The sequence below is a fragment of the Benincasa hispida genome, chromosome 1 (genome assembly GCF_027475165.1).
Source record: "Benincasa hispida cultivar pf3 chromosome 1, pf3_genome.v1.1, whole genome shotgun sequence".
Taxonomy (NCBI): domain Eukaryota; kingdom Viridiplantae; phylum Streptophyta; class Magnoliopsida; order Cucurbitales; family Cucurbitaceae; genus Benincasa; species Benincasa hispida.
Window position 1 is genome coordinate 101,155,129 of NC_143478.1, and position 144,179 is coordinate 101,299,307.

General features: G+C 36.2%; 4 protein-coding genes, 1 long non-coding RNA gene and 1 other non-coding gene across 13 annotated transcripts; 1 reads left to right on the forward strand and 5 right to left on the reverse strand.

The window, feature by feature from the left end:
• The first annotated feature begins 14,201 nt into the window (after nucleotides 1-14,201).
• On the forward strand, nucleotides 14,202-17,180 carry LOC120089154 (Pentatricopeptide repeat (PPR) superfamily protein). 2 transcript variants are annotated; one of them, XM_090310494.1, is made up of 3 exons: nucleotides 14,254-14,634; nucleotides 14,952-15,032; nucleotides 15,165-17,180. In XM_090310494.1, exon 3 carries the CDS (start codon nucleotides 15,446-15,448, stop codon nucleotides 17,135-17,137), a length of 1,692 nt encoding a protein of 563 aa, XP_090166620.1. In that variant the 5' UTR covers nucleotides 14,254-14,634; nucleotides 14,952-15,032; nucleotides 15,165-15,445; the 3' UTR covers nucleotides 17,138-17,180. The 2 variants fall into 2 exon arrangements, with proteins under 2 accessions (XP_038902497.1, XP_090166620.1); XM_039046569.2 differs by having other exon boundaries at nucleotides 14,202-14,634; nucleotides 14,952-17,180.
• Nucleotides 17,181-42,559: 25,379 nt separating this feature from the next.
• On the reverse strand, nucleotides 42,560-43,816 carry LOC120087886 (uncharacterized). Its single transcript, XM_039044927.2, has 3 exons — nucleotides 43,709-43,816; nucleotides 43,354-43,510; nucleotides 42,560-42,839 (listed from the first exon to the last, which is right to left on the reverse strand). The coding sequence occupies exons 1-3, from the start codon at nucleotides 43,709-43,711 to the stop codon at nucleotides 42,793-42,795; spliced, it is 207 nt and encodes a 68-aa protein (XP_038900855.1). The 5' UTR covers nucleotides 43,712-43,816; the 3' UTR covers nucleotides 42,560-42,792.
• Nucleotides 43,817-57,636: 13,820 nt separating this feature from the next.
• LOC120080343 (uncharacterized) lies at nucleotides 57,637-58,041 on the reverse strand. The gene has a single exon (XM_039034988.2). It carries the CDS (start codon nucleotides 58,039-58,041, stop codon nucleotides 57,637-57,639), a length of 405 nt encoding a protein of 134 aa, XP_038890916.2.
• A 17,428-nt stretch (nucleotides 58,042-75,469) lies between these two features.
• Nucleotides 75,470-76,639, reverse strand: LOC150038915 (uncharacterized). Its single transcript, XR_016527380.1, has 2 exons — nucleotides 75,843-76,639; nucleotides 75,470-75,757 (listed from the first exon to the last, which is right to left on the reverse strand). It is a non-coding gene; the product is annotated as an uncharacterized LOC150038915 (long non-coding RNA).
• A 16,284-nt stretch (nucleotides 76,640-92,923) lies between these two features.
• LOC120081951 (uncharacterized) lies at nucleotides 92,924-97,047 on the reverse strand. 7 transcript variants are annotated; one of them, XR_016527608.1, is made up of 4 exons: nucleotides 96,754-97,047; nucleotides 96,505-96,632; nucleotides 93,176-96,038; nucleotides 92,924-93,000 (listed from the first exon to the last, which is right to left on the reverse strand). XR_016527608.1 is itself a non-coding variant. In XM_090310682.1 (3 exons), the coding sequence occupies exon 3, from the start codon at nucleotides 95,860-95,862 to the stop codon at nucleotides 93,529-93,531; it is 2,334 nt and encodes a 777-aa protein (XP_090166808.1). In that variant the 5' UTR covers nucleotides 95,863-96,038; nucleotides 96,505-96,632; nucleotides 96,754-97,047; the 3' UTR covers nucleotides 93,135-93,528. The 7 variants fall into 7 exon arrangements, 2 of the variants coding, with proteins under 2 accessions (XP_090166808.1, XP_090166779.1); XR_016527662.1 differs by having other exon boundaries at nucleotides 93,176-93,313; nucleotides 93,496-96,038; nucleotides 96,505-97,047; XR_016527655.1 differs by having other exon boundaries at nucleotides 93,176-93,313; nucleotides 93,406-96,038; nucleotides 96,505-97,047.
• Nucleotides 97,048-134,767: 37,720 nt separating this feature from the next.
• On the reverse strand, nucleotides 134,768-134,871 carry LOC150038916 (small nucleolar RNA R71). The gene has a single exon (XR_016527426.1). It is a non-coding gene; the product is annotated as a small nucleolar RNA R71 (small nucleolar RNA).
• Nucleotides 134,872-144,179: the final 9,308 nt, after the last annotated feature.

The following is a 144,179-nucleotide window of genomic DNA, read 5'->3' on the forward strand; positions in this document are numbered from 1 at the left end:
AATAGAAAACTTTTGTGGGAGAATAATAATATATTTGATATATTGTTTTTAACTCTCATGTCTCTAAGAGTTCATACCCTGAGATCCATGCTTGGCTTCGTGTCATTTTTACTACGATTATTCCATTCGGAAAGTATTTGCATGGGTCTAAGGTGAATAGGGGAAGTAGTTCATAGTAAGTGGGTGAAGGAGATGTGTCAACATATCCTATGGTCTCTTCCATTAGTTCGAACCATGAGATTCTTATGTTGCGCCTGTTGTCATTTTAGGTGGCATTAGCTAGTTGTTTTTCAGCTACTATCCCCTTAGTGAGCTATAACACAGGATTCAAAATAACTCAAACTTTAGAAATGGATAAGGTTTCTTAGTTTCACCTTCAGCATTGTCTTCCAATTCGAGGGCTTGTTGATACCGTTCTATAAAATTTGAAAATGAAGGGTCACACTTATAAGAGTTACTAAATGTTAGTAAGTTCTTGAACGAAAACGGTAACTAAATAACTAATGGAATAAAAAGTTATTATGAAATTAGTATTTAGTCAAGAATGTCTTGCTTCAGTGAAGGAATATTTGATTACCCTTCAGTTGTATCTATTCTGACTCATTAAAGTATCGTAGCAAATAAATAATGAAATTTGGGTACATTATTATTTTTTTGCTAAAACGAATTTGGATTTAGATGTTTTTTATAGAATTTCTTTATGTTTCAGTATGTCGAATTCAATTATCCAACTTTTAGCTTCCGATAAAGTTAACAACAATGGTTATTCAAATTGGAAATCAAATATCAATACGATACTAGTTATGGATGATTTGAGATTCGTTTTAATGAAGGAATGTCCTCTAGTGAGTCAACGACAAACCAAAATGTTCGGGATGCATATTACTTTAGGTCAAATGAAAAAGCTTGAGCCTATATCTTAGCTAGCATATCTAACGTGTTAACTAAAAAGCATGAGAGCATGGCCACCGCTAAGGAGATCATGGAGTCAGGTGATGTTTGGATAATAGTCCTCATCCGTTCAACATGATACTCTCAAATACATTTATAATTCCCAAATGAAGGAGGGGACTCTATCAGAGAACATGTCCTAGACATGATGGTCCACTTCAATATCGTGGAAGCAAACAGGACTGTCATAGATGAAAAAAGCCAAGTCAATTTCATCATGGAATCTCTTCCGAAGAGCTTTATGATATTTCGTACAAATGTTAATGAATAAAATAGAATATAATCTGACTACTCTTTTGACTAACCTTTAGATTTACCAATCCTTGATGAAAAATAAGAGTCAAGAAGGGGAAGCAAACGTTGTAACCCAAAGAAAATTATAGAAGGGATCGTCATCTAGGTCTAAACCTTCTGATAAGAAGTCTGGAGCTTCAAAGGATAAGAGTATTCAAATAAAAAAGAAGGGAAAAGGGAAAAAAGAAAACTTCTACAAAGAAGGGCAAGATGAAGGTTGCAAAAGGAAAATGTTTCCATTCCAATGAAGATGGGCATTGCAAAAGAAACTGCTCCAAATATCTTGCTAAAAAGAAGGATGAAAAGGCAAAACAAGGTAAATTTTATTTACTAGTAACTGAAATATGTTTAGTGGAAAGTTCTCATTTGACCTAGATACTAAATTCAGGCATCGCTAACCATATTTGCACTTTTATTTAGGAAACTAGTTTCTGGAGACAGTTAAGGTGGGAACAAGTGAAGTCATTTCAGCTCATGCAGTAGGAGATCTCAAGTTATTTTTTGGAGATGCTTATATTTTATTAGAAAATGTATATTATGTACCTGATATGAAAATGAACTTAATATCAATATCCTGTTTATTATAACATATGTATAAAGTTACTTTTGATCTCAACAAGGTAAATTTTATTTACTAGTAACTGAAATATGTTTAGTGGAAAGTTCTCATTTGACCTGGATACTAAATTCAGGCATCGTTAACCATATTTTCACTTTTATTTAGGAAACTAGTTTCTGGAGACAGTTAAGGTGGGAACAAGTGAAGTCATTTCAGCTCATGCAGTAGGAGATCTAAATATTTTTTGGAGATTCTTATATTTTGTTTGAAAATGTATATTATGTACTTGATATGAAAATGAACTTAATATCAATATCCTGTTTATTATAACATATGTATAAAGTTACTTTTGATCTCAATGAAGTGTTTATTAGTTTAAGAGGTATTCAAATATGTTTTGCTAAACTTGAAAATAACTTGTATGTGTTAAAACCAATTGAGGCGAAAGCTATTTTAAATATAGAGAGGTTTAAAACAGTTGAAACTCAAAATAAAAAACGAAATATTTCTCCTAATGCCTATCTTTGACACTTAAGACTTGGACACATAAATCTCGATAGGATTGAGAGATTAATAAATAATAGACTTCTAAATTAGTTAGAAGACAATTCTCTACCTCCATGTGAATCATATCTTGTGGGTAAAATGACGAAAAGATCTTTTACAGGAAAAAGTCTAAGAGCAAAAAATCCTCTTGAGCTTGTACATTCAGATCTTTGTGGTCCGATGAATGTTAGAGCTCGAGGAGATTCTGAGTATTTCATCAATTTTATTGATAACTATTCAAGATATGACTATGTTTACCTAATGCATCATAAGTTTGAAACTCTTGAAAAATTCAAAGAGTACAAGGCAGAGGTTGAGAACTTATTAGGTAAAAAGATTAAAACATTTCGATCAGATCGAGGTGGTAAGTATATGGATATAAAATTCCAGGACTATTTGATAGAACATGGAATTCAATCCCAACTTACTGCACCTGGTACACCATAACAAAATGGTGTAGCAGAAAGGAGAAATAGAACCCTGTTAGACATGGTTCGTTCGATGATGAGTTACGCCCAGTTACCTTAGTCTTTTTAGGGATATGCAGTATAGACTATAGTATATATTTTGAACATGGTTCCTCGAAAAGTGTTTCAAAATCACCATACAAGTTATGGAGAGGACGTAAAGGTACTACATCACTTCAGAATTTGGGGATGCCCAACACAAGTATTGGTGCAAAACCCAAAGGAATTGAAACGACGTTCTAAAGTATGCCTATTTGTAGGATATCCAAAGAAAAAAAAAGATGGTTTGTTTTACGATCCTTAAGATGATAAAGTGTTTGTATCGGAAAATGCTACATTCTTAGAGAAAGATCATATAAAAAATCATCAACCTCGCAATAAACTAATATTGACTGAAATATCCAGAGAAATTATAGATAGATCAACAAAAGTTGTTTATCAGGCTGGTCCTTCAACAAAAGTTGTTGATGTAACTAGTCCGTCACACCCTTCTCAAGAATTGAAAATACCTCAACGTAGTGGGAGAGTTGTTCAACAGCCTGACCGGTACATGGATTTAACAGAAACTCAGGTCCCCATACCTAATGATGGCTTAGAGGATCAAACAGGCAATAGAAGATGTAGATCGAGACCAATGGATAAAAGCCATGGACCTTGAAATGGAGTCTATGTACTTCAATTCAGTCTGGGAACTTGTAGATCAACTAGATGGTATAAAACCTATTGGCTGTAAGTGGATCTACAAGAGAAAACAAGACCAATCTGGTAAAGTACAGACCTACAAAGCTAGATTCGTGGCAAAATGATTTACCCAAAGAAATGGGGTAGACTATGAAGAAGTCTTCTCTCCTGTTGCCATGTCAAGTTTATTAGAATACTTTTATGAAATGTCGCTTTTTATGATTATAAAATATGGCAAATGGATGTCAAGACAGCCTTTTTGAATGACTATCTTGAAGAAAGTATCTACATGTCTCAACCAGAAGAGTTCATTGAATAAGATCAAGAGCAAAAGGTTTGCAAGCTTAAAAGATCCATTTATGGGTTAAAACAAGCATCTTGATCCTGGAATATAAGATTTGACACTGTGATCAAATCTTATGGCTCTAAACAAAACGTTGACGAACCTTATGTCTACAAGAAAATTGTCAACAAAACTATAACTTTTCTGGTACTATATGTTGATGATATCCTACTCATTGGGAATGAGGTAGGATTCTTTGTTGACATCAAGAGATGGCTAGCATTGCAATTTCAAATGAAAGGTTTAAGAGATCCACATATGTTCTTAGAATCCAAATAGTTTGGAATCACAAGAATAGAATGCTAGCATTATCTTAAGCATCTTATATGGACAAAATATTGTCTAAATATAAAATGTAAAATTCCAAAAGAGATTTATTACCCTTTCGACATGGAATTTATCTGTCTAAGGAATAATATCCTAAGACACCTCAAGAAGTTGAGGCTATAAGAAGAATTTCTTATGCATCAGAATTCGAGAGTTTGATGTAGGCCATGTTGTGTACACGTCCAAACATATGCTTCGTAGTTGGAATAGTCAGCAGGTTTCAGTCCAATCCTGGATATAGTCATTGGACTGCCGTTAAGATCATCCTTAAGTATCTTCGAAGAACGAGGGGACTATATGTTCGTGTATCACTCTAAGGATTTGGTTCTTACTGGATACACTAATTCTGATTTTCAGATCAATGTGGATTCTAAGAAATCTACTTCTGGACCAGTATTCACTCGGAATGCAGGAGCTATAGTTTTGAAAAGTATAAAGCAAAGTTGTATTGCTAACTCCACCATGGAAACAGAATATGTAGTTGCATGTGAAGCAGCCAAATAAGCAATATGACTTAGAAAGTTCTTGACCAATTTGGAAGTGGTTCCAAATATGCATATGCTAATCACCCTCTATTGTGATAACAGTGGAGCAGTTGCCAACTCAAAAGAACCAAGAAGCCATAAGCACCTAAAGCACATCGAGCGTAAGTACCATCTCATCAGGGAGATAGTACACCGAGGAGATGTGATCGTCATGCAGATAGCCTCAGAAGATAATTTAGTCGATCCATTTATAAAGGCCCTTACGGTTAAAGTGTTCGAGGGTCACCTAGTCGAACTACAAGCTTCATAAATCTAGGGTAAGTAGAAGAATTCATGGGTATATAGATGCTCTAGTTTATTGTATTATTCTCTCATACTCAATATTGTATATATTTAAACCCATTGGAGTTTTAGTCTATGTGGGAGTTTGTTGAGTTATATGTCCTAAAACTCACAGTTTGTAAACTTTAAACATATTTTATTTACAATAAAGATGTTATTAAGATTGTTTCAATAAAATTTTTATTGAACATATAAATTGCATTTATAGATTCCTAAATTCGATAAACTAACAAACCCATGGCGATAACATGAATACTTAAACTTTATGTAGAGACATAAAAGAGGATCAAGTTTGAGTATATAGCCAAAACAGTCTATAAGTATATGAATAAGGTTGGTTACCTTATCCTGGAGATACTATGGATGTAGCCTGCTTTGTATAGTGATACAAACGATATGATCCCAAAGTTGTTCGTGTGAAGATATGTGAGTGGAGGCATCCTGTGTAAAAGATGTTTTCATAAGACCGGGCCACGAAATAGTTACTTTTCTTTATAACGATCATTTACTTTCAAAATCGACTATTTCAATTCGATGACCAAAGGTAACACGATCTCAATCCTGAGCTAACTATGAACTCCTATTTATTTGAGATTATCCTTTAATCTGTATGGGTGAGAGTGGTTCAACATCACCGCTCAATAAGCCTTCCATTTTAGGGATAAGACTGGATAGATAGCTAGGGACATAGTCCTGCAAGATGGAATTCATTCCTACCCATTTTAGGGTTAGCAGATAGGTTGTTCCCTTAAGTATTGACTTTTGGTTTTGAACAAAGGGGCCCCGCCCTCTCTATGGATGAGTGGGACTCCGTTTATTGGTAGGACTATAAATCAATTGTTCATTAGAGGATCAGTGGAGACTTAAGAGCAAGATGTATTATAGGGGTAAAACATTAATTATGACTTAGTTGTAAATACGAACAACCTGTGAAGAATCAACCTACTGATTAGGGTTAAATCAAGTGGACATAAATATATCTATAGTGAGAAGAGTGCAACTATGAAGCTATAGTGGAGTGTCTCGATAGTTAACGAACATTGATTAATTCGATTTAAAGAGTTTAACTAATTAATCTCAAATAGTTGAGCTCATGATCTATAGGTCCATTAGATCCCTCTACTAGCTTGTAAAATGATGAAACCTTAAAATAATGTATTGAGAGTTTTTGAAATGTTCAAATTCGGTTTAAGGTTTAGTTTATTTTATTCGATATAATTAACATTTAATTATCAAGAACGTTACAATTTTAGAGAATTGGTAATATTTTATATATTATTTAAATATTTTAATTAAGCATTTTATTAATTTAATATTTGATATTAAATTAATCTCAAATTAATTAATTAAATGGTTTAATTAATTATTTATCCAAATTAATTTTATTGAATTTTGAATTTATGGAATTCAAAATATAAAATTGATTTTTTCTCATTTAATATATTTTGGAAATTGTTCCAATTAGTATTAAAAAGAAAATGATTAAATGGAAAGTGGGATAATCCTACATTTTCCATTTAAATCACACCTAGTCCACTTATCTAAGTGGGAGATTAATTGGCAAATTCTTGTTGAATTTAATTTGCATGATTAAGACCTATAAAATGATTGAATTTAATTTATTTCTGGGTCCATGCAATCCAAAATTCAGAAGAAAAAAACTTGTTGTTGAACACTCTCTAAAAACCTTCTAAATTCATCCAAAATCTCACTCAATTTGGGTTTCACCACCCAATCTAAAGCCCAAGAATAGTAGAGAAAGCTCTCGTGGTAGTCTACTTCAAGGCTTGAAAAAGAAATTCGTGGAGATTTGGAGCAATTTGAGGATTCATCAAAGGTCGTGTTCTTGAAACCCTATTTATGTATTTTATGAACTTGCATGTTTCTTTACTAAAATTAATGTAATTCGAGTGCTTAAGTTCCAAATAGCTTTTGTATATTGAATGTCAACTATATCAATCTATATAGAGACATTTAGGTTATTACTTAAACATGATCCAACCATATGTCCACGGCATACTATTCAATTCTCATGAAATAATCTTGAATTTTTTCTTAATGGATAATTACATATATAAAATAATTAACCATTATTTCGAATAACTTATTAACTATAAGACTTTAGAGCATACATCATAACACTAAGGACCTATTTGGTCAGTAATTCAGATTCTTTATCGATGATACCATAAAAACATTAACAGAAGTAGATTAAAATTTTTTAATTGGGACCTTGTGAGGTTATAATAAGAAACTTTAGTGGTATTGATTTTGTCAAACAAGGGTTGCTTTGTAATTATGATTGAGTACTATTTACATAAAAGTGGACTTTGGCTTGAATGTTGGAGAATTTTAAGTCCTAAAAAAAATGTTGGATGATTATAATGGGCAAGCACTCTCTTTATTCATTAATTTTATATATTTATAAACAATATTTTTTTCTTCATCCTTGTCAATGGGGCAAGCAAATCAACCTTATCATTAGAGTTTGTTACAAAACCACTTCAATCAATCCCGACATTTCAATTTCCTCTTTTATATACTAATATTTTCAATTTTGAATTCATACCTTTGTTCTATAGATATAGTTTAAAACACACTAGAATGAATAGTTAGATGAAAGAATACGCACCAAAAAAAAAAACAATTTAGGGATTGTTTAAAAAATTGGAATGTAATTAGGATTTCTAAGAATTTAAGAGGCATTGGAATAAGTGAAGAATCGAGGACAAAACATAAATGAGATCGTAAAGCGTGAATGAAAGAATGGTCTTGAGTGGAAACGTGGATCATCCCAATTTTGGTTTTCACATAATCGAAAAATACAGAATATAAATTATGCAAAATCACAAGATTACAGCATGCCAAAAAATTGAGAAAAAGAAAAATTGGATTTAAGAAACCTTACCCTTGAAGATCCAATCTTCTTCACGAACTTCCTCTTCCAAATTGCCACGAATAATCCACAAACAATCAAAATGACCACCACCAAGAACAATTTTTGAAATTTGAGAGGAGAGGGAGAGGAAATTGAGAGGAGGGGGAGAGCACTATGGGATTTTCTCTCAGAGAACAATTCTCTTTTTTTGTAAAGACCAAGAAGAAGAAGAAACTACATATTCTCCGGTAAAAGAAAAATCTCACACCAAATCTCACGTAACCTCCCACTAGTTACGTGAGTTGAGAGAGGTCAGGACGAAAGTTATTTCTCTCCCTAAAATTCAAAATCAAATCAAAATTAATATAATTAATAAATTAATTTTAATTTAAAAATTAAAACTATTATATATATATATAATAACTAACCTATCATATATATGTACAACTATATGTTATATCATATATAACATATAACCTATGGTTTAATATTGGATCATATACAATATAACCTATAGTTTTAATTCTTTCACCAATGATATTTAATATAAATCTCATTTATATTAAATTCAATTATATGAATTCAATTCACATAATTAATATTTGAATCACATTCAAATATCTATTTCCTCTCAAATAAACTTTATATTAATTTATCAAATACATTATATTAATTAAATCATATATAATTAAGTTAAACTAATTAAATCACATATAATTAATTCTCCCAATTAATTTGAACAATTCAAATTAATCCAAAATTGATTCTCATTAAATCTCTGTTGAGCTACAGAGAGGACCTCATAGACCTGTTGATTGAAGCTTCAATGGTATTTGAAGAATTAATTAAATTTCTTTAATTAAAATTTTCAGAGTTTAATTAAATTATTCAACATCAATTAACTGTCGAGCACTCCACTAAAAACCGACAGTTGCACTCTTCGTACTACGGATATATTTCTGTGTCCATTGGATATGACCATTCAACAGTGCGATGTCCCTTCACAAATGCTTGTAAGTACAGCTAGACCAAAATTACCATTTTGCCCCTATAGTTACACCTAACTCCTTAAGAACCACTGATCCCTCTAATGAACAATAAGTCATAGTCCAACTATGATCATATCCCTCTCGGGCCAGCAAAGGGTGTGACGCCATATTGTTCAAGTCCTAGAATCAACCCTTAAGGGAGCAATTTATCTACTTACCCCGACATTGGGGAATGAGTGAATTTCGTCTTGGGTAGCTATGTTCCCAACTCCCCAATCAGACGAATCCCTAAAATGGTAGGCTTATTGAGTTAGCGATCTAGCCATCTCACCCACACAAATCAAAGGACTGCCTTCATAGGTAGAAGTTCACAACTCACTCAAGATTCAGGTCATGTCATCTATGGTCATTCTGGTGAAATATAAGTCTCTATTGTGAACGATGTTATATAATGAGACTAGTCATTTCGTAGTCCAGTTTTATACAAACTCCTTTGTATAGAAAATCCCTACTCACATGTCTCCACATGAATGATCAAGATCATATCATTTATAGCACTTTACAACAATTGTAACACCTACAAAGCAGGTTGTATTCATAGTGTCAGCAGGATAAGGTATCCAGCCTTATCCATCTACTACAGACCATTTAGGTTATCACTTAAACATGATCCACCTGTATGTCTCTACTGCTGGGGTTGATGCTCTAAAGTCTCGTGTCCTGTAGTTTGTAAACAAACGCTTGTGTTTTTAATATATGATATTTATTTCACATCTTGTATTTTGCTCATTTACTTGTTTTATTTGCTTTACCACAAATCAATAAACATAAAATCCCTGATTATCTGTATGTGACTTAAGCATGTATGTGTTGACATACAAGTGGATCATGTCTTGAGTGATAACCAAAACGGTCTGTAGTATATAGATAAAGAAAGGAAACCTTATCCTGGTAATGCTACGGACGCGACCTGCTTTGTGAAATAGTCACAAGTGTTGTGACTTGTCATAGATGGTCTGATCCTGATCATTCGTGTTGGGGACATGCGAGCGGGGGCGTCTTATACAAAGAATTTGTATAAGACCTGACCACGAAGTGTTAACGTCTCGTTATATAACACCGTTCATGACAGAGACTTCACATCACCAGGATGACCATAGGTAACATGACCTCAATCTTGAGTGAATTGGGAACTCCTGCCATTGAGGGTGGTCCTTTGATTTGTATGGGTGCGAGTGGCCAGGTCGTCGATTCAAACCTACCATTTTGGGGATTCGTCTGATTTGGGAGCTGGGAACTCAGCTACACAAGATGGAATTCACTCCTTCCCTGAGGCAGGGGTAAGTAGATAGATGGCTCCCTTAAGGGCTGATTCTAGGGCTTGAACGATTGGCACCACACACCTTTTCCTAGCTCGAGAGGTGTTCACACATAGTTGGACTATGTCGTATTGTTCATTAGAGGAATCAGTGGTACTTAAGGAGTGAGATGTAACTACGGGGCAAAATAGTAAATTGGCCCAACTGTATTTACGAGGATCTGTGAAGGATCATCGTACTCGTGATTGGTTATATCTGATGGACATCAAAATATATCTGTGGTAAGAAGAGTTCAGTTGTTGGTCTTTAGTGGAATCACTGACAGTTAACGGATGGTGGATCTCGTGGCTAAAGAGTTTAGTCAGCTATTCACGTACCGTTGGAGCTTCGAGCCACAGGTCCATTAGGTCCCCTGGGTAGCTTAGATAAAGTCGAGAATCAGTATTTGGGTTAATTTGAAATGTTCAAATTGACAAGAGAAAGTTCAATTATATGAGATATAATTGGATTGGTTAATTATATATGATATAATTGGCTAAATGTATGAGATACATTATTTTGGAGGAAATTAGATATAAATATGATTTATATTAAGTCGAGGAGAAAATACTATAGTAGATATAGGATATAAATATAATATGATTATATTTATTTATTAATTAATTGATTAATTATATGATAATTAATCATTTTTCTACGTTCGGACGTGGGTAGTGGGCAGTGTTGGTTATGGTAACCGATGGGTTAAAAATGGAAAAAAGTTTTCATTTTGGATGGTGCATACGATAGTTGATTCTTCCGCCCCAAAGATTTTGTGAAACGATCGCCCAAGAGCCTATACGATAGTTGCTTCTCCGTCTAAACGATCGTATACGTTTTTCCTAAACGATCGTTCAGCATTTCCTACACGATCGTGTAGCTCCTCTATGCGATAAGCACTTCTGCTATATGATAGCACTGTTTTCTCTCCCACTTGCTTATCGCCTACAAGACTCATTTGTCCTCCGTCCTCTACCAAATTCACCAAAGCCCACCCTTTAGGTTTTCACTCCGAGAATACCCGGGGCTCATTAGTGGTGGTGTCGTCCCCATTGCGACGTTCGTGTTCGCGTTGATCGTGCTGCTGCAGTCGACGTTCTCGTCGGGTGTTGGTAGATCTGTTGGAGGGATCCGTTGCATTGGGGTTTTGAAGTTCGAAGATAGTCGTTAACTGGTATGGAACCCTTTCCCTGTTAATTATCTTGTTCTGAGCATGTCGATATATTTGCATAACTGTATGTGTTGAATGTATATAATTTGTATTTCGTTCACGGTGAGATCGGAGTGATCTGAACACGTTCATGGAACTCTCGGTATGAGATCCTTCATCTACATACATGTTTAAGTTACATATGATAACCTGGATATTAATTTATTGGTTTGTGGGTTTAATGCTACTAAATGTTAAATAAAATATTTCATGTTCTATTAAATAATAAAATGTTTGTACAATACAATTACAAACTATAGAATCTTACAAGATTTAGGGCATCAACCCCAACAGTGAAAACAGTAGAAAAGAGGGTTGAATTGAAAACTATGGGAAGGGAATGAATTTGGTATTACAAATCGGGCAAAAAACGCGCAATCGAAACATGGACTTGGAATAAAAATCCATTGCAAACCCATTTTATTTCATCATTCCAAATATGTCCTTAGTGTCAGATAACATCGTTGAGAAACTCGAAGTTCAATACTGAACTCCACCATATTTGACTTATTGCCAAAAATTTATCTTGAAAATATAAAGTTTGGTGTTTGACAACCAAACAAAATGACCTTTTCACAAAATGAGTTTTGAGAAATAAATTATTTTGAGAAAACACTTGAATCTATTATGAATATTATAATAAAAAATAGATGTCCATTGCTTAGTGTCCCAAATGATTCATATTGTCTATGTGTCATGTACTTATTCATGTTTGGTGTCCATGTAAGTCCACATTCTATTTGTTATTATGTAATTGGGAATTCTTTCCAAACTTTTATGGCATATTAAAATGACCAAAATACCCTCACACCCTCACTTCCTCATGGCCCCGATGCCGTAAACTATCACTGACAACTGTTGTTGCACACTGCCATCTACTCCCAACAACAGATCACTCCCACCAACCATTGCCAATCACAACGTTTAAAATGCAAATTTAAAATTATTTGTTCGTTCTGTTTAATACTCATATTTATAGTAATTTTATGTTTGTAAAAGCAATTTGAGTGTGGATTAAACCAACCAAAACTGCATTATAAAAAAAAATGTTTAAAACAAGTTACATTTGTGAAAAATACTCTTTTTACTGCCGATTCAAACGTAATTATGGATTTTTTATATAAAAAAAAAATAATGTTATTTTTTTTTAATACCTAAGGACAGAAATAAGGTGGGTAGAAAATTTTTGACAAAAGACCAAAATCGTAGACCGGGTCTACTATTTTTGACCAAAAATAATTCAAATCCCGGTGGAGGAGGAGAGAGAGAGGGAATAGAAGCTTTTGGAGAAGAAAGGGCGAGAGGAGATTCCAGGTTCCATGTCGGTGATGGAGTCGTGGAGGAAGCAAGAATTTTTTGCAATATGGGATTTGGGAAAACCGGGGGAGAGAGAGTGAGAGAGAGTTGTTGAGTTCTGAGACAAGAAATAATACTCTACCTCAAATTGTAACAATCAAATCTTTGAATTATTCTCGGACTAAAATCGTAGACCCTTTATATTTTTTCTTCTTAATCACGTTAATTATTCCGTTTCCTTTTCTTCACGATTTTAGTCCACATTTCTCTCCCAAAATTTCATTCTTCTTCAAATAAGAAAATAAACACGATTGCCTAAAAATAAAAAAGAAAAATCATAGAGAATTTCTCCCAAAATTTCGATCTTCTTCAAATAAGGAAAATTCCAAATTTTCTTTCTCTTCAAACAAGGAAATAAACGAGGAAAATCAAGGATAAGAAATATTCTTGGTAAATCATGGACAAGGTCCAGGATTTTAAATAAAAATCATGTACCCGTTTACGATTTACCAACTACATTTTTGTCAATAGTTTCTGCTTCAACTTTATTCTTGAAATTTGTTTTTTAAATTACATTATTTTTTTTTAAAAAAAATTATCACTACCTTATTTTTGTCATTTTTTTTTTATAAAAACTACCATATTCTTGAATTTAATCCGTAATTATGTTTGTAATGTTTGTATTAAACACTTTGGAAAGCTAAAACACCTATTTAAAATTAAAAAGTTCGTTGATTAGATTTGGAATTATTTAACAAAACGAAGGTTAAATTACAAATTTTGTCTCCAAACTTTGATGTTTGTGTTCAATTGATCTTGAAACTTTTGAATTTTTAAAATTTACAAATTTACTATATATAAAATTAAAAATTTAGAGTTTTATTAGACATAGAATTCTTTTATATATATATATATATATATATCTAATAAAGAAATTAGTTAAAAAAATAAAAAAAAATGAATATATTAGACTCGAAATTGAAAGTTAAGACACCCATGAAAAATGAAAAGTCTAGATCTCGTTCGGTAATAATTTGATTTTTTTTGTTTGTTTCGGATCGATTGTTAAATATATTCAAACCGAATCAAATCGATTTTTCGTAACTGCTAAAATCCTAGGGTTTTTGTACAGATCACCCAAAAATTGGCCAAACTTGTCAAATGACTCAATTTTTTTAAAAAATTTGAATGATCTTTCCTGACGTCAAATATACTCGTGCAAAAGCATCGGGCTTTCGCTCTCTCTTTTCTTTTTCTCACTCAAGAATCACTATTCTCTCTATATCTCTTACTCTCTCTCTTGTTTCCACTTTCTCGTTTTCTTTCATACTATCGAAGTTGGTTAGAGAAGAAGTCGCGAGCATCATCGATGAAGAAGAAGAACATTTGATGTCCCGTAGGTTGGTTTTTTAACGACACTAAGAAGAATGAAAGAGAAAAAAGAATAAAAGATTTTTGTCGAATCGATTTGGCGAAGAAGAGGAAAGGAAAGATGAGAACAAAGAGAAAAAAAGACTGAAGGTCACTAATATATTATATATGACATGAGAAAACCATTTGTTTTTTTAAAAAATTTGGGTCAATTTTTGGGCTATCGGTACAAATATTCCTAGAACCCTGATTGTAAGGGTTTCGCTCAAATCAGTTTGAAACAATCTCTCCCGTCCTTTGTTCTCTCTTTAGTTTCACATGGCTACCAAAATCCTCCATTGCAACCTTCTTCCTCTTCATTAATGGTGGTCCATCAGAACCTGGGTGGGCATGTTCTAGCTTGTTCTAATCGGCGACTCTGTTGTCGGGAACTCGAAGCTCCTCTCGCGATTCCGTGGGAATGGGTTTGATAATAACTACAAGGCCTCTATCGTCGTCGAGTTTCAGACTCAAGTGGTGGAAATCGACGGCAAAGAGGTTAAGGCTCTCGTCTGAGACTTTTGTTTCTTCATCTTATGTCTTTTAATTTAAAATTTATCCCATGTTTTATTTGTTCAATGGGGACATTGATCCAAATTCCAAAACTGGTGGTTCTTGGATGATGGGGTTTGGAGGAGGAATTCCCAAAAAATGAGCTAATCCTGTTTTCATTGAATAAAATCAGACTGCCTTTTTAGTGGTTGACTCCCACTCCCTCTATGTGTTTGTATCAAAGAAACAGATATTGATTTTTTTTTTTTTTTTATTTAGATATGAGTGTATGTGATGATTTCTTTTCCTCTCTTTGGTTGCAGTGTAAAGGAAATATGAAAAGGATGAAGATTTTTGGGTGCGAAATTTGCACTGTATGGTTGTTCCAAGCTTGAGGATATGAAGTAATGCTTCTCTTTTCTAGCTTTCATCAATTACTCTATAAGCTATGACATTTCTGCTTCTCAAAGTTGTTCCACATTTATCTCAAAGAATCTTAACTAGAGATTTAACTACTCCTTCTCAAACCCATATAGGAAAAAAGTTTATCTTGTTTGATGGGAAAGATGCGAACGTAAACCGTCTTTGTAATGACAAACAATTCAAAGAGGCTATAGACATTCTCTTGGGGCGAAGATGTTTAAGAGAGGCAGTTCAATTGCTCTATCACATTGAGAAACCCTCTGCTTCAATATACTCGACTTTATTACAATTTTGTCTTCAACATCGAGCTCTTGAAGAGGGTAAACAAGTCCATGCCCACATCAAAGCCTCCAGGTTCATACCTGGATTATACATTTCGAATCGTTTGCTTGATATGTATTCTAAATGTGGGAGTTTGGTGGATGCGGAGAAGGTCTTTGATGAAATGGTTGCAAGGGATCTGTGTTCTTGGAATACCATGATTTCTGGTTATGTCAAAGGAGGGCATTTTGAAAAAGCAAGAAAATTGTTTGACAAAATGCCTGAGAGAGATAACTTTTCTTGGACAGCAATTATATCTGGTTGTGTTCGATATAACCGTCCTGAAGAGGCATTGGAGTTATATAGATTGATGCAAAAGCATGAGAACTCGAAATCTAACAAGTTTACTATATCTAGTGCACTTGCTGCTTCAGCAGCTATTCCAAGTTTACACATCGGAAAGGAGATACATGGTCATATTATGAGAATGGAGTTGGATTCAGATGAGGTAGTTTGGAGCTCCCTATTGGATATGTATGGAAAATGTGGAAGTATAGGGGAAGCTAGATACATTTTTGACAAGATTGTGAAAAAAGATGTTGTTTCATGGACAACAATGATTGATAGGTACTTCGAAGATGGGCAGAGAGAGGAGGGATTTGCTTTATTTAGACACTTAATGAATTCGAATATCAAACCAAATGAGTTCACATTTGCTGGTGTCTTGAACGCTTGTGCTGATCACGCAGCTGAGGATTTAGGTAAACAAATTCATGGCTTCATGATGCGTGTAGGATTCAACCCCCTTTCATTTGCAGCTAGTGCTCTTGTTCATATGTATTCAAAGTGTGGGAACATCGAGAATGCCAAGAGTGTGTTTGAAGGAATGCCCCGACCCGATTTGGTTTCCTGGACTTCATTAATTGTTGGTCACGCACAAAATGGTCAACATGACAAGGCCCTCCATTTCTTTGAATTGCTACTTAAATCAGGTACTAAGCCAGATCATATTACTTTCGTTGGTGTTTTGTCTGCTTGTACTCATGCTGGGTTAATCGATAAGGGACTTGAGTATTTTCACTCCATCAAGGAAAAGCATGGTTTGATTCATACCGCTGATCACTATGCTTGTATAATTGACCTACTGGCCCGTGCTGGTCGGTTTACAGAAGCAGAGAGCATAATTGACAAAATGCCTATGAAGCCAGATAAGTTTTTATGGGCTGCTTTACTTGGTGGATGTAGAATACATGGAAACTTTGAACTAGCAGAAAGAGCAGCAAAATCTTTATTTGAAATAGAGCCTGAGAATCCAGCCACTTATATTACCCTAGCCAATATTTATGCCACTGCTGGTAGGTGGGCTGAAGAAGCAAAAATCAGAAAAACCATGGATAGTAGGGGAATAGTGAAGAAGCCTGGTTTGAGTTGGATAGAGATCAAGAGAGAGGTTCATGTGTTTACTGTTGGCGATAACTCGCATCCGAGATCGAATGAAATACTCGAGTATTTAGATGAGCTCTCGAAGAGAATGAAAGAAGTTGGTTATGTACCTGATACAAACTTTGTGCTACATGATGTGGAATTGGAACAGAAAGAACAGAACCTTTCTTACCATAGTGAGAAACTGGCAGTTGCATTTGGAATAATTTCAACCCCTTCAGGTACAACAATCAAGGTTTTCAAGAATCTAAGAACTTGTGTAGACTGTCATAATGCAATTAAGCTTATTTCCAAGATCACAAGGAGAAAAATACTTGTGAGAGATTCAAATAGGTTTCATTGTTTTGAAGCTGGTAGTTGTTCATGCAAGGACTATTGGTGATTATGATTGGTTGGGATTTATTAAAATCTTCTTCAAATTGAAATTTGTTCAATCTAAACAACTTTGGTTATATGATTGGTTTAATCCGTTCCAACCATGAAATATTTAAGTTTGGTTGGTCTAGTTCATTTTGATACTTTTCTTTCTTTTTGAAGAATCCATGGATCAAAATCGACAAAATCTATCCAAATCATATTGAATCGACTATTTACAATTTTATACTTTAGAAAACTGAATCGACAGACAAATATACTCCAAATTGCAGTTTTTTTTTTGGTCAAAATTTCCAACTTTAACTTTACACTCCAACGTCACAATCTCATTTAGAGTAATATCAAGTGGCAATAAAGATGATTTATCAGTCAATTTTTTTGTTGTCACCACCAAAAATTTGAACTCTTGTTTACGAAAAATCGTCGAGAGTTCATTAAACCTTGAATTTAAAACCATTATTTATTTGAAAATTAAATCATATCTAATAGTGCAGTATTTTCTTTTTTAACAATATGTGAGTTGAAATAATTAAATTTTCTGACCTCGACATCGATAGTACAAGTTTTATGTCCGTTGAACTATTTTGACGGTTGTTAATCTAGTATCATTTAGATAAGCTTATTAAGGATCCAAAGTTGTAGAAATAGAAAGTCTCATAAACTTAGTAGTATCTTTTCAATCTCTTGTTGATAAAAGGGTTATTTAGATTTTGGGGGTGATTTTTAAATTTAATGAGGGAAAAATGGGTGGTTTGAAGTTATTTAGGGGAAAGTGGTTGTGTTTTTGTCCCCATCCGAAACGAATTCACCATTATTTTATTAATTTTTTCCTGACTGAATGCGTCTCTCGTTTGCCATTATCTTATTATCTTTTTCCTCGCAAGAGATGCATTCATTTAAAAAAAAAAAAAAAGAGACGCATTCTTAAAAAAAGAATAGTAATAAAATAATCCGAAACACAACTCTTTCATTAATAAAATAATAAAATATTTTTGCTTTTATTTTTTTCATTCTTTTAACAATCTGAAACCCAACTCTTTCATTACTTTGTTTTTTAACGATTAATAATATTCCATTTGTTTATATTATTGACCTCAAGGTTTGAGGTTCGACTCTCCCACCTCACACTTTAATTACAATACCTTTCAAAAACAAAATATTCCATTTGTTTAATTCTAAATCATTGTTACCTAAAATCAACTATATTACTAATCTCGTTTTTTATTTTGATAGTAATATTACTAGTTTTTTAACAGTATAAACAATAATGTTATTTTGAGATTAAGAAATTTCTATGATTGATTTGATATACTCAATATTAATTTTTAATTTCAAATTATTATTTTTGTTTAAAGTTGTTAGAAACTTATGTAAAAATATAGATATTAACTTTGGACTATTGTAAATAATATTCAAGGTTCTTTAGGATGTGTTGTAGACTGTAAGTGCATTTTCGTGATTGAATTTCATTAATAAATTTAATCATATGTACAATGTTCTTTATTCACGTTTGGAAGAAGATTCTCTATTATGTCTAGATTGATCATGTTGAGTCACATAGTGTCCACGATCGCCACGTCCTCTTACACTTGATGGTTGACTTTCCTCTACAAAGTGTATACCCTCACTACATTGTCGATAAGGGTTGTTGGAAAAAATTCAAATGTTGAGGGAAAGGACATCATGGAAGTATGTGTAAAATGATTGAGTGGTGTTGTTGGATATTCATTTCGAACATTAGGTTGAATAAGAACATCCTCATGTCTTACTAGATCATCTTGTTCTTCCATTGGAACATCACCATCGAAATATCGCACTTGATATATAGAGGTGAGTCTACGTAAGGCCCTTTGAGCAGATAATGGCAAATTTGGAAGCTCGGCCTGAAAAAAAAATTTAATAACAAGTTAATGACTTTAAAATTTATTTTGGTATGCAGTGAAAAAATAAAATCAAACAATCCTAGTAAACAATAAACTCATACCAACAAGTGATATGATGCTTGATGCGTTGATTTATCATACGATGAAAAGATGTGTGGATGCAATGATCATGCAAGTTTTCCTAACAAAGCTCAAATATAAGCCTTTTTAGGGTCCTGGTAAGTCTAGGGTCGAACGCAGGGATTACTAAATCGATATACAACAGACTCTCTGATCTTATTGCGATGGTGATTAAGAAGTAGATGGTGATTTAACTTTAATTTTCTAATGCGATGGAATTAAATGCACAATGATGAAAAGGTGGTGTTGTAACAAATATGCGATAGAGGGGTTGAAAAAAGGTTTTGCTAGCATTTCTTAAGATATTGTACAAGTCATGCGATCATGTTATACACAAATATTAAGCACTACATTTCTCAATGCATAATGACACATTTCCTATGTCTAGGATGCATGCGATGTGTATGGAATGTAACTTATTTCTAATTCTTTACTCTTGCTTATGCGATCTAATCCGACTCTCTCAAGCTTAGATTCTGTCTTTAGACTACTCTCTCAAGTACTCCAAATGATGAATATAGCATACATAAGACAAGATGATCGCATAAAGTGCATAGCTTAAGTCATGCTAGCTAAGTACTTCTCAACCCATTCATAAATTTAGCTACTCATATATGGTGTGAAGAGACTGAACATAAATTGAATTGAAGTTTCCATTCTTGCAAATAAAGTGTTTAAGTACAAAACAATAAATGGTGTAAGTATCAAGCCAGGTAAGCAATGTCTTGTTTCCTCTGGCGTTTACACTACTCTTATCACTTCAATTCTTTCCCAAGTTGTAAACTCTTACTCTCGCAATGGTTTAGTGTCTCTCCTCTGTGTTGTTTCCGGTAGTCTATCGACCTCTCCAAAAATTAATTTCTTCTAAAGAATTTCCTTTCCTCAGCTTCGTCTCGCTTGGAAGTCCTCCTGGTTTGGTAGCATTGAGTATTTATAGACTTTCAGACAAAACAATTCTTCTCACTTTGATTGCGTGGATGGGCAACATTAATTTTCATACCCTGTTGTTCCGTCTGATAGTCACCAGAAGTTCAATGTATTTGCAACGGTATGGTCTTCAACGGCCGTCACTGAATTTCTGATTTGACCATTATCGGCTTTACGTCTCATCACGTTTTATTACATTAGGCCACCACCTTTATGTAAGGTCATTACGCGATCATCTTTGAGGTACCCTTGGACCGCAAACTCAAAACGCGCTATCGTATTGTTCTTGCACAGAATAACTGCTTTTATGCGATGAACGTTAGTGACTGTAATTTTTCTTTTAGTTTGACGTATTCAATCGTAATATTGTCTATTCACCATCGCTTTCTCCCATTGTTTTAATAATTTGAGCTTTAATAACTTGTATTTCTACGAGTTATCACACCTCCAAATTTAAAACAATGTTTGCCCTCAAGTATAAACTAAAGATTTCTCAAATTTTCAATTGTCTTTACCCTGCCTAGGCTTCTCATGATGTCTTATTCAAACCGCCGAACCGTTGTCATTATTAATTTCTATCCTAATGTCTTCCTAAAATATTTCTAACCTTTAGGGACCACGAGCTTAATCTAAAAAAAAAATCTTTACTCATTTCCCAGGACATCGCATGATTTATTTCAAATTTTATAAACGGGGGTGTTCAAGTGGTTTTGGCCTTCGTATGATTTAGATAGTAGTTTTGTGATCTTGCACTAATCCCAGTGCCCAACCTTCATTTTGGCTTGCCCCCATGGGTGTCATGCGGACATCCAACTACGAGCGAGACCCTCTTTTTCAGTCAAAACTTATGCCCATATTTTTATTTGGCAACGGATTTGCAATCACTTATCTGATCACGATTCCCACCTTCGTTTTGGCTTGCCCCCCACGGGTGTCATGCGGACATCCAACTACAAGCAAGATCTGAGCTCGAAAATTTTTGTAAAAATAGTTTTAAAGTAAAGTTGGCAGACCAACTAAATTTTAGAAATGCTTTGTGAATTGAATGACCTAAAATTAATTTGACGCTAGTTCATGCGATAAGAAAAGAGGCATATATTTCATCATTGAAGTCGTAATGGACAAAGGATGAATGCGGTGACCAAATAAAACAATAAAAAATTCAAAATTGAGTCAAACGAGAGAGAATGCGATAGTAGAATTCAACAATATTAAATTGAAACTGAGAAGTACAAGAATTGAAATAAGATGAGGCAAGGAAGGACACAACCCTTAAATTTAATTTTCACCAGCATCATTTTGATCGCAATAAATGAGCGCGACAGAGTGATGCGATGGGCTTAAAACATGCGATCGATTGAGCTTTTGAAAGATAGTACGAAGAAAAGAGTTGACAATCATAAAAAGTAGTAATTATGCAGAAAGTAAAATACATTATTGAAAGAAAAACAAAAAGGATACACAAAAGAGTATACTTCATCCCTGATGAATGTATGTCGCTTATCATCACAAGGACTGAGTGTTTCTTCTTTATTCTGACCTACCCAAGTCAATGGAGGTATTCTCACGTTGGAAATCCCCTCCATGATACAGCTTACTCTTTGTCCATTCACTTTAAATGCGTTGGTCCCATCTTCATTGGTCAATTCCACCGCTCCATGCGGGAATACTTCCTTGATTATGAAAGGCCCGAACCAACGCGACTTCAGTTTTCCAGGAAAGAGACGCAGCCTTGATCAACAATACTTTTTGACCTGCCTTGTGGTTTTTCTCACAAAGACGCTTAGCATGCCATCGCTTGGTGTGTTCTTTTTAAATTTTGGAATTTTCATACGCTTGTAATCTCCATTCGTCCAGTTCTAGTAGTTGAAATTTTCTCTCTTTTCCTGCAACCTTAAGATCAAAGTTAAGTTTCTTAATTGCCCACATCGTCTTATATTCCAGTTCCAACGGTAGATGACAAGCCTTTCCAAACACCAACGCATATGGTGACATGCCTATGGGTGTCTTATAAGCAGTCCGATATGCCCACGCATCATCTAGTTTCATGGTCCAATCCTTCCGTGATGGGTTCACCACCTTCTCTAAGATTGTCTTTATTTCTCTATTAGAAACCTCTGCTTGTCCGTTTGTTTGGGGGTGATACGCGGTGACGACCTTCTGGTGGACATTATATTTGATCAATAGTTTACTAACAATGCGATTCACAAAGTGGGTCCCTTCGTCACTTATTATGGCACGTGGGGTGCCAAAATGAGCAAAGATGTTTTTCTGCAAGAAATTAGACACTATTGCCACATCGTTTGCAACACATGAAATAGCTTCAATCTATTTGGAAACATAGTCGACAACCAATAGAATGTATTTATGACCATTTGACGATGGAAATGTTCCCATGAAATCTCTTCTCCAAATGTCGAATAGCTCCACCTCTAAAATGATGTTCATTGGCATTGCATTTTTTTTCTGAAATGCTTCAAGTGCATTGGCATTTATCGCATTTCATGGAGTATTCTCGTGCATCTTTAAATAGAGTGGGTCAATAATAACCACATTGCAAAACTTTCGTTGTCGTGTACTGTCCGTCGAAATGACCTCCATAGGGTGAATCATGACAATGAAACAATATGCGATGGAAAGCAGTTTCTGGAACACAGAGTCTCAATATCTGGTCTGACCCATTTTGTAGAGATTTAGATCGTCCCAGTAGTAAAATTTACATTTGTGTATGAGCCTTTTCTTTTGATGGGATGTGTAGTTTTCAGGGAATTGTTTGCAGACCAAAAAGTTGACAATATCCGCATACCAGGGTAGTTTTTCAATCTTAAGCAACTGCTCATTAGGAAATGAGGCGTTCACCTCCAATTGGATGCGATCCACTTATGGATTTTCTAATCGCGATAAATTGTCAGCGACTTTGTTCTCTGTTCCCTTTCGGTCGATTATTTCCATATTAAATTCTTGGAGTAAGAGAACCCATCAAATTAGTCTAGGCTTCGCATTTTTTTTTGTCATCAAATATCTTATCGTAGAGTGTTTTGTGTGGACAATCACTTTTAACCCCAACAAATTAGGTCTGAATTTTTCAATCGCAAAAATCAGCGCTAAAAGTTCCTTCTTGGTGGTGGTGGAATTCACCTGCCTAGAGTTTAGCGTTCTGCTAGCATATGCGATGGGGTGTAACATTACCTTTACTTTTTGTGCCAAGACTACCTCCATCGCATATCCGCTGGCATCGCGCATCAGCTTAAATGGCTTCGCACAATCAGGTGCGATTAGAATTGGCGTTGTAGTAAAAGCGTCTTTTAGTGTTTTAAATGCAGTAAGGCAGTGTGAATCGAAATCAAAGGGTCTATCAGCTTCCAACGACACATTCAAAGGTCGAGCGATTATGGAAAAGTCCTTCACAAACCTTCTGTAAAACCCCACGTGTCCTAGGAAACTATTTAAAGCTTTCACATTCGTTGGAGGTGGAAGTTTTTCTATAGCTTCAATCTTTGCTTTGTCCACTTCTAACCCATTCCTTGAAACCTTATGCCAAAGCACAATTCCTTTCTTGATCATAAAATGGCACTTTTCCCAGTTTAACACCAGATTAGTTTCCTCACATTTTTTCAGTATTCTTTCTAGGTTTTGCAGACAGATTTCATGTGTTTGTCCATAGACTGAGAAGTCATCCATAAAGATTTCAGCCGAGTCTTCAAGGTACTTGGAGAAGATCACCATCATACACCTTTGAAACGTAATGAGTGCATCGCATAATCCAAAAGGCATGCGACGAAAGGCGAATGTTCCATATGGACATGTGAACATGGTCTTTTCTTGATCCTCTGGTGCGATCATAATTTGGTTATAGCCTGTGTACCCATTAAGGAAGCAAAAATAATCATTTCCCGCTAATCTGTTGAGCATTTGATCAATGAAAGGTAGAGGAAATGTTCTTTCTTTGTCACCGCGTTGAGTTTCCTGTAGTCCATACAAATCCGCCAATCCGTGACGGTCCTCATGGAGATCAATTTGTTGTTTTTGTTAGGAACCACTGTCATCCCACCCTTTTTGGGAACACATTGCACGAGGCTGACCCACGTGCTATCTGCGATAGGGTAGATAGTGTCGGCATATAACCATTTGATGATTTATTTTTTGACAACCACTTTCATCGTAGGGTTCAGTCTACATTGAGGTTCTATTAAACCCTTCTGATTTTCTTCAAGCCGGATTCGATGCATGCAATATGTTGGGCTAATACCCCTGATGTCTGCGAGCGTCCATCTGATTGCTCTAATATATTTTTTTTAAAACACTAATCAGTGCAGTTTCTTTTTCTTCAGGAAATGCAGAGGATATGATGACTGGTAAGGTTCCATTCTGGCCGAGAAATACGTACTTCAAGTGGGTTGGTGAGTTTTTAGTTTTAGTGTAGGTGGTTGTTCTAAAGAGGGCTTATGTGCTTTTCTTTCTTCATCCAAATTCAACATTTTATCATTCTTCAACATCTCTGTTATCACATGGCCTGTCTCAATGGATGTTGTCGCATCCTCTCTTTCTTAATTCTCTTATTCAGACTCCCAATTTTCAACGTAAGTTTGTTCATCATTGGAATCTGATAAGCCTTCCTTATCTGGGAACTTCATTGCCTTGATAATATTGAACCTGAGCTTCTTTCCGTTGACGCTCATTGTGATTTCTCCCTTGTGCACATCTATTTAAGCACGATCAGTTGACAAGAATGGTCGTCCCAATATGATTCGAACATCTTTATCCGCCTCATAATCTAAGATAATGAAGTCTACAAGTAGAATGAATCTGTCTATTGTTACCAAGACATCCTTTAATTTCCCTTCAGGGTGCACCAAGGATCTATAGGCGAGTTGAAAAGTCACTGTTGTGGGTGTTAGTTGTCCCACATTCAATCTTTTGAAAATTGAAAGGGGCATTAAGTTTATGCTTGCCCCAAGATCGCATAATGCATGACCAATATAGATTCCTCCTATTGAGCAGGGTATTGTGAAACTGCCTAGGTCGTGCATCTTTGGTGGAATTATAGTGTTGTATTCTTGTGTCAATGTGATAACTTATAGAAATACAAGTTATTTATACTGTTTTATTTAGATATTGGGCCAAAAGAAAGGAAAGTTGTGTCAATTGTATGAAAATTAGCTAAGAAATACGAGAATTATAAATTGTCGTCAATACACCCATTGACACCATTGTGATGGTAGAAAAGAATGTTTCAAGTCTGTTTTACAGGAAATCAAGTCACCGCATACGTTCATGGCTCAAGATAAATTGAACAACGCATCTATGTCGCATTGCGCCCATCATTCAAGAATGAATAGACGATCAACGCAATGACGGCACATGCGACAATCGATCAAGAGCTAAGTGATCAACGCAATCTCAACCGCATGCGGTAATAAAAAACAACACTGCATGCGGGCAAACGATCGAAGATGTAAAGAGCAATGCAATTGCAGAAGATTCTGACGTGTGTACGACTAGTCGTTCTGCATTTCTGAAGAGATTGATTGCGTAATAGAAGGAATACTCACTCCACCATTTCCGGAACTGCCTTAATAATACAGTGGGGACCACAATGCAAAGAGTTAAAGCTGAGCCTATAAATAGATTCGGCCATTGCACTGAAAAGACATGCTTGAATACAGAGAAAAGTGTATATACTGATCTAAGAGAGAGACTGGTTGAGCGATTAATCAAAGTAAATCTGGGAAGAATTAAGAGACAAGGCCGAGAGGTGAGTCTCAGGGCAAGAATCCTTCCGATCCCCGCCGTTGAAGCTCTGTACGAAGGTCACTTCTACTGGACGAGCAAACCTGAGAGGGAAACTCTTCTCTTCATCCACTCCACATGCCCGCAAGAAAATCCACCGTCTAGATCTGTGTCAAAACGTTGACACTCTTCTGTATTTGTTTCTATCTCTTTATCATCAATTGTATTCAACTTCTTAATCTCTATCATTCACACCATGTATCAGACGCTTAATTCTATAATTAAATGTTATGACCATTTTCATCTCTATCTCTTTGCCTATTTCCGTTCATCCATTTTTCACTTTCCCCACGATATTTTCTTAATCCCTTGGATAATTAGCAATAAATGAGCAAATCAATTAATTGGGTTAAGGAAGTAATTAATTAGTCAAAGCATGCTAGACAGCATCTTCACTTGTGAAAGCAGAAGTGTAGATGCCATTCTGCCTATCGAGAGAGGGTTGAAAGAATGCGTTCACTAAAACGAGAAGTACTTCCAGAGATGGAAGCAACCTTGCATTCACCACATTCATCCCTATTTCACCATAGAAATATGGGAACACGGCCGATTGCCGAGAGGTGTATGCCAAGGAAAAATGGAACCTTAGTTGTATCTTTAACGCAATTAACAAACTTGGATGTTTGTACTAATTATTCTTTCTCATTTTGATTCATCCATAAAGCCTTGCCATCGCATACCACAATCCTTTGTATAAACTTCACAGTCAGTCTCGAACTTTCATGTATATCATGTATCTTGTATCTTGCATCACGTTAGTTTAGGTTTATCGCACTTTATTTTATTATCGCAACTTTAGTTCATCTGCACAATTTTACTTTACTGCAAGTTATTTTCCTGTACAAACACACAATCTTTGTTAATTGTAAAAACCCCGGTCGCATATATCACAAATTTAGCACATTAACGACAACAATCCCTATGTTCAACCTCGGATCATTTTGAGAAAATGGCGTTGGAATTATACTCGGTTTCAATGCAAGGAAACTTGTGACAACATATAGCATACTACAAGCATTTCATTAATAATGCATACATCTAGAAGTAGTATCGCATAAAGTGTCAATAAGCATAACACAGCATCCACACTCCATCTCCATCTTTCCAAGTCATCAAGTTTATGACAATATGAGCTTGTATGATTCACATTCATCATTATCCATATTTGTTCACATGCTTATTTTAAAGACAATCAAATTCAGCGTTACAAGTTTATGGCGCCATTGTCGGGGACTGGTAACGGTTAGTGTTGAATACAAGTCTCCGGCAACACTAACCGTTATGATTCAACACTGATCGTTACCAGTCCCCGGCAAAAGACAATCAAATTCAGCGTTACAAGTTTATGGCACCGTTGCCGGGGACTGGTAACGGTTAGTGTTGAATACCAGTCTACGGCAACACTAACCATTATGATTCAACACTGACCGTTATCAGTCCCCGGTAACGACGCCATAAACTTGTAACACTGAATTTGATTGTCTTTAAAATAAGCATGTGGATAAATATGGATAATTATGAATGTGAATCATACAAGCTCATGTTGCCATAATCTTGATGACTTGGAAAGATGGAGATGGAATGTGGATGCTGTGTTATGCTTATTGACACTTTATGTGATACTACTTCTAGATGTATGCGTTATTTATGAAATGCTTGTAGTATGCTATGCTTTTTCACAAGTTTTCTTGCGTTGAAACCGAGTAAAATTCCAACGCAAGTTTCTCGAAGTGATCCGAGGTCGAACACAGGGATTATTGTCGTTAATGTGCTACATTTGTGATACATGCTACCGGGGTTTTTATAATTAACAAAGATTGTGTGTTTGTACAGGAAAATAACTTGCGGTAAAGTAAAATTGTGCAGATGAACTAAAGTTGCGGTAATAAAATAAAGTGCGATAAACCTAAGCTAACGTGATGCAAGATACAAGATACATGATATACATGATGCTGAATTTGATACTGGCTGTGAAGTTTATACAAAGGATCGTGGTATGCGATGACAAGGCTTTATGGATGAATCAGAAAGAGAAAGAATAATTAGTACAAACATCGCAAGTTTGTTAATTGCGTTAAAGATACAACTAAGGTACCGCTTTCCCTTGGCGTACACCTCTCGGCGATCGGTCGTGTTCCCATATTTTTTTGGTGAAACAGGGATGAACATGGTGAATGCAAGGTTGCTTCCATCTCTGGAAGTACTTCTCGCTTTAGTGAACGCATTCTTCCAACCCTCTCTCGATAGGCGAAATGGCATCTACACTTGTGAAAGCACAATGCCAACGTGGCGAATCTTCTCGTGCTTCTCTTCTTCGAGATAATGTCCTTAAAAAATTTCGCATACACCGAAATCTGCTCTATCACTTCTATGAATGGAATATTGATGTGCAATTGTTTCAATATTTCCAAGAAGTGCTGATACAGCCTTCATCATTATGTTTCTTTTTCAGTCTTTGAGGAAATGGAGGTAACTGCACTTCCAATGTTTCATGGTTTGGAGGCTTAAAGGTGGTCGTATCTTCTGGTTCCCTAGTCTCGGACTCCTTTCATTCAGTCTGCGATAGAGGTTTTTTTTTATTCAATCGCAGGTTGCTCCTTTGACTCAGTCTTGCAAGGCTTCTTTTTAACTTTTATGGCCGCCTTTCCACTCCTTAGGGTGATTGCTTGGCAATGTTCTTTCCCAACATTCCCTGGATTGTGTGGAAGCTCCGTTGAGCTAGGCAATGTCCCTTGGGGTCTGTTCTTTAGCCCTCCCACAATTTATCCCATTTGAATTTCCAAATTGCGAATGGATGTAGCTTGGTTTTGAAGGACTGTTTCATTCTTTTCAATGTATTACTTCAATAAGTTTTCTAGGGATGATGAAGATGGTGGTTGAGAACTGCTAGCTTGTTGTTGTCCATTAGATCTATGGAAAAACCCTGGCGGTCCCTCTCTCTGAACCACAGACTGACTGCTTTGCTATTGGTTATTCTTCCAAGAAAAATTAGGGTGATTTCGCCACCCTGGGTTGTAAGTGTTTGAAAAAGGATTTTTTTTGACAAAGTAAACTGATTGAGGATTTTGTGGGCATTGCTTAAAAGAATGCGATTCTTCACATAAGACAGAGTTGGTGTTTGTTTCATCTATCGCATTGACTTGCCCATTTCGAGCTCCTGAATTGTTTATTGTGATGCCTTGCAACAAGTTTATCATTGCATTCATCTGATTTTGTAGTGATGCGATGGCACCATTACTCGAATTACCTTCTCCGGGCTTCGTTCTTTAATCGCTTTCTTGTCAGTCTTCATGGTTTTTTGAGATGCGATTAAGAATATTCTTTGATTCATCATATGTTTTGTCCAGAAGACCTCCTGCTGTTGCTGCATTGGTAGCTGTCTGTGATGCAAAGTTGAGTCCATGATAGAAAATCTCCATTTGGAGGCAATCCAGTAACCCATTATGTGGGCAGTTGCGTACTAGTCTCTTGAATCTCACCCATGCGTCATTGAGCGATTCCTCTTCTTCTTGTTCAAAATTGGTGATCATTTCCCCCTTCTAGCATTTTTTTGTGGGAGGGAAATACTTTTTCATAAATTTCTCCATAACTTGTTCCATGACGTTATCTCTCCTGGTTCGAGAGAGAATTCCCATTTTCTCGTTTTATCGCATAGTGAAAATAGAAATAACATGAGTCGAACCTTTTCTAGAGAAATATTAGGGAACACAAAAGTGTTGTAGATTTTAATGAAACTTTGTAGATGAGCGTGTGGATCTTCACCACGCCATCCTCCGAACTGTCCTACTGTTTGTATCATTTATAACATTACCGGTTTCATCTCGATCCTTGATCCATCCAATGCTGGTCTCATGATTCCTGAGGAGAAATCATACAAATTTGTTGACGCATAGTCTCGAATGGGTCTATTGCAATCATTAGCCAGTAGGATGGGATTTGCCATCATGTTGTTTTCATTCCTTACTCGTTCTTCAGGTTGTTCAGCCATTCTACGAACTCTTCCTTGTCGTTTACGTCTGTTTCTCTGCCTTTTGCGAAAAGTTCTTTCAATCTCTGGGTCGTACTTAAGCTCAGGAGTATTTCCTTCGCTCATACGATGCTTGCTTCTTCCTTCACAGGAGGAATGGCAATACTCCAAAGGTCAAAAGTTGCAAAGATCAAAGAGGTTTGATGTTAGCGCAATCTATACCGTAATCCCCGGCAACGGTGCCAAAAACTTGATGCTTTGATTTATCATACGATGAAAGGATGTGTGGATGTGATGATCATGCAAGTTTTCTTAACAAAGCCCAAGTATAAGCCTTCTTAGGGTCCTGGTAAGTCCAAGGTCGAATGCAAGGATTACTAAATAGATATGCGACAGACTCTCTGATCTTATTGCGATGGTGATTAAGAAGTAGATAGTGATTTAACTTTGATTTTCTAATACGATGGAATTAAATATACAACGATGAAAGGGTGGTGTTGTAAAAAAATATTCGATAAAGGGGTTGAGAAGAGGTTTTGCTAGCATTTCTTAAGATATTGTACAAGTCATACGATCATGCTATACACAAATATTAAGCACTACATTTCTCAATGCATAATGACACATTTCCTATGTCTAAGATGCATGCGATGTGTATGGAATGCAGCAGATAGAACTTATTTCTAAGTCTTTACTCTTGCTTATATGATCTAATCCGACTCTCTCAAGCCTAGATTCTGTCTTTAGACTACTCTATCAAGTACTCCAAATGATGAATGAAGCATACATAAGACAAGATGATCGCATAAAGTGCATAACTTAGGTCATGCTATCTAAGTACTTCTCAACCCATTCACAAATTTAGCTACTATGTATGATGTGAAGAGACTGAACATAAATTGAAATGAAGTTTCCATTCTTGCAAATAAAGTGTTTAAGTACAAAACAATAAATGGTGTAAGTATTAAGCCAGGTAAGCAATGTTTTGCTTCCTCTGGCGTTTACACCACTCTTATCACTTCAAGTCTTTCCCAAGTTGTAAACTCTTGCTCTCGCAAGGGTTTGATGTCTCTCCTATGTGTTGTTTCTGGCAGTCTCTCGACCTCTCCGAAAATTAATTTCTTCTCAAGAATTCTCTTTCCTCAGCTTCGTCTCGCTTGGAAGTCCTCCTGGTTTGGTAGCATTGGGTAGACTTCCAGACAAAACAGTTCTTCTCACTAGTAGTTACGTGGATGGGTAGCATTAACTTTCATACCCTATTGCACCATCTGATAGTCACTAGAAGTTCAATGTATTTGCAATGGTATGGTCTTCAACGACCGTCAATTGAATTTCTGATTTGACCGTTATCGGTTTTACGTCCCATCACGTTTTATTATATTAGGCCACCGCCTTTATGTAAGGTCATCATGTGATCATCTTTGAGGTACCCTTGGATCGCAAACTCAAAACGTGCTATCGCGTTGTTCCTGTACAGAATAACTGCTTTTATGCAATGAGAGTTAGCGATCGCAATTTTTCTTTTAGTTTGGCGCATTCAATTGTAATATTGCCTATTCACCATCACTTTCTCCCATTGTTTTAATAATTTGAGCTTTAATAACCTGTATTTCTACCAGTTATCAATGCTCTTGCTTTAGTTATGTACGCCTGCTCACAGTGGAATACCATTCAATATATCCAAGCTCGATACCTACACCGTTGTTAATAGGAGGTCCATTAACAACCAAACTCTGACGATTTTCCCAAATTGAAATTTGAGGAGCCAAAGATGCAATCCAGTCTCGCTCAGGCCTATCCTTTAGATCGTGTGAATGAAGTCGGGCGTCTGTGTTGCAAGGTTGAGGAATTTGTTGCAACATCCCAAATTGACGTATCACACGATCTGGGTGATGCCACTCCACAACAAAGAAGCATATGAGTGGACATCTGGATGTCCACATCTCACTTCCATCGAGATAGTATGACGACAATAATTGGATAAGATGATTATATTGCTCCCAAATAATCTGCATGCATATGTGTCAAAATATGAATGAATTAGAAGATTGAAACATTATGAATATATGATATATGAATGAATAAAATATTATCTAGTTAGGCATATGTGTATCTAGTATGTGCCTATACTGTACTAGAACATGTGTCGATGCTCTAATTATAGAATAATTGTCATTCTATCTACAATAATCATAAGTTGAATTTTAGCTATTAGTATTTCATAATGAACACAACAATAATGAGCTAAATATGTTTACCTTACTGTAAGTAGTCTGTCACCTAAGTTGTTCTCGTATCGATGGAGTCGCCGAGGCGCTAGAAGAGGAAATCGATCCCATGCCTAAATCTGCAGCAATAAAAGTGGGCCTACAATGTATTTTCCATCTATAACTACACCCTTGCATAGTTGCCTATAATGCAAGACATCCAATGCCCCAACTGTAAGTCCCGATAACATTAAAATCTACCAAGAGAGGAAGATACATCAGGTGCACTCTGCTGTTAGATTTGTCAGAAAATACCAATTCTCCAATCAACGTGAGAATATATGCTCGAGCATATCGTTGTAGATCCTCTTCATCTGCATTGTCTGGTAGATGGGCGAAGTTGTTAAATTGATCAGCTAACCATGATAGGTTTAGACGACCTCCTTTAAGAACGACGTCGTTCTTGGTTACGCCTAAAAGAAGGATACAAAGTTGTTCTCAGTCATAATTTAGTGACCTGATCAATGGTCTTCCATTAATCGGGAGTACAAATTGGATAGCTACATCTTGAAGTGTAATTGTACACTCTTCATGCAACATGTGGAAAGTGTGTGTCTCCTACCGCCATCGTTCTACTAATGTCATTATCAGATGCCAGTCTAGTTGTATAAATTTTATAAAAGAGACTCCGTAGAATCCTGCAGCTCGTAGATAGTTCAATATACGAGGGTCTGGGTTCTCGTACCTTCGAATAACAGCCTATCTTCGTCGACAATGCATTGCATCGATAGCTCGTCTTCCCAAATAGCCTCGGATCTATGGTTGCGCTATAAGTACAAAATCGAGTCGTTGTATGACCCTGTGGTAACATTCTCATCCATCTGATCTCATAAAAAAAATATTAAAGAAGACATACTTACAGTTTATTATATTTAACCAAAAAAATAGGTAAATATCAAATTATATCCCTAACGTTTACTTGTAAATTAATTTAAACATTTTCATCGTTGATTTGGTAGCTATTTTTGTTTGATTCCATTTAAAATCAACTCAATAAAATTTTTCATACTAAAAAAAAAAACCAAAGTAGCAATAAAATTGCAAGGTAATTATTTTAAAGAAGTAGATAAAAACCAAAGAAGACATACTCATTTTGATTGTTAAATACCAACCAAATACCAAATACCAAATACCAACAAGAAAAGCAAGAGTACCAAATTTTTCTCAAATCTTCCAAATTTGTAGAGACAAAAGAAGGTAAATGAGACATAAATTCAGTAGTAAAGCAAACCAAATTAAAATTTATTAGAGTTATTAGAGTTATTTTTAATACTTAACCCCAACATATATAGCACGATGTTGATCACATGTAATTCTCCCTTATGATAATCTATGAAATTAAACCAATACAAAAAAAATGAGAATCAATACAAAAGAAATTAACCCAGTATAAAAAATATATCAACTTATTAAAAGAAAAATATTGGACCTTACCAAAAAAAAACTTTGAATAATGGTTTGTAGAACTTTTCTTAATATAATTTCCACTGTAAACAAAATAAATATTAAAAATTATTAAAAATTATCAAAAACTTAATTTTTTGTTAAATAACAAAAAATATATCAACTTACCAAATAAAACACTACACTGAAACAAATTAATAATATGAAGGTGGAAATGAAGGTAAAAGATTATCGGTATTTGAAAATAAAGAAAGAAGGTGGAAGAAATGAAGGGAATTTTCTTTTGGGTGAAGATGAAATGAGGGCTTCGGTGATGAAGGGGAAGATAAATTTCTTTTGGGTGAAGATGAAATGAGAGCTTCGGTGATGAAGGGGAAAATGAATTCGTATAGATAAAAAAAATGAAAAGGAAGAGGGTTGTTTTATGGTGGAAGGAGGCGGAATAAGACAAATTGGTCAGAATGTGTCCATTGAACAGACACATTCTGATATATATATATATATATATATATATATATATATTAATGCACAGAGAAAAAACATAATAAAATAATGGTGAAAGAGATGCATTCGGATGATGATAAAAAAACAACATTTTTTCTCTAAATAACTTCAAACCACCCCTTTTGCTCAATTAAATTTAAAAACCACTCCCAAAATCTAAAAATAACATGATAAAAAGTAAGTACTTTAGCCGTATCTAAAATAAAGTTGGACTTGATGAAAAATGTACATTGAAATTAAGTGGGAACCATAATTATATTGGCAATAAGAAGAGTAGTGGAAATATGCTTTTTGAAGTCTTATAAATAGAAAAAGATAGAGAAAGAACACAAATATGGAAGTCTTTCTTTTCAAAATATTCTCTCTTTATTGAAGAAGATTGGTATAATATTTGTAACTTGATATATAGTTTTGTTCCTAATGTTTTGACCTATTTTCAATTTAGTCATATTTTAATATTTTTCAATTATACCCTTTGTATTGGTTCGTTCAATTTGGTTGAAAATAAGCTTATATGGCATGATTGTTAGTGAATTGATACAAATTTTTTAACACGTTTTTAGAATTTTAGAATGCCCTTTTTTTAAGATGACTTGATGTTATTATTATTATTTTTTTTAAAAATAATTGGGTTTAATTGGACAACAATCATGAGAGATTAAATATGTATTTATCCTAGTGTTCATTCACATATTGAAAGTGTTTATTGTCATACATTAAATGATTGAGGGTCCAATTTGTTTGTAAATTAGACAAATTTGATGATTTTTTTTTTAACGATAGAGGCTAAATTATTAAAAATTTGAAAGTATACGAGTCAAATTGTTGTATGCTAAAGTTTTAAGAACTAAAGTCTAATTTGGTAATTATTTGATTTTTTTTTTATTTTTGTTTTTTAAAATTAAGTCTATCGATATTGCTTCCACCTCCAAATTTCTTCTTTGACTATCTACTTTTTTCAATGGTTTAAAAAATCGAACCAAAATTTGAAAACTAAAAAATGTAGGCCATGTTTGGTAAACATTTTGTTTTTGAAAATTGGCGTATAGACATTACTTCCACCTCCAAATTTCTTCATTAGTTATCTACCTTTTACTAATGATTAAAAAAAAAAAAGCCAAATTTTGAAAACTAAAAAAAAGAATTTTTTAAAAATTTGTTTTGTTTTTAAAATTTGGCTAAGTATTTAACCTCTACTTAGTAAATATGCAAATCATTGTAAGAAATAGAGAGAAAATAGACTTAATTTAAAAAAAAAAAAATGAAATGGTTACCGAATGAGATTGTAGCTTTTAAAAACTTGATATTATTTTTAAAATTTAGCTAAGAATTTAACCATTGTACTTGATAATGGTGTAAATTATTGTAAGAAAATGGAAAAAAATGACTTAATTTTTAAAAACAAAAAATGAAAGCGAAATGATTATCAAATAAAGTCTAAATTATTAAAAATTATGATGGTATATAAAGAATATATGGTTATAAATCAAAATTTAGAGCATAAATATTATTTCTACCAAAATTCAGAAATTAAAAGTAATTTTTAAACTCCATTGAAATTATTACTATAGTCACAATCAGAAAAATAAAATAAAATAAAATAGAAAAAATGGTGACTATAGTCTTCTAGATTTTATGGGTAAGGAGAATAATAGACTCTATCCCACGTCCATAGCGCTTTCTGACAAGCGAGGATAACTTTTTTTTTTTTCCCTCTCTCCTCTATCCTCTAAATTATATATATCAATAAGCTTTTAATTTTGTCATAAAAATAACTAATTTTTTAATATTTTAATATTATCTAATAGAGGTATTTGGTCTAACGACTTCGTGTAGGTGACATAATTAAAAAAGATTAATTTATTATATCTTTTTATCTTCTTAATATTGATGACTTTAGACATTCACATTTATCGATTTTACAACTTTTTTGAGTTCACAACTTTATTCCTTACATCCAAATGTTTAAAGAATGATCTGATGGTAATCTAAAATGAAAACTTAAACTTGAACACCGCCAATTGCTCTAGGTCATTCACAATGTTTTATGTCTCAATATATATTCAATATTCTAGTGGATTTTTACTTCAATTACAGTTTTTCGAAACATTTATGAAATATAAAGTGTAACACTGTAACTTTTGAAAAAATGTATTTTTTTTTTTAGGAAAAAGATGGTAAAGTCTATATAAGTATTATTGTAATTGAACCTTCTTTTTCTCTTTCGTCTCGTTTTTTCTTGTTATCCACTTTTAAATCCAAATATATATATATATATTTGATTGGAATAATAATTAAAAAAAAAAGTGATTATTGCACTTTTCTTGAACAAATCAAATATTGAAAATGCATTTTGATAATAGAATATAAACTAACAAGCAGGATATATTATCAATTAAAAGATTAAAAATTTGAATATTCATTTCATTTTTCTTTGAACTAAAAAAATTGAGAGAAGAGACTCAAAAGAAGAAAAGCATGAAGAAAGAAAAAGGGATGCTGCGAGAGCTTTTCGACTACTTAATTTAGTAGTGTAAATTTTGCACACTCCTTGGAGATAGGATATAATTTTGAAAATCTTAGGTAGAGGAAAGTTACTAATTGTGAGGGTTTAGGACATAACATACAGTAGAGATGTCCACATAACGTATTCAATCACTCGAGACAAAGTCAATGATTAGCGAAATGATGCTCCAATGAATGGTTCAAGAGAAATACATGAATCAAGCAAAAACGAGGTCAAGAGAAAACATCACCACTTAAAGTGCAACAACGAAACAACAAAGACTTGCAAAACGACAATAGTAATGACTAAAAGATGGCCTTAAATTATGTCGCTCTAACGGTTGAAAATATAAAATAACCATAACCCAAAAACTCAATCATCAAGTACATATAAATAGACACTAACATAGCATACACTAGTAGAAGCCAAGTAGCATTCACATAGATCGGTTGAAAATATAAAATAACCATAACCCAAAAACTCAACCATCAAGTACATATATATAGACACTAACATAGCATATACTAGTAGAAGCCAAGTAGCATTCACATAGATTGGCTTCTACTTTTAGTTACAAATCTTTTTCCTATCACTCACAAAAAAAGATGATCTTACTACACAATTTGCACCATGCAATGAGCAAGCTGAGTAGGTCCACAAAAGCAAAAGGCAAAGGAGCTAGTGAGGGTTAAAGAAGTAAAGTCTTAATTGGGAAAAAAAGGAAAGTAATAATGTGAGGATGACAAGTGTTGGATTCCACTATTTGTTTGGTTATACCACAAAAAAGAGAGAGAATTGAAAAAAAAAAATGGGCATTTTGGAAATGAGTATCTCTTTTCTCTCACTCTCTCTCTCTGCTGCATGGGCAGAGTAAGAATATATTCCAAAAACCCAATCACATCCCTCCTCCCATGTCCTCAACTTCTCCTATAAAACTCACCTTCATTCTCTATCAATTTTGATACAAGAAGAAGAAGGGTGTGTGTGTGTGTTTTTTTTTTTTTTTTTTGGTTTGTTTAGTACAATAAGAGTAAGGAGATCTGAACCACGTAACTCTTAGTCACTATTCGTAATATCAGTTGAGCTATGCTCAGTTTGACGGTATATATATATATATATATTTTTTTTTTTTTGTCTATGAAGATACATAGTATAAAATGGAAAGAATGGTGGTGCATGAGAATGTAGAGGGTGGTGTTGTAGCCAAGGATGACTTGCCTGCATATAACTAATAACATAAAGATGAGAGTTGAAGAAATAGGTTTATTGTTTGGTTTTTGTAGGCAGTCTCCTTGGCTAATATCACACCCTCTTATCTCTCATGTTCCACATTTTTTTCTCTCCTTCCACCATTATTAAGCCTTCTCAAGGCCCATATACACCAAATTACCAAAAGGTATGTATTAATATAGTTTGATTTTTTTTTTTTTTTTTTTTTTTTGAGTACAGTATGGAGGCGAGAGATTCGAACTGTAGATCTCTTGGTTGTTAACACATTATATGTCAGTTGAGTTATACTTGTTTTGGCTATAATTTAAATTTTCTCCTGATCTTAAATTTTCAATTTTATCCAATTCAGTTGTAAACATATATAAACAATACAATTAATATCCCTCGATTAGTTAATTATTTTTAGATAAGACTATTTGTGGATATTCATTTGTTAATATGTGTTCAATTTGAGGTGAAATGATGTAAAAATTCAATAGAAAAAAATATTTGAACGAAAATATTTGGTTTCTTGAAAAGAAAGATTTTTATGATAAAAAAGCTGGAAAAAAAAACTTTCATTGCACTTCCCTTAAGCTAATTGCTAAAAAAAAATATCAATGAAAATTTCATAATTTTGAAAAATTGGGGAAAATTTGAAATTTCTTGCTACCGAAATTTTGAAGCTATCGAAACCGAGGTTTTAAGGAGGTATATTTTACGCAAATTGTCCAATTTTAGAGTTTAATATGACAATTTTAGAAGTTTGAAATTCAAATTGACATATTAAACCAACATAGAAAGGGAGTTGTTCCTCAAATAAATAATTGAAATGAATTAATTTTAGGAAGAAAATCAATTTATACTCCTAAATTTGTAAGTTAAATCAATCATAATCCTTAATTCATAGTTTCATCAATTGAAACCCTAAGCTTTGTAGATTGAATACTCAATTTAAATACTAAACCAATTTCATGAATTAAAACATTACACCTTGTAGGTTCAATCAATTAGAAACCTTAAAACTTTATTTAAATGATTTAATGTGCATATCGGTTATGAAAACCCTAAATAAGAACGTGTTTAGGAGTAATTTTAAACTGACTAAAATCACTTTTGTCATTTTCAAAATCACCGTGAAACATGTTTTTAATCTTTGAAAACTAATTTTGATCATATGAAAATTGCATTTAAAAGTGTAAAATGAAAACTAAATTAATTTTGAATAATTGAAAATATGTTTTCGAGTGATTTTAAAAAGGAAAAAAATAATTTTGACGAGCCCTAAAAATAATTAATCATTGAAAGCTGACTAAAAAATGTCATCAAATCTCAGAAGTGAAACTATTAATGACAACACCACAATGAAAATAGATAAAATTGCAATGGGTAACTAAAGAGTTGGCCATGTAAAAGTCTTTAAACATAGCAACCCTATGTTCATTCGCCATATCTTTCAATATTGATACAATTCCAAATGGAAGTCAATAGAAGGTCCAAATAATATCTTTACCCAATGGCTTTTGATCTTATGTGGGCTAGAATCTCCCGTTTCTTAGGTTTTAGGTTTTCTCACCCTTCATTCTCTCTATTTTCTCTAACAATTCATTCTTGTTTTTGCTCTCACTCTTTATTTTTTGATCTTGCTCTTTTTATTAAAAGAAAGCAGATGACAGAAATTGCAAGATCGAAACTGATCGAGAGAATAAAAGAGCAAGAGTTAATAATTACCTAGTTACCTCTCAATTTTGAATTTGATTTCTATTTATTCCTAATTTTCAAAATATTATTTTTTTATATTTAAATTTTGGGCTTTGAAGAAAGTTAGAATTTAATTCATATAGTTTATAATTAGAATTTTGTCCATATGATCTTATTAATAATTTCTCAAAAGTATTTTAGGAAATAAACCATAAAGACTATATTTTCGTTTTAAAAAACCATAGAGAATATATTCCTTTTTTAATTTAGGGTTGTTTTGGGTATATTGAGTTGAGTTCTGAAGTTTAGAGTTAATATATCTGTATAATTTGGAAGTCTACCTTAAGACTTGTAAAGTTGTTTAGTCTTGAGTTTAGTTAGGAGTCTGTGTTTAGGGTACCGAGTTAATTAATAAAGTTAAAGATATCAAGTGCAGTTTGTCATAATCTATACAAGTATGCTTTTCTGGTGGTTATTTATGCTCGCAAACTTTTTGTTTTCACCCTTCAATTGCACATAAATTGCACATATATTTTCGAATTTTTAAATACTTAATTGAGATGCCAACTTAAAACCTTCACATATATGTTACAATTTTTTACATGTAACATTATACCAAAGCTAGACAAGATATACTCTTATTTCATACAAACAACAGAATCATAATATACTTTTATATTCATGAAATGAAACGTACGAGTGTAATTTGCACAAGAAAAAGGTCATCAAGGGATTCATAACTTTTTATAGCATCTTATTTCAAATTGTAGGTTAGAGTTTATTATGCATGTATGTCGATGTTAGAAATGCAATCAAAGCCTCATATTGGCTACATAAGAAGATGATCGTGGGTGTATAAGAGAGAACTACTATCACCAATGGTACGAGGCTTTTTAAGTGAAACCAAAATTAAGATCATGAAAATTTATGCCCAAAGTGAACATTATCATACCATCATAGAGATATTTGGAGGTCAATTCTCTAACAAGTGATATTAGAGCAGTGCCGATTCAGGTAGAATCCTCGAGTGTTGAAAAAAAAAAGTAGAGAGCCTCAAAAGATGAGGGTATCCACTCATGGTTGAACTTTCAAATAGGCAGTGAAATATTTTTCAAAAAGTCATTTACATTTAAATATTTTTAAAAATAATATTGAAAATTAAAAAAAAAAAAAACAAAAAACAAATGTTTTTGGTTGTATTTGTTCAAATGTATTTTTGTACACAAGTTTGTCATTAAATTACTATATAAAACAATTAGTATATATTAAGAACTAAAAAATTTGATTTTGTGTTTACAAATACATTCCTTGATCTTTTTTTTTTTTTTTTTTCTGATTTGGTTATTAGATTTAGTCGTTGGAGATAATCGATGGAATTGGTGATCGGACTTGTCTCCGGAGATAATCGTTGAAGTTGGTCGCTAGAGATAATAATCGTTAGAGATGATTGTCAAAATTTGACTGTGTAAGTGATCATCGAAGTATGTCAACGGAGTGTGAAACTATATTCTTTACATTGAAAGAGAACTAATTATTTCAAGCACAAAAACTCAGTCCTGTGAACAGTTAAAATCTACTAAAGCTTCATCAACACAAGTAGTATGTGATCAAAATTCGATCCATGTTTAACCTAAAGGTGATTTTGTTTTTCATATTTTCTTTTATTAATAGGAAACTAAGTAATCCAACCTAGAACGAAGTAGAATTTCTAAGCAAATCTCTATCTAAAGATGTCCATTTAACCTTACCAAGACCCTGCCATAAACAAAACGAAAAATCTTCGATTAAAAGGGAATAATGGAATGAGCGGGGAAATACTTCTCCTCGTTGGCTAAACAAGTACATGTCCCTAGCCCGTTTGATTATATATACAAACCATCATGGTAAAAAAGGAGACATCACCCAAATGTTGTAGGATTTGACAACATACATATGTGTGTGTGAACATTCTAGTACTTAGACCATGAATGTTATAATACTTAGGATCTCGTTTGATAATCATCCAAATTTTTTCTTTGTTACCTACTTTTTACCAATGATTTAAAAAATCAAACCAAATTTTGAAAACTAAAAAACAACCTTTAAAAAACTTGTTTTAATTTTTTAAATTTGACTAAGAATTCAACCATTATAAGAAATAGGGAGGAAATAAACTTGATTTTCAAAAACCAAAAGAGCCAAAACTATAATATTGTAATATTTAAGTTAGAAAAACTATAATGTGGCAATATTTAAATGTTAACTTTTAGAAATCACGGAGATTAGACATTTTAATTATATATTTGCAAACAGTAAATTATTGTTTTTGTTAGGAAATTTTGTAATATTTTATTTAAATGAAAATTATATTGGAAATGGTCCTGAGAATTTATAAAATGATCCCCCACAAGAAGGAATGGGATTGAAGTAGGGGGCGGGAAAGGGGATGGAAAAGTTCTTCCCGTCCAGGGTGAAGTCTAAATTTTGAATCAATGCAGAAGGAAGGCCCCTCTCTAATCTATAAAGCCACAAAGCACGTTTGTAAATAAGCATGAATTCTAAATGCCAACGGCTAAAAACAATATCTATGTTTGGAGGGTTTATGTTGTGACCAGTATTTTAACCTTTAACATAATGACTATAAAGCCTAAGAACAAAATTAATAAGAATATTTCTTCCATTCATCCATTCCATTTGAGACTTCCAATTTTGCAACATAGAAAGGAACTGATATGAGTGTCGATACCAACTCATCTCACTACAACATTTAAGTGCTAAGAAAATTCGTATAATATAAAATCTCAGCGGTTGGCTACTATAAATTGATACTCCTTCCCTCTACGTCCTTGCAGAGTAGGCATGAATACGAGGCGAATTTTTTTTTTTCACATTGGTTTGGTTTCTAACTAAAAGCTGTACAGATGCATGCTATTTGTGGCAATTCTCCTATGAAATTCTTGGGTTGGGCTGGGGACGAGACAGGTGAGAAGTGCTTGACGGAGGGTTACAAAAGTGAAAGACTTCTGGAGTGAGTTTCTTCCACCACCATAAGTGCTTATAAAATAAGAAAGATACTTTCACTTGAAAGCAATTTTTTCAAACTTAAATGTAGAAGGATGTGCACCTCTTAGAGTTAAGAGATCATGACATGAACCATGAACAAAATTAGATATAGGATAGCATAGCACTTAGGCATGTGCACTGTTATTTAAATTACTTTTTTTTTTCAAATAAGAGTACTTCACAGGATGACCATAAATGGTCTTTACTTTCTTTCTACACTACCAAACTTCTCCTAGAGGATAGCACAGACAGACACAGACCAGAGAGTACAAACAAATAACTCAAGAAGTTATAACCTCATGTCCTGCCTTTTCTGCTACTCCTCAGAAGTGAAGATGGCTCTCATGCCATTCCTCCACCTGTTGCCGTCCTGATTATCTGAAACAGAGCTGCACAATTCAACAATGAAACAGAAGATCAGCCCACAGATACACAACCAAAAACCACTTAATTCATCAAAATAAACCTCATCATTAATCATTCAAGATTTTAAATGACATCTGTTGAACCAGAAAAAAATAAATAAAATCGAATCCTGGACAATTTTGGACTCATGTTGCACTCCCTTCAACAGAACATCATGGAAATCCGAGAAAAAATGGACGGATCACTAGCTACAAAGATTCTTTCTACGCATCATTAAAAACAAAGGTTACACAATTACAGAAGATATTTTGCGCACGCACACACACACATATATGTACATAAATTCTCAAACTTGGATTTCGGGTCTTCATGGGAATTTGCATAGAAGGCCTAGATATCATGCTCTTGTTACATAATTATAAACAACCGCACAGAAGGTTGAATCACAGAATAAAAATCCAGAATATGCCAAAAGATAATCATAAGCACATGAAAGAGGAAAGGGGGAAAAATTAGCATCTAGAATCTAAAACTCACATGATCCAATGACGACAAAAACGAAGAATCCAAGAAGAATAGGGCCAACAGGGTAGTCTTTTCCCTTCTTTGTAGCAGTCTCAGGCACAGCCCCTCTCTTCAAAATGTTCTTCTCGAACCTCTCCACCTTCCGATCCGCAAGACGCCGCGATGTCGTCTACAAAACCCATCAACCAAGTCAATCAAATCATAAATCGGAAAATCAGCAATGCCAATAACATGAAATCCGCAAACACAAGAAGCAGAACCAAAAATCATGAGAAAGAAAAGAGATGCATAGATCAAATCTCAAATAGAAAAACCCTAGAGAGGAGAGAATCGAGGGTAAGGAAGAAGAAGGATTTAGGTTTAATACCATTTGTGAGAGAGAGATCTGGGGGGCGGAAATGAGTTTGGATCAGAAAATGGAGATGAATTCTTCAGATTTACCAATGAACAAACAAATCAGGATTTTTTTTTTTTTTTTTGTTTATTTTTCTTTTTTCGTTGGCTGTTTTCGGCACATTATATTGAAGTTTAAACGTGTAGCGTTAACACGTCGTTTGTATACGTGGCGGATTTTGATTGGTTGTTTAATGCCACATTGGCTCGTTCTTGTGTCCGCGTCAAACCATGGGAGCCAGGTCATGGCAACTCGGTCGTCTCTGCCCGCCAGGGCTGCAATATTCTATTGTTTTTCTTTTTTTGTTTTTTTCAAAAAGATCTTTTTAGTCCTGTTTTTTTTTTCCTCCCTAAAATAGGCGCGTTTAAATTTACTAATTGAACGAAAATTTAAGTTGTGATTTAATAGTTTTTTCTTTTAAATATAAACATACTTATATAATTGAATTTAAATTTTAAATAGTTAACCTGAAATTTAAAAATATAAAAAGAGAAAAAGAAATATAGAAATAGATGAATGAACAAAACTAAAATATAAATGATATAATTGGAATAAAAGAAATGTGACACAATAATATAATATAATTTTTATTTTATAGGTTAATTCTTTGATATATACTTCTTCAAAGATAATGATTTTTTTTTTTTTTTGGAAAAAAAAGAATGAAAGGAAAATATTAGAAATAAAAGCCAACTCTTTTTAAATGAATCTTGTAGTTTTTCGAGAAAAACATGGTTTTTAATTACTTTTTCTATAAAACCTCTCATCAAAGCTTTCTTTTCATGTATTTGATTTAAAAATTCTATTATAATTATTTAATATATGTATCCAAAATACCAAATAATACAATACCTATAAAATTATAAGGGTATCCTATTTTATTAATTCAATCAAAGTTAAAAGGAATTTAATATAACGACTCAAATTTCTATTATGTTTCTAGGACGCTACTATATGCATGCATAGCTTGGTAATACATTTCTTGAAGAATAATTAAATAAAAGGAATACATAAAGCACAAATAATAAAAATCCTAAAAATACCGTTCGAGGTACCCTTGACCCAAAAATTTTAAATAAATATCAATCAAACAAATTAACAAATGAAATAAAAGAATAGCCATAAATTTTTTTAAAAGAAATGCTAGACTTCTAAGTCAGACCCTATCAGATGAAACCTAAGTACAGAAGCGACAACATGTTCAAATGGCCAAGGTCACAGATCTCTCTTATCATTCGCCGGTCTATCTCTACCTTTACTTGAAAAATATGAAAGGAAAAGGATGAGTATATAAGTATACTCAGTAAGCGACCCATTACTGGGCCCACTCAGTAATCTATTAGCCTTCCCATCTGGACTCGACTACACAATAGCATAGTAGGCATAGACATATGCATAAAAGGAGAACCCGAAGGCACGTTTTCAAAGTAGTGGCATGGAGGGCACAATCACAAACATAAATGGTGAATCTAAGGGAAAACCATACGTAGGCATAAGACGTGGCTCGAAGGCTCATAACATGCGATATACATAATCTGATGGAAGTGCTAATAGTCACTAACAGTCTCATATAGGCATAAGCGTACAATCAAGTCTTAAATCATACTTAGGTTTCATAATAGTTTCACAATTTATCCATCAATCAAACACTGCAACAGCACATACTATCGAAATTCCATGACATAAGCGTAAGTTTCCAAAAATCTCAACTAACCAACAAGCATGTAAAAAATATTCCAAATCAACGTAGAAACCAATACTTAAAACATACTTGGGTTCGGAGGCGAATCAGTAGTAAATCACTTACCTCGAGTTTAGGCCTAGGCAACAAACACGCAATCGAACCTGTTCCTCCTAAATTAGCAAAAGCTTGAGTCAAAGTCCCTAACACCAACTAAAAACACACAGTTCACTTGTGGGACAAATCCCCAAAACCTATGCAATTTAATTCGACGGTGTTTGCACAACTTACCCCCAAAACTTGCCAAAAAAAAAACCAATGAAAACTCGGGTAGCCGCTACAACACCTTAGAACCTCGACTTCAACCTCCTAAATTAAAAAATTGGACCAATCGTCAAACCAAAATTTCACTAAATAGCCAAGATCTTTCAAGAAACCTCATAAATTGACCAAAAAAACCAAGTTCATACCCCATAGTGTGTGAATAGAGGGCCATATGAGTAGACCCAAAGCTGTTCGGATGACCACTATCACAGATGTCGACAGCCTTAATGACGACGATGGAGCACAGCTAAAGAAGACTGCGGACGGGCATGGCTTGCGTCTGGAATGGCGACAGCAGCTGAGAACGATGGTTAACAGGCACGATTCGAACGGTGACGTCTTCTGGTGAGCGGTCGATGGTGGCTACGGATGGGAGGTGGAGTCTCCTTGTGCGGTTGGAAGAAGAGGGCTTGGAGGGGGGAGGGGTTGGCACACGAAGGGGTGAAGGGCTAGGTTTTTTTTTTTTTTCTACTTGCATGCCAACCGAGGCTCCACTTTAACCCTTTTTAATCAAACCCTAAGTGATTTAATATATACATACATACATACATACATACATACATACATATATATATATATACATATGACTTAATTCCTTTAGTCCTAACTCCCCAACAAACTCATTATTTCCAACATTCAAATAAAATTTTAAAGGAAAATTAAATCACAAACAGAACAATTTAATGCCTCACCCAATTATTCCAAATCAAAAGATCTCAAATAAATTATTAAAAAACCAACATCAACCCAATAATAAACCCCAAATAATTAAATAAAATTTCACATGAAATTTTGGGGCATTATAGTCTTCCCTCCTCAAGAAACTTTCGTCCTCGAAAGTTCTGATCCTAGAAGATCTCTGGGTATAGTGTTCTCAACTCGTCCTCCCGCTCTCAAGTTGCTTCCTCAAACTGATGATTCTGCCACAAAACTTTCACTAGTGGTACCTCCCAGTTGCACAAAACTTTCACTTCCCTTGCAACAATCTATGCAGGCTTCTATTCATAACTTAGGTTTTCATTCAACTGCAAGGGCTCAAAGTCCACCACGTGAGACGGGTCTATTATATATTTCCTCACCATGGAGACATGAAAAATATTATGGACCACAAAGAGAAATGGTGGCAAAGCCAAACGATAAGCCACAAGGCCAATTCGCTCCAAGATCTCGAATGGCCCTACAAAACGTGGACTTAGTTTTCCCTTCTTTCCAAACCTCATGAAACCCTTTATTGGCGCCACTTTTAGGAACACTTTATCACCGGCCTCCAACTCAAGATCTTTCCACTTAACATCAGCATAACTCTTCTGTCTGCTCTACGCCATTAGCATTCGGGACCTGATCTTTTGCGTGGCTTCATTTTTCATCTCCACTAGCTCAGTTCCCACCAAATTTCTCTCACCAACCACACCCCAGCAAACAGAAGACTTGTAACCTTTACCGTATAGAGCTTCAAATGGTGACATGCCAATGGTAGCCTAATAGTTATTATTATAAGCAAACTCTGCCAAATGCAAGTGGGAGTCTCAACTCCCTGAAAAATCCAACGCACGAGCATGCAACATATCTACCAACGTCTATTTCAAGCGTTCTGTTTGCCTATCTGTCTAAGGTTGGAAGACTGTATTGAAATTTAACCGCGTTCCCAAGGCTGTATGGAGGCTCATCTAAAAACTAGAGGTAAAATGATGGTCCCGTCGGACATAATTGACACTGGCACACATTGCAAACTTACTATCTCTTTCATGTACAGTTGAGCCCACTTACTCACCACATACATGGGCTTCCCTGGAATGAAATACGCCACCTTAGTGAGCCTGTCCACCACAACCCATATCACTGAAAAGCCTTTTGATGTCCTGGACAAACCCGTAATGAAATCCATGGATAAGCTCTCCCACTTCCATTCTGGCACATTCAATGGTTGTAGTAAGCCCGTTGGTTTCTGCCTTGGGGCTTCATCAGATGGCAGACTAAACATTTGCTGACATAGTCAGCTATCTCCCTTTTCATATCGGACCACTAGTAATACCGCTTCAAATCTTGGTACATTTTGGTACTGCCTGGATGTATCAAGAATGGGGTGTTGTGAGCTTCTGCCAATAATTCGCTCTTTAGGCTATCATCCGCAGGTACGCATAGTCGTCCCTGATACAGATGACCCTAGTCCATAGATATGAAAAATTCACTGACTTGGCCTTGCTGGGGTTGATGCCCTAAATCTCATAGGGTCCTATAGTTTGTAAACATGTGTATGAACAAACATTTGTGATGTAATAATATGAGATATTTTATTCACTACTGTCTATGAAATATGAGATATTTTGGTTGCATTAACCACAAACCAATAAATTAAGATTCTTGGTTATCGTTGTAACTTAAGCATGTATGTGTAGACATACAAGTGGATTGTGCCTTAAATGATAACCTAAATGGTCTGTAGTATATGGATAAAGGAGGGAAACCTTATCCCGATGACACTTAGGATATGACCCGCTTTGTAGATGTTAAAAATGTTGTAAAGTGCTACAAATGGTTTAATCCTGGTCAATAATGTGGAGACATGCGAGCGGTATTCTATACAAAGAAGTTTGTATAAGGCCGGGCCACGAAATGTTTAGTCTCGTTATATAACGCCGTTCATGACAGAGACTTTCATTTCACTAGGATGACCGTAGGTAATATGACCTTAATCTTGAGTGAGTTGGGAACTTCTGCTTATAAGGGCAGTCTTTTTATTTTCATGGGTGTGAGTGGCCAGATCGCCAACTCAAACCTACCACTTAGGGGATTCGTCTAATTGGGGAGCTGGGAACTCAGCTACACAAGATGGAATTCACTCATTCCCTGAAGCAGGGGTAAGTAGATAAATTGCTCTCTTAAGGGATGATTCTAGGGCTTGAACAACATGGCGTCATACATTTTCATGGTCCAAGAAGCATTCACTTATAGTAGACTATGATGTATTATTCATTAGAGAAATCAATGGTACTTAAAAAGTTAGATGTAACTATAGGGGCAAAACGGTAAATTTTTTCAGTTGTACTTACGAGTGATTTGTGAAGGGTCATCGTACTATTGATTGGTTATATCCAATGGACATAGAAATATATCTATAGTACGAAGAGTATAACTGCCGGTCTTTAGTGGAGTACTCGACAGTTAACGGATGGTGGATATCGTGATTAAAAAGTTTAATCAGTTATTCACGTACTATTAGAGCTTCAAGCTACAGGTCCATAAGGTCCCCTTGGTAGTTCAATGGATTCATGTTGAGAATCAGTTTTTGGGTTAATTTGAAGTGTTCAAATTAACAAGAGGGAATTTGATTATATATTATATAATTAAATTGATTCAATTATATGTGATATAATTGATTTGATGTATTAGATACATTGATTGGAGGAATTAATATAAATATGATTTATATTAAATGTCATTAAGGAGAAAAAGAACTATGGTTTAAATATTACATATGATGTGATATTAAAGCTATAGGTTATAAATATAATATGATAAATTAGTTATTACATTTATTTATAATTAAAACAATTATAAGATAATTGTTTGGTTGATTATTATTTTCTTCTTTAACCATGAATAGTGGGAAGTTACTATCAGTTTTAATAACTGAAGAATAAAAGTGAAAATCATTTTCATTTTTTGATTAATCGCAACACATTCGATCGAGTGAAAGAAAAGCTATACGATAGCCTTTGAGAGAGTAAACGACCAAGTTTCTCGTTACTAGACGATAGCTCTTCATTTGCTAGATAATCAAGTATCCAACTCTGTATGATAGAGCTTTCTCATTCAACCACTTACTCGATCGTTTACTCAATCGTTGAGTTCCTCCTTTCCTCTACCAAATCCACACAGAGCCCACACCTTCTGGATTCTCACACCGAGAATACCAAGGCAACCGAGTGGTGGTGTCGAGTTTTTCTATTCGAGGGTTGAGGATCGAGTGTTACTCAATTGTGCTCAAGGATTTGACAGTTCATGATTTGCACTGGTTGTTTGTTGTGTTTGTGAACTTGATCGAGTTTTCTTGGACGCGTGACTGGTGTTAATCAAGGGAATACATGAAAAATAGTTCTTCAAAGGTATGTCACTCGATTTCTTTTGTTTTTAACTTGAAAGCATGTTGTAATTTACTCAATGCATAACTGTACTTGTTGGATTGTAAATGTGATGTTCTTTCACAACGGGTTTTGGAATGATCTTACTTCTGCTCAATGGTTCTCTTGTTTAAGAGTTCCTTCAATTAGTATAAGAGCCGGGTTGTTCTGATATTCCAAATTCCATTGATGTATTGAATTGCATTTACGTCCTTGGTAGGTTTTAAGCATATCTACATTGCGTTTAAGTGTTAGATGTAGTTATGGATATGAATTAATAGTTGTTTCTGGGATGATTGCCTCTGTTTACTACTTTCTTTTACATTTCAAAGTTAATTTGTGAGGGCCCCTATGTTTTTGGGCATTATTGAGTCTGTATTCAAAGTGTTTGAGTTTGTAAGAGTCGTTCATGATGAAGCTTCAAGGCATGAAGATGTAGTTTACATCGAGGAAGAAGACCAAAGGTTGGTCAATTCGTGTAGCCCAGGCTAAACAATCGCTTAGATTTGGCTAGGAGATCATGTAGAAAACTTTTACTCGATCATATAGCATTTGTTAAATGATCGCATGGCTGATGCTACGCAATCGAGTAAATAGTTCACTCGATCGTGTTGTTTTGGCTACTCGATCGTGTAAATGATAGAAGTAAATGATCATTGAGTATGGGATACTCATTGCATGGTAGACGCGCACATAAACGATTGAGTAGGCCAGCATGCTCATCGCATAGTCACTGGCTACTCGATCCTCGGTATGCGAAACTTGACGCTTGCTCCTCGATCGTTTAGATGATTGTAACGGGTTTGGATTGATGATATAAATTGCTCACAATGATGCGATACTATTTCTAATTATGCGTTAATTATGGATGTTCATGTAGTATGCCATGTGTTGTCACAAGTTTCCTTACGATGGAACTAAGTGTAATTCCACCGTAAGTTTCTCGGTGTGATCCGAGGTCAAACACGGGAACTGGTTTAGGTTATTGCGGTACGTTCATGATATATGCGACTAAGTTTTCAATCTTTAAAAGTATGTTTGTACAAGTATATAAATTGCAATAAAATAAAGGAAAGCAATAAAGATGCGATAAAAACATAAAAATACAATAAACCTAAGCTAGATGATACAAGATACAGACTTCATGTACAGGATGCTAGGATAGGCTAGCTGGGAAAGTTATGCAAAGACATGGGATGCGGTGACAAGTCTTATGAACAGAATAGAAAGTGAAAAGCAAATAATACAAACAACGCAAGTTCTTAATTGGATTGAAGGTACAAGCATTGTTCTGCTCTTCTCTTGGCGTACACTTCTCAGTGATGGGTCGCGCTCCCACATGTCTGTGGTGAAACAGACACTAACGTAATGAACGCAAGGTTGCTTCCATGTCTGGAAGTACTACTCGCTTTAGTTAACGCATTCTCCTGACCTTTTCTCGATAGATCAGAACGACACCTTTACTTCTGCTCTCACAAGTGGAGATGTCGTCTAGCATGCTTTAGCTAAACGTATTTTATATCTTTAATACAGATTAAGTTCTTAGTGATTCATATTGCTCATTAGAGGATTAAGAAGATATCATGAAGAAAGTGATTGGTGGGTGAACGGAAATAGACAGAGAATGGTAAATGGAATTTATCGAAACCTTTAATATTTCTACTAAGCGTTTGATACATGGTGTGTGAATGAAGAGATAAAGAAAACATGAAATACACAATGAAAGAGAGATAGAACAGATACAAATAAGTGTCAATGTCTTGACACAGATTTAATGGAGATCTGCTTGCCGGATAGGATGGATTTGATGGTAGGAAGAGCTTCCCTCTCAGTCTTGCTCTACCGATAGCAGAGATCTTTGCACAGAGCTTCCGATCGGGTGTTTGACAGGTTGGATCTGAGATTTACCTCTCGACCTTATCTCGTCTTCTTTCCGGATTTCTTCTCTTAAGCACTCAACTCAGCCGTCTCTCTACAATCTAGCAGCACTTAGCCCCGTATCAAGTAGCATATCTTTTCTCTGAAATCAATGGGGTATTTATAGGTGCAAATCTTTTACTCTGGCCTTGTGGTCCTCACTCATGATTATGGTAATTCCGAAGATGGAGTGATATTATTCCTTCTGTTATGCAATCAGACCGTCAATTCTGCACAACCGTTAGTTGTACACGTGTCTCAATCCTCCGCTCTTGCGTTGCTCAGCTGCATCTTTCGATCATAGGTTCGCATGCGGTGTTTTTTTTTTTTATTACCGTATGCGGTTGAAACACAGCTCTCGGATCGACTGTTGCATTGCGCCGCCATTGTAGTAATCATCTCTTCATTGTTGATTGACGGGCGCAATGTACAGAGATGCGTTGATTAGTCTCTCGTGAGCCTTGAGCGCAAGCGGTGACTTGGTCCTCCATCTTTTTGGTGTTAGTGGGTGTAATTGCAAACATTTATAATTATTGTAATACTAGGCTAATTTTTATATAATTGACGCATAATTACTAAATTTTGGCCGCAATATCTAGATAAGGTGGCATAAATAACTTGTATTTCTACAAGTTATCGCAATCATGCTTCATCGCGTAGTTGTCGTCTACTCGATCGTTTAGGTAGGTGTTATACTCGGTGCGCTGCATGATCGAGTGGCCTTTATGCTTCATTGCATAGTCAAAGGCACTCGATCCATGCTACACGATCGTGGTTACTCGACCAGTGCTACTCGATGATCACAAGGAATAACTACAAGATTAAGAAGCGAGGCTTTGCCCGGGTGATTCAAGACACAGTTCGCCTGTTTGAACCGGTTGACTTGATGGTTTATGTAATAGATAGTTTTTATTTCCGGTTCTTGACACAAATCATCCCGATCCATTAATTTTAGTGAATGTACATGTGATGTATGTTTAAATTATATTTCATAAAGTATGTCATATAGTTTTTAAACCCCACTATAGGTTATGCATATATTCATGCATCATCTATATATTATAAGTCTAGTTTGCATGTTTAAATTACTTTAAAGCATGTTCATGCATCATATAATATAAGAGTTATAATATATGCATGCATTAAGCATATCCATGCATCATCTTTATATTATAAGTGTTATAGTATAAGGGTGTATGAAAGCATGTATGTTTGGTTCATTACAATTTATATAAGTGTTATATATAGTAATGAATGAGCATTGCATGAGGCATGACACATAGGTTAATTTATAAAAGTTCTAAATACCTAGTCTAGCTTAATAATGTGGATGGTTTTAGTTGTTTCCTTTTATAAGAGTTAATGGAAATTATAACTAAAATCAATAAGAAAGGCATGCAAACTTAGGCTTGAATCATGTTTTAAAAGAGTTTTAAAATTTGATTGAGATAGACCTAAGATCATGGTTCTAATGAGATTAGAAACCTAAGTTTAATATTTTAATCAGTTTAATAGGATTAAATTGACGAATAAAAGATTCAATATGTACCAAATCTATCTATAAGAGACCTTTTGTCTAAGACGGGTTCTGTTTAGGCTGGGGTATTTAAGCTGATGGAAACGGAATACCTCTACCTGGGAACTTATATGAAAAGGTGAATTGATAGATTTTCTGCATGCATGCAAATTTGATGATAGTCTTTTAAAGTGTTTAATGGCACTTGATTCGAACTTGTTTAATTATCAAAAGAAAAAGTTGTTTTTAGCAAATTAAATTCACACTTAGATAAAATCAGTAGTCGGATTGTCTAAGTTAATGAATCCCTAGGTAGAACATTCAGTGGAAGTTACTTGGCGTATATGATATTTCACTTAAACCTCTACACGTTTCTCCCTAAAAGTTCACACTGTGAGATCTATCCTCGACCTCGAGGCATCCTGAGAGTGTCCCCTTAAAGGATGGTGTTTGATAGGTCAATACCAAGGTCAATGGAGAGAATGTTCATAGTAAGTGAGAGCAGGACGTGTGACAACATATTCCACGGTCTCTCTCATTAGGTTGGATAACGTTTTTGCATCCCTCGAGGCACTCTGGAAGTGTCCCCCTAAAGGACAGTAGTTTTGCATGACTCTTTATCTGATCTCCTGAAAAGGATAGGGTGGCTTTAATCTCTTATCCTAATCTGCTTTTTCCCTATGGTGGGCAAATTAGGGCAGGACTCTAGGGCCTAAATGAGGGGTTACACTTCTGTGGAATTGTTAAGGTTGTTAACAAATTCTAGACCGAAAAATGATGACTGTTAGAGTCAGTTACAAGTGTTGTTTCTGACTAATGGTTGAGAATGTCTCATCCCGGTGAAGGGGCATTTGATCATCCTATCGGTGACTTTTGTCCTACTTTGCTGGGGCATCATTGTAAAATAGATGTCTTTTCACTTATGGTACATTAGAACTATTTTGTTAAAACCTAAAATTGGTGTTAAAAGTGGTAATGCAAATAGACTTATTAAGTTTGTTCATGTTTTTTAGCAACTTTAAAAATGGAAACCGCCACTTTAGCTCTATTATCTGCCGATGAATTGACTGGCGAAAACTACGCTAGTTGGAGAAACATGATTAGTACCATAGTAATCACCGATGACCTCCGGTTCGTCCTTACAGAAGAGTGTCCTCAAACCACCGCTCGAAATGTTTGAGAGGCATATGAGAAATGGACACGGGCGAACGAAAAGGTCTGAGCTTACATCTTGGCCAGCCTGAACATGTCTTGGCCAAGAAGCATGAGCCTATGGTCTCTTCTCGTGAGATCATAGAGTCCCTAATGGGAATGTTCGGAAAACCGTCCGGATAGCTCAAGCATGAAGCTCTTAAGTGCATCTTCAACTCCAAAATGGAGGGGGATACATTTGTTCGAGAACATGTTCTAAACATGATGGTCAACTTTAATGTGACAGAGATGAATGGGGTTCACATCGATGAAGGCAGCCAGGTTAGCTTTATTCTGCACACATGCCAGAAAGCTTCCTACACTTTGTCTACAACGCTGTTATGAACAAATTTTATTACACCCTTACAACTCTCCTTAACGAGTTGTAGACATTCCAATCTTTGCTTTCAGCAAGGAGAAAAAGATTGGTGAGGCAAATGTTGCTTCATCATCTAAGAAGTTCTGTCGGGGTTTGACCTCAATAACTAAGTCTGCACCTTCTACTTCCAACACTAAAAAGTGGAAAAAGAAGAAAGGTAATAAAGGGAAGGGGAAGACACCGACTAACTCACAACTTGTCGCACAGCGAGGTAGGCAACCAATGCCGGTTGAAAAAGAAAAATGTTTCCATTGCAACTAGGATGGGCACTGGAAGCAGAATTGTCCACGCTGATTAAAGGAGAAGAAGAAGCCTAAGGCCAAGGCTAAACAAGGTAAATATGATTTACTGGTTTTGGAAACTTGTTTAGTGGAGAATGATGATTCTGCCTGGATTATAGACTCTGGGGTCATTAATCATGTTAGTTCTTCTTTTCAGGGGATTAGATCCTAGCGACAGCTTGAGGTTGGTGAGATGATGATGCGAGTAGGCACCGGGCACGTTGTCTCAGCTGTGGCAGTGGGAGGCCTCTAGTTGACTTTACAGAATAGATTTATCATTTTAAATGATGTATATGGTTTTCCCGAGTTAAAGAGGAACTTGATTTCTGTAAAGTGCTTGATTGAATGTAAATATACTCTCAACTTTTCGGTGAATAAAGTGTTTATTCTGAAAGATGGTGTTGAGATATGTTCAGCTAAACTGGAAAATAATTTGTATGTGCTAAGGCCATTAGCAACAAATTCTCTCCATAACATAGAGATGTTTAAAACTTTCGTAACTCAAAATAAACGACTTAAAGTTTCTCCTAAGGAAAATGCCCAACGTTGGCACCTTCGATTAGGCCACATCAATCTCAATAAGATTGAGAGGTTGGTGAAGAATGGACTTCTACACGAGTTAGAAGAAAATTCTTTACCTGTGTGCGAGTCATGCCTTGAAGGCAAGATGACTAAAAGACCTTTCACTGAAAAAGGTTATCGAGCCAAAGAGCCTCTAGAGTTAGTGCATTCAGACCTTTGTGATCCGATGAATATGCGAGCCAGGGGAGGCTACAAGTATTTCATCACTTTTACTGATGATTATTCGAGGTATGAGTATGTTTATTTAATGCAAGATAAGTCAGAATTCTTTGAAAAGTTCAAAGAGTTCAACGATGAAGATGAAAATGCATTAGATAAATGGATTAAAACACTTCGATCTGATCGGGGTGGTGAGTTTTTAGATTCTGAGTTCCTGAACTATTTGATAGAACATGGAATCGTTTCCAAACTCTCAGCACCTTGTATATCTCAGCAGAATGGTGTATCAGAGAGGAGAAACAGAACCTTGTTGGACACAGTTCGGTCGAAGATGAGTTACGCTTCCTTACCAGACTCGTTTTGGGATTTTGCAATAGAGACTGCAGCTTATATCATCAACTGTATTCCCTTCAAGAGTGTTGTCAAAACAACTTTGGAGTTGTAGAACGGGCATCTGGGGTTTCCCAGCACATATGCTTGAGGCTAATCTTAAGAAACTGGAACCACGTTCGAGGCTATGCCTATTTATAGGCTGCCTGAAAGGGACACGAGGAGGTTACTTTTATGATCCTAAGGAAAACAAGGTGTTTGTATCGACAAACGCTGCCTTCCTTGAGGAGGATCATATAAGGGAGCACAGTCCAAGAAGTAAAGTCGTGTTACATGAACTTTCCAACGAAACTACTAAAACTTCAACAAGAGTTGTTGAAGAGCCTGCTACACCAACAAGAGTTGTTGATGGAAGTTCATCTAGTAGGTCAAATCTATCTCAAGAGTTTAGGGAACCTCGACATAGTGGGAGGGTTGCGAACCCACCTGTTTGCTATATGGGTTTAACTGAAATCCTGGCTATGGTAGTCGATGGCAAGGTTAAGGATCCATTGTCTTATAAGAAGGCAATGGAGGATGTTGACAGAGATGAATGGGTCAAAGCCATGGATCTCGAAATGGAGTCTATGTAGTTCAACTCAGTATGGGATCTTGTAGATCAACCTGATAGGATTAAACCTATAGGTTACAAATGGATATACAAGAGGAAACGAGGTGCCGATGGAAAGGTGCAAACCTTCAAGATAAGACTTGTGGGAAAGGGTTATACCCAGGTGGAGGGAGTTGGCTATGAGGAGACTTTCTCCCTTGTTGTCATGTTGAAGTCTATCCGCATCTTCCTATCCATTGTCTCATATTATGACTATGAGATATGAAAAATGGATGCCAAGACTGCCTTTCTGAATGGTAATCTTGAGGAGACCATTTATATGGTGCAACCCAAGGGATTCATAGCCTAAGGTCAAGAGCAAAAAGTTTGCAAGCTGAATCGATCCATTTATGGGCTGAAACAGGCATCTCGATCTTGGAACATAAGGTTTGATACTGCAATAAAATCTTACAGCTTTGACCAGAACGTTGATGAGCCTTGTGTCTACAAGAAAATCATTAACAACTCAGTAGTTTTTCTAGTGTTATATGTAGACAATATCCTACTCATTGGGAATGATGTAGGTTTAAAGACTTTAATTAAGAACTGGCTAACGACCCAATTCCAAATGAAAGATTTAGGAGAGGCTTAGTTTGTTCTTGGTATTCAGATCTTTTGGGATCGAAAAAAAAAAAGTGCTAGCACTGCCTCAGACACCATACATTGACAAGATGTTGATTAAGTACTCGATGTAGAAATCCAAAGTTGATTTAGGTATAGTGTTCTCAACTCGTCCTCCCGCTCCTAAGTTGCTTCCTCAAACTGATGATTCTACCACAAAACCTTCATTAGTGGCACTTCTCTGTTACGCAAAACTTTCACTTCCCTTGCAACAATCTGTGCAGGCTTCTCTTCATAACTTAAGTTTTCATTCAACTGCAAGGGCTCAAAGTCCACCATGTGAGACGGGTTCATTATGTATTTCCTCAGCATGGAGACATGAAAGATATTATGGACCATAGAGAGAGACGGTGGAAAACTCAAACGATAAGCCATAGAGCCAATTCGCTCCAAGATCTCGAATGGCCCTACAAAACGCCGACTTAGTTTTCCCTTCTTTCCAAACCTCAGGACACCCTTCATTGGCGCCATTTTTAGGAACACTTTATCATCGGCCTCCAACTCAAGATCTTTCTGCCTAACATTAGCGTAACTCTTCTGTCTGCTCTGCGCCATTAGCATACGGACCTGATCTTTTGCATGGCTTTATTTTTCATCTCCACTAGCTCAATTCCCACCAACTTTCTCTCACCAACCTTACCTCAGTACACAGGAGACCTGAAACCTTTACCGTACAAAGCTTCAAATGGCGACGTGCCAATGGTAGCCTAATAGTTATTATTATAAGCAAACTCTGTCAAATATAAGTGGGAGTCCCAACTCCCTGAAAAATCCAACGCACAAGCACGCAACATATCTTCCGACATCTGTTTCAAGCATTCTATTTGGCTATCCATCTGAGGGTGGAAGGCTGTACTAAAATTTAACAGTGTTCCCAAGGCTTTCTGGAGGCTCTTCCAAAAACTAAAGGTAAAATTAGCATCCTTTTCGGACACAATTGACACCGTCACACCATGCAACCTTACTATCTCCTTCATGTACAGCTGAACCCACTTACTCACACATACATGGGCTTCCCTGGAATGAACTACGTTACCTTAGGGAGCCTGTCCACCACAACTCATATCACTGAGAAGCCTTTTGACGTTCTGGGCAAACCCGTAATGAAATCCATGGATAAGCTCGCCCACTTCCATTCTGGCACATTTAATGGTTATAGCAAGCTCGCTGGTTTCTGCCTTAGGGCATTCACCTGTTGACAGACTAAACATTTGCTCACATAGTCAGCTATCTCCCTTTTCATATCGAACCACTAGTAATACCGTTTCAAATATTGGTACATTTTGGTACTGCCTAGATGTATCGAGAATGGGGAGTTGCGAGCTTCTGCCAACAATTCGCTCTTTAGGCCATTATCTGCAGGTATGCATAATCGTCCTTAATAAAGAAGACCCTAGTCCACAGATACTGAAAAATCACTGACTTGGCCTTGTTGGGGTTGATGCCCTAAATTTCGTAGAGTCCTGTAGTTTGTAAACACTTGTATGAACAAACGTTTTTATCATTTATAATATATGATATTGTATTCACATTGTCTATGAAATATATGATATTTTAGTTGCATTAACCACAAAACAATAAACTAAGATCTATGGTTATCATTGTAACTTGAACATGTATGTAGAGACATACAAGTGAATCATGTTTAAGTGATAACCTAAATGGTCTGTAGTATATGGATAAGGCTGGATACCTTATCTTGGTGACACTACGAGTATGGCCCGCTTTGCTGGTGTTACAAATGTTGTAAAGTGCTACAAATGATCTGATCCTGATCATTCATGTATTAAACATGCTAGCGAGGATATTCTATACAAAAGAGTTTGTGTAAGACCGGGCCACAAAATGTTTAGTCTCGCTATATAACTTCATTCATAATTGAGACTTTCATTTCACTAGGATGACCATAGGTGACCTTAATCCTGAGTGAGTTGTGAACTCCTGTCTATGAGGGCGGTTCTTTGATTTGCATGGGTGAGAGTGGCCAGATCGTCAACTCAACAAGCCTACCATTTTGGAGATTCGTTTGATTAGGGAGTTGGGAACTTAGCTACACAAGATGGAATTCACTCCTTCCCCGAAGCAGCGATAAGTAGATAAATTGCTCTCTTAGGGTTGATGTTTGGGTCTTGACCAATGTGGCGCCACACCCTCTCTTGGTTCGTGAGGGGTTTAGTCATAATGGAACTATGATCTGTTGTTCATTAGAGGAATCAATGGTACTTAAGAAGTTAGATGTAACTATAGGGGCAAAATAGTAAATTGGCCTAGCTATACTTATGAGTGATTTGTGAAGGGTCATCGTACTGTTGATTGGTTATATCCAATGGATATATAAATATATCTGTAGTGCGAAGAGTACAGCTGTTGATCTTTAGTGGAGTGCCCGGTAGTTAACAGATGGTAGATAATGTGATTAAAGAATTTAGTCAGTTATTCACGTACCGTTGAAGCTTCAAGCTACAGGTCTATAAAGTCCCCTTGGTAGCTCAATGGATTTATTTGAGAATCAGTTTTTGGGTTAATTTGAAATGTTCAAATTAATAAGAGGGGATTTGATTATATATGATATAATTAACATAATATATTTGATATATTATTGTTTGATTGAAGGAACTAATATTTGAATACGATTCAAATATATTTCTATGAATGAGATTCATAGTTATTAAATTTAATATAAATATGATTTATATTAAATGTCATAAAATAGAGAAAAAGAACTATGGTTTATATATTGTGTATAGTATAATATTAAAATGATAGGTTATAAATATAATATGATAAGTTAGTTATCATATTTATTTATGATTTATTAATTATTTGATAATTAACTTTTTTTTTCCTCTATAACCACCCTTACTGGGTAGTTATTTAGTTTTATGGAAAATTGGGATAAATAAAATTGTTTTAATAATTCCAAAGAACAAGTGATCGAGAGACAAGGAATTGGTAATCGAGTTACTATACGATCACTTGAGAGACTAAATGATCGAGTAGGAAGTCTATACGATAGACTCATTTGTCACGACAGTGTTATTCCCTTTACGATCATCATCCTCCTCCACACCAAACTTCCCTCTAACCAAAATTAGCTAGAGTCCCCCATTCCTGGATTCTCACACCGAGAATACCAACGTCACCAAGTGGTAGTGTCTAATTGGTTCGAGGATCAAATTTCTGGTTGTTGCTATTCGAGGGAAATTGTGTTGTTTGACACGTTCGTGAATAATCGAGAGATTATCTTGAAGAACAGTTCTTCAAAGGTATAATCTCTTATCCTTTGTTTTTATTTCAGAAGCATGCTGTAATTTAAGATTTATGCATAATCTGTTCTATTTGACTATAAAAGTTTGAGTTCAATCACAATGGGATTTGGACGATCCTCTTTCGCTCAAAGGTTCTCTGTAAATGGAGTTCCTTCACCATCGGGACTCGAGTGCACAATAGCATCGTATGTTGGACTTAGGAAACATGAAATGGAAGAAAACAGGTTTATTAAGCATTCTAATTCATTAACTTTGGCTTTAAATTCATCATGCTCATAAACTAAGAAAAGGGTTTCAACACTAACCTTTGAAGTACCTCTTGAATCACGAATTCTAACTACAATCCTCCCTTCCTTTGGATGTGAACCATCACAAGGTCTTCCCTACTATCCTTTTGGTGCCTCAGATTGGGTTGTGGGACTCAAAATAAGCTTGAATTAGGGAAATGGAAGAGAAAGGTTTTCTGATTTTCAGCAGAATGAAGACCACTTCTTTAAACAGATTTTTCAACAAAAATTTCTTCAATGCATGCCCATTCCACTCAGATTTTGAGCTATATATTGCATGACTTTCATGCAAATGAATTTCCTGCATGAATTACACCTCCTCCTTGGTGGAATTAGGTGGGTTTTGATGACTAAGATATTGGGACTGGTGTCCTAATTCTCCCAGAGTCTCGTAGTTTGTAAACTTTGTACACATTGTTATTAATGAAATAAGAGTTATTTTATTTGTATTTACTCATATCCAATAAACAAAGATCCGTGGTTATTGTATGTAAAATTAAGCATATATATGAGATATACAAGTGGATCATGCTTTAAGTAATAACCTAAAAGGTCTGTAGTATAAGGATAAAGGGAGGATACGTTATCCTGGTGACACTACGAATACGGTTGGCTTTGTAGAGGTTTACAAGTGTTGTGAAATACTATAGATGATCTGATCCTGACCATTCATATGGAGACATGCAAGTAGGAGTTCCCTATACAAAGAGTTTGTATAAGATCAGACCACGAGATGATTCATTTCTTTATATAACGTCATTGATAATTGAGGCTTACATATCACTAAAACGACCATAGGTGACATGACCTTAATCTTGAGTGTTTTGGAAACTTCTACCTTTGAGGGCGGTCTTTTGATTAGTATAGAGTGACCAGATTGCCAACTCAACAAGCTTACCTTTTTGTGGATTTTTCTGATTGGAGAGCTAGGAACTCAGTTACACAAGACGGAATTCACTCATTCTCTGAAGTAGGGGTAAGTAGATAGATTGCTCCCTTAAGAGCTGATTTCAGGTCTTGAACATAGTGGCCACATCATCTCTTTAGAAGAGATGACCCAGTCATAGTAGGACTATGACTTATTATTCATTAGAGAAATCAGTGGTACTTAAGAAGTTAAATGTAACTACAGGGGCAAAATGATAAATTGGCCCAACTATACTTACGAGCAATTTGTGAAGGGTTATCGCACTATTGATTGGTTAATATGGACATAAAAATATATATGTAATGAGAAGAGTGCAGCTGTCGGTCTTTAGTGGAGTGACGATAGTTAACGGATGGTGGATCCCGTGACTAAAGAGTTTAGTCAGTTATTCATGTACCGTTGAAGCTTCAACCTATAGATCCATAAGGTCCCCTTGGCAGCTTAATGGATTCAAGTTGAGAATCAGTTCTTGAGGTTACTTTGAAGTGTTCAAATTAATAAGAGAAAATTCAATTATATATGACAAAATTGGTGTGATGTATGAGATACATCAAGTGGAGGAATTAAGTAAATATGATTTACATTAAGTACCATAAAATAGAAAAAGAACTATGGTTTATATGATTCATGAGATGAAATATTAAAACTATAGGTTATAAATATAATATGGTAAGTTTGTTATCATATTTATTTATAATATATTAATTATATGATAATTAATTTCTTTTTCTCTAATAACCGATTAAGTGGGAGATTATTGGTAGTTTTATGATAATTGTGAGATAAAAGGAAATTTTTTTTCCTTAAAATTAGAAGTCTCCTCATTCGGAAAGAACTCACAGATTAAGCTATCAAGTGAAAGAGTTTCACTAAAAGGTAGCTGACAGAGACTAAATGATTGTGCAGCTTGGTCTATACAATAGTCATTCAGCTGATTGTAGCTACACGATCGAGTCTAAGTCTATATGATAGTCTACCATTTACTAAACGATCGAGCACATCGTCTAGACAATAGACTGTGTTATCTCCCACTTGCTCGATCGTCTACTCGATTGTAGTCCTCTAGTCTCTTCCTCAAGTCAAGATCATACAAAGCCCACAACTCCTAGATTCTAATACCGAGAATACCAAGGTAACCATTGTGGTGGTGTCCTCACTCAGTTTGTGAATCGAATGTGACTCGATTGTTTTCGAGGAGTTGTTAGTCGTTCGTTGTGTTCGTGTTGTTGGTCGTGTTGTTCTAGTTGTTGCATTCGAGTGTTGCTTTGGACACTTTAGACTGATCGAGGGATTTAAGAAGAATGGTTCTTCAGAGGTATTCATCCTCTATCCCTTGTATCATCCTTTAGCATACTGTAATTTCTTGTTGTGCATGACCTGTATGTTTCCATTTTAAGACTATAATTGTTTGTGTTCATTTGCATGAAATTTGGAACGATCGCTTCCGCTGCTCATGGAAATCCTCGTGTTTGATTTTCTTCATAATATGCTTAGGAACTTTTAATGGAAATATCCCACATTGTGGGTTTTCCAAATTCAAGTTTCCTTTATTTTTGAAATTTTGAAACAAATTTCAAAATTATAATTCAATTCAGTTTTTATTTTAACAATTAGATTTGAAATTATATAAATTTTACATAAATTCATTCAAAATTAATTTTTCTAATAAAATTAATAATAATTTAATAATTTAATTAATTCAATTAATTTAATATCAAATATTAAATTAATTTAACACCAATTCCACCTTTCATGAATCCTTATTCATGACTTTAATATTTAAATCATATATAAATATTAATCGTTCTCCAATTTGTTGGGTTTTATATTCTAAAACTCGTGGTTTGTTATCAATAAAACTTATTCTAAAAATTCAATTAGTTGTTATTGAATAGATGTTTTGCTTATTAGAAATCCAATAAACTTAAAAGTCCCTTGACTATTACATGAGTACTTGAACTTTATGTAGAGATATAAAAGTGGATCAGGTTCGAGTAAATAGTCAAAATGATCTATAGTATATGAATAAGGTTGGGTGTCTTATTCTGGTAACACTATTGGATGCAGCCTACTATGTAGTTGTTACAAAGAGTTGTAAACTACTACAAACGATGTAATCCTAATTTGTACATGTTATGACATGAGGGATGGGGGTGTTCTGTGCAAAAGGCTTTGTACAAGATCGGACCACAAAATCAGTCATTCTTACTTTATAATGTTGTTTACTATTTAAAACTGACATTTCAAAGCGATGACCTAGGTAACTTGACCTTAATCCTAAGCTAACTATGAACTCCTGTTTATTCAGGATTATCCTTAGATTTTCATAGGTGAGGGTTGGCTCAACAACGTCGGCTTAATAAACTCCCATTTTAGGGATAAGACTGGGTAGATAGCTGGGGACATATGGTGGAAGAAATTCACTCCTACCCACTTTTAAAGATTGTAGAGAGGTTGTTCCCTTAAGTGTTGACTCCGGGTCTTGAACAAGGGGCCCCACCCTCTCATTGGCCCGAGAGGGACTTGATTTGTTGATTGGATCACAAATCAATTGTTCATTGGAGGATCATTGGGACTTAAAAGAACAAGAGGTAATCTCGGGGGTAAAACAAATATTTGACCCAGCCGTTATTACGAACAACCTGTGAAGGTTAACTTACTAATCATGGTTATATCAAGTGGACATAATATATCTACAGTGAGGGGAGTTCAACTATGGGCTTTAGTGGAGTGACCCATTAGTTAACGAATGGAAGTTAATTCGATCTAATGAGTTTAGCCAATTAATGTCGGATCATTGGAGCCCATAATCTGTATGTCTGCGAGATTCCCGTACTAGCTCATAAATTGATTAGTTTTAGAGTAGCGTGATAAGTTAATTTGAAACGTTCAAATTAGAATTAAAGGAATTAGTAATTATATGAGATATAATTACATACTTAATTTTAATTAAATGGAATTTGAGAATTAATATTTAAATATAATTTAAATATATGAAGATGGATTTGTGTAAAATTAATTTAATATTTGATATTAAATTAATTAGAATTATTAAATTGTTTAAATAATTATTTATTAATTTTATTAGAAAATTAATTTTGTAAAATTAATAATATTTTCAATTTTAGAAAACAAAATTGATTTTAATATTTTCAATTTTATAAAACAAACTGATTTTTTAAATCAATTGAAAAATTGAAAAAGAATTAAATTCACATAAAATGGATTTTCGGTTTTTTTCCATTATACCTTCATAGTTGCTCACACAAAACCCATAAACTTTGGATTCAATAACTCCAAGCATGAGCTGCATCTCATGCAGCCATCTTCTTTGCATGATAGTCTGCAATATATTTAGAAGATTTGAGTGGAATTGGGGCAATGAAATCGATAGAATTTTTGCTGAAAAAATCGGGTTGAAGAAGGTGTTCTTCAAGTGGGTTGTTGCTGTGAGTTCTTGTCCAAATTCCCTTCATTCAAGCTTATTTTGAGTCTCACAACTCAATCTAGAGCTCCAAGAGGATAGTGAAGAAGATCTTGAGGTGGTCTACTCCAAGATTTGGAGAAATCTGCAGCTGAAATTGAGCTTTAAAGAAGTTTTACAAATGTATGATTTGAAACCCACTTGTTTCTGCAAGAGCATGCTTTAGTTTATGCTAAAATAATGAATTAGAGTGCTTATTGATATTTGTTACTTCCACTGCTTGCTGATACAATCCAACACAGTTCCTTTTAATCCCAAAATGAAACGTATAATTATATCACATATAAGTACTAATTCTCTTAATTCTAATTTGAACGATTCAAATCAACTTGTCATGTTACTCTAAGGTTAATTCGTTTATGAGCTAGTAGGGGGACCTAGTGGACCTACAAATCATGGGCTCCAATGATCTGAGATTAATTGGCTAAACTCTTTACACCGAATTAATTCTCATTCGTTAACTACTGAGTCACTCTACTAAAGCCCAAAGTTGCACTCCCCTCATTGTAGATATATTGTGTCCACTCGATATAACCATGATTAGTAAGTTAACCCTTCACAAGTTGTTTGCAATAACGGCTGGGTCAAAAGGTTCTTTTACCCCGAGATCACCTCTTGTTTCTTAAGTCCCATTGATCCTCTAATGAACAATTGGTTTGTGATCCGATCATCAAATCGAGTCCCTCTCGGGCCAATGAGAGGGTGGGACCCCTCATTCAAGACCCGAAGTCAGCACTTTAGGAAATAACCTCTCTACTATTCATAAAACAGGTAGAAGTGAATTTCATCTTGTACCCTATGACCCCAGTTATTTACCCGATCTTACCCCTGAAATGGAAGGCTTATTGAATCGGTGCTGTTAAGCCAACCTCCATCCATGCAAATCTAAGGATAATGCCAAATAAACAGGAGTTCATTGTTAGCTCAGGATTTAGGTTAAGTTACCTAGGTCATCGTTGTGAAATAGTCAGTCTTAAATAGAAAACAACGTTATAAAGTAAGAGTGACTTATTCCATAGTCCGATATTGTGCAAACTCATTGCACAGGATGCCTCCACTCCTCATGTCATCACATATATGAATCAGGATCACTTCGTCTGTAGCACTTTACAATTCCTTGTAACAACTACAAAGTGGGCCACATCTGATAGTATTACCAAAATAAGGCACCCAACCTTATTTGTATACTATAGATCATTTAGACAATTTACTCGAACCTGATCCACTATTATGTCTCCACATAAAGTTCAAGGACTCATGTAATAGTCATGGATCTTTTAGTATATTGGATTTATTTCTAAAATGCTATGAGCAATTCATATATTCAATACAACTTTGTTGAAACTTCAATAACAACTTTATTGAATTTATCATAATAAGTTTATTATTTACAAACCACGAGTTTTAGGATATAAAACCTAACATCGTAGGCATAGGCATAGGCATAAGGGGCAAACCCGAAGGCACGCTTTCAAAGTTGTGACCCCGGAGCACACAATCATAAACATAAATGGTGAACCTAAGGGAACACCATACGTAGGCATAAGACGGGGCCCGAAGGCTCACAACATGCGATATGCATAGGCCGGTGGAAGTGCTAACAGTCAGTAACAGTCTCATATAGGCATAAGCGTACAATCAAGTCTTAAATCATGCTTAGGTTTCATAGCAGTTTCAAAATTTATCCATCAATCAAACACTACAACAACACATACCATCGAAATTCCATGACATAAGCGTAAGCTTCCAAAAATCTCAACTGACCAACAAGCATGTCAAAAATATTCCAAACCAACGTAGAAACCAATACTTAACATATATTTGGGTTCGGGGGCAAACCGATAATAAATCGTTTATCTCGGGTTTAGGCCTAGACAAAAGGAAACACGCAATCGAACCTTCCTCCTAAATTAGCAAAAGCTTGAGTCAAAGTCCCTAACACCAACCAAAAACACATAGTTCACTTGTGGGACGAATCCCCAAAACTTACACAATTTAATTCGACAGTCCTTGCACAACTTACCCCCAAAACTTGCCAAAAAAAAATAAACCAATGAAGACTTGGGTAGCCACTACAACACCTTATAACCTCGATCTCAACCTCCTAAATTAAAAAAATAGACCAATCGTCAAGCCAAAATTTCACTAAATAACCAAGATCTTTCAAAAAACCTCATAAACTAACCAAAACAACCAAATTCTTACCCCATAGTGTGCCAACTGTTGGGTGAAAATTTAATTTTCAAAAGTAAGAGTGAACCAACCTTTAGTTGGAGAATCTTACATTGAAAATTTTTTATTTGGAAGCCTCCCTTTTTTACTCCAACCTTGGGCTTTGGGTTTGGGCCCCAAGGGGTACCCATGTTTTGGAGGGAGGGAGGAGATAGACCAATGTGGATAATGTGGGTTCGGTGGACGTCCCACACACGTGCCACCGTCGCCGTCCATCCGGTCGAGTGAGCAAGGCGAGGTGAGGTATGTGTGTGATTACTATTTTTTTAATAAAAATATTTTTATTTTTATTTTTATTATCTCTTTTAATAATTAAAATCGGAAAAACTTGGTCCTCCGCATGCGCATCTTCTGGCACGTTTTCCGACCGAGTCTTCTGACCGCCTTTTCTGGCATGCCCTTGCATGTTCCGTGGCTGCCCGCCTCTTTCTCCCGCGATAGTTCCATGCTGAAGGCCTATAAAAGGCATGGCCTTCAGCATTTTAGAGAACAGATCATTCTTCACTTCCTTCCATTCTTCAATTGAAAGCTCTCATCTCCTACTTTCTCTTCCACTTTCCGTTTCCCGAGTAGTTAGTTAGAATGGGTGTATATTCTTATCAATAACGGTACATTTCCAATCGAGTTTTCTTTTTAAGCTGTTTTATCCTAGGGACGATGTGGCAGTATTCCTGACCTGCTTGCATATTTAGGTAGAGCTGCGAAATTTCTTAAAGAGAGCAAGCTCTGCAACTCATAATGAACTTCTGTTTTGTAGGTTTTGTTCTTTGCTCAACTGTCGTGACCTGACCGTTTGTTTTTGTCCTATTCATCATTTGAGGATCTTGCCGTTTCCAACAATTTTAAGATGTTTCCCAGCCACATCACTAATGGCCCTCACTAGTAACAATGACGTTATGATATCTGACCTCAACCGTCCATTTTGACTCGAATGAACGAACTTCAAATGGTGGAAGCAAAAGATGTTGTTCTTTTTCACCGTCAATAAAGTTGTCGACACTTGTACCAGAAGAACCAACTGAAGAACAGTTAAAAAAAGCTATTGACTAAGAGGAGAAAGACTTTCTTTGTAAGAACTTTATTTTAAATGGTTTAATTGATTATCTGTATGACTACTATAGTATAATGAAGACAGCGAAGGAGTTCAGGGATGCCCTGCAAAATAAATACGACACCCGGCTAACGGATGACAAATCTGTGGAGGCCTAGACCCATGAACTCTAGAAGATAGCCCACGAGATAATATTGAAGGTATGCCTCTAGATGAACAATTCCAAGTTGCTATTATTATTGATAAGTTGCCCCATTTATGGAAGGACTTTAAGAACACTTTGAGGCATAAGACCAAGAAATTCTCCTTGGAGAGTCTTATCACCTAGCTAAGGATTAAGGAGGAAACCCAAAAGCAGGACCAGAGGGAGGAGGTGAATGTCGTATCTAGGAAACCCGCCTCTACCGTGGTTAGACCTGACTAAAAATCAAAGAGGACAAAGAGGCAAGTCAGAACCATGGCTCCAGCAACCAAAACCAACAGAAAAAATAGAAGCATCCTTTAAGAGAAACGGTATAATTCCTCTTAATTGTAATAAACCTGGGCACATGGCTAGGAACTGTAGGAATAGGCATCGTCCTGCTGGTCAGGCAAACTTAAAAAAAGAACCATTAGTCGCCATGATCACAAAAGTAAATGTGATTGGTGGTTGTGAAGGGTGGTGGATAGACACTAGTGCTACGTGTCATGTTTGTCATTACCTTAGTTTCTTTAAAACTTATACTAAAACTAAGGATAAGAATATTCTGTTGGGGGATCACCACTCTACGAAAGTTGCTGGAACCGGCAAGGTGGAACTAAAGTTTACCTCTAAGAAGACCCTTACGTTGAAGGACGTCCTGCACACTCCAGAGATAAGAAAGAATTTGGTCTCGGGCTATCTCCTCAATAAAGTCGGGTTTACTCAAATTATAGGGGCAGACCTATATACCCTTACAAAAAATAATGTATTCATAGGGAAAGGGTATGCAACTGAGGGAATGTTCAAATTAAATTTGTACCTTAATAAAATGAAATCTTCTGTGTATATGTTGTGTTTAATGAATGTTTGGCATGCTAGACTCTATCATGTGAATAAGAATTTAATTAGTAACATGATTAGGCTGAAAATGATACCTAAGTTAGGAACAAATGAATTTGATAAATGTGAGTATTGTAGTTAGGCTAAAATTACTACAACTTCATATAAGTCTATACTTAGGATTTCTGAGCCTCTAGATTTAATTTATTCTGATTTATGTGAATTTGATGGCGCCTTGACTAGGAAAAATAAAAGATATTTTATTACTTTTATTGATGACTGCTCTTATTTTACTTTTGTATATTTGCTGAAAAAAAAAAGTAATGCTTTTGATACCTTCAAACTATTTGTTTCTAAAGTAGAGAATCGGTTTAATAGAAAGGTTAAAAGACTTCGTAGTGGTAGGAGAACTGAGTATGACTTAGATAGTTTTAATGAGTTTTTTAACTCACATGGAATAATACATGAAAAGACCGCACCTTATTCTCCTGAAATGAACGGAAAAGCCAAAAGGAAAAATAGAACTTTAGCTAAGCTAGTAATTGCTATTTTACTTAGTTTAGAAGTCTTATCTGGTTGGTGGGGTGAAATCATCTTTACCATGTGTTATATCCTGAATAGAATCCCAAAGTCTAAAAACAAAACTTCACCTTACGAAATTCTCAAGAATAAGAAACCAAAGTTATCTTATTTTAGAACATGGGGTTGTCTAGCCTTTGTAAGGATTCCAGACCCGAAAAAGAGAAAGCTGGCTAGTAGAGCTTACGAGTGTATCTTTATAGGTTATGCCTTAAATAGTAGAGTCTATAAGTTCTATGATCTAGTAAACCAAGTGATCATTCAGTCAAATGATGTCGACTTCTTTGAAGATGGATTTCCTTTTAAATCAAGGAATAGTGGGGCTTCAAGATCAAGTGGTCTAACCATAGTTAAAAATCTTAACCTTAGAGAGGAAACTGACTTAGAACCTATGAAGAAGCAAAAGAGCTAGAATCGCCAAAGATTTCGGGAATGACTTCCTAACCTATAATGTAGAAAAAGATCCTAAAGATCTAAAAGTTACCCTGTCCTCAGTAGATGCCAACCTATAGGAAGAAGCCATAAATGATGAGATGAACTCACTTGAGTCAAATAGGACTTGGCACTTAGTAGATCTACCCCCAGGTTGCAAGGCAATAGGGTGCAAATGGATCTTAAGGAGGAAACTTAGACTTGATGGAACTGTTGACAAATTTAAAGCTAGGTTAGTGGCAAAGGGCTTTAAACAAAGAGAAAATGTAGATTTCTTTGTTACCTTCTCCCCTGTCACTAAAATTACCTCAATCTGTGTCCTGCTTTCTCTCGCTACCCTTTATAACCTCGTAATATATTAGTTGGATGTAAAGACCACTTTCCTAAACGATGAACTTGAAGAAGAGATTTACATGGAACAACCTGAAGGTTTTGTAGTCCATGGTTAAGAAAATAAGGTGAGTAAATTAGACAAATCTCTCTATGGACTAAAACAAGCTCCTAAGCAATGGCATGAAAAATTTGATGATCTTATCCTATCTAAAGATTTCAAGGTTAATGAAACTGACAAATGCATCTACTATAAGTTTGAAAATAATCTCTACACTATCTTGTGTCTATATGTAGATGATTTGTTGATCTCTTGGTCGAACTTGCACATCATAAATTATGTGAAATCAATATTAAGTGCAAACTTCAACATGAAAGACTTAGGAAATGCTAGTGTAATCTTAGACATAAAAGTGAATAGGTTTGAAAAAGAAATTTCTTTGGATCAATCTCACTATATAGAAAATATTCTAAAAAATATAATTACTTTGATTGTAAACCAGCCTGTACTTCTTATGACTCTAGTGTTAAGTTGTTCAAGAACACTAGTGATAGTGTTAATTAATCTGAATATGCGAGCATCATAAGAAGTCTTAGATACGCTGTTGACTGCACTAGGCCTGACATAGCTTGTGTTGTAGGATTACTTTGCAGTTTTACAAGCAAACCTAGTAAAGAGCATTGGAATGCTATAGAAAGGGTAATGAGGTACTTGAAGAAAACCCAAAACTTAGGATTATATTATCAAAAGTTTCTCGCTGTCTTGGAAGGGTTCAACGATGCTGACCGGAACTTTTTCGGATGATTCAAATGCTACAAGTGACTATATCTTTAATAAAGTAGATGGAGTTTCTTGGAAGTCCAAGAAACAGACTATTTTAGGCCAATCTACGATGGAATAAAAAATGACAAGTGAAAAAGCAAGCTGACTTAGAAGTCTACTATTAGAAATTCTCTTATGGGAAAAGTCAGTACCAACCATATTGATCCATTGCGATAGTACTGCAGCAATTGCAAAAGTTCAAAACCGTTACTACAACAAAAAGAAACGACAAATACGTCATAAACACAGTACCATTAGAGAGTTTCTCACTACTGGTGCAGTTAGAGTGGATCATATACGGTAGGGTTGGCAACGGGGTCGGGGCGGGGTGGGGGGGCGTCCCCCGTCCCCGGCCCCATGGGGGAAATTCTCCCCCATCCCCGCCTCTGTCCCCACCATTTAAAAGTGGGGACGGGGGTGGAGATTCCTCGTCGGGGAAACAGGGTCTTCGTGGGGCTCCATTCCCCATTTATCTGCAGGGATTTTCCATTTTTTTTATTTAAAAATTGATTAGTCCACAAAAAATCCATTAAATAAGTTTATCGAATTCCTCATTTTTTAATTCAAGTTATTTTATTTAAAATTTGACTAGTCCACAGAAAATAAACAAAAAATAATAGACTAATCTATGAAATAAACATAATTGACAATTTAAAAGCTAACAAATCCATTAAATAAGTTTACAACTTAAAATTCAATAAAGTTTGAATAAGGAAGTCAATTAAAGGCAAACGTCTTATACATTCAAATAAGTTTACAACTTAAAATTCAATCAAACTCGTCTTTCTCTCTTCAACGATGATTTCACATTCAAATTTTTCTCCTTTCTTGGCATCATTCCATCAGTTGTGAGTATTATTCATTCCCACATTTAAAATGTAATTAACAAATAATGTTACAAAAAAAAAAGAAAAAAAACTAGACCACAAAATAATGTTAATCCTTGAGCATACCTTAGTCACCACACCATCTTCATCAGAATCGTCTGCATCTTGTAAAATAGTTGCTAAATTTTAACCATTTCTTTTCCCATGCTAGTATCTTATATTATCAAATATTTGTAATAAAAAAAATATTTATTAATATATTAAATGCTAAAAAGAGGTAAAACAAAATAAACAAACTAATTGTCAAAACTTTAATTGCAATCCAATTTTGAACGCATATCAAAGCCTCTATCGTCTTCAAATGAAGTTTGTTACATATGGGCTTACAATCCCACCACAAGTTCTAAAAGCAGACTCTAATATAACGAGATGGCTAATATGTCTCTTGCAATTTCTTGTAAAATTGGATATTTAACACCATTCAATTTCCACCAACTCAAAATGTTAAAATCAAATGTTCAAGGTAAACAGATTCATCCAAATATGCTTCAAACTGTTGCTTCTAATTCATATTATTGGAATTTGATACAAACAAGTCATAATCATTAAAATCATCAAATTCTATATTCTATGAGGTTCCATCTAAATTTTTAGAGTGATAATCATCACCTTCACCTTCATGCTTCAGCTGATATTCCATTTCCAAATATGAACAATTTTTTTTAATCCTTTCCGCTTCAAGAAAAAAAACTTTATAAATTCTAGGGAAGTAAAACTTAATCAACTTCAATTTGTAATGTGGATCTAAAACTGCAACTATGACCATTACCCCATGAATTTTCTTCCAATACTTATCAAACTTTGAAATTATATTTGAAGCCATGTCTCTTATCTCTTGAGTGCCAGAATTCGTCAACTCAGAAATAGCCAATTTCAATTTAATCATGGAGTCATTTATACTACAATTATCTACAATTACAGATGACAATTTTCGAACAATATTTCAATCTAACAGACATTCCATTATTTCTTCATGAAGCATCTCATAAGTGTGGAAAAGGGACATATATAAACCTGATTATTTTGTTTTGCAAAACCCAACTATCATCAACAAAATGTGCAATGACAACCATATAACCTTTTGTTTGGTGGTTGGAAGTCCACATGTCCGTTGTAAGGGCAATTTTTCCTTTGATCTCATTCAACAATGTCATGTCTCTTATCTTTTGAATGTCAGAATTCGTCCACTCAGAAATAGCCAATTTCAATTTACAAATTTTTGGAAAAAAAAGATTAGCAGTAGGATTTTTTATCCAAAAAATATTTCAGTCACGTGATGAGATATTTTCAGTTTCTCACATATCTCTTTTGCTAATACCCAATCTTGATCCAAAGCAAATATTTGTACTTTGGCTCTCATTGTTTTATTCGATAAAAAACGGCCTTGTACTTTAATGTAGTGGCTAACATAAAATATGTAGAATTCCACCTAGTACAACAATCAAGACTCAATATCTAACCATCATAAACATTCAATTGTCGAGTAGTTTCCTCAAATTTCAACTTTTTTTTGTGTATGCACCCAAGAAGACACACTACTACGTAATCTTTCGATCCCATCTCCTATCACTGCCAACCCATCTTTCACAATTAAGTTCAGAATATGAGCACAACACCGCATATAAAATAAACTCCCATCCAATATTAAGTTTCACACAAACTATCAACAAACATATTAACCATGGAGTCATTTGTACCACAATTATCTACAGTTACAGATGACAATTTTCGATCAATATTTCAGTCTAACAGACATTCCATTATTTCTTTATGAAGCATCTCAGAAGTGCATGGAGAAGGGACATATAAACCTGATTATTTTGTTTTGCAAAACCCAACTATCATCAACAAAATGTGCAGTGACAACCATATAACCTTTTGTTTGGTGGTTGGAAGTCCACATGTCCGTTGTAAGGACAATTTTTCCTTTGATCTCATTCAACAATGTCATGATTTTCAACTTTTCAGTCTCATAAATTTTCAAAATCTCCTTCTTTATTGTGTTTCTTGACACCATCTTAAACAATGGTTGGATGACATTAAAAAATTCCCTAAAACTTTCATGCTCAACTATTGAAAGAGGATATTCATGTTTTATTATCATCCTAACTAATGTTTTTTTTGCATCCTGATCAAAGTTATATAAACTCAATGTCAATAGGGATAGTATGTTCTTTTGTCCCTTTGTCCTTTATATGGGCATATCTTAATATGGTCATGCAAATGTTTGGTTCCATTTTTACTTTCACCCCTAATTTTCGTTTGCAATAACTACAAACCGCCTTATCTACTTCATCTATTTTTTGTTTCTTAAAATGGTTCCGAACAACCAATGTCAATCTTCTCTTTAAAGATCCCTTCTCAATATCCTCACCAAGAATAACACAATTATCAACATTCAATTTATCATCATTCAAAGAGCATGGAGTTAAATTTGGGGTTGAATTTGGGATTGAATTTGGGGTTGGATTTGGGGTTGGATTTGGGATTGGACTTGGAATTGGACTTGGAGAATCTTCATTTGTAGAAGGTGATGAAGACATTGTTTTCAACCTACCAAAGATTTAATTTAAAAACCCTCTTTAGACTTGGACTTACATTTCAAAGCATTCAAACACATACAAAGCTTCAACCTCAAAATTCAAAGCATTCAAACAATGTCTTAGAATTGTGGAATGTCTTAAAATTAAAATTCGAACGCCAAAAGTATTCAATTAGAATTATGGAGATACTTTTCTAACATATTAAACCCCAAAATTCAAAGCATTAAAACATATTTTTCAAACATATTCAAGCCTAAAATTCAAAGCATTCAAACATACACAAACATACTTTTCAAATGGCAAAGGAAATTTTTACCGGCTTGAACGACAATAATCTCAGACGGAACCGGCTTGAAGCTTGAACGGACAGATCTCGCCTCTCGGAATAACACAAAGTCTTCTTCACTTCAAATGAAAACAAAACAAAACAATCAAAATATATACTTCTATTTTTCAAATGGACAGTCTTGAAAGCAGACTCATGTATTACCTTGAACAGGCAGTCTTGTTAGGTATTACTAATTACGTCTAGTTTTTAAGGTTTTCCAAAGTGAACTCAAATGGCTCACGCAACACCCAGACACGGCCAGTCGACAGTTGCCTTCAGTCTTCACCCAAACGCTCGGTCTTCCTTTACGCTCACCCAGACGGCTAGACGCAACACCCAGACGGCCAGATGCTCGGTCTTCCTTCACACTCACCCAGATGGCTAGACGCAACAACCAGACGGCGGGCCAGACCCTTCAGAGTTTGGCTTCAGTCCAGTCACTTCGCCCTTCGCCCAGATGGCCAGACGCGCAACACCCAGACGCTTGGCTCACGAACTCACAGACGTAGGCAGACGGCACGATAGTCGGCACTCGTACTCGGTAGGTAAGGAGGGTAGGAGCTGGCGGCTGGCGGTAGGGCATTCTGACTTCGGTCTTCGCGAAAACAGAAGGGAAGGTGGAAAGGGAAACTTTTTGGTGCAGTCAACAGTGGGCTTTTTAATTTAGGGTTGAATAGTGTTTAATTTAGGGTTTTTTTTTAGTTTTTAAGTTTTGGGCCTTGGGCTGAACAATAAAGAGTAAACATATATATAAATCAATTCTTTTATATATTACAAATATATATTTATAAAAATATAAATATAACAATCGGGATCGGGGATTAATCGAGGTTGGGATACCGTCCCCATCCCTGAACGAGCCCCAAATATTTTTCCTTGTTTGATCCCATCCTCGGTCAAATCGGGAAATCTCCGACTTGAACAAATTAGGGCCCCGAGGATTTTTTACAGAGCTTAGGGTCTGAAGCGTATACTTGATGACAAGTGGGGTTTTTAGGCAAACTCTTTAGAGCCTTAGATGCTAGTATATTCTGAATCATCTACACTACATAAATGTTCAAGCCGTAAGACACTTCACTACATAAATGTTCAAGCCGTAAGACACTTTTGCTTATGTAGTGTAGTATAAACTGAAACGATGAAAAAAAAATGTTTCTTTCTCTTGGTGAAAATTTAATTTTAAAAAATAAGAGGGGTGAAAATTTAATTTTAAAAAATAAGAGGGAACCGACCTTTGGTTGGGGAAGGGAGTGAGGAGATAGACTAATGTGAGTTCGGTAGACGTCCCACACTCGCCGCTACCACCATCCGTCCGGGCGAGGCGTGTGTGATTAATATTTTTTAATAAAAATATTATTATTTTATTTTTTTTATCTATTTTAATAATTAAAAGAGGAAAAACTTGGTCCTCCGCACGCATCTTCCGCCACCTTTTTCGACGCGCCCTCGAATGTTCTGTGGCTCTTTCTTCCACAACAGTTCCAAAGGCCTATAAAAATAGTTTAGATTCACATATCATTTTTTACTTTCTTCCATTCTTCAATCAAAAGCTTTCCCGTTTTGTTTTTCGAGTAATCAGGTAGAAAGGGTGTGTATTCTAATCGGTAACGGTGCATTCCAAATAGATTTTCTTTTTGGTTGTTTTATCTTGTGACAATTAAAACTCAAGCTTTTGTTTTGTCGGTTTTGTTCTTTGCTCCGTTTGTTGCTGTCCTGTTCGCGACTCTGCATAAGAAACTGACCAAAACAACCAAGTTCTTACTCTGCAAATAGAGGGCCACATGAGCAGACCCGAAGCTGTCCGGACGACCACTGCTGCGGATGTTGACAGCCTCGACAACGACGGTGGAGCGCAGCTGAGGACGACTGCGGATGGGCATGGCTCCCGTCTGGAACGGCGATAGCGAAAGACTGAGGACGGCGACTAACGGGCGAGACTCGAACGGCGACGTCTTCTGGTGAGCGGTCGGCGGCGGCTACGGGTGGGAAGTGGAGTCTCCTTGCGCGGCTGGGAGAAGAGGGCTTGGAGGGGGGAGGGGTCGGCGCACGAAGGGGTGAAGGGCTGGGTTTCTTTTCTTTTTTTCTTTTTTACTTGCACGCAAACCGAAGCTCCACTTTAACCCTTTTCAACCAAACCTTAAGTGATTTAATATATATATATATATAATGATTTAATTCCTTTAATCCTAACTCCCAACAAACTCATTATTCCCAACATTCAAATAAAATTTTAAAGGAAAATTAAATCACACCCACAACAATTTAATTCCTCACCCAATATTCCAAATCAAAAGATTTCAAATAAATTATTAAAAAACCAACCTCAACCTAAAATAAAACCCAAATAATTAAACAAAATTTCACATGAAAATTTGGGACGTTACATTTAACATTAATGTAAGTTTATTGTTGAGAACATTCATGAAATAAGTAATGTGTTCTAAATAATTAGATAATGGCTAGCTAATAGTTATTGCTTTAAATTAGTTTTAAAAAAAATTCATTTCTCTAAGTGAGACATTCCTTTCTTTTAGATTTTTTTTAATATATAAGACAACAAATAAGTCATTCATAAAAAGTATTTCAAAAACATAAAAGATAAGTATTTTGATATCCACTCCAATTGTTTCATTTAAGTGACAAAATCAAACTTGAAGTTTGAACATCATTTAAAAATTTCAATTAATGTCACCATGTGGTTATATTTACGAGATATTTGATTATTCTTTTCTTAAAAAAAAAAAAAAAAAAACTACCGACTTTGACAGAAATATCTTAATTCTGAAAATAAAAAAATATTTTATTTAATTTTAATTTATATTTATTTTACTTCGTTCTTTCCTTATTTTTTTTTAGAAAAACATTATCAATCAAATAAATCTCCATCTAATTAAAATTTAGTCTACAAAATCTCTCATTGATGTGTCTAATTTCAATGACTAGCAATCTAAACATTTTAATTTAAACGGAATATTCAATAAAAAAGAAATTTGAATTTTCTCTCCCTAAATCCATCTAAATCCAAGATTTGAGTATTTCTCTTGCTAAAATCTATAAAAAAAAAATAATAAAATTGAATTGAAAAAAAAAATTACTACTCAATCAAGAAGTAATAGTGAGATGACTCTACAGTTGATTTGTGTGAGTAAGGAAACAAAGCAAAATCTGAGAGTGAATCTTCTTTTCATCTTTCTCCCTTCCTCGTTTATTGAGTTTCTAAAAAAAAAAAATGAATGGATACAAATGAAATATTCAACAAAAAGAAAATTGAATTTTCTCTCCCTAATCCATGTAAATCCAAGATTTAAGTGTTTCTCTGGATAAAAATCTATAAAAAATAAACAAATTTGAATTAAAAAATTAAAAATTTACTGTCCAGAAGTAATAGTGGGATGACTCCACAATTGATTCGTGTGAGTAAGAAAACAAATAAAGAATTTGAGAGTGGATCATGCTTTCTGTCTTCCTCCCTCATTTGTTTATTGAGTTTCTACAAAAAAAAAAAAAATGGATGCAAATGAAATATTCAAAAAACAAATTAATTCTCTCCCTAAATCCATGCAAATCCAATATTAAAGTGTTTCTCGTGATAAAAATATAAAAGAAAATAAAACAAGATTAAATAAAGAAAAACTAAAAACTTATGATTCAAGAAGTAATAATGGGATGATTCCGCAATTAATTTGTGTGAGTAAGGAAACTGAGAAAGAATCTGAGAGTGAATCCACCTCTTCGTCTTACTCCCTTCTTCATTTATGAAACTGCGATTGAGTTCATACTATTGCGGTTTTTTCTTTGCTTGGATTCACGTTCACTATCCTTTATCAAATTCGTCATCACCTTCTGTCTCCTTCAATTGCTCGTCCATGGCCAATGGTTTAAAAAAGCTAACCACAAAAAGGGAATTACAGTACAAAATGGGAAGAATAAATATAAAATTCTCCCCTTCAAAGAATTAGGGGGTGAGAATTAAATGAAACTTGAGCGTACATCATAATCATAACAATCATAAAAAGATGAAAATTAGATCAAATCATTAACTAACCCTTTATAACTAACAATTCAATCTTAATTTTATTTAGAGGGGAAAAAAACCATGAAATCCAAGGGTATAATGGATATATGTTGAAGAATGAAGGGCAAAACTGGAATTCAAAGATTCACCCATTTTGGCCCTTTTAATATAGTATATATATAAATTATTATTATTATTCTAAATAATTATATGACATTGTAATTTAGAAAAATAATTTTTAAGAATTCTCTTCCCTCTAGAATTATTTTTTTAAAATATTTTTAATTTTAAATATCATATAATTATTTAAAATATAAAAAGGTATCTTTTAAAAATTCAGGGACCAAACGTAATTATTCTTAAAAATTAGAGAACTAAAAAGTTATATTTTTAAACTCAATGACCAAATGCACATATACTTAAAAATTTGGAGACTAAAATTTTTTTTTCTTTCTATTTTTAATAAAATATTCTTAGTTAAAGTTTGTCTAATACGCTCAATCATAGCTCAACTAGGACTTAATTTGTGTTACTTAATTGGCTTTCAATTGTGTATTTAATAGGTGTATGGTATGTGTTGGTGATCAAAATACCTGTTCAAATCTTCCACCATTTCTAGAAAAACATTTAGAAAATATTCTAAAATTTTATACTTTATTTTAAAAATAATCCTAATATTTTAAAAGTTTTAAAAATATGTGGAAACTTCCAAAAGTTTAACATCTTTAAGTTTTGTTTCTTTTTTTTTAATGAGAAATAGTCAGAAATAATTTTATTGATGGTATGAAATTACAAAAAGATAAGATGTCATGTCACATTACATAATAATATTCTACTGTAAAATATAAGAGATGTAAAATTGTAATTACAAAAAGTTGGAGTGAGTTTATACCAAGTGAGAGCAATATACAATAGATGATCAAAGAAGCGAGGGAAATTCATCTTTCTATCTTCAAAGACCCCATTGTTTTGTTCATTCCATATGAGCCATAAATAAGCTTTGATAATGAAGGTCCATAGAATCTCTCTCTTTGCTTTAAATGGGTAACCAATAAGAAGTGAATTCAGTAAAGTGAGAAGGTCATTTGGAAGACCAAATGATAGTTGAAGCACCACAAAATTCTCTCCCAAAAAGATTGAGAAAAGTCATAAAAGACCAAAAGATGCATAATGGATTCACTATTTTGATGGAAAAGAACACACCAATTAGGAGCCAATGAAATCCATGGAGAGCTTTTTTTATGAGAAGATCCACAGTATTAATGCTACTGTGACTAACTTCTCAAAGATAGAACCAAACCTTTTTAGGGGTGGGAGCTTTCCAAATGTTCTCAAGAGAGAAACATTCAAATTGTCCTCCAAAGGCAATATGCTGACTGATTGATTCGAAGAGAACTAATCAGATTTATCAAGATCCCATCTCCAAGTATCATTCACCGTGGGGTTGACTAGGAGCAAAGGCAAAGAGGACATGGTAGTTGATAGCTCTAAAAAAGAGCTATTATTCCTAGCTTAATTCGGTCTCGTTAGTGGATTTTATGTGTTTATTTTTCTATTTTGTAGGTACCAAGCAATCAAGAGGTAGAATTAATCATTTGGTGAAGAACAGGGTTAATTTGAAGCAATTCGAAGTTGATTTGAACATCTGGGCTTTAAAGGAGCTGAAATTACCAAAATGCCATCGAGTTCCACCGAGTATGATAACCATCAAGCATCATCGAGTACCATCGAGTAAAGGGCTATCAAGTAATCAAGAAAATTCTACCAAATCAACGAGCATCGAGTATCAAGTCATCGATCTGGCAAAGGACTCAGCGTTGCAACGCTACTCCAAATGTCATGATGCTCCAGAGTTGTATCATCGCCAGCGTTCCAACGCATCTTAATGTTTGAACTTCAATGCTGAAAGACAAAAGCATCAGCGTTACAACGCTTCCCTAGAGCGTTGCGATACCGCGACCATTGATGGACAAGCAACGAGGCGTGGCGCAAGTGAGCGTTGACCATGCCTTGGACTTCTTGCCTGGCGTTTCCCTTCAGTCGCATCAGCGTTGCAACGCTGCGTTGATCTCTATATATTCTTCTCCTCGGCTCTAGGTCAAACCATGTCAAATTTAGGAGGCCGAATTGATGGAGGCCGAAATAAAACTTCATCCTTCTTTCTTTTCCTTTAATTTTCAGTATCTTTAGGTTAGTTTTTATTTTATTTTTGGATTATGGACATGTTTTGGATTGTATCCCATCGGTTTGTCTATGAATCGATGAGGTAATCTTTTATTTAGTTCTTGGATCGAACATTCTTGTGTTTTAATGAGTTTTCTATTCAATTTTGTGCTTTAAATTAGAATTATGTTTTTTTCTTGAATCTTCTTTAAATTAGACTTGCTTTTATGTGTTAAATTGACACTCCTATCACGATCGCAAGTCTTAGCTAGTTAAATTCAAGCTCGCACGCATCCTTGTAATCGTCCATGCTTTGAATTTACCCTTGTAGCACAGATTAGATGAACATGCTTAAGTTTATAGGCTATTGGTGACGAAAATTAGTGAACGCAATTATCCAATGCATGTCTTAAGGTATGCATTGATTCTCATGTGTCGATGGTCATGCGTTGGAATGAAACTATGCGTTTACGAATGTATGCGATGACTTAGCGTTCCTGTCACAAGTTTTCTTACACTCACACCAAGTATAACGCAAACACAAGTTTCTCGGGTGATCCGAGGTCGAACTCAGGGACTTGTAACTAAATGCTATGCGGTGATGTGTTTGCGGCGGATAAATAAAAGAATGATGGAGGGTATAAACTAATAACTACTCCTACTCCTAACTAACAGACAAAGCATTGGAAGTATGAATGAGAGGTAGAGACACGGCAACTGTTGCGCGTGGTAAATGTATGGAAAAATAGATAAAACGTGAGAATGTCTTCATCGTAACCCTAAGCTTGACCGCAAGGGCAACCTCAGCCAATGCAAGCTATGCGATCATGCTACACAAACTTGAACCTAACTCTAGGACACATGCGATGTATATGCGAAGTGTCGAGAGGTCTTATTCCTAAGTCTCTATTCCTACTCATGTGCTCCCACACATAAACAAGATGATCGCATACCACCGTATCCTACCTCTTGGACGCATGCAATATCCTCTCCGTAGGGTGCATACGCTGTGTAATAGCAAACGGAGCTTATTCCTAAGTTCCCCATTCTTGTTTATACGTTCCAATCCGCTCTCTCGAGTTTTAGATTTGGTTTTTAGACTAATCTTCCAAGTATGCCTAAATGATGAATGATGCGCTCATAAGACAAGGTAACCGCATAAACTTCGTAAGATTATTCCTATCTCTAGTGAATACTTGCTTACATTGCTTAATGGGACCAACCACTTACCCTCCCGAACAGTTAGTTGTTGCTGACTTTACTCATAGACAAGCATTGCGTCTACCTATAGACAGGCGTTGCTACAGCTTCACACTAAGCAAATAAGGTTTTCTCACAACACTCACACAACGCACACCTCTCGGTGGTTTGCTACATGCTTTATATTCCTATGCCGCATGATTAGGTATGCGATACTCTAGCAATCTCACTAAGTGATGCAATGAAGGTTAAATATGTTATGTAGTGAAGATGGAGATGAAGTCAAAGGAAATTATAGAAATGCATTGTTCACAAAATGTATTAATTTCTTAAGGCATAATGCAATACAATACAATATAAGAACGGAAGAGAAAATGAAATGACCAACTGGAAGAAATGTCTTACTTCCAGCGGATGTGTGTCAAGGCTGCCGGTGGTGCCATGGAAGGGCGGTGGAGCTGACTCTCTTGAGATCTAACTCCGGAGAAGGCTCCGGTCATCACTCGGAATGGGTAAAGAAGATGAAGAACTCTCAAACTTTCTTCTAACGCGTTCGTCTGGATCACAAGGAACTGCCCGAAGGCCGAAACTTGGATAAAATGAAATTTTGCTCATCGACTTCTATTTATAGAGCTTGATCATCGACAACATTAATAGACCTGCTCTGATTTTGACATTCGCGGCGTGATGGTCCTTTTCTGAATCTCTGTTGGTAATGGCATGGTAGGTGAAATGTCAACATCATCTTTTGATTTTCCCGAGATATGTGTTGATGCTTCTATTCCACCAACCTTGCGTTCATCCCTCTATTATGGTTATCATCGTGTAGCCGTAATCTTGCAATGATTGCATTCACTTGATTACCGCAACTTCTACACGATGACCACAATCGCTTGACGATCGCAACTCCTATGCGATGGATGTATGCGGTTGATTACCGAAATACCCATGTGTTGAACGTATGCGTTCGCCTTTGCGATGGAGAAGTTCTCTGCATGCGGTCGTCTATGTGATAGCCCGGCTTCCGCATCTGTGTCCGCTTTTTGCGTTAACTACAAAGATAGACAATTGAATGCATAATAATGCATAATAATGGGTTAGCCGAGATTCTTAATGTTGAACGACGCAAACTCATTTTCTCATGAATTCCTAACATAATTGCTGCATATTCTACTTAACAGCCTTCATAATTCTAAATAAAAGGCCTAAGATGACGTGCATTTATGCCCGTCATCACACCCCCAAATTTAGAATCATGTTTGTCCTCAAGCATGCGTTATGCTCAAGAAATTCTAACTCACCTGCTGTCTTTCCTTTGCGATGACTAGCCTCTCAGAATATAATTTACTCATACCTTTGACCATGGCCGCAACGCTCTCCTCCACTTTGACTGCTTCTTCAAAAAGAACTTTTCTAAGTTTAAATCCGGCAAGCCTTTGCTCAAAAACGTTTTATTCATCCCCCGTAACTTTGCGTTTAGCTTTTGAGAATGCGTCCGTTCAAAATAAATCAAAACTTTGCGATTGCTTATTCGAATGCGGCGTTGAACCTGGTTACGCTCTTCGTTTTGACTTACCCCACGTGTGTCATGCGGGCATCCAACTTCGGTTGCGTTCCATATTCAACTCAACTCTTGTTTTGCTTAATTTGGCTTGCGCCTGACAGAGGAGTTGCGCTTATGCATTGATCCTGGCGACTTACCTTCGTTTTGGCTTGCCCCCACATGTGTCATGCGGACATCCAACTATGGGTAAGTGCCTTTATATATATATGTATGTATGTATGTATGTATGTATGTATGTATGTATGTATATATTGAAGGAATGATCGAAATGTAATGAACGAAATTCTCCAGGATCGCTGCCACCCCCAAACTTAGAGGTTGGCAGCACTCCGCCACAAGCTAAAAACAAACTCAACAGGAATGCGGTAATAAATGTTTGAGCAAAGGTTTGTACATAATAAAACTTAAGACTTTCAAAATTTGAAGAAGCTATTAAAAGTAAGGTGAACCTTGCGATGCTTAGTAAGCAGATGCGGTAAATTATACATACCATCATAGATGCATCACAAAGGAACGCAATCGGACAAGAAGAATTTCAAAAGGATAATGTATAAAAGATAACAAGAAAAAGACCATAGACAAAATAATGGATGTGATCATGCGTTGGAATTCATGCGATCGAAGCCACGCGTTGAAAGATGGTGGGAATTCTTCCGTTGTAACTGCGCACCGAGGAGAGTTATTTTCGCACCTACAAGGAGCAAACGCACCACAACCAAGGAAGCAGCTGCATATCCAAAATAACAAGAAAAATAAACTAAACTAGAAAAGCAAAGTAAAGATAGAGTAGAAAACGTCCCTGGAGAAATTGAAGTGTTGTCACCGCAAGGAGTCTCCCATGCAGGAGATTGCTCTCAACTGCTTAGGCCAAGAGCTTGCCCTGACCATTGGAACTTTCGGTAATTGTTGGGCGCATGTTGGCCACCATGTGCTTAGAACTACCTTCAGCTCATGCGACTGATTGCCCTTCTAGCCTGGGGTCAATATTGGTTTTCGGCGCATCGCCTACACTTCAATATTGTTTACAACTTGATCGCACAAGTTACAATACTCCCATGATAAAAAGGTTGCCTGTAGAGACACAAAACTCAACAAATAATTAGCTGCCAAGTTTCCCGGCAACGGCGCCAAAAACTTGGTGACGAAAATTAGTGAATGCAATTATGTGATGCATGTCTTAAGGTATGTGTTGATTCTCATGCGTCAGTGGTCATGCGTTTGAATGAAACTATGAATTTACGAATGTATGCGATGACCTTGCGTTCCTGTCACAAGTTTTCTTGCGCTCATGCCAAGTATAACGCGAACACAAGTTTCTCAGGTGATCCGAGGTCGAACTCAGGGACTTGTAACTAAATGCTATGCGGCGATATGTTTGCAGTGGATGAATAAAAGAATGATGGAGAGTATAAGCTAATAACTACTCCTACTCCTAACTAATAGACAAATCATTGGAAGTATGAATGAGAGGTAAAGACACGACAATTGTTGACGCGTGGTAAATGCATGGAAAAATAGATAAAACGTGAGGATGTCTTCATCGCAAGCCTAAGCTTGACCACAAGGGCAACCTTAGTCAACGTAATTTATGCGATCATGCTACACACACTTGAGTCTAACTCTAGGACGCATGCGATGTATATGCGAAGTGTCGAGAGGCCTTATTCCTAAGTCTCTATTCCTGCTCATGTGCTCCTACACATAAACAAGATGACCGCATACTACCATATCCTACCTCTTGGATGCATGCAATATCCTCTCCGTAGGGTGCATACGCTGTGTAGTAGCAAACGAAACTTATTCCTAAGTTCCCCATTCTCGTTTATGCATTCCAATCCGCTTTCTCGAGTCTTAGATTTGGTTTTTAGACTACTCTTTCAAGTATGCCTAAATGATGAATGATGCGCTCATAAGACAAGGTAACTGCATAAACTTGATTGACGTAAGATTATTCCTATCTCTAGTGAATACTTGCTTACATTGCTTAATGCGACCAACCACTTATCCTCCTAGACAGTTAGTTGTTGCTGACTTTACTCATAGACAAGTGTTGTGTCCGCCTATAGACAGACATTGCTACAGCTTCACACTAAGCAAATAAGGTTTTCTCACAACACTCACACAACGCACACCTCTCGGTAGTTTGCTACATGCTTTATATTCCTATGCCGCATGATTAAGTATGCGATACTCTAGCAATCTCACTAAGTGATGCAATGAAGGTTAAATATGCTAAGTAGTGAAGATGGAGATGGAGTCGAAGGAAATTATAGAAATGCATTGTTCACAAAATGTATTAATTTCTCAAGGCATAATGTAATATAATACAATATAAGAAAGGAAGAGAAAATGAAAGAACCAGCTGGAAGCAATGTCTTGCTTCCAACGGATATGTATCAAGGCTGCTGGTGGTGCCATATAAGGGCGGTGAAGCTGACTCTCTCGAGATCTAACTCCGGCGAAGGCTCTGGTCGTCACTCAGAATAGGTGAAGGAGATGAAGAACTCTCAAACTTTCTTCTAACACGATCGTTTGGATCACAAGAATCCGCCCGAAGGCCAAAACTTGGATAAAATGAAATTCTGCTCATCGGCTTCTATTTATAAAGCTTGATCGCCGACAACATTAATGGACCTGCTCTGATTTTGACATTCGTGACGTGATGGTCCTTTTCTAAATCTCTGCTGGTAACGGCGTGGTAAATGAAATGTCAACATCATCTTTTGATTTTCCTGAGATATGCGTTGATGCTTCCATTCCACTAACCTTGCGCTCATCCCTCTATTATGGTTATCATCGTGTAGGCGCAATCTTGCAATGACTACATTCGCTTGATTACTGCAACTTCTACACGATGACTGCAATCGCTTGACGATCGCAACTCCTATGCGATGGATGCATGTGGTTGATTACCACAACACCCATGCGTTGAACGTATGCATTCACCTTTGCGATGGAGAAGTTCTCCGCATGCAGTCGTCCATGTGATAGCCTGGCTTCCGCGTCTGCGTCCACTTTTTTGCATTAACTACAAAGATAGATAATTGAACGCATAAGATCGCATAATAATGGGTTAGCCGAGATTCTTAATACTGAACGACGTAAACTCATTTTCTCATGAATTCCTAACATAATTGCTGCATATTCTGCTTAACAACCCTCATAATTCTAAATAAAAGGCCTAAGATGACGTGCATTTCTACCCGTCATCAGCTATCCTTGAATCTTTGCATCACATGTTTAATCTAGATTTAAAGAATAAATTGATTATTTGAATATGGTTGTCCTGACACTTAATCAACATAGTTGAATACTGAATCTTAATGCATGTGTTTCTAGTTCCTTATGACCGCTGAGGACCCAATTACATCTAGGAGTATGTAGGTTAGTTGAGGCATGGTATTTTCGGCCTTAATTACGAATCAGGATGCTCGATTGGTTCAGATTAATTGACTTTTGGGCTTGTAGAGATTAGTTAATTCGTATCGATTGGGTACCTATACATGCATAATTCGAATATATGATATGTTAGCTTAAAAAAATGATTTAAGTTACATTGAATGCCTACTTGATCTAAGAATGAAACGAACCCATTACCGTTTCATATATCCATTGCATTTTACTTTTTCCTGCATGTCTTCAATTTCAAAACCAAGAACCAAAATCCAGTTTTTACTATTTTTCTACGGTCAAATTTAATCCCAAAAAAATTAATTTTTCCCTTCTCTGTGGTTCGACCTCCCACTTACCACTGTTGCTACGTTTTAGTAGTAATAGGAGTAGTTCGGTGATTTTACAAATTTTCTTTTGTTTTAGTTTGGTGTCGAATTAACGACATCGATTCTTGGTCCGAACAGTAGTCCATTCCTCAATCTCAACCATGTAGGTTTTATCTCAATCCAAGGTCTCATGCTTGATTATCATGGTTCCAAAGTGTGCAGTAGAGGTCTCTTTGTGGCCGGATAGGACAAATAGTCTCGAGAAAGCATTTTTAAGGGGAGGGTTCCCACCCAAATGTCATTCCAAAATAAAGTATTACGACTATTGTCAATCACATGAGCAATGTTATCAAGGACGAGATCACTCATTTTAGCTACACGTGTTTATGACCCTTTGAAGTTTTTAAAAAGCCTATTATGAGATTGTAATGAAGAACCATATCTTTACCATTACAGTGTGGAAGGTTCTATTTAGGGAATATTTTGATTTTGGACTTTTATGGGGTGAGATTTTTACGCATAAATCATCCCTATACCTTATATTTCATAAATATAGTAAAAAATTAAACTTTTTCAATAAAAACTTTTAGCTATTATTTTGGAAAAATTAACGTTTTCATTATATTTTTAGATAATTCGTATATTAATCACTTTGCTTACTCTCATCAATTCGTTTGTTGACTTCATAATTTTCTATTTATTCAATTCGTTTTGCACTAAATTAATTTAAGATCTGTCATAACAATCTTCCCTTGAATTTAGGGAATTTCTTTTCTGATGAATTTTTTCAATTAGTCAGAAGGATATTTTGCATTTTTTTTTTCAAGATTTGCCTCTCTTCTATCTTGGACAACATGGTTAAGAGAGTAAACAATAGTCTCGTGTATATTGTGAATATATGCATAAGTATATTTCAAGATAAATTTTGCGTTTTTACAAATTGCAAATTTTGACTTAAAATTCAGAATTCTCAACTTCGGTGGATTGCATTTAATGTTAAATTATGGTTGCAAATCTCTGTTTTAATCTATGTTTCATTTCTTATGTATATATATTACATTTATTTCAAGTATATACAAGGTTTAATCCAAATATATTAGAACAATTACAGATTTAAGGTTGTTATATAATATATACTCTATAGTTTAATTTTAGTCTTGTTTTTATTGATATTTATATTTCACATAGTTTGTCATATATTCACATGTACATATTTGAAATTGAGATATATATTTCACTTATTTTGTATTTGTCATATATACACATGTATATAAACTAAGATAGATCATATCCTCATATTATTTGAAATAAACTCATATATATTTAAAATTGAAAATAAAATTTAGATATAAATACTGTACATATAATATGACAATAAGGTAAAAGATAGGTTTTTAGGGGCCGTTTGGATTGAGATTTTCTCAATGCCCAAGAATTAAGGATGTCTGGGAATTATATGTCTGGAAATAAAATTACTGAGAATCAAGGATGACTATGTTTGGTTGTACATGGGAAAACAATGTCTAGGAATAGTATGTGTGGTAATAGTATGTGGGAATTAAAAAAAAAAAAAAATCGAGATTGTGAAAACAAGTCCAAACGATCGTTTACAAAATACTATACGATCGATTATATTGTCTACACGATCGCTGAGTCTGCTACATGATCGCTGAGTAACAAATTGCTATACAATCGCCTACCCAATGCTACACGATCGCCTACCTAATGCTATACGATCACCTACCCAATGCTATACGATCGCCTACCCAAATGCTACACGATCGCTTACCAAATGCTACACGATCGCTGAGTAAAAAAATGCTATACGATCGCCTACCCAATGCTATACGATTGATTACCAAATGCTACACGATCGCTGAGTAAAAAATGCTATACGATCGCCTACCCAATATTATACGATCGATTACCAAATGCTACACGATCGTTGAGTAACAAAATGCTATACGACCACCTACCCAATGCTATACGATCGCCTACCCAATGTTATACGATCGCTTACCAAATGCTACACGACCGCTGAGTAACAAAATGCTATACGATCGCCTATCCAATGTTATATGATCGCTTACCCAATGTTATACGATCGCTTACCAAATGCTACATGATCGCTAAGTAACAAAATGTTATACGATCACCTACCCAATGCTATATGATCGCCTACCAAATGCTGTACGATCGCCTACCAAATGCTGTATGATGATCGCTTACCAAATGCTACACGATCGCTGAGTAACAAAATGCTATACGATCGCCTACACAATGCTATACAATTAGCTACCAAATGCTACACAATCGCTTAGTAACAAAATGTTATACGATTTCACGGCTGGAAGGAAGGAAAATCGTGGTAGGAAGCGGTAGAAGAAATGAAAACCCACACTTCTCAATAGGTATGCAATTCCTTCATTTGTGTGGGTAAAAGATACCTAGGAATTGTCTTTTCCAAGATAAATAAACAAATCACACCAACCAAACATGGGCTTTATAAACTCATTCCCATTTCCACCCTTTTTCCCTCCAACCAAACGACCCTTAAGGCTTTTAATGATGGGAGAGAAAAGATGTTTTTTCCTTGCTTGATTTTCTCTCTTTTTGTTATTATTATTTGTTAAAAGGAATTTGAATGAGGGCTTATTAGTAAATGAATCCTAATACTAGTGAAACAAGTCAATTAGGCCATTCTTAGAAAAAAATAGGACCTTTAAGCCATTATTAAAATTTAGCCTTGCTGTAAAGGCCTTATATGTAAAACCTGTTTTATATTTTTAATTGATACAAGACATTTGTGTTTGCTTCCTAGAATTACAAGATTTTCCAAAGCCTTCATATTAGATAGGCACTATTCCAAAGTTTGTTAGTGAATCATTTAATCATTTATGCCATAGAACTCATTAATGGATTAAATAGATTTTTAATTATCTTTTGACCTTTCAAATCTCCCTGAATTACGTTATGGAAACCATATAGGGTTTTTTTTTTTTTTTAAAAAAAAAAAATTAAGACTATTTTTTTTTCTTTCTATTTTCTTAAAATTGTTTCCATTTTTTAAACAAAAAAGTGAATTTTTAGCTAAATTCTAAAAAAAAAAAAAAAATCTTGTTTTTAAATTTCAAAGATTAACTTTGTTTTTGGAATCACCGATAGAAGGTAGATAACAAAATAAGAAATTCACTTGTGAAATAGATAATTATAAGCTTAATTTATAAATACCGGACAAAAAAACAAACAAGATTTAAATAAAATTGTAACTCAATAAAAATTTGTCTGGTCATTTATCCAATAAAAAATTTGGATGACACCAAAATGAATATATCTCAACTAGCCTATTGAGGTTAGAGGTTGCAATCTCAAACTCACTTCTAAAAAAATTTTAAAATATTAAAATAATAATAAAAAAACAATTTATACTCTTAAAAGTTTGAAAACTATTAATAATTATATTAATTTAAATTATAAAACATCATAAATGAATCAATATAAACTTTAGCATTAACTATTTTCATTTGTTTCCATTAAAAATAATCATGTAATAAAATTACAAAAAAAATTAAAAAATAGAAAATAATAAAAACTATTTACACAAAATAACAATATTTAATCTTCTTTGATAGAGAATGATAAAAATTGTCAATGATCGAAACTGATAGAAATCTATCACTAATACACGTTAATAGAAGTCTATCACTTTTTCTTTTTTACTATTTCTATAAATAGTTTTGACATTGAAATTTTTCCTAAAATTTATTCACATTATGTTAATCAATAAATTGAAGGGAGTCTAGTAAGCATGTGAAAATTATACACTTACAATTTTAAAACGAAATTCTAGAATAATCTAAATTGAATCACTTATAAAACTTTACGGGTATAACTAAATTTCCGACGGGAGACGGTTTGGCTGTGAATACATACATACATAAATATATACACATACATACATACATACATACATACATACATATACATACATACATACATACATATACATACATACATACTAAGAATATAAGTGGAAAGAAAACTAGTCAAAATAGCAAGTACTTCAAATTTTTACCGGTACATATCCATAACCGTAAAACAAAATTCCCCAAAATTTAAAATGATCTTGTATCATTACAGGCTTATCAAACATGAACAATATCAAATAAGCCCTATATGAACATCCCAGAGTTGAAAAAATGATTTCTATAACCTTGGTAGTTTCAAGACAACTCATGAACTAACTATAATGAATTTAGAATTCATGAGTTGATTAAACCCGGTACATTCATCAAACTTTTAATCCATCGTCCCCACCCGTTTCAAATTACTTCAGGCGTATAAACAAGAGAGATCGTACCAATGTCAAAAGCAATATGATGCAATATTCAGTAAAAGTGGAGGAACCCTCTATACACTAGTGCAGATCAAACTTATGTGTTAGAATGTCGTGGCCAAGTACAAAGGAGAGATCTCCACCTGATCCACAATATTTGGGTGTTAAAAGAAAACTCGTAGGATATTAAATCCTAGGAGAGGGGAAAAAAACTGAATTCTCAACGAAGCATCCAACACGTTCAAGTCAAGAGAAAAATCCACCATCTTCATTATCTTTATATGAAACAGGAACCCAAGACAAGAGAAAGCAGCGAAAAGCCACTGTAGAGTTTGGAGTAAAAATGGCTTGTAATCAATTTTGGTATAAATTATAATCAGCTCAACAATATGATTCCAAAGACGAATATATAAAAGCAATCTTATGAGAGGTGATAAAGAATTGAGAATACTATGCGTTCAGCAGAAGAAAAAAGAGACTTGTAAAGTAATTACTTACTCATGCTAACTTGAGTAGGTCACAACCTGACGGCTCTGTAAAACAGCTATGGGAGAGAATATATACAGAACTTGCAAAAATCCAAGGAATGGAGTTCTGTTTAGCATGAAATATACATGAGGGAGCTTCCACGAGCGGCTACAGTAACATAAAAGGGTATAAATTAACCTTCTGGAAGGATCTTCAAGTTCAAAGGCATAGTAACAACAAAAGGAATGATTTTCACGTACAGATCCATCCAAGAAATCCTTGAAGAGGAAAAAAGAAAGTCAGAATGCTAAAGATGTCAACTATTTCCAGTCAGCTTCCAAAAAGTTTACCATTCATACCGACGAGGAACAAATAATCCTTGTTCAAGAAACTTCCATTTCATTAGTGTGCACCGTTTTCCTGACCAGTTTAAGTTCTAGGACATCTTCCGCAACTTCTATCGCTACAGGTTTTACTATATCCTCTTTTCTTGCTTCCCTTGGTTTCTTTTCCATTTTTTCGTCAATAACATCTATGATCTCAGTCACACAACTTTGTGGTTTAAAATCCTCAATCTCTATGATTTCTTCCTTTGGAGTTTCTATGACGTGAAGAAGATCAACTGGAGTGGCTGCAGGGTCCAGTTCCCTGCAACCTCTGGGAGCATTCGGGGCTTCTTGACCTGTGAGCAAATGTGAAGGTACAAGATGAGAAAACCGAAATATCTCATCTTTAGGGATCCTCCTTACTTGATTTGGATCCAAATGCTGATGGAATACAGCCTTGAAACCAGCCACCTTGACAAGGGGAGTAACAATAACACCTAGTTCTTTGTTATAATCCTCAAGAATTTCTACCATGTCATACTTGTGTATTACCTCATCTGATGTCAGTTCATTCCAATCAGGGAACCAATTCTTATAAAGAGCCCAAACATCTCCCTTTCTGGGATATATGCAAATGTCTCCGTATGTGCCTTTTGACCATCTGACCTTGTGTGAAAAAGAATTAATGGAGCTATAAATCTCACACCTCCCAGTTCTAAAACCCCCACATGTTTTTGGAAAACCAGAGCTAACCCAATTCAGTGAACCCAATTCATTATCAATTATTGAGTTTAGCCAACGAATCTTCATTTTAAATGGGTCCAAAGATACTACGCTATGAATCCAGGCATAACGTCGAGGCATGCCATCATCATCATCATAAGCAGCCCAGACCTGATTATCTCCAAAAGAGCTTTCTGTACGGTCTCTATCAAAATTGTGAAAATCTGGATCAGGGACATCTATCGACATTGTTACTGCTTCACGGGGACATGAATTGCTAGAAAAACCAACCATTGGCTGTGATTCCCTCTTTGAATTTGGAAGTTCGATTGACATGTCTATATTATGTTCTTTACCACTCACTGGAGTTGTTTCTCTCTTCCCAGTTACCTTCTCATTCCCATTTCCCTCTCTGAGTGCATCAGTAGTTGAAGTCGATGAATTCAATTCACGTAACATCTTCATTATTTCCACCTTGGCCTTCTTGATTAATAACTTCTGAAATACACTAAGAGAGATATCCTGAGAGCCCTTGAGCGTGGTATTTCCATTTATATTACCCTGTGTACGACCAGACAGATTACCCAACCTGGTCAGGCCAGTTTTTGACTGATTGGTCATATCTCTCGAATGGGAGCTAGAAGAAATGTCATCTACACCTTTTCTTCTCTTTACAGCACCAGGACCAGGGGCCTTCTTAGACGTCTGATGCTTTCTTCGTTCCTCTCTCTTAGCAGCTTGTGCTTCCTCACGTTGCCTCTTCACTTTCTCATATGCCTGCTGAACTACAGTTGCAGCTTGAGCAGCAGATGAAGCACCACCTGTTCTTGAGAAAGGACCCCACTGAAAGTTGTTTTGGCTGTGTGTGGACTGATTTGATGATGAGGCAATATTACTCCTCCCTTGACTATATGCAGTTTTATTGCTAGTTTGATAACTTGGCTGTGTAAAATCCCATCCATTAGACTTCACGCCATTTGCAGGGGGTGGGGGTGTTTCAATAGCAAAAAACGGCTCATGACAGTTGGGGCAAACAAGATTATGATGCAGATAGACTCTGAGATACTCATACTGCATCTTGCACCGATGGCACACAGTCCAAAAGGTTGGTCTTGGTTTCTGAGATGAAGCTGAAGAATGATCTGATCGGGATGCACTTTTCTGTCTCTTCATATTTGAAGTATTAGCACTTTTTGAGAAATTGTAAAAACCATTTCTCCCAGATTGTGAAGACGAACTCCCCATTGTAGTTGAAACAGTTTTGTTGACTCTACCATTCCTCTTCTGGTCATATACTACTCTTCTCGCTTTATCAGACAACAAACTCCAAGCCTGAGAAATAAGCTTAAAAGCCCCATCAGCTCCTATAGACTTGTTTTTATCAGGGTGAAGAATAAGAGCTAGCTTCCTGTAGTGTTTCCTGACTGTTTCCTCATCAGCTCGTGGATCCACACCAAGTATTGCATACCAATCTACTTCTCCATTTATTTTGTTTTCTGCAGAAATATAGACATCAAGTGTGGCTAACATTTGAGAGATACCCTCAAGACCTGGGAATAAATTTTGTGCCTTCAAAGCAAATTTTTTAGCCCCCACTATGTCCTTTGCTGTAAATTTCTCCTCAGCTTTCACTTTAGCCCTTGCAGCCTCGTCTTTATTACAATCCATTCTTTCTTTCCGGTATACACTTGCCTGCTTTGCTTTCCTATTAAAATAGCAGGGCTTTGAGTTTACTACAGAACCTTCAGCAAGCACCTATTTGTTTCTCGGACTAAGCGTTTCCTCATACTTCAAAACGAAAAATGCTCCTTAACACTGCCAGTGAGCATCAATGTAGAAGCAAACTGCCATAGAAGAAACATTACCTTCAACCTTTGATTCAATATATAAAATAACATTGTATACTAACCATACACATCGAATTACATAGCATAAAAGCAAAAAAGATATGATAAAATCACTGGGGGTGTGGTGGGGGGCAACAAAACCAAAACCACCCAAGGAATCGAGAAGAAAAATCGCTACATGTTCTTATCCCTTAACCCAGATTATAACATTTTCCTTTTTCTTTAAAATCGTAAATCCTCAACAAGAAGGCAACAAAACATAACCTAACCACCAAAACCCACTCAAACAGGAATACCCCTTCAATAAACAAAGTTAATTGCATTCCAACACCGATAAAAGAAGCCCAAATTACCAACAAAATAAAAACAACCTAAAAACATCAAAATGCAAAACGAAAACATAAACAATAGTCACATAGCATTAATATTAATCAAAACCCAAATCGGGTTAAGCGGCCAGTACCCTCACTGTGGACGCTCGGCAGTTGAATTCCAAATACAGTAGCCATAAACAGAATCAGTCCCCACATATATATATATATATATATATATATATATATATCGCTACAACGACTATTCCTCCGCCCAACCCTGAAACGAAGAAAGACTCCTCAATGGAACTTTTAAACGAATCGAATGCTTCTGGAGCAGTTTAAAGCAATCGAGGATCTCTATTGCTTCCGCCGCAGATCAAAGGCAACAAAAATTGTACCCGGATTGTTGAACAGAAATTGCTCAACTCAACTCAACGGAAACTCGATTGTCGATTCCTTCACAGTACCGATTCTTTGATCGGAGCTGATAAGGAATTTGATGGAGCCGAGAGAAATAGTAGTGCATGGGGGATTCGGCTCGGCCAGAATGCTGTTCTTCGAAAGCGCTTTGATGGGAGAACGGGGGATATGGCTGGACTGTATGAATCGACTGTATTGTTTTTTTCTTCTGATATTTTTTGGGCGAGGTTGGAGGAGAAATTTTCTTTTTCCCTTTTCTTTTCTCTTTTGGGAATTATATAAGTGTAACAAAATTTTGTGGGAAAAAATGCTATTTATATTGTTGGAATTGTAAATTTAGTTTTTATTGTGCCATATTGGTGAGATTAATTAGTCTTATATGAGTTGTGTGATATGATATTTATTTTTGAAGATGGATACGCTTCACGTGAAGCTATAATGATATATTTATAAAGATGATTGAATTAAATTGTTCTGTTAATGTTCTAGAGTCACTTTGGAATAAATATATAACCTACCAGATTTATAGGCGTATTCAATTTCATGTTTGACTAAGGTCGGTCGAGGTTGATCGTCTCTCCTGAAGGGACCAAAGGCTTAGATCCCACAATGGAAGCGATATAATCACGTTCTTTAATTTTTTAAAAGAATTAAAGAAAAATTACATTTTTTATCTCTAGGGTTTGGGTCTAGTTTCTATTTAGTCTTTAAGTTTCAAAATGTTACACATTTAGTCATTAAGTTTCAAAATGTTACACATTTAGTCTTTAAGTTTTGAGTTTGGTTTCAATTCAGTCTCAAGGTTTCAAAATGCTAGAATTTTCCCCTTGACATTTGAGTTTTGCTTAAATTTAATCCTTATGTTTCAAGATTTACACTTTTAATCTTGATTTTCACTAAATATTCACTTTCTGCCTTTAGAGTTCAATTAAGTTTCACTATTTTTATCATTTTTAGAATTAAATTTAAAATGTTATCACTTTTAAAATTAAATTTAAAATTTTGTTTCATAATTATTTATAATTAATTAATAGAAATTGATGTCAATGATTGAAACTAGGTATTTGATAAAAAAAAAAAATTAAGGTTAAAAATGTAAAATCTTGAAACTCATAGACCAAATTTGAAACAAAACTGGGTAAAATTGTAACATTTTGAAAATACATAAAAGAATTCAAGATCAAAAGGGGAAAGAAAAAATTATCTGGAACTTCGACCTCATTTCCGTGATGTATTTGACCGTCCAATGCTCTCCAATCGACTTTGGCACCAAATAACCTCTATATTCTACTCAAAACTCCCTTTATTGGCTTTAAAAGCTCTAAAGTCTGATGAGAATTGAAGGAACCGGTGAAGGTCCAGTGCGGCGGTCCTAAATTCCAATTTTTATAGAATACAGAATTTTGCTGAAACAGAAAAAATTAGATCATGCATACTAGTAAAAATTTGAAGCATGCATAAAATAATTAAAGAGAAGAAATAAGAGATAAAAGTTTCTAGAAAATCTTATCCTTGAAGATCCGATCTTCTTCGTGTGAATCATCTTTTTCAAATTTTCATGAACAAATCTAAATGACCATCACCAAAAGAGTTTCCTCTGTATTCTCTTGGATGAGAATCACTAAGGAGTTTTGTGGGAAAACTTTTGTTGTGAGAGTTTAATTGAGAATATATAGATCCAAAAGCTTCTGTAAGATCTTAGTGAAGAAGAAGCAAAAGTCACTCATATCTCTCAATCCCACTTTCAAAAACCACTAAGAGAGAAAAGACGGAAAGAGAGTTACAACTCTCTCCCATATTAATTTTTAAAAATTAATATAAAAATAATTTAATAAAATTATTTTACTAAAAATTTAATATATATTTATATGATAACTACCTTATCATGTAATATATATTAAACTATAATCTATATATTATATCAAATATAACACATAAAATCTATAGTTTAATATTGTATCAAATACAATATAACCTATAGTTTTAATTCTCTCATTAATGGTATTTAATATAAATCAAATTTATATTAAATTCAATTATATGAATCCAATTCACATAATTAATATTTGAATCATATTCAGATATTTATTTTCTCTCAAATAAACTTTATATTATAATGTATCAAATGCATTTTAGAAATTATATCATATATAATTAAATTAAACTAATTATATCACATATAATTAATTCCCTCAATTAATTTGAACAATTCAAATTAATCCAAAATTGATTCTCATTTAATCTCTATTGAGCTACATATGGGACTTTATGGATCTGTAGATTGAAGCTCCAATAATACTTAAATAATTAATTAAACTCTTTTAATTAAATTATTCAACATCCATTAATTGTTGGACACTTCACTAAAAACTGACAGTTGTACTCTTCACACTACAGACATTTTTTGTGTCCATTGAATATATGAGATTTTCCAATTAAAACTTAGCCTACTCGCTTAGAATCCTAACCGGTTAGTCTTTGAGATCAAGTTAATTTAAAGAAATAGCGAGAATCCTCCACTAATCAATAAAACAACAAGCATTAAGATTTAGGGCATTGTTAAGCCCAATAATTGATTTTCATCGTCTAACTAACTATTTGAGTGAGATTTATCTTGATTAAAAAGTAATCCTTATCAATTGGAATCCCAATTTGATTACATAAACTTACTTAACCCTTGCTTCTAGGTGATTAGCTAGCTAACAATTACAAATTAGGGCTAATCAAAGCAATCAATCACACTAACATAGTTAATTTGTCAGATTATCCCATGCAAGATAGATTGAAGAACAAATTCAAGATGAAAATCTCATAAAATTCAGAACAATCTCAGCAGAATTACAACTTAAGTCTCAAGAATGAAGAATGAACGAAAATAAACTACAAAACCCAAGCTAAGTACTTACCTCTTAGCCACAAATCATCCTCTAAAATCAATAGTCAAGTTCTATGATGCTAAAAATGACAAAAGATTACAGTATTCGGTTAAGAAGAGAAGGAAAACAAGTCAAAAATGGAAAAACGGCGTGATAACCTACGTTTCGAACAAAAAACGTGATATACAGCAGGCGTCGCAGCGTTGCAACGCTACACAAGCCAATACACGTGCCTTCGTTTGGTATTCGTAACGTTGCAATGCTACATGTAGCATTGCTGCCTTGTTCCATGCAAAAATGTAACACTTCTGTCCACTAGCATTGCAACACTCCGACTAAGGGAAAACTTGTGATTATTCGGCCTTCTTTCCCTTTTTGTGCAATTTAGTTCCCAACTTGGCCGTTTTATCTTCTTTTCGCCCTGAGCGCTTCATTCAACCTCTTGTACACTCGAGACCTATAAAAACATCAATTAAACACATTAAATAGCCTAACCATCCTGAATTAAGGAGAGGGAGATCAAATTTTTTGTGTTATCAAATACCCCCAACTTAGCTCTTGATCGTCCTCGAGCAAGGTAGAACAAGCAATCATACAAAAATAATCAGTTCACTTAGCAACAATGTTCCCTACTCAAGCTTCAACAGTCAACTAGAATCATATATACAATCGATTAGGCAATCAAAAAGCATTCAACCATTTCAAGATAAATTTGAAAATTCGTTTCAAGTTTTGTTATGCACATACAAGCACAAAGTTATCTATTTTGAACACGAGCAGACCCGAAATAGCCTTATGAACCCTCAATTTGTTTTCTCCAACTCTGGCTCGAAAGATCTGGAATTAGGTTTCCTACGCTCAAAGTGACAATGTCATTAAATTGGAGTGGTCAAAATCGATGTACTCATCACCCTTATTACATATACATTTTTTTCTTTCAAATGGAGAGGAAAATTTATTAAGGAAGACTGCTTTCGTTTTGGCTTTCCCACATTGGTTACGTGAAACACATCCAACTACGGGCCGACTTTCTTTTAAAAGTGCCCAAGCTTACTCATTTCTTTAAGGCACTTTAGCTTAGAGGGAAACTACGGGTGTTATAGTTGCTCCAAGTTAATCATATCCTTGAGGAAAAGGAGTAAACCTTTCCTTATTCCCACTTCTTTCATTTTTTTCATTAAAGTGAATGGTGGTATCAATTGACTACATCTCAGAACATGCATTACTAAATTAAACCATGCGAAACTAATATCCGACACTAAGGCCTTTTGAAGTGACAACAAACCTATGACCTCATAATTCAATTCTAAGCATGCAAGAGTCAAGATAGGTATGCAAAGGGTTTAAAGATGCATGAAAAAATCAAGCAAAGTTTTCAAAAGTGCCAAGAAAATCATCAATCCTTTCTTCCAACCTATTCTCATGCAAACACAATTCATATTAGTGCATTATAGGCTGGTCATAGCAAGGAACAAAACAAGCATGCATCATCAAACATGGTCCAAGCACAATGCTCAAGGACCCCAAATAGTATTGTCACGAATAAAACTGCTCCAAAATTCGAACACCCCACCCCAACTTTTAAAGCTCACATTGTCCCCAATGTGATTGAATATCAAGCATGAGGGATAAAAAAAATTTCCTGAATAATGGAATGAAGAAAGGATTTGGGACAGTCGAATCATCTCTTCTCCACCAACAATCCTAACAATTCGAGAATGATAGAAAATATTAGGCTCAATGATGAAGGAAAATTACGGAAATGAAATCTAATCGAGGAAAGCAAGTAAATTTAAAGCTGACTGCCTCCAAGAAGCGCAAATTTTTAGGGTTGGTTGCTCGACCGTGGTGACTCATTATCAGATGTAAACTGATGAGTCCAACTGGTAGGCGACGTCAAAGCAGTCTAAAGACTCGCCATCATGAAAGACCTTCAGCCTATGCCTATTCACTTTTAAAATTTTCCTTGTCTCAAGATTTATAATATCTATTGCACCATAAGGTAAACATTAGAAATGTCAAATGACCCAAGCCACTTAGATCAAAGTTTTCCAAGTATAAATTTCAAACCGGAGTTGTATAAAGGAATCTTTTCCGGTACCTAGAACTTTTTGGGCGCCATTATTTGATCATGAAATTCTTTCATCCCCTTTTTTTTTTTTTGTAAATCATAGAGTTGTCAAATGATTCCAACTTGAGCTCTTCTAATTCTTTGAGCTGCAAAAGTCTAGCTGTAGAAGTATATCAGCATGCAACGGAAGCAACAAAGATCAATAAGCAATATAATTCATTAATTTTGGCTATAACTAAAACATGCTCATATAATAATAAGAGGGTTTGATGAAATACCTTTGTAGAACCTTTAGAATCTTGATTCTCAGCTGCAAAACTTCTCCAAATCTTGCTGTGTACCACCTTAAGATTTTCTCCATTATCCTCTGGGAGCTTTAGATTGAGTTGTGTGACTCAAAATAAACTTGAACGAAGGGAACTTGGAGAAGAACTCACTGCAACAACCCACTTGAAGAACACTTCTTTAATACGAATTTTTCAGCAAAAATTCTATCGTTGCATGCCTCAATTCCACTTCCATCTTTTCTATTTATTGTAGGACTTTCATGCAAAGAAGATGGTTGCATGAGATGTAGCTCATGCTTGGAATATTGAGGCCAAACTTAAGTGGAATTAGTGTGAGCTAGTTCATGATAGTTGAAAAATCCCATATCTCAAATTTGTGTTCTTTCCAAATTTTCCAATATCAAATTGATTTCCAAAATCCATTTTAATTTGAGAATTGAAAACTTTATTAATTTTATAAAAATTAATTTCATAAATTAATTTTTCTAATAAAATTAATAATAAATAATTAATTAAACAATTTAATTAATTCTAATTAATTTAATATCAAATATTAAATTAATTTTACACAAATTCCACCTTCATGAATTTAAAATTTAAATCATATTTAAATATTAATTAATTCTCCAATTCTGTTTAATTATAAAATTAAATGCGTAACTAATTCCTTTTATTCTAATTTGAATGTTTCAAATTAACTTATCACACTACTCTAAAGCTAATCCATTCACGAGCTAGTAGGGGGACCTCGCGGACCTACGTTGTAGATATATTATGTCCACTCGATATAACCATGATTACACCGAATTAACCTCCATTCGTTAACTATTCACTACACTAAAGCCCATAGTTGAACTCCCCTCACTGTAGATATATTATGTTAACTCGATATAACCATGATTAGTAAGTTAACCCTTCACAGGTTGTACATAATAATGGCTAGGTCAAATGTCTGTTTTAACCCCGAGATTACTTCTTGTTCCTTAACTTCTACTGATCCTCTAATGAACAATTGATTTGTGATCCGATCAACAAATTGAGTCCTTCTCGGACCAACGAGAAGATGGGCCCCCTTGTTGAAGACCTAGAGTTAGCACTTAAGGGAATAACCTCTCTACTATCTCTGAAAGTGGGTAGGAGTGAATTCCATCTTACACTCTATGTCCCCAGCTATCTACATGGTCTTACCCCTGAAATGGAGATTTATTGAGCTGACGCTGTTGAGCCAATCCTCACCTATGCAAATCTAAGGATAATCCCAAATAAATAGAAGTTCATAGTTCGCTCAGGATTAAGGTTAAGTTACCTAGGTCATCGTTTTGAAATAGTCAGTCTTAAACAGTAAATAACTTTATAAAGTAAAAGTGAATAATTTCGTAGTCCGATCTTATACAAACCCATTGCACAGGACGCCTCCACTCCTCATGTCATAACATGTACGAATTAGTATCACATCGTTTGTATCACTTTACAACTCCTTGTAATAACTACAGAGTGGGTCGCATCCGATAATGTTACTAGAATAAGGCACCCAACCTCATTCATATACTATAGATCATTTTGATTATTTACTCGAATTTGATCCACTTTATGTCTCCATATAAAGTTCAAACTCATGTAATATTCAATAGCCTCACCAACTGCCTCATGGTCCCAGTTACACTGCTTTACTACCCAATATGCTTTATGTTGAATCTCAACTGGCAAGCTTTTCCATAGACCATCCTATAGGGAGACATCCCAATAGAAGTCTTGAAGGTCATTCTGCAAACCCATAAAGCATCATCAAGATGATGGCTCAAATCTTTCCTTCTTGGGTTGACCATTTTTTCCAAAATGGTCTTCACTTCCTTATTCGACACCTCCGTCTGCCTGTTCTCTAAGGGTGGTACGATATGGCAATACGATGCTATACACCATACTTTTTCAGCAAGGAAATGATGACTCGGTTACAGAAATGTGATCCTTGATCGCTGATAATTGCCTTGGGGAAGCCATATCTGCATAAGATGTTAGACTTCAAAAACCCTACAACAACCTTAGCATCATCAGTATAGTGATCTTTGCTTCCACCCATTTGGAAACATAGTCCACTACCAATAAAATATACCTAAACCCAGAAGAGGAAGGGAAAGATCCCATAAAATCTATCCCCCACACATCAAATATCTCACATAAAAGAATGGGGACTTGGGACATTTTGTTCCTACGGGATAAACCGCTTGATTTTTTACAATGTTCATAAATCTTACAGAGGAAATATGCATCCCTAGACAAAATATCCCAATACAGACCAAAATCCAAGACTTTTTTAGTAGTTCATTTGGGACTAAAGTGTCCACCACATGCATGCTCATGATAGAATGCTAAAACAAAAAAGAATTGATCATTAGGGACACACCTTCTAACAACCTCATCCGAACAGAATTTACATAAATAAGGCTATTCTCAAACATAATATTTTGACTCAAATTTGATTTTATCACATCTATGCGTATTCATTCCGTAAGGAAACTCACCCGTGGTCAAATAGCTAACGAGGTAAGCATACCAAGAAGTCATGGAAATGTCATTTGCTTGCATCGGCGTATGGTTAAGGAAGTCTCCATCAGAGCTGAGACAACCACTTTCTGCTACAAGTCTGCTCAAATGATCGGTGACAACATTCTCACATCTCCTTCTATCTTGAAGCTTCAGGTTAAACTCATGGAGGAGAAGAACCCACCTCAACAATCTGGACTCGGACTCCTTTTTCGACATTAGATACCGCAAAGTTGCATGATCCGTAAAGACGACAACTAAAAACTCATTTTCTGTTGTGGTGTAGTTGCATTGGGTTGGGTTCAGGGTCTTTGAAGTTTAGTAGATCATATGATGTTTCTTATCCACCTTTAGGCCTAAAATCGCTCCAACAGCATGGTCTCTCGTGTGCACATGATCTCGAAGGGAAGAATCCTAATGAGAAGCTTGAATAACTAGACACACGATAGGGCATTCTTCAACACGTCAAAGCTTGCCTTGCAATCATCATCAAATTTAAAATCCACATCCTTGTGAAGAAGAGAGGTCATTGGTTGAGCAATTTTATTGAAATCTTTGATAAACCTGTTGTAGAAACTTGCATGCCCAAGAAAAGATCAAACCCCCCTCATGTTTGTGGGGTAAGGGAGCTTAGCCATCACATTAACTGTAGCAGGATCAACCTCTATACCATGCTCAGAAATAATATGTCTAAGTACATGTTGGGATTGATGTCTTATATCTCTTTTGTATTCTTGTAGTTTGTAAACTCTATATAAACGAATTGTTATTATTAAAATAATTGTTATTTTATGAGCATACACTCAATCCAATAAACAAAGATCCTAGGTTATTTTATGTAATTTATGTTGGGGTTGATTCCCTATATCTCGTGGGTCTTGTAGTTTGTAATTGTAATATACAAACGATTTATTTATTTAATAAAATATGAGATAATTTTATTCGATGCATTAACCCACAAAACTAATAATCTAACATCCAAGGTTATCTTTTGTAGCTTAAACATATATGTAGAGACATATAGGTGGATCATGTTTAAGTGATAACCTAAATGGTCTGTAGTAGATGGATAAGGCTAGGTACCTTATCTTGATGACACTACGAATACAACCCGCGTTGTAGATGTTATAATTGTTGTAAAGTGCTACAAATTATCTGATCCTGATTATTCATGTGGAGACATGTGAGTGAGGGTGTTCTATACAAAAAGGTTTGTATAAGACTGGACCACGAAATGAATAGTCTCATTATATTACTGTTGGGAATGTCCTAGAACTTGCAGTTTGTGTTAAACATTCTATTTTATCAATAACAATGATTTGTTGATTTTGCATCTTATTATGAAAATCCAATAAACACATCCTTGGCTATAGTCTGGATGTTGTAACTTTATGTAGTGACATAAACAGGATCAAGTTGACAGTATATAGCCTAAATGGTCTAATAAGTATATGGATGAAATTGGGTATCTCATCTTGGTAACACTATTGGATGCGACCCACTCTATAGTTGTTACAAGAAGTTGTAAGGTGCTACAAACGATGTGATCCACAAATCGTTCATGTTGAGACATGAGAGTGGGGGCATCCTATGCAATAAGTTTGCATATAGACTAGACCACGAGAATAGTCACTTTTCTTTATAACGATCGTTTACTATTAAAACTGACTATTTCATTTATTATATAACCTAGGTTAACTCGATTTTAATCCTGAGCTAGCTATGAACTCCTGTTTGTTCGGGATTATCTTTTGATCTGCAAACGGTGAGAGTAGTCCAACAACACTGCTCAATAAGCTTACCATTTTGGGATAAGACCGGATGAATAGCTGGGGACATAGCCTTGCAAGATGGAATTCACTCCTACCCTGTTTAGGGTTAGCAGATAGGTTGTTCTCTTAAGTACTGACTCCAGGTCTTGAACAATCGGGGCCCCGCTTTCATGATAGAGAAAGGATTTGATTCATAGAGATTATGAATCAGAATTGTTCATTTGAGGATTAGTAGGAACTTAAAGAACAAGATGTGGTCATAGGGGTAAAACGATATTTTTGACCTAGTTATGATTACGAACAACCTGTGAAGGATCGACTTACTGATTTTGGTTATTAAGTGGATATAATATATTTACAGTGAGGGGAGTTCAACTATGGGCTATAGTGGAGTGTCCCATTAGTTAACGAATGGGGGTTAGATCAGACTAATGAGTTTAGCCGATTAATCTTGAATTGTTGAAGCCTATGATCTGTAGGTCCGCGAGGTCCCCCTACTAGCTTGTAAATGGATAAGCTTTAGGGTAGCTTGAGAAATTAATTTGAAGTGTTCAAATTAAATGGAACAAGAGAATAAATATTTAAATATGATTTAAATATATAAAGATGATTATTGTGCAAAAATAATTTAATATTTGATATTAAATTAATTATTTTTTAAATTAATTTAAGAAAATCAAAATTTGAATTAAAATCATTTTTTGTTTAAAAAAGTGGAAATTCGTTTGCATGTTGCACAAAAATGGAAAATGGGTTTTTTCCATTATCATCATCTTTATGTACACACAGAAAGCATTATCTTCTCTACTTTGATTCTCCAAGCATGAGCTACAAGTCATGCACTCCATCTCTTTCCATGTTCATCAAAAATATATAAAGAAGATTGGAGTTGTTGGAGAATAGATAATAAAGAATTTCAAGAGAAATTTTTCTGAAGAAGAAGCTGTCTTCTTCAGTCAGGCTACTGTGAGTTTCTCTGGTTTCTTCACATCTTCAAGCTGTTCTTGAGTCCTACAACTTTGCCTAAAACTCCAAGAGCATAATAGGGAAGGTTTTGAGGTGGTTCACGTTGATAGCAAGTGAAGACAACATTTGAACAGGCATTTTCTTGGAGAGTTCATCAAAGGTATGTTCAGAAAACCCATTTTTTGAGAAGAGCATGCTTTAGTTTTTGCTAAAATTAGTGAATTAGAAAGCTTATGGATCCTTGATACTTCTGCTGCATGTTGTTTACTCTTTCAATTGGTATTAGAGCATCTTTTAAGCTTTCAATTCGATTGAATTTTGGCAAGGTGGGTATTTTTTCATGAGATATATGAAACTGATGCACTGCTATGGTTTTCTCTATTTTGGCATTTTAATTCTCTTTAATTTCTCAATTAAATTTGTAATTGGCTCTTGTTTGATGAGCATTTATGTGTTAGTAAGAGTCTGTAATTTATTTAGAGTCATTAGAGTTGAAATTAAGATGTAATTGAAGAAACAAGCGAAGAAGGTCGAGCTGCTGTTCGAGATTTTTCAGCTTCTGCTTAAATCTATTGTTGAGGTCCAGTTGCTAAACGATCGTTTAGCTCCAGATGTTACATGATGAGAAGAAAAGCTAGACGATCGTTTAGTAATATGCACTGATCGTTGTGATGTTGAATGCTAAACGATCGTGTACTTGCAGGAGCTAAGCGATGCGTTCATTTGCTATACGATAGCATTATGTGATCGTTTAGTTTTTTTCGTGGGAACAAGCGATTTGTTGATTTTGCTAAACGATGGTGCTATACGATCATTCAACAACGATGCGCGTTAAATGATGTGATGAAATTCTATGCGATAGAACTGAGCGTTCGTTTGGTCGCGGAGCTAAGCGATCGTGTAGATAAATGCTATGCAACGCGATGATGTTTTATACGATGGAGCTATGCGATCGTTTAACTGTGGGCGGATACTAAACGACAACTTGAATGCGCTGGGCGATGGTGTTATGCGATCGCTTAGTACTATGTAACGGTAAGATTACTTCCTTGTTAATGATACATGCGTTAATGTACTCAATTCATGCAATACCACTTCTAGATATGCGTTATTAATGGATGCTCTTGTAGTATGTTGTGCGTTGTCACAAGTTTCCTTGCGTTGAAACCAAGTATAATTCCACCACAAGTTTCTCAGTGTGATCCAAGGTCAAACACAGGGACTGTTTGAGGTTATTGCATTATGTTTATGATACATGCGACTAGGTTTTTCAATTTAATAAAAGTATTTGTGTACAAGTATATAAAGTTTTGATGAAGTAAAGAAAAACAGTAAAAATGCGATAATAAAATAAGATACAGTAACCTAAGCTAAGATGGCACAAGATACAGGCAGTATGATCTAAAATATTGAGGGCAAGGCTGGCTGTGAAGATTATACATAGATCATGTGATGCGATGGCAAGTCTTATATATGAAGCAGGAAGAGGAAGATAACTAATATAAACATCGTAAGTTCCTTAATTGCGTTAAAGTTATAAGTACGGTTCCGTTTTTTCCTTAGTGTACACCTTTCAGTGATCAGCCGCGTTCCCACATGTCTGTAGTGAAACAGAGACGAACGTAATGAACGCAAGGTTGCTTCCATTCCTGGAAGTACTGCTCGCTCTAGTTAACGCATTCTTCTGACCTTCTCTCGATAGATCAGAATGATATCTTCACTTCTGCTCTCATAGGTGAAGATGCCGTCTAGCATGCCTTAGCTAAATGCAATTATCTCTCTAACACAGATTAAGTACTCGTTTAATTCATATTGACTACCGGGGATTAAGGACACTTCATGAAGAAAACGATAAATAGAGGAACGGAAATAGACAGAGAAGTGGTAATGAAAACGATTGAGACATTCAATATATCTATTTAGCGTATGATACATGGTGTGTGAATGAAGAGATAAAGAAGATGAGATACAATGATGAAAAGAGATAGAAACAAATACAAACAAGCGCCAACGTCTCGGTGCCAATTTGGATGGAGATTTGCTTGCCGGAATGGATGGATCATGTGGAAGGATGAGCTTCTCTCTCAGGCTTGCTCAACCGATAGCTGGGATTTGAGTATAGAGCTTCATGGCGGGGATCTGGCAAATTAACACTGAGACTCACCTCTTGGCCTTGTTTCTTCTTCTTCCCAGATTTCTTTAGTTTAACACTCAGCTCAACCTTTTTCTCAATATAATAGAAGCAATTAGCCTCGTATCTAGTAACCTCTTTTTCTGTGAATTCTATGGGGTATTAATAGGTGAAGATATTTGACTTCGGCCTTGTGGTTCCCACTTGTTGTTATGGAAATTCCGAAGATGAGGGGATATTATTCCTTCTGTTATGCAATCAGACCGTCAAAACTGCACAACCGTTAGGCGTACACGTGGCACAATCCTCTGCATTTGCATTGCTCAGCTGCATCTTTCGATTGAGTGTTCGCATGTGGTGTTGTTTTTATTACCGCATGCAGTTGAAAGTGAGCTCTGGATCGACTGTTGCATTGGACCGTCATTGCGTTAATCATTATTTCATTGTTGATTGATGGACGCAATATGTCAGAGATGCGTTGTTCAGTTTGTCTTGAGCCTTAATCGCAAACGGTGACTTGGTTTCCTGAAAAACAGAGTAGAAATCTCCTCTTCTTCCATCTTAATGATGTTAGTGGGTGTAATTGTGATAATTCAGAATTATTGTATTTCTAAGCTAATTTTCATACAATTGGTGCATATCTATTCTCTTTTGGCCACAATATCTAGATAAGGCAGTATAAATAACTTGTATTTCTACAAGTTATCACTATGCGATGGAGCTAAGCGATTGCACTACGATGGAACTAAACGATCGTCTAGTCCTATGTGATGGAGCTAAATGATTGTTCAGGTTTCAAGAAACATTATACGATCGTTGTACTTCCTCATAACCCCAGGCGATGACACTAGACGATTACATCCAGGCATTACACGATTGGCCTTGTTGGACCAAGAGCAACTGGTTTGACCGGTTTACTCAAGGTTCAAACTCAAATGGTTATGGTTGGTCCAGTTCAGGCTTTGTTGGTCCGGTTCAGAATCGTCCAACCCGGTTCAAGTTATTTTGGATTTGATTTGGAGCAGTTGAAGCGATTCAAAGACGGTTTTGAAGTTGTTTGTAATAGTTAGCTGTCTGTTTGCTTGTTTATGCCAAAACGAAAACCATAATAGTTAGTATTTAATTGTTTATGCGTGAGATGTATGTGATAATTAAATAAATTCATGAATATGCATACAGTATGCCATGTAGATTTAAAACCCCATCGTAGGAAGCATGTTACATGCATTCACAGTATGTTATAATTGTTATATTATATAGTATGCATGTTAGGGTTATGTTTAATATAATAATTATATTAGATACCTTTGTTGAATGTTGTGGATGTTTAAGCATGTCTAAATTTTGTAAGTTGTTATAAAATTGGTTAGACGTTTAAAATCCATAACAAAGAACAACTGCAGGCTCACTTAGGTTAACAATTAATTTTAATCGTTAAAATAGATTGTTGCCTTATAAAATACGGTTACAAACTCATATTGGTTCATAAACCTGTCTAAGGCTGGGGGTACTTAAGTTGACGGTTTATGGAACACCTCCTACCTGGGGATTATGACCGAACAATTGAGAGTTGTTAACTAATTTTATGAGCTTGCGTGAGTGATGTGAGGTATTAAAATGGTTTATCACATAGACATTGTAGGTTAAATCCAATTATAATAGTTATATTTGGAAAAACCGCTTAGACTTAGGTTGTATGAAATTAGCCGTCATGCCTAAGTAAATTACCCAAACATTTAGAACACTTCAGTGAGAGATTAACAATATATTTGATATATAGTTATTAGCGCTCACGTCCTCAAGAGTTCATACTGTGAGATCCATGCTCGGCTTCTTGTCAATTTTACCTCGACTGCTCCATACGGAAAGTGTTTACATGGGTCAATAACAAGGTGAATGAGGGAAATGGTTCATAGCAAGTGGGTGAAGGAAATGTGTCAACATTGTCCTACGGTCTCCTCCATTAGTTTGAACCGTGAGATTCCTATGTTGCATCTGCTGTCATTTTTATGCGGCACTAGCTAGTCGTTAACCGCGACGATCCCTACAGAGGGTTGTAACATAGGATTCGGAACAACCCAAGCTTTAGTAAAATGAATAGGGTCTTTGATAACGGGAAAAAATGCTCGTTATCATAGTGCTAAGTTCTTAAACAATGTTGGATTGCATTGATAAAGCATGTTAAATTATGTCCATCAAGCATCAATTTCATTATATTGAGATCGCATGCGTTCATCGCATAGGAACAGTTGATTTTAGTGTTTTTATGCAGAATATGCGTTGAAGCAATGCAAGAATTGTGATCATAGGAAATCATTGATCGAGCACAACTTCATCGCAAGGCTTTGTGATGATTGTGTTTGCAAACATTCGCCTGAGAAGGATTGCCGCAACTTGGTCAGTATAACAAGGTGGGCGCATCTGGGTGAAAGGCTAATTAATCGCGATGGGACAGAAAGCTGATGACAGTCAAATCTGAATTAAGTTGACAATTGATAACGATCACAAGTACATTCAGCTTTTTGGTGATAAATATTCGGCGCATCAATCAGGAATTAAAGCCGTCCCATCTATACAATCATGAGAGAGAAGCCGCCGTTCACCTTGGATATTTTATAAATACCAAAGGCATCCTTCGGAAAAGGGGTTCAGCAGTTAGAGATTTCATACTTCAGTTCGCACGTCTTTGTTCATAGTTTTCTTTTGTTTTAAGGTGGACGTGAGAGAGGAGGTGGTGCCGATAGATCGTTCCAGTAAGCTTGGTAGAGCTTCGGAAGCTTCAAGGACAGAGAGAGGGCCAACGCCTACGGAAGCAGGAACATCTTTAGAACCGAATAAAGATTACAGTGTAAAAGCCTCAGTCAACAAGGAATTGCTACCAAGCTCTCTACCTTTAACTTCCATTGTTATTTTGTACTCCACTCATTTATCGAAATGGAATCTATTTCTCTATATCTGTTCACTCTCTGTTATTTACGCATGAATAACTAAATCAGTTGAATGGGTTGAGAAGTATTTAGCTAGCACAACTAGGGAATCTTCACTCTATGCGATTATCTTGTATTATGTATGCTTCATTCGTCCATTAGAGATACACAGGAGGGTAGTCTAAGGTCAAGTTAGAATCTAGGCTCGGGAGAGTCAGATTAGAACGCATAAACAAGAGATAAGAGCTTAGGAATAAACACTGTTTGTTATCAACGCATCACATTCATCCTAGAGATAGGATATGATTATATGCGGTCACCTTGCTTTTATGCATTTTGCATCATCGCATAGGACAAGAGTAGAGACTTAAGGATAAGTGTTAACATAAAAATTGATCTTATGTATTTAACAATGCACTGATACAAATATGTGATACTATTTCTAAATATGCGTTAATTATGAATGTTCTTGTAGTATGCCTTGCGTTGTCACAAGTTTCCTTACGTTGGAACCAAGTGTAATTCCACTGCAAGTTTCTCGGTGTGATCCGAGATCGAACATAGGGACTATTTGAGGTTATTGTGGTATGCTCGTGGTATATGCGACCAGGTTTTTCAATCTTTAAAGAATGTTTTGTACAAGTATATAAAATTGCAGTAAAGTAAAGAAAAGCAGTAAGATGCGATAATAAAATAAGTACAGTAGACCTAAGCTAGATGATACAAGATACAAGCTTCATGATACAAGATGCTGGGGTCCAGGCTGGTTGTGAAGGTTATGCAAAGAACATGGAATGTGGCGGTAAGTCTTATGTACAAACAAAAAGAGAAAGATAACTAATATAAACAATGCAAGTTTCTTAATTGCGTTGAAGTTATAAGTACGGTTCCTCTTTTCTCTTGGTGTACACCTCTCAGTGATCGACTCTGCTCCCACATGTCTGTGATGAATCAGAGACTAACGTAATGAATGCAAGGTTGCTTGCATGTCTGGAAGTACTACTAGCTTTAGTTAACGCATTCTTCTAACCTTCTCTCGATAGATCAGAATGGCATCTTCACTTCTGCTCACACAGGTGAAGATGCCGTCTAGCATGCTTTAGCTAAATGCAGTTATCTCTTTAACACAAGTTAAGTACTTGTTTAATTCATATTAACTACCAGGGGATTAAGAAGACATCATAGAGAAAGGGATTCATGGAGGAACGAAAGTAGACAAAAAATGGAATATGAAAGCAATCAAAACATTTAATATGTCTATTAAGCATTTGATACATGGTGTGTGAATGAAGAGATAAAGAAAGTGAAATACAATGATGAAAAGAGATAGAACAGATACAAACAAGCACCAACATCTTGGGACTGATTCGGGTGGAGAACTACTTGCCGGATTGGATGGATCAGATGGATGGATGAGCTTCCCTCTCAAGCTTGCTCAACCAGTAGCAGGGTTCTCAGCACAAAGCTTCTCGGTGGGTATTAGGCAGAATGGAACTGAGACTCACCTTTCGGCCTTGTCTCGTCTTCTTCCCGAATTTCTTCAGTTAAGCACCCAACTCAGCCTTTTCTCTCAACACTTTAGTAGCAATTATCCCCGTATCCAGTAGCATAAGTTTTCTTTGAAATCTATGGGGTATTTATAGGTGAGGATCTTTGACTCCGACCTTGTAGTCCTCACTTATTGTTATGGAAATTCTGAAGATGGAGTGATATTATTCCTTCTGTTATGCAATCAGACTGTCAATTATGCATAACCGTTAGTTGTACACGTGTCTCAATCCTTCGCTTTTGCATTGCTCAGCTGCATCTTTCGATTGTGAGTTCGCATGCGGTGTTGTTTTCATTACCACATGTGGTTGCAAGTCAGCTCTAGATCGACTGTCGCATTGCGCCGTCATTGCGTTAATCGTCTCTTCATTGTTGATTGACGGGCACAATGTGACAAAGATACATTGATCAGTTCTTCTTGAGCCTTGAGCGCAAGTGGTGACTGGGTTTCCTGCAAAACAGAGTAAAATCTCCTTTTCTTCCATCTTAAAGATGTTAGTGGGTGTAATTTCAATAATTTATAATTATTGTATTTCTGAGCTAATTTTCATAAAATTGACGCATATTTACTATCTTTTGGCCGCAATATCGAGATAAGACAGTATAAATAACTTGTATTTCTACAAGTTATCAAAGATTGCTCTCAAAATCCACAGTCTATATATTTTGTGAAGAACAATCTCTTTTCAAACACCTACAACCCTGGGTGGAAAAACCATCCCAATTTTGCTTGGAAAAATCAACAACAAAATTTTCAATCTATGGCGTAAAAAGAAGGGCCACCAGGATTCTTTCAACGCAGTAATGGTCAATAGAGCAACCAAGCAAGTAGCTCACAACAACCACCACAATCTTCTTCTCTAGAAAGCCTATTGAAGCAATATATAGAGAAAAACGAGACAGTGCTTCAAAGTCAGGCTACGTCCATCCGCAACCTTGAATTGCAAATGGGCCAGATTGCGAATGAGCTCAAAAGTAGACCGCAAGGGGCATTGCCAAGTTCAACCGAGCTTCCACGCAACCCAGGGGGATCAGGTAAGAGCATTGTCAGGTTGTGACATTGCGTAGTGGAAAGACCGTGGAGGGAGGAAGAAAGGACCAAAGTAGAACAACTTCCATCGCAGCTGAGCTTGAGATTGCGGCAACGCAAGAAGAAGAAAAGGAAAATGAAGCAGTAGAACCTGAGGTTGCGTCAACCTCAAAGTCAAATGAAACGGGAACCGTGAAAGTTCAGTTACCATCCTTCCCTCAGAGGCTAAGGAAGAAGAAAAAACGAGGAGGTACAGTACCAACGCTTCCTGTCTATGCTAAAACAATTACATGTTAATATTCCTTTTAGTGAAACGATTGAGGAAATGCCTGCCTATGCCAAGTTTCTGAAGGACATGGTAACTAAGAAGAGAGGCGCTGGAAAATTTGCCATGATGGCACTAACACAAAGTTCCAAATCTATTATCCCACCGAAGATGAGCGATCCTGGGAGCTTCACTATTCTTTACTCCATATAAGGACTCTATATTGGGCAAGCCCTGTGTGACTTGGGGGCCAACATAAATTTGATGCCACTGTCAATCTTTCGACAATTAAATGTGGCGCAACTTGTGCTCACATCCGTGACTCTCCAACTGGACGACAGATCTTTGGTTCATCCAGAGGGTAGGGTGAAGTACGTGCTGATCACGATAAATAAATTTATTTTGCCAGCTGACTTCATCATCCTGGATTATGAGGCCGATAAAGATGTGCCCATCATTTTGGGGCGACCTTCCCTATCAACGGGTCGTGCTCAAATTGATGTGCACAAGGGAGAAATCACTTTGAGCATAAACGGACAGAAGCTCAAATTTAACATAATTCATGCCATGAAATTTCCTGATGAGGAAGACTTGCCAGATTCTGAAGATGACCTGAATTTGATTGAAGAAGAAAAGTCTGATGAAGAGTGTGAAGAAGAGGATGCCAACGCATTCGTAGCTGCCTGCAATACGATCGTAGCAAAAACAAACAAAGAAGAAGGATTGATCACAACGCAAGAAGTAGAGCCGAAAGAAGAAAGAAAAATAACGTAACCTTCTCTCGTGGAACCACCAACACTTGAATTGAAAGCCCTACCAACACATTTGAAGTACGCATTCCTGGGGCAGAATGAGAAGCTGCCAGTGATAATTTCCTCCACACTTAACGCAGATCAAGAGAATGCGTTGATGAGCATTCTCAAGAAACATGTGCGAGCAATCGGCTGGATGCTCGCTAATATCAAAGGAATTAGCCCCGCGTACTGCATGCACCACATTCGTCTTGAGGACGACCACAAAACAACCATTGAAAATCAACGCAAACTTAACCCTGCGATGAATGAAGTCATCAAAAAAGAGATTATCAAGTGGCTAGATGCGGGCATTATCTATCCCATTGCAGATAGCACGTGGGTTAGCCTCATGCAATGTGTGCCAAAGAAGGGAGGAATGATGGTAGTCCCAAATGAGAATAATGAATTAATACTGCCAAGGACCATCACTGGATGGCGCATCTGCATGGACTACCGCAAATTGAATACAGCCACAAAGAAAGATCACTTCCCTTTGCCATTCATCGATCAAATGCTAGATAGATTAGCAGGGAACGATTTTTATTGCTTCTTGGATGCATATGCGGGTATAATCAGATCATGATAGCTCCTGAAGACCAAGACAAGACCACATTCACCTGCCCATATGGGACATTTGCTTTTCGTCGTATGCCGTTTGGCCTTTACAATGTGCCAAGCATGTTCCAGAGGTGCATGATGATGATCTTTTCAGATTATCTCGAGGATTCAGTAGAAATATTTATGGTTGACTTCTCCGTTTATGAGGACACTTATGAAGTCTACCTGGCCAATTTGGAGAAAATTCTGAAAAGATGTGAAGAGATGAACCTGGTGCTCAATTGGGGAAAATGTCACTTCATGGTGAAGGAGGGAATAGTGTTGGGACACAAGGTCTCCCGAGAAGGGTTGGAGGTGGACAAAGCAAAGATTGACGCAATTGAAAAGCTTCCACCTCCAACCAACGTGAAGGCTGTGCGAAGCTTCTTGAGGCATGCCGGATTTTATAGACGATTCGTCAAGGACTTTTCTAAAATAGCAAGACCACTGAGTGCGTTGTTAGAGGCAGACAGGAAGTTTGAATTTGACAACAATTGCCTCAATGCATTCAAAATTTTAAAAGATGCGCTGATTATCGCACCCATCTTGATTGCGCCGGATTGGACACTCCCATTCGAAATCATGTACGATGCAAGCGGGTATGCGATGGGAGCTGCAATAGCTCAAAAGAAGAAAACTATTTTGCACCCCATCGCATATGTGAGTAAAACTCTGAACCCTGCTCAACTTAATTATACCACCACTGAAAAAGAGCTACTGGCTGTGATTTTTGCGTTGGAAAAATTCCGAGCATATCTATTGTGAACCAAGGTACTCATTCACACTGATCACTCGACAATCAAATATTTGATGACAAAGAAGGATGCAAAGCCGAGGTTGATCAGATGGGTTCTCCTCCTTCAAGAATTTAATATCGAGATAATTGATTGGAAGGGGACAGAGAATCAAGTTACGGATCACTTGTCTAGATTAGAAAATCTTGAGGTTGGCCACAATGAATCTGAAGTGAGTACCGTGTTCTCGGACGAGCAGCTGTTTCGCATAGAAGAATTGCCTGGTATGCGGACATCGTTAATTATTTGGTTTGTGAACAATTTCCTTAAGATTACACCTACCATCAACAGAAGAAGCTCAAGAATGAATGCAGACACTATTATTGGGATGAGCCGAATATGAATAAAAGAAGTGCAGATCAAATCATTCGATTATGCGTCCCAGATGTTGATTAACAACGCATATTGGAGGGCACTTTGGAGGACAACGTACTGCAGCAAAAGTTTTACAAAGTGGATTCTTCTAGCCTTCATTATTTAAGGATGCTGCTGACTACACAATGAAATGTGATCGGTGTCAACGCACCGACAACATTTCATGGAAGAACGCAATGCCAATGAATACTATCTTAGAGCTGGAACTATTTGACGTATGGGAGATTGATTTCATGGGACCATTCTCTCCTTCAAAAGGTAAGCACTATATTCTATTAGCCGTTGACTATGTCTCCAAGTGGGTAGAGGCAATTGCATGCGCCACAAATGATGTGGCAGTAGTTTCCCAGTTCCTAAAGAAAATATTTTCACGCGTTTTGGCACTCCCCGTGCCATCATAAGTGATGAAGGATCACACTTTGTCAACCACAATATAAAGGAGCTGCTGCGCAAGTACAATATCCTCCACAAAGTGGCCACCGCATACCATCCGCAAACAAATGGCCAAGTTAAAGTGTCCAATCGGGAAATTAAATTGATACTTGAAAAGGTAGTTAAACCTTCGGGGAAGGATTGGGCAATGAAGCTTGATGATACGTTATGGGCATACCGGACCGCATTTAAAACACCCATAGGTATGTCCCCTTATGCATTGGTATTCGACAAGGCGTGTCACTTGCCTTTGGAGCTAGAATATAAAGCACTGTGGGTGGTCAAGAAACTGAATTTCGATTTGAAGAAAGTAGGGGAAGCGCAGAAAGTGCAACTGGTCGAGCTAAAAGAATGAAGGAACAATGCATATGAAAATGCAAAAATTTATAAAGAGCGCACCAAGCACTGGCATGATCAACGCATATACAGTAAGAACCTCCAAGTCGGGTAGAAAGTCTTGCTTTTCAATTCACGTCTGCGACTTTTCCCAGGAAAGCTAAAGTCTCGTTGGTCCAGACTGTTCATAATTCAACAAGTACTTTTGCATGGCGCGATGGAATTATCAAATAATGACGGAACCAATATATTCAAGGTCAATGGGCACCGAGTAAAGGCATAACATGGAGAAGACTGGCATCGCCAAGTCGACTCCATGGAATTAAGAAACCTTGAATGAAGAAGGAAGTAGGTGGTCCCTGCATTATCAGATGATCGCAATTTATCAGGGACGCGAAGTTTTGGAAAATCTCAAGTCTTCAGCTCTTTTCTCCACTACTTAGAATTATCCTTACTTTACTATCTTTTCATTTTTCACTTCTGTTGCCACAAAAAAAAAAGCCTTTTGTTTTGTTTAAAATAATTTGACGCTCTCTTTGTTTTCCTTACAACTATCGAGGCGTGGGATTGCGGAAATGTTACGTGAAGCAGCACTTATCTTATTCCATCACCGCAACCCAACGAAGAATGATCGCCGCAAGATGGATGTGTCAATACAATGCGGGCGACAGCGCTAAATTTGGGGGTGTACTCTTCCTTATCCTTACTTCAAATTTTGCGCTATCACATTGCATATTACTTTTCAAAGTTTTATCACTGCATCCTCTTTGACTACCGCAAACATATCACAAGTAGATAACTTTAGTAGTTTACCGCATGTATTCTTTGCCAAGTATGATTTCAATGATGAAAAATATGCTTTTATCTCTTTCGTATATACTAGAGTCAACGTAAATCTTAAGATAGTCACCTCATGAAATATTTCTCGAAGTTAGGGGTTTGCTATCTTTCTTTCAAATTTTCTTTACAACGCATTCTATGACCATCACATGACTTATTTTAATCTTTTGGTAATGAGGACATTGCCGTATTTTAAATTTGAGGGTGGGGTATTTGTTTCTGACCTTGCTAATAATATATATATATATATATATATATAGATATATCTATATATAATTTTTTTTTGAATAATAACACCACTGTCAACGCAATGGAAAACTCATGTTGATAAGAGTTAAGTTGTGAAAGACACTTACCCGTAGTTGGATGTCCGCATGACATACGTGGGGGCAAGCCAAAACAAAAATAAGTCACCAAGATCAACGCATAAATAAATGACCGCAACTCCACTTCTAAGTTGGTATGAGTTTAGTCTAAGAAAGAGTGTATTGCTCGTAGTTAGATGTCCGCATGACACCCACGGGGGCAAGCCAAAACGAAGGCAAGGCACTCGGACCGGCGCAAGGTCAGAAAAAGATAGCAATGAAGAAAATTTTTGTGCAAGGATAAATCATTTGACACCCTGGTGTAAAATTTTCTTTTTGAAATAAATCATGCGATGTTCCGGAATTCGGTAAAGTCCTTTTGAAAGTTAAGCTTGCAATACCTAAGTCTTAGAAGTATTTTAGGAAGAGATTTAAATAAGATTTAAGGAAATTTTGACACATAGGATTTGAACGAAGTATCCTTGAGAAATCTTGGGAAAGAACTTTGCGGCTAACTTGCTAAAGGAATCTTTAGCTTATGCTTGAGGACAAGCATTGTTTAAATTTGGGGGTATGAGAACGGGCAGAAATGCATGTTATTATAGTGCTAAATCCTTAAACAATGTTGGATTGCGTTGATGAAATATGTTAAGTTGCGTCCATTAAGCATAAATTCTATAATATTGCGGTCGCATGCATCCAATGCATTAGAGCAGTTGATCTTTATATTTGTGTGCAGAATAATGCGTTAACGCAATGCAAAGACTGCGATCATAGGAATACATTGGTTGAGTGCAACTTCACCACAAGACTTTGCGTTGATCGTGCTCGTAAACATTTTCCCAAGAATAATCACTGCAACATGGTGGACACATCTGGACGAAAGGACAAATAAGATTGATGGGACAGAAAGCTGACAACAGTCGGATCCAAATTAAGTTGACAGTCGATAACGGTCACAAAGTACATCCAGCTTTATCGGTGACAATTATCCAGCCTATCAGTCAGGAATTAAAGCTGTCCCATCTGTACAACCAGGAGAGAGAAACTGCCTTTCACCTTTGATGCCCTATAAGTACGAAATGCATTCTTTAGAGAAGGGGGTAAGCAGTCGCTTACCTCATCACCATTACAAGTTCATACCTCTGTTCATAGTTTCTTTTCCATTTTACGGTGGAGCAAGAGAAGAGTGGTGATGCTGGAGATCGTCCAGGGCAACTCGAGAGAGAACCTTGGGGCGTAAGAGTAGAGAGCGGGCCGACTCTCTGATAACTTGTAGAAATACAAGTTATTTATACTGCCTTATCTAGATATTGCGGTCAAAAGAGATTAAATATGTGCCAATTGTATGAAAATTAGCTTCGAAATACAATAATTATGAATTATTGCAATTACACCCACTAACATCATTAAGATGGAAGAAAAGGAGATTTCTACTCTGTTTTGTAGGAAACCAAGTCACTGCTTGCGATCAAGGCTCAAGACAAACTGACCAACACATCTTTGTCACATTGCGCCCGTCAATCAATACTGAAAAGACGATTAACAAAATGACGATGCAATGTGACAGTCGATCTAGAGCTGACTTTCAACTGCATGCGATAATAAAAACAACACCGCATGTGAACACTCGATCGAAAGAGGCAGCTGAGCAACGCAAAAGCAGAGGATTGTGACATGTGTATGCCTAACGGTTGTGCAGATTTGACGGTCCGATTGCATAATAGAAGGAATAATATCCCTCCATCTTCAGAAATTCCATAACAAAAGTAGGGACCACAAGGCCGAAGTCAAAGATCTTCACCTATAAATACCCCATAAAATTCACAAAAAAAAGGATGGCTACTGGATACGGGGTGAATTGATATTAGTTCATTGAGAGAAAGGCTAAGCTGAGTGTTAAACTAAAGAAATCCAGGAAGAAGAAGAGACAAGGCCGTGAGGTGAGTCTCAGTGTTAATCTGCCAGATCCCCGCCGCGAAGCTCTATACTCAGATCCCTGCTACCAGTTGAGCAAGCCTAAGAGGGAAGCTCATCCTTCCACACGATCCATCCATATCGACAAGTAAATCTCCATCCAAATCTGTGCTGAGACGTTGGCACTTGATTGTATTTGTTTCTATCTTTTTTCATCATTGCATTTCATCTTCTTTACCTTTTCATTCACACACCATGTATCAGACGCTAAATAGATATATTGAATGTCTTGATCGCTTTCATTACCACTTCTCTATCTATTTACGTTCCTCCATTTATCCGTTTCTTCATGAGGTGTTCTTAATCCCCTGGTAGTTAATATGGATTAAACGAGTACTTAATCGAAGTTAAAGAGATAATTGCATTTAGCTAAGGCATGCTAGACAGCATCTTCACCTGTGAGAGTAGAAGTGAAGATGCCATTCTGATCTGTCGAGAGAAGGTTAGAAGAATGTGTTAACTAAAGCGAGTATTACTTCCAGAGATGGAAGAAATCTTGCATTCATTACGTTCGTCCTTGTTTCACCACAAAGATGTGGGAACGCGGCCGATCACCAAGAGGTGTATGCCAAGGAAAATACGGAACCGTGTTTATCACTTTAACGCAATTAAGGAACTTGCGATGTTTATACTAGTTATCTTTCTCTTTTTGCTTCGTATATAAGACTTGCCATCGCATCACATGATCAGTGTATAATCTTCACAGCCAAACTTGACCTCAGTATCTTGTATCATGAATCTTGTATCTTGTACCATCTTAGCTTAGGTTTACTGCACTTTATTTTATTATCACATTTTTACTGCTTTCCTTTACTTTATCGCAATTTTTATATACTTGCACAAACTATACTTTTAAAGATTGAAAAACCCGGTCGCATGTATAATAAACATAATGTAATAACCTCAAACAGTCCCTGTGTTCGACCTCGGATCACACCGACAAACTTGCGGTGGAATTATACTTGGTTCCAACGCAAGGAAACTTGTGACAACGCATAGCATACTACAAGAACATCCATTACTGACGCATATCTAGAAGTAGTATTGCATGAATTAAGTCAAGTCAGGTCATTATTACATAACATTGGACTTGAATCGTGCGTGCATGTCATCGCATAAATCTAGTGTTACAAGTTTATGGCAACATGAGCTTGTAGCACATCATCTAAGCATCACATACATTTTGCATTCATCATCAAGTCGACACTCTCGCGAAAGTGAGAATATCTTTAGAGCACGAGTAGAACAGTGTAATGCCTGGCAACAAGAAATTGTTCCAGGCTCTTTACTATACTTGCATTGCTATTCTTTACTTTATCTTATATCTATTCAATGGAAGTGCTATTTCTACATCTGCTCACTCTCTTAATATGCATGAGTAGCTAAACTAGTTGAATGGGTTGAGAGGAACTAAGCTAACATGATCTAGGAAGTTCATTGCTTGCGATTGTCTTGTTTTATGTTGTGCAAAACACCCCTTTAGAGTTACTCGTGAGAGAATCTAAAGAAAGAACCTAATGTCTCGAGAGAGCTAGGTTAGAATTTGGACTCGAAAGAGCAAGATTAGGCTTGCATAAACAAGAGATAGGGACTTAGAGATAAGCTCTGTTTGTTAACTTGCATCGCATGCATCCTAGAAATAGGAATGATATTATGTGGTCGCATATTTGTGTGAATGTCATATTGTCATCGCATAAATAGAGATAGAGGTTTATGTGTAAACCCTGTAGACTTATCGCATATTTATCGCATGCGTTCTAGCCTTAGAAGCCGTGGTATTCACGCCGAGAGGTGGTTTACTATTGTACGCATGTTGCATGATCGCAAGGCATGAATGCATCCTAGGGAGTGTTAGCCGAAACCCTTCTCAACCCGTTCACCACATATTCATCGTATTTCCCGTTTACCAATTATTTTCACTAATGCAACAACAACCCAACACTTATTTATTCAACTGGTTACCGCAAGTTTTCATAAAAATCTCCAATGCAACTATTTTCACAAGTCCTTGTGTTCGACCTTGAACTTACCAGGAAACTCAGAGGAATTTACACTTGGATTCCTCTGGGGAAACTTGAGTGCACAACGAAATCCACCAATACATATCATCCATACTTTCCACTTCATAAAATTCAAGCATCAATTACCAACACAATCTATTTTCACAAGTCTCTGAGTTCAACCCTAGACTTATCAGGAAACTCAGTGGAATTTACACTTGGATTGCGCTGAGGAAACTTGAGTGTACAATGCAATTTCACCATCGCATATCATCCATATTTCCACTTCATAAAAATCGAGCATCAGTCTTATAGTTCCGTTTTGGATATTGTCTTCTCTCTCGAAAGCATATTCATACCGTCCTATAAGATCTGAAAATGGCGGGTCACACTTACAAGAATTAATAAGTGTTAGTAAAGATCTTGACCGAAAACGATAACCAAAAGAACTATTGGGATATGAGTTATTCTAGATAATAGGATTTGGTCAAAAACTGTCTTGCTTCTGTGAAAGAATTCTTGACTGCCCCACGATAACACTTGTTCTATATCACTTAAGTATCGTTGCAAATAAATAAAGATTTATCAGGTACTTTATTAGTTTTGTAAAATGGATTTAGATGCATATTTAATAGAATTTGTTTAAAATGTTTCAGCAATATCGAACTCAATTATACAACTACTTGCTTCTGACAAATTTAACGGAGAGGGTTACTCCAATTGGAAATCAAATATCAATACAATATTAGTAGTAGATGACTTGAGGTTTGTGTTAACGGAGGAGTGTCCTTCAGTTCCTAGTTCAACGGCGACCCAAAATATTCGAGATGTTTATGATAGGTGGGTAAAGGCGAACGAAAAATCCCAGGCCTATATCTTGGCGAGTATATCTGATGTACTCAACAAGAAATATGAGGTCATTCTCATAGCTCGTGAGATCATGGAATCATTACAGGAGATGTTCGAGCAACCCTCATCGTCTGTTAGACATGAAGCCATTAAATATGTGTATGTGACACGTATGAAGGATGGGACCAATGTGAGAGAACATGTTCTTGACATGATGGTTCATTTTAACATTGCAGAGGCTCACAGGGCTATGATAGATGAAACAAGTCAAGTGAGCATGATACTGGAATCTCTTCTTGAGAGCGATCTGCCGTTCAGGAAAAATGTTGTCATGAACAAAATCACTTATAACTTAACGACGTTTTGAATGAATTTCAAACTTATCAATCGATGATGAAACTCAAGGAAAAGGAAATAAATGTTATTTCTAAATCGAAAAAGATTTACAAAGGGTCTACATCTGGTATGAAACCTGTTGATGATAAGAAAGCTAGTCCTTCTTTTTGTTCTAAAGATAAAACCGTACAGATGAAAAAGAAAGGAAAAGGGAAAAAGAAAACCGATGCGAAGAAAAACAAAAACAAAACTCCTAAGGGAATATGTTTCCATTGTGGAGAGGTTGGGCATTGGAAGTGTAATTGCCCAAAATATCTGGCTGAAAAGAAAGCAGAAAAGAGTAAACAAGGTAAATATGATTTACTCGTTGTTGAAACATGTATAGTGGAAAATTCTCACCTTACCTAGATATTAGATTCAGGCACTGCTAATCATGTTTGTACTTTTCTACAGGAAACTAGTTCTTGGAGAAGACTTTCTGAATATGAGATGTCTTTCAAGGTGGGCATAGGTGAAGTTATTTCAGCTGAAGCAGTGGGAGATGTGAAGTTGTTTTTTTGGAGATTCTTTTATCTTACTCAGGAATGTGTTCTTTGTACCTAAGATGAAAAGGAATCTGATCTCCATTTCTTGTCTTTTAGAAAATATGTACAACATATCTTTTGAATATAATATAATGAAGTGTTTGTTTATTCAAGAGGTGTTCATATTTGTTCTGCTAGACTTGCAAATAACTTATACATATTACAACCAACAGAAGCAAAAGCTATTTTAAATATAGTAATGTTTAAAACGGCTGAAACTCATAATGGAAAATGGAAAATTTCTCCTAATGCCTATCTTTTGCACCTTAGGCTTGGTCACATTAATCTCAATAGGATTGTGAGATTGGTAAAAAACGGTCATCTAAATCAGTTAAAAGACAGTTCCCTACCTCCATGTGAATCATGTCTTGAGGGAAAAACGACGAAAAGATCTTTTTCTGACAAAGGTCTTCGTGCCAAAGAACCTCTTGAACTTATACATTCAGACCTTTGTGGTCCGATGAATGTTAAAACTCGAGGAGGATATCAGTATTTTGTCAGTTTTATTAATGATTACTCTCGATATGGCTATATTTACTTAATCAGTCACAAGTCTGAAACTCTTGAATAGTTCAAAGAATTTAAGGCTGAGACTGAAAATCAGTTAAGTAAAAGAATTAAAACACTTCAATCTGATCGAGGTGGTGAGTATATGGATTTGCAATTCTAGAACTATCTAGTAGATCATGGAATTCAATCCCAACTCACAGCACCTGAAACATGATAACTTGTAGAAATACAAGATATTGCGGCCAAAAGAAAGAAAAGTTGCGTCGATAGTATGGAAATTGGCTAAGAAATGCGAGAATTATAAATTGTCGTCAATACACCCACTGATACCATTGCGATGGTAGAAACGAATGTTTCAGTTCTATTTTCAGGAAATCAAGTCACCGTATGTGTTCATGGCTCAAAGATAAACTGAACAACGCATCTACGTCGCCTTGCGCCCATCAATCAATAATGAAGAGACGATCAACGCAATGATGGCACATGCAACAATCAATCAAGAGCTTTGCGATCAACGTAACTTCAACCGCATGCGGTGATAAAAAACAACACCGCATGCAGGCAAACGATCAAAGATGTAAAGAGCAACGCAATTGCGGAGGATTCAGATGCGTGTACAGCTGACCGTTGTGCATTACTGACGGGATTGATTGCGTAACAGAAGGAGTATTCATTCCACCATTTAAGGAACTACCTTAACAATAAAGTGGGGACCACAATGCAAAGAGTCAAAGTTTCGCCTATAAATAGCTTCTGCAATTCCATTGAAGAGATATACTGGATACGAGAGAATTGATATTTGTAGATACTCGATAAGGGAGACTTGAATACTGATATGAGATAGAGATTGGTTGAGCGATTAATTGAAGTAGATCCGGGAAGAATCAAGAGACAAGGCCAAGAGGTGAGTCTTCAGGCAAAGAATCCTTTCAATCCCCACCGTTGAAGCTCTATATGAAGGTCACTTCTACCAGACGAGCAAGCTTGAGAGGGAAGCTCTTCTCTTCATCCATTCCACATGCCGGCAAGCAAAACCTCCGTCCAGATTTGTGTCAAGATGTTGACACTCTTCTATATTTTTTTCTAATTCATTTTCATCACTTGTACTCATCTTCTTTACTCTATCATTCACACCATGTATCAAACGCTTAATCTTAGTATTAATTGTTATGATCATTTTCATTATCATCTCTCTGTCTATTTCCGTTCATCCATGATTCACTTTCTCCATGATGTTTTCTTAATTCCCTGGGTAATTAATAAGAATTAAGCAAGTAAATTAATCCGGTTATGGAAATAATTTTGTTTAGCTAAAGCATGCTAGAAGACATCTTCACCTATGAGAGCAGAAGTGAAGATGGCCTATCGAGAGAGGGTTAGAAGAATGCGTTAACTAAAGCGAGAAGTACTTCCAGAAATGGAAGCAACCTTGCGTTCATCACGTTCATCCCTGTTTCACCATAGAGATATAGGAACGCAGCTGATCACCGAGAGGTGTACACCAAGGAAGCGGAACCTTAGTTACATCTTTAACGCAATTAACTAACTTGTGATGTTTTTACTAATTATTCTTTCTATTTCTGATTCATACATAAAGACTTGCCATCGCATACCCCGATCCTTTGTACAACTTCACAGTCAGCCTCGAACTCAGTATCATGTATCATGAATCTTGTATCTTGTATCATAATAGTTTAGGACTTTACTTTTATCGCACTTTTATTTTATCAATGCAATTTATGTTTATCGCAATTTAAATTCATGTATAAAACAAATCTTTTATTAATTGTAAAACTGGTTGCATATATCATGAAAGTAACCCATTAATGAAAACAATCCCTGTGTTCGACCTTGGATTACTCTGAGAAACTTGCGTTGGAATTATACTTGGTTTCAGTGCAAGGAAACTTGTGACAATGCATTATTCCATAGCATACTATAAGCATATAATTGACAACACATATATTTAGAAGTAGTAATGCATAACATAGCATCCATACTTCATTTCCATTTTTACGTCATCAAGTTTATGGCAACATGAGCTTGTTGTTTAATCATCCATATTCATATTTGTTCGCATGCTGTAACCATAAAAAATAATCAACATTTCCAGCGTTACAAGTTTATGGCGCCGTTGCTGGGGATTGGCACCTGAAACACCACAACAAAACGGTGTTGCAGAAAAGAGAAATCGAACCTTGTTGGACATGGTCCGGTCTATGATGAGTTATGCTCAATTACCTCAATCCTTTTAGGGGATATGCAGTACAGATTGCAGTTTATATTCTTTGTTCTATCCAAAAGTGTTTTAGAAACACCATATCAATTGTGGAAAGGACGTAAAACAAGTTTACGTCATTTCCGCATCTGGGGTTGTCCAGCACACGTATTGGTACAAAATCCTAAAAAATTGGAAACACAATCGAAATTATGCCTATTTGTAGGATATCCCATGGAAACAAAAGGAGGGTACTTTTATGATCCCCAAGAAGATAAAGTGTTTGTATCAACAAATGCAACTTTCTTGGAAGTGGATCATATTAAGAATCATCTACATCACAGCAAACCAATATTACAAGAATTGTCTAAAGATACTACAGATAAATCAACAAGAGTTGTTGATCAAGCTAGTCCATCAACAATGGTTGTTGTCCCATCACGTCCATCCCAAGAATTGGGGATGCCTCATCGTAGTGGGAGGGTTATTCAACAACCTGAACGCTACACGGGTTTAAAAGAAACTCAAAACATCATACAAGATGATGGTTTAGAGGATCCATTAACCTTTAAGAAGGCAATGGAAGATGTTGATAGAGAACAATGGATAAAAGCCATGGACGATGAAATGGAGTCTATGTACTTCAACTCAGTCTGGGAACTTGTAGATCAACCACAAAATGTTACACCTATAGGTTGTAAGTGGATCTACAAGAGAAAACGAGACCAAATTGGCAAGGTACAGACCTATAAAGCCAGGCTCGTGGCAAAGGGTTTTACCCAAAGAGAAGAAGTTGATTATGAAGAAACTTTTTCTCCTGTTACCATGATTAAATCAATAAGAATACTTCTTTCCGTTGCCACATATTATGACTATGAAATATGGAAAATGGATGTCAAGACAACTTTTTTGAATGGCTATCTTGATGAAAGTATTTTTATGTCTCAACCAGAGGGGTTCGTCAAAACAAGACAGGAACAGAAAGTCTGTAAGCTTAATCGATCCATTTATGGATTGAAATAAGCGTCTAGATCCTGGAATATAAGATTTGACACTGCGATCAAATCTTATGGCTTTGAACAAAACGTTGACGAACCTTGTGTATACAAGAAGATAGTCAACAAAACTGTAACATTCTTAGTTTTGTATGTTGATGATATCTTACTCATTGGGAATGAGACAAGCTTTCTTGCTGACGTAAAGATATGGTTAGCATCACAGTTCCAAGTGAAAGATTTGGGTGATGCTCAGTATTTTCTAGGAATACAAATCTTTCAAGACCGAAAGAATAGAACATTAACACTATCTCAGGCATCTTATATTGATAAGATGTTGTCAAGGTATAATATGCAAAATTCCAAGAAAGGTTTATTACCTTTCAGGCATGGAATTCATTTGTCGAAGGAACAATGTCCTAAGACACCTCAAGAGGTTGAGAGATGAACAAAACTCCATATGCTTCTATAGTTGGGAGTTTGATCTACGCTATGTTGTGTACACATCCCGACATATGTTTTACAGTTGGAATCATCAACAGGTTCCAATCTAATCCTGGACACGGTCATTGGACCGCTGTAAAAAATATCCTCAAGTATCATAGGAGAATGAGGGACTATATGCTTGTGTATGGACCTAAGGATTTGATCCTTACGGGATACGTTGATTCTGATTTTCAGACTGACGTAGATTCTAGGAAATCTACTTCAGGATCAGTTTTCACTCTTAACAGAGGAGCTATAGTTTGGAGAAGCATCAAGCAAAGTTGTATCGCTAACTCCACCATGGAAGCGAAATACGTGGCTGCATGCGAAGCTGCTAAGGAAGCAGTATGGCTACGCAAATTTTTAGTTGATTTGGAAGTCATTCCAAATATGCACCTGCCTATCACACTGTATTGTGACAACAGTGGTGCTGTTGCTAACCCAAAGGAACCCAAGAGTCACAAGCGTGGAAAACACATTGAACGAAAGTACCATCTCATCTGGGAGATTGTACACAGAGGAGATGTGCTCGTCACAAAGATAGCCTCTGAAGACAACCTTGCTGATCCATTCACCAAGGCCCTCTCGGCTAAAGTTTTCGAGGGCCACCTAGTAGGACTAGGACTCCGAGTAGTGTTATCTAGAGCAAGTGGGGGAATGTTTATGGTATTATAGATGCTACTTTATTGTATTTTTACACTATGTATCTCAATATTATATTGTATATATTTGTTCTCACTGGAGTTTTAGTCCAAGTGAGAGATTGTTGGGAATGTCTTAGAACTTGCAGTTCGTGTTAAACATTATGTTTTATCAATAACAATGATTTGTTGATTTTGCATCTTATTATGAAAATCCAATAAATGCATCTTTGGCTATAGTTTGAATGCTTTAACTTTATATAGTGACATAAACAGGATCAAGTTGACAGTTTATAGCCTAAATGGTCTAATAAGTATATGGATGAAATTAGGTATCTCATCCTGGTAACACTATTGGATGTAGCCCACTCTGTAGTTGTTACAAGAAGTTGTATGGTGCTACAAACGATGTGATCCACAAATCGTTGATGTTGAGACATGAGAGTGGGGGCATCCTATGCAATGAACTCCTGTTTGTTCGGGATTATCCTTTGATCTGCAAATGGTGAGAGTAGTCCAACAGCACTACTCAATAAGCTTACCATTTTGGGGATAAGACCAGATGAATAGCTGGGGACATAGCCTTGCAAGATGAAATTCACTCCTACCCTATTTAGGGTTAGCAGATAGGTTGTTCTCTTAAGTACTGAATCCAGGTCTTGAACAATTGGGGCCTTGCCTTCTCATGATAGAGAAAATATTTGATTCATAGAGATTATGAATCAGAATTGTTCATTAGAGGATCAATATGAACTTAAGGAACATGATGTGGTCACAGGGGTAAAATGGTATTTTTGACCTAGCTGTGATTACGAACAACCTGTGAAAGATCGACTTACTGATTATGGTTATTAAGTGGACATAATATATCTACAGTGAGGGGTGTTCAACTATGGGCTATAGTGGAGTGTCCTATTAGTTAACGAATGGGGGTTAGATCGGACTAATGAGTTTAGTCGATTAATCTCGAATCATTGGAGCCCATGATCTGTAGTCTGCGAGGTCCCCCTACTAGCTTGTAAATGGATAAGCTTTAGAGTAGCTTGAGAAATTAATTTGAAATGTTCAAATTAAACGGAACAAGAGAATAAATATTTAAATATGATTTAAATATATAAAGATGATTATTGTGCAAAAATTAATTTAATATTTGATATTAAATTAATTAATGAAATTAATTTAAGAAAATCAAATTTTGAATTAAAATCATTTTTTTGTTAAAAAAAAATGAAAATTCGTTTGCATGTTGCACAAAAATGGAAAATGGGCTTTTTCCATTATCATCATCTTTATGCTCACACAAAAAACATTATCTTCTCTACTTTGATTCTCCAAGCATGAGGTGCAAGCCATGCACTCCATCTCTTTGCATGTTAATAAAAAATATATAAAGAAGATTGGAGTTGTTGGAGAATAGATAATATAGAATTTTGAGAGAAATTTTTCTGAAGAAGAAGTTGTCTTTTATAGTCAGGCTACTTTGAGTTTCTCTGGTTTCTTCACATCTTCAAGCTATTCTTGAGTTTAAAAACTCTACCTAAAGCTCCAAGAGCATAGTAGGGAAGGCTTTGAGGTGGTTCACATTGATAACAAGTGAAGATAGCAGCTGAACAGGCGTTTTCTTGGAGAGTTCATCAAAGGTATATTCAGAAAACCCATTTTTTGAGAAGAGCATGCTTTAGTTTTTGCTAAAATTAGTGAATTAGAAAGCTTATGGATCCTTGATACTTTCGCTGCATGTTGTTTTACTCTTTCAATTACGTCGTTAATAAATATAGACCTACATTTCATCAGGATGACCATAAATGACATGATCTAAATCCTGAGTGAGTTGTGAACTCCTGCTTATGAAGGCGGTCCTTTGGGTGAGAGTGGCCAAATCGACAACACAATAAGCCTACCATTTTGGGGATTTGTCTGATTGGGGAGTTGGGAACACAACTATACAAGACATAATTCATTCCTTCCAAATGTCGAGATAAGTAGATAAATTGCTCCCGTAAGGGTTGATTCCAGGGCTTGAACAATGTGGCGCGACACCCTCTTTTGGCCCGAGAGAGGTTTGGTCATAGTCGGACTATGACTTATTGTTCATTAGAGGAATCAATGGTACTTAAGAAGTTAGATGTAACTATAGGGGCAAAATGATAATTTTGACCCAATTGTACTTATGAGCAATTTGTGAAAGGTCATCGCACTGTTGACTAGTTATATCCAATGAACAAAGAAATATATTTGTAATGCTGATAACTTGTAGAAATACAAGTTATTTTGGCTCTTAAGTTGGAAAAACTAAGGTTTTTAATGATAAATTCTCCTCATTTTTAGAAGAAACGCATGGAATCACTCAAACATTAGCAAACTCGTGCAAAAGAATGTTTATTACTAAATACTGCGGCACTAACGCGTTATATTGCAGGATTTCAACAAGAAGCTAACGCATGAGTAAGAAGTGTCACAGGCAAAAGTTCTAACGCATGGGCCATGCGTCGAAAGGAATTCAATGTAGAGAAGATTCATTGATGCAGGCTGTTTGTGTTAAATCACCACTTGCAAGTATGGGCACCTGCAGCAAGCGGCGTCTGAAAAGCTTCTGAGTGTTAGGCGGCTAACCAGGGCATGGACTTTAATGCTGCCCATCACCAAGTTGGAGATGACCAATGCATATAAATAGATGAAACCCCTCCAGAGTTCACACGTACATATATATAGAAATTTTCAAGATCCTCACTCTCATAATTAGTGTAGTCATAGTTTTAGTTCTTTAGAAGATGTGCTGTGGTGCCAAGATGATCAGAAGGGTTAAGAACCACCATCATCGCCGGTCAAGGAGTGGAGGAAGTCAAGTTTGAGAAAGACACTTCGTCCAACTCCTATACAAGTGATTGTACACAACTAGATTGAGCCAAAGAGATACAAAAGATTGTACTCTGCGGCTTGACTCAGTTCCTTTCATCTCATTTATCGCTTTCATTTCATTTGATTAAATATTGCTTTTGTAAAGACAATCTGCTTCTTTATAAATTCATATATTTGATCCATCATACTTTTCCATTGTTTATTTCTTGTTTATGTTGAATGCATCTATACTTTATGCAAAACTTCATTTCAAATGCTTAAGCCATCTTGATCAATTGGTAAAAGCATCTTTAACTTAGACTATTCGAGAGAATAACTAAGCCCGTCAAGTAGAATGCCTAGTACATCTAGAGATAGACTTACTGGTGTTTATTGCATTCTGTGTTCGACGCATGCATCCTAGAGATAAGTTTTGTATGTTATTAGCATTGAGAAGTGTCGAATAAGAGTCTAACGCATAAGTAAAGATAGGCAACCCGTCTCATCCACATCACATTCTAGTTCGTGTACATTCATCTTAGATTGACGCATACCACTTAAATTAAAAATCCATTTTCACATGATTCATCACTCACTACTCAACTCTTTTGTATCTTCTTGCACAAGCACAACACCGTAGTGTAAATAACACATTTCTCTCATACATTTAGGAAACCCCTACAATAGCTACAACGCAAAGTCTGTGTTAGTTTAATTGAATCATTGAGTTTGACACTGGACTTACCAGGAACCTAAATTGGATTTATACTTGGGTCTAATTTAGGAAAACTTGAACGTCAATAGGAGGAGTGTCGTGCGTTCTATTGCACAGCTCTAACGCACCAACGCGTTACAAATACATAAACGCATCAAAGCATCAATGCATCATCTATACTTAAAACTTATTTTTTCCAATTTATTTTATACAATACACTCCCAACTCGAATCACGATAGCAACGAACAATTTTTTGGTGCCGTTGCCTAGGATTCAGAAACAAGACTAACCAAAAAATTCGTTTGTATCTTTTGTAGGAACATATCAGTCGAGGGAGTATTACAAGCTAAGCCTAAGCTTGTGAACGTTTATGAGCAGGGAGAGCACTCTTGAATTCATATACGACCCCGAGATTGAAAGGACCTTCCGACATAGAAACTGATCTAATTATCATCGAAGGTTGAGGCAACAGCTTTTCAGACAATAGAATAGGAAACAAGCAATGGCGGACAACCAGGAAAATCAGAACTTAGTTCAACAACTAGCTCATGCTGTGCAAAATCTGATCCTAATGGCGAATAGTAGCACGCATCCCATGAGGGAGTATGCATCCCCTATACTGTATGATTTCTCACCAGGAATCATATACCCGACGCCAGATGGGACCAGATTCGAGATGAAATCTGTAATGCTTCAAATGTTCCAGACTGTTGGACAATTTGGGGGTGGTCGTGGTGAAGATCCTCACGCCCACATGAAGCGTTTCCTGGAAACATGTAATTCATTTGTGATTCTTGGAATCACCTCAGAGGCTATCAGGCTATATGTCCTCTATTCTTTGCGTGATGATGCAAAACAATGGGTAAGCTCACTGGAGCCTTGTAAAATCACCACCTGGGAGAAGTTGGTGGAGAAATTTATGCAAAAATACTTCCCACCTACCACCAACGCGAGGAGGCGTCGAGAGATTATGAACTTTGAACAAGAAGAAGCTGATACCTTAAGCGCCGCATGGGAGCGTTTTAAAGGATTGGTAAAAAATTGCCTGAATCATGGACTACCATTAACTATCCAAATGGAGACTTTTTATGGTGGGTTGAATAGAGCATTGCAGACGACAGTTGACGCAATGGAAACTGGTGGAAGTATGGATAAATCTTACACTGAGGCTAAAGAGATATTAGACCGCATTGCTAAGCATAACATTGAATGGGTGGCGATACGTATGATGGAAGAGCTGACAGGAAGAAGAGATCTCTGAATGTTAATTCTATCAACTCCAACGCAATAGCCACACTTTCTGCACAATTGGCTACGATGACCAACATTTTACATAACATATCGCTAGGAAACACATCAAATCAGCAGAAGGTGAATCAGATAGAAGCGTTTGGGCAGCCCATGGTTACCTATGTGGGTTATAGAGATCCTCATTCTTATGTTGATTGCCCACAAAACCCGCAGTCAGTATGCTTCATTAAAAAAACCCATTTTCCAATACATATAATTCTGGATGGAGAAACCATCCGAATTTTTCTTGGACAGGAGGAAATCAACAGGAGCACCACCCTAGGGGCGAATCAACAGCAAAGGCAAGGACCGCCGCCTGCATTTCAACCAACGCATCAGCCACATCAATAGCCCTTTAATAGAGAAGGACAGGCATTGAGCTCAGGATCTCCGCTTGAGAACCTATTAAAGGAATACATAGCCCAGAATGACGCGTTGCTGAAAAGCCAGGCGTCGTCTATCAGAAACCTGGAAATACAGGTAGGGCAGATAGCGAGCGAGTTGAAAAATAGGCAGCTTGGAGTTCTACCTAGCAATACTGAAACTCCTGGGAAGAACAATGTAAAGGAGCAATGTCACACGGTGACGTTGCAAAGTGGAAAAGATCTTGAAGAAAGAAGAATGAATCCAAGAAACAATAGTCCTTCAAAAGAACGCAACACACGTCCAATGGCAATAGAAGATCAAGAAGAAAGAATGCCTGAAACTACAAACCAAGTACGTCTAACGCGGGAAACCTGTGGTGCCACTAAACGCACCATTCCCTAGACGTCTGATGAAGAAGAATGATGAACAACAATTCAAGTGCTTTCTTGAGCTCCTGAGGCAATTGCATATCAATATTCCACTTAGAGAGACCTTGGAGAAAATGCCAAAATATGTAAAAAAATTTAAGGACATTTTGACGAAGAAAAGAAGAGTCAGCGAAACGGAAGTAATCGCGCTAACGTAGGAGTGCAACGCGTTAGTAAGCAACAGTCTACCTAAGAAACAGAAGGACCCTGGGAGCTTCACAGTTCCATGCTCGATAGAAGGGTTAGATGTGGGACATGCGTTGTGCGATTTGGGAGCCAGTATTAATCGCATGGCACTCTCAATCTTTAAGAAATTGGGAATTGGTGAAGCACAACCCACTTTTGTTACTCTTCAACTTGTTGACAAAACAATCAAGTACCCAGAAGGAAAGATTGAAGATGTTCTGGTAAAGGTTGACAACTTTATATTCCCAGCAGATTTTATCATCTTGGACTATGAAGCAGATAAAGAGGTACCAATTATCCTTGGACGCCCCTTCTTAGCTACTGGGAAAGTTTTAATTGACGTGCATAAAGGAGAATTAACTATGCACGTAGATAATCAAGAGGTGAAGTTTAATCTGTTAAACACATTAAAGTTCCCAGATAGTGAAGATTGTCAGCTGAACAGTTTAGAGTTGCTTGAAGAGGAGACCCATGTGTGCGAGGTCCTCGCGTTGGAGAAGAACTTGAAAGAACCAGAGTCGCCAAGTCTGAGTGAGCAGTGGACAAAACCAATGCATCCATCACTAGAGGAACCACCAGAACTTGAGTTGAAACCATTACCTAGTCACTTGAAATATGCCTTCCTCGAAACAAACAAAACTTTACTTGTGATCATTTCCACGAATCTTACTGAGCCGAACGAGCACTCTCTCTTGCAGATGCTGAAAAAGCACATGCGTGTAATAGGTTGGATGTTAGCGAATATCCGTGGCATCAGCCAATCTTATTGCATGCATAAGATCAGGCTGGAAGAAGGGAAGTCGAGATCGATTGAGCCTTAAAGAAGGTTGAACCCCATAATAAAGGAAGTGGTCAAGAAAGAAATCCTAAAATGGTTAGATGCGGGAGTGATCTATCCTATATCCGATAGTAGCTAGGTAAGCCCAGCCCAATGCGTTCCCAAGAAAGGGGGAACAACTGTGATAGTCAATAGCAATAATGAACTCATACCTTCAAAGACTGTCACGGGCTGGCGCATCTGTATGGATTACAGGAAGCTCAACAAATGCGTGACCCCTGAGTGTATTACTAGAGGCGAACCGACCCTACGATTTCAATGAAGACTATTGTGATGCGTTTGAAACATTGAAATATGTCTTGTCATCAGCCCCGGTACTAATAGCACCAGATTGGATGCAACGTTTTATTCTCATGTACGACGCGAGTGATGTTGCAGTAGGAACAATGTTAGGGCAGAAGAAAGGAAATTTGATACATCCCATCTCTTACGCGTCCAAGACACTAAATGAATGTTAGGAACACTACACAACCACTGAAAAAGAAATGTTCTCTATAGTGTTTAGCATCGAGAAGTTCAGATCTTATCTAGTTGGTGTGTCAGCCACCATCTACACAGATCACCCAACCATAGAGTTCCTAATGAGTAAAAAGGATGCGAAGCCAAGATTAATAAGATGGGTGCTGCTGTTACAGGAATTTGACATTGATATTCAGAACAGAAAGGGAACTGAGAATCAGGTGGCTGACCACCTGTCCAGGTTAGAAAATCAAGAAAGTGAAATCAAGGACGCATTTCCTGATGAAAGCTTGGTCAAAGTTGAAGACAGGGAACCTTGGTACGCGGACATAGTTAATTACTTAACTACCAAGCAATTCCCTGGGAACTTCAACTCTCAGCAAAAGAAACGATTAGTACATGACAGCAAATTTTATTTTTGGGATGAACCGTTTCTCTATAAACAAGGCCATAACTCATAATGCGTCGATGTGTTTCGGAGGAGGAGACACAACGCATCTTGGCTGAGTGTCATGACTCTCCTTACGGAGGGAATTTCGGTGGGCAAAGAACTGCTGCGAAGATCCTTCAAAGCGGATACTTCTGGCCCACTCTCTTCAAAGATGCGAGGGAGTTTTTTCATAAATGTGACCCCTGCCAACGCACCGGGAATATCTATCAAGGGACGTAATGCTCTTGAACAATATTCTCAAAGTTGAGCTGTTTGGTGTTTGGGGCATTGATTTTATGGGACCTTTTCCCCTGTCCTGCGGCTTACAATATACTGCTTGCAGTAGACTATGCATTAAAGTGGGTAGAAGCAGTAGCTTGTGCCAGAAATGATGCGCCCACTGTTTCTAAGTTTCTTACCAGGAACATCTTCACACGCTTTGGAACGCTAAGAGCCTTGATAAGTGACGAAGGTACGCATTTCATTAATCACATCATTTCTAAATTAGGAAATTCCTTAATTAATACTTGTTATATCAATACATAATGTCAAAATAACCAAAATACCATTATATAATGAAAATACTAACTTACCCTATTCCAATTTAGCCAAAATCCCAAAATTAGCCCCTTTAGAGGTTATTTGGACCGTGGTAGGCAGCTGGACGTTGGGCAGTAGGTAGGGTGGGCATGCTGTTCCGCACAGGGGGCTGGTGCGTTTGGGCGTGCATTGCGTTGGACGAGTGTTGCGTTGCACGGTGGGGCTATTGCGCTGGGCGTGATGCGTCACATGGGGGGGGGGGGGCAGCTGCACTGGGCTAGCATGGCGTGCGTGTAGAGTATGGGTTGGCTGTGCGTCCGGCTGACTCAATGCCTCACCAATGCAACCTTTGTTTCTTTTGATCTCCAATCAATTTGGTAGCCTAATAACTAAAACGTAACTCTCTAAATATGCTCTCAACACAAGATTTAGGTGATGGTATGAATAAATTCCTCTTGCCCAACCCCTCTATTTATAGCCATTCCAAACTCACCCCCTTGTGACAACTTAACTTCCATTTGTCTCACTTTGGAGCTGCCAACACTTAGTCTACCCAGCCTAGCCTTGAGATGTTTTCATCTCAGCCTGCCAACCAAAATCTCCTTTTTTTGCATGAAATCTCCTTCACCCATCTCCTGCTTAGGGTGATAAGACTTCCATTGCATGAAATCTCCTTTGTCCACCTCCTACTAAAACTTTGTGTGATCCTCCTTTTTCCACCTAAATCACTTAAATACTTAAACATATTTCTCTATTTAAAATGTTTAAAACTTATGCTCGTATACCATTGGCATCTTCCCTTGAAGTTTCCCATCAATTAGCCTTACCTTTTATCCTTAACGCATAGCAACTCACCCTTCCTTGGCAAAGAAACATATTTTATGAGGTGACTATTTAAAGTTAAAATGACTCTAGTATATACGAAAGAAATAAAAGCATGTTTTTCATCATTGAAATCATACTTGGCAAAGAAACAGCATGTGGTAACTTACTAAATTTATCTATGCCAAATGATTGTGGTAATATAAGAGGATGCGGTGATAAGACTTTTAAACTAAAATGTGATGCGATAGCGCAAAATTTGAAATAAAGGATAAGGAAGAATACACCCCCAAATTTGCGCTGTCGCTCGCATTGTGTATTGACGCATCCTTATTTACGACGATCTCTCTTCTTTGGATTGCAGTGATAGTGTGAGATAATTTGCTGCTTCATATAGCATCTCCATAATCCCGTGCCTTAATCGTTATAAACAACAAAGAGAGGGTCAAATGATTTTAAACAAAACAACAAGTTTTTTTTATAATTTTTTTTAATAGAGATAATAAAGAGTAAAATGTAGATAGATAACTAATGATTAAAGTGACGAAGGAATGAGAATTCAAGAATCAAACAAAGGGTATTCCAGGTTTTTCAGCTTCATGGAGGTCTTTTCTGGCTGGAAATCACCTCCGCAATGTGCCTTCACTCGCTGTCCGTTAACCTTAAATGTATAGTTTCCATCCTCAGTGATCAGCTCCACCGCACCATGTGGGATTATTTCTTTAATGATGAAGGGTTTGGACCAGCGTGATTTTAATTTTCCCGGGAAGAGTAGCAGACGTGAGTTGAAAAGTAAGACCTTTTGCCCGACTTGGAGATTCTTACCGCATATGCGTTTGTCATGCCAACGTTTGGTGTGCTCTTTATAAATCTTTGCATTTTCATATGCGTTAATCCTCCATTCTTCTAGCTCGACCAGTTGTATTTTTCGTGCTTCTTCTGCTTTCTTCAAATCAAAGTTCAGCTTCTTTACCGCCCACAGTGCCTTATATTCCAACTCCAAAGGCAAATGACATGCCTTACCAAATACCAACGCATATGGGGACATACCTATGGGTGTTTTAAATGCAGTTTGATATGCCCATAACGCATCGTCAAGCTTTGTTGCCCAGTCTATTTGTGAAGGCCTTACTACCTTTTCAAGTATCAACTTAATTTCTCGATTGGACACTTCCGCCTGACCATTCGTCTGTGGATGGTATATGGTGGCCACTTTGTGGAGAATGTTGTATTTGCGCAACAGCTCCTTAATATTATGGTTGACAAAGTGGGATCTTTCATCACTTATGATGGCACGGGGAGTGCCAAAATGAGTGAAAATATGTTTCTTCAAGAACTGGGAGACTATCGGCGCATCACTTGCGACACATGCTATTGCCTTTACCCACTTGGATACATAATTGACGGCTAATAAAATGTAATGTTTACCATTCGAAGGAGGGAATGGTCCCATGAAATCAATCCCCCATACGTCGAACAATTCAAGCTCCAAGATGGTGTTCATTGGCATTGCATGTTTCCATGAAATGTCACCTGTGCGTTGGCATCAATCACACTTCATTGCGTAGTTAGCTGCATCCTTGAACAATGTAGGCCAAAAGAATCCATTATGTAAGACTTTAGCTGTGGTGCGCTGCCCTCCAAATTTCCCACCATATGGTGAGTCATGAAATTGCGATAATATGCATTGTTGAGCAGCATTTGGTATGCATAATCGAAAAATGTGGTCTGCCCCTCTTTTATACAGATTCGACTCATCCCAATAATAATGTCTGCATTCATGATTGAGCTTCTTATGTTGGTGGTAGGTGTAATCTTCAGGAAATTGCTCACATACCAGATAATTGACTATGTCTGCATACTAGGGCAATTCTTCAATATGGAACAGCTGCTCATCCGGGAACACTACACTCACCTCAGACTCATTGCGATCAACCTCAGGATTTTCCAGTCTAGACAAGTGATTCGTAACTTGGTTCTCTATCCCCTTCCGATCAATTATTTCTATATCAAATTCTTGAAGAAGGAGAACCCACCTGATCAGCCTCGACTTTGAGTCCTTCTTTGTCATTAAGTACTTTATTGTCGAATGATCAGTATGGATGAGTACCTTTGTTCCCAACAGATATGCCTGGAATTTCTCCAACACAAAAATTACCGCCATAAGCTCTTTCTCTGTGGTTGTATAATTTGTCTGAGTAGGATTTAATGTTTTACTCGCATATGCGATGGGGTGTAAGATTGTTTTTCTCTTTTGTGCTAAAGTTGCTCCCATCGCATAGCCACTTGCATCGCACATTATTTCAAAAGGAAGTGTCCAGTCCAGCGCAATCAATACGGTTCTTCAAAACTCGAAATGCGTTGAGGCAGTTGTTATCAAAATCAAATTTTCTATCAGCCTCTAACAATGCACTCAATGGTCGTGCTATTTTCAAAAAATCTTTAACAAAGCATCTGTAGAATCTAGTGTGCTCCAAGAAGCTTCGCATAGCCTTCACGCTTGTTAGAGATGGAAGTTTTTTCAGTTGCTTTGATTTTTTCTTCGTCCACCTCCAACCCATCCCGAGAAACCTTGGGTCCCAACACTATGCCCTCCTTTATCATGAAATGACATTTTTCCCAATTGAGCACTAGATTTGTCTCTTTGCATCTCTTCAGTATCTTCTCCAAGTTGGCTAGACAGACTTCGTAGGTATTCCCATAAATAGAGGAGTCGTCCATAAATATTTCCATAGAGTCCTCGAGATAATCTGAAAAGATGGCCATCATGTACCTTTGCTTGTGCTTGGCACATTGTAGAGGCCAAACGGCATGTGGCGAAAAGCAAAGGTCCCATATGGGTAGGTGAATGTGGTCTTGTCTTGATCTTCTGGAGCTATCATAATTTGATTGTACCCGACATAACCATCCAGAAAGCAATAAAAGTCATTTCAAGCTAGACGGTCTAGCATTTGATCAATGAACAGCAGGGGGAAATGATCTTTCTTTGTGGCTGCGTTTACTTGCGGTAATCCATGCAAATGTGCCATTCGGTGATGGTCCTTTGCGGTATTAATTCATTGTTTTCATTTGAGACTACCATCATGTCGCCCTTTTTCGGCACACACTGCACGGTGCTGACCCACGTGCTATCTGCTATAGGATAGATAATGCCCGCATCTAGCCATTTAATGATCTCTTTCTTGACGACCTCTTTCATCGTAGGGTTAAGTCTGCGTTGATGTTCAATCGTTGCTTTGTGGTCCTCTTCAAGATGAATGTGGTGCATGCAGTATGCTAAGCTAATTCCTCTAATGTCAGCGAGCGTCCAACCAATTGCTCACACATATTTCCTTAGAATGCTCATCAACGTATTCTCCTGGTCTTCGTTCAGCTCAGAGGAAATGATAACTGGCAGCTTCTCAGTCTGCCCCAAAAATGCGTACTTTAAATAGGTTGGTAGGGTTTTTAATTCCAGTGTTGGTGGTTCTATTAGGGATGGTTGCATTATTTTTCTTTCTTATTTTTCGATTGGCTCTTCTTCTTGACTTGCGATCATTTCTTCTTGCTTGTTTTTGTTATGATCGCATTACAGGCAGCAACGGATGCGCTGGCATCCTCTACTTCATTCTCTTCATCAAATTTTCTTCTTCAATCGAATTCTAGTCATCATCTGAATCATGCAGGTCTTCTTCATCCGGAAACTTCATGGCACGAATTATGTTAAACTTGAGCCTCTGTCTGTTGATACTCAAGGTGATTTCCCCTTTATCCACATCAATCTGAGCACGACCTGTTGATAAAAATGGTCGCCCCAGAATGATGGGCACATCTTTGTCGGCCTCGTAATCCAATATGATGAAGTCGACTGGTAGGATAAATTTGTTGATGGTTATCAGCACGTCCTTCATTTTTCCCTCTGGATGCACCAGAGATCTATCGGCCAGTTGGAGAGTCACCGTTGTGAGAACAAGTTGTCCTACATTCAACTGCCTAAAGATTGACAGAGGCATCAAATTTATGCTGGCTCTCAGGTCACACAGAGCTTGTCCGATGTACAGTCCTCCTATGGAGCAAGGAATAGTAAAGCTCCCAGGATCGCTCATCTTAGGTGGAATGATTGATTTTGAACTCTGAGTTAGCACCACCGTGGCAAACTTACCAGCTCCCCTCTTCTTAGTTACTATATCCTTCAGAAACTTTACGTAGGCAGGCATTTCCTCAATCACTTCACTGAAAGGAATATTAACATGTAATCGCTTTAACATAGATAGGAAACGTTGGTACTGTACCTCTTCGTTCTTTTTCTTCCTTAGTCTCTTCGGGAAAGGGGGTAACTGCACTTTCACGATTCTCATCTCAGTTGGCTTTGAGGTTGACACAACCTTTGATTCTACTGCTTATTTTTCTTCTTCATCTTCTTGCGTCACTGCAATTTTAGGTTCAGCCGCAATGGGAGCTGTCCGACTATGCTCCTTCTTTTCTCCTTCCACAATCTTCCCACTTCACAATGTCACAACCTGACATTGCTCTTTACCTAATCCCCCCGGGTTGCGTGGGAGTTCTGTTGAACTTGGCAGAGCCCCTGACGGTCTACTCTTCAGCTCACTCACAATCTGGCCCATCTGTAATTCTAGATTGCGGATGGACGTAGTCTGACTTTGAAGCACAATTTCGTTTTTCTCCATGTATTGCTTCAATAGGCTCTCCAAGGAAGAGGATTGTGGTGGTTGCGAGCTACTTGCTTGATTGCTCGTTTGACCGTTGTTGTGTGGGAAGAATCCTGATGGCCCTTCTTTCTGTGCCACGGATTGGAAGTTCTGTTGCTGATTCTTCCAACTAAAATTGGGGTGGTTTCTCACCCAGAGTTGTAGGTATTCGAAAAGGGGTTATTTTTCACAAAGTAAATGGATTGTGGATTTTGCGGGCAATCTTCCATTGCGTGCCCATCACTACAAGTCGCACACCTTGCGGTGTTTTGACTAATTGCATTGATTTGCCCGTTTTACGGTGTTAGGCTGCTAATCAC

What these genes read in the sequence shown, in the direction of transcription:
- LOC120089154 (XM_039046569.2), top strand. Translation starts at nt 15,077, where the DNA reads ATGACATTTCTGCTTCTCAAAGTTGTTCCACATTTATCTCAAAGAATC.
- LOC120087886 (XM_039044927.2), bottom strand. An exon ending in TTTTGTCGTCATTGGATCAT is followed by an intron (nt 42,840 to 43,353) that starts GTGAGTTTTAGA and finishes TGAATTGTGCAG; the next exon opens with CTCTGTTTCAGATAATCAGG.
- LOC120081951 (XM_090310682.1), bottom strand. Translation starts at nt 95,862, where the DNA reads ATGGATTGTAATAAAGACGAGGCTGCAAGGGCTAAAGTGAAAGCTGAG.
- LOC120080343 (XM_039034988.2), bottom strand. Translation starts at nt 58,041, where the DNA reads ATGGCGCAGAGCAGACAGAAGAGTTACGCTAATGTTAGGCAGAAAGAT.